The 142,132-nt window shown below is 46.0% G+C and overlaps 4 protein-coding genes and 2 pseudogenes across 12 annotated transcripts; 4 read left to right on the top strand and 2 right to left on the bottom strand.

Annotated features, from left to right (window-relative positions):
* Positions 1 to 8,880: 8,880 nt before the first annotated feature.
* Positions 8,881 to 10,659, bottom strand: LOC111753818 (cleavage stimulation factor subunit 2 tau variant-like; annotated as a pseudogene).
* A 35,210-nt stretch (positions 10,660 to 45,869) lies between these two features.
* On the top strand, positions 45,870 to 50,854 carry LOC100732894 (zinc finger Ran-binding domain-containing protein 2-like; annotated as a pseudogene).
* Positions 50,855 to 80,538: 29,684 nt separating this feature from the next.
* On the top strand, positions 80,539 to 81,616 carry LOC134475399 (EKC/KEOPS complex subunit LAGE3-like). Its single transcript, XM_063245674.1, has 3 exons — positions 80,539 to 80,807; positions 81,111 to 81,233; positions 81,426 to 81,616. Exons 1-3 carry the CDS (start codon positions 80,617 to 80,619, stop codon positions 81,562 to 81,564), a joined length of 453 nt encoding a protein of 150 aa, XP_063101744.1. The 5' UTR covers positions 80,539 to 80,616; the 3' UTR covers positions 81,565 to 81,616.
* Positions 81,617 to 96,942: 15,326 nt separating this feature from the next.
* Ikbkg (inhibitor of nuclear factor kappa B kinase regulatory subunit gamma) lies at positions 96,943 to 113,654 on the bottom strand. Of its 5 annotated transcripts, XM_063246622.1 has the most exons (11): positions 109,061 to 109,404; positions 108,804 to 108,842; positions 106,855 to 107,056; positions 105,753 to 105,964; positions 102,947 to 103,065; positions 102,269 to 102,421; positions 101,670 to 101,766; positions 100,706 to 100,849; positions 100,347 to 100,489; positions 100,173 to 100,231; positions 96,943 to 100,005 (listed from the first exon to the last, which is right to left on the bottom strand). In XM_063246622.1, exons 3-11 carry the CDS (start codon positions 107,039 to 107,041, stop codon positions 99,869 to 99,871), a joined length of 1,251 nt encoding a protein of 416 aa, XP_063102692.1. In that variant the 5' UTR covers positions 107,042 to 107,056; positions 108,804 to 108,842; positions 109,061 to 109,404; the 3' UTR covers positions 96,943 to 99,868. The 5 variants fall into 5 exon arrangements, with proteins under 5 accessions (XP_063102692.1, XP_012996726.1, XP_063102693.1 ...); XM_013141272.2 differs by lacking the exons at positions 108,804 to 108,842; positions 109,061 to 109,404 and adding an exon at positions 113,434 to 113,654; XM_063246623.1 differs by lacking the exon at positions 108,804 to 108,842 and having other exon boundaries at positions 102,947 to 103,062; positions 105,750 to 105,964.
* Positions 109,861 to 124,961, top strand: G6pd (glucose-6-phosphate dehydrogenase). Of its 3 annotated transcripts, none has more exons than XM_003462133.5 (13): positions 109,861 to 110,001; positions 110,592 to 110,719; positions 117,915 to 117,952; positions 118,030 to 118,138; positions 118,547 to 118,764; positions 119,601 to 119,759; positions 119,881 to 120,006; positions 120,184 to 120,277; positions 120,369 to 120,555; positions 120,641 to 120,876; positions 120,952 to 121,028; positions 121,109 to 121,201; positions 121,320 to 124,961. In XM_003462133.5, the coding sequence occupies exons 2-13, from the start codon at positions 110,600 to 110,602 to the stop codon at positions 121,408 to 121,410; spliced, it is 1,548 nt and encodes a 515-aa protein (XP_003462181.2). In that variant the 5' UTR covers positions 109,861 to 110,001; positions 110,592 to 110,599; the 3' UTR covers positions 121,411 to 124,961. The 3 variants fall into 3 exon arrangements, with proteins under 3 accessions (XP_003462181.2, XP_005000084.1, XP_023416223.1); XM_005000027.3 differs by having other exon boundaries at positions 109,894 to 109,975; XM_023560455.2 differs by lacking the exon at positions 109,861 to 110,001 and adding an exon at positions 110,148 to 110,166.
* A 4,375-nt stretch (positions 124,962 to 129,336) lies between these two features.
* On the top strand, positions 129,337 to 136,521 carry Fam3a (FAM3 metabolism regulating signaling molecule A). Of its 3 annotated transcripts, none has more exons than XR_001198779.3 (10): positions 129,337 to 129,791; positions 131,205 to 131,318; positions 131,706 to 131,729; positions 133,581 to 133,704; positions 133,796 to 133,854; positions 134,354 to 134,404; positions 134,602 to 134,686; positions 134,765 to 134,891; positions 135,779 to 135,924; positions 136,286 to 136,521. XR_001198779.3 is itself a non-coding variant. In XM_003462134.5 (9 exons), the coding sequence occupies exons 1-9, from the start codon at positions 129,779 to 129,781 to the stop codon at positions 135,872 to 135,874; spliced, it is 693 nt and encodes a 230-aa protein (XP_003462182.1). In that variant the 5' UTR covers positions 129,338 to 129,778; the 3' UTR covers positions 135,875 to 136,521. The 3 variants fall into 3 exon arrangements, 1 of the variants encoding a protein (XP_003462182.1); XR_001198778.3 differs by having other exon boundaries at positions 136,088 to 136,521; XM_003462134.5 differs by having other exon boundaries at positions 129,338 to 129,791; positions 135,779 to 136,521.
* Positions 136,522 to 142,132: the final 5,611 nt, after the last annotated feature.

Here is a 142,132-nt window from a genome sequence, read left to right as displayed (position 1 = left end):
TGTCCTTTTACAATTCTGATTTGCTCTCATCCCTGATAACTGATTCTGACTCTACCTACATAAAAACGCTTGAATAGAGATTTTGTGGCTTACTTAGCTTGTTTCAGATCAATGGAGAAAAGTCTGGAAAGTATGCTTAGTGTTTTGGTCAAGGAGCAGGCTCTCTATAATGTATCTGACTTCCAGAAAACTTGCTGAGCTTAGACTTTAATAATTTAACTTTTGTGAGTTACATCAGATTTTCCCCATTGATGAACAGTTTGTCTACAAATCAAGGCAGCTGTACTTACTCCTTTCTACTCTTAGTTACCTTTCCCACTTTTGGGAAACAATATCTAACAAGTTAAAGGAGGAGAGGTTTGTTCGGCTCACATTTTGCACAGGTTTCAGTCCATAGACAGCTGACTCCAAGGCAGGGGGGCATGGCAGAGGGGCAGCGCAGAAGAGAAATGGTCCATGGCAGGACAGAACAGAGAGGAAAGCAGTCTTTCTTCGGCTTTCACTTTTATCCCTTAGGCTACAACCTATGGTTGATGCCACCCCACCCAGGGTGGGCTTTATTATCCACATCCAGAACTCTTTTAAACCAATCAGTGCACTAATCCAGTGTCACATTGTTAAGATCCAGCCACTCCCAAAGGCCCCACCTATGAGCACATCAGGCTTTGGGGGACCTCTAGATACTGCAACGGCAAGCAGAAACGTCAAAAAGACAACAAGGATTCAGAGGCAATGAACAGCTTCATGTTACACTGGTATTCCTGGCTGGGATCAGTTCCCACAACAAAGCCGGCTGCCCTGTGCTTGTGGGGTAGTACTTCTATATGATGCGAGGTACAAAGGCAAGACAACATCCTGGCAGTTCTCTGATTACCTAGCAGGGTGAGATCATCAGTTATGAGACTAGGTTAATGATCATGAAATTTGGTACAGTCAGACATCCTGCACATTTGGTTATAACTCTCATGGTTATAGAGGTCAAGAAAGTAATTATGGAGCCATGAAGCAGTTACAGAGCTAGGCAGTTTCAAAAAAATAAAGCTTTTTAAAAAAGAACAATTTTGCTGGTACAGTTTTTCCCATTCAATACAAGCCATAACAGAGTCTGAATACCTTTTGATTTCTCTATTTATAATAGTTGGATTTTACTGGTTCTTGGACTACTTGGTGATTTTACACTGGGTCCCAAACATCGTGAATTTTACCTTGCTCTGACAGCAGTGACAAAATCCTCAAAGCAAGAGTGAAAAGGGTCAAACCGTTTCCAAGTAATTTAGCGGCATTGTAGAGCAAAGCTCAAGACTGTATTTAGGAATAGAAAAAACATCCAGAGCTCTCTCCATGACGTCAGGTGGAGCGCTGGTAAAATCTATCTGGATATTGGCCTGACATTTTTTATGAAACTAAACATGTATTTGGGTGTGGTGATGCATGCCTGCAATCCTAGCACTCTAGGAGGCTGAATCAGGAGAATCACCAGTTCAAACCCAGCCTGGGGAAATTAATGACTTAATGAGACTTTGTCTCACAATTTTAAAAGAATTTCAATAAGTGGCTGGGGATATAGCTCAATGTGAAGGCTCAAAGTTCAGAAGAGGAGACTGGGGAAAGATAAGCATACTCTTACACATCTCATCTTTGGTAATCTCTCCCAGAGACACTCTTGCATCCTTAAATGGGGCAAGATGTCAATTATACTAGGGTGTTTTTAGTTGCTTTTTGGTTTGTTTGTTTGTTTGTTTGCGACACAGGCTTTTGCTATGTAGTTCAGGCTGACCTTGAACTCACTCTGTGGCCCAGGCTGGTCTTGAATTCATCGTGATCCTCCTGCCTTAGCCTCCTGGGTACTGGCATGATAGGTGTGCACCACTGTGACCAGTTTGTTTTTTGTATTTTGACAAGGGCCTCAATGTGTTGCCCAAGCCAGTCTTGAATCTTGGGCTCCAGCAGTTTTGCCACCTTAGTCTCCTAAGTAGCTGGGACTAGGGCACAAACCACCATGCTCGACTTTCATCGTCAGGCAAGAAACCAGCAGAGTGTGAATATCCCCAACTAGGGAATGGTTCCCTAGATTGTTGTGCTGCTGTCATGAAATATACCGCAGTTCCAGAAAGAGCTTGCTAGATGGTTAGGGGCTGATAGAGAACAGTGAAAAGGATTAGTGAGCGGATCTGTGCCTTAGTGTGGTACGCTGTGACTTCTGGCATGGGACAAGGCTCAGATCTGGCCAGTCAAGAGCACTGCATTTCCCCCACCATGCAACCCCAGCTAAGCCAGTGATGCTTTGGAGCCAGTGACTCAAGCACCAGACTGGACCAAGGAGGATCAGGAACTGGAAGGCACATCTCTGAGGACCCATGCAGCTGTAGCTGAGGCTGAGAACCAAGTATGCTTTGAGGATTAGTTGCACGGGCCAGGAAAGATTCCCTTGGCTTAAGCCAAGATGGAGCTCTTTAATAGTTTTCTTTGATTTGTTCCCATGACATACAAAAGTCTTGACCATCATTGAATTGAAAAACATAGTCTTTAAAATAAAATAAAACTTTTTTAAAAACTACAAGATGCTCCACAGAATTTACATACTGTAGTTATTTTTAAAGTTTCTTCAAATTGCTTCTAATTTTCAGTGTTATAAACACTGCTAAAGCAACTATCCTGGTACATTTTGGTCATGCATTATGTACAACAGATTTTCAGAAATGAAATTTTTGGGTCAAAGAATAAGCCTTTTTGCCTGTGTGCGCATGTGTGTTTGCATGTGCATGTGCGTGTGTGTGTGTGGTAATGAAGATTAAACTCAGGGTCTTGTACACTCTAGGCAGGGACCCTACCACTAAGTTATATCCCCAGTCTTTTTAAGTTTAATTTTTGAGACAAGTTCTGGCTAAGTTATTCAAGCTGGCTTTGAACTTGCAATCCTCCAGCCTCAGCCTGTCAAAGAGCTGAGATTACAGGTGTGCACCACCAAGTCCAGCAAAGATAGCCTTTCTGATGCCCCTCAAAAAGGTTGCATCAATTGAACTCCAATCATTGCTTCGTTTTATCTGTGCTCATGGTCTCTTTTTATACCCTATAGAAGTTGTTTTAGCAGCTGAACGTGTAGCTTGGTGGTTGAGGGTACTTTTAGCATGCACTAAGCTCTCATAACAGCTTTAAGCTTTAAAATTTTAGACACTGTGCTGTGAAAAATTACATAGACTTCAATTTCATCCCCCAAAACATAAGGCAGGTGTCCCAGCATTATTTAATGAACAATCCTTCTTCTCCAGTCAGTCATGGAAGATAGCTCAAGACCAAAGACATTAGCAGGACCTTAAGAAGGACACGGCGTGTTCCGTTTTCTCTTCTATGCGAAGATAACAGATTAGCAACATCACTTGCCTTGAGCCACCCTTATCAGAGCTGCATCACAGAGCAGTGGAGTTGAAGGATGATTTTCTTCACCGCTGTTTTTCTCACTAAGAAGAGAAGAAAGTCCCAAAAATTAAATATAACTTTTCAAAACTAAAAGGCTCAGCTTTTATCTGACTCAGATTGTTTTAAATGCACAACCTTTTTATTTAGTCTTAATTAAATAATTTAGGGATTTTTATTAGAACAAAGACTATAACATTGAACAGTTTTCACAGAGCCCTTCTGTGAAAGCTTTGGGATAAAGAAACAATTTCAAGGGAAGTTAGCCAGCTCTGTGAATTAGTATTTGTCAGAATTATCACGCATAGGAAGGAGAACTGTCCTTCCTAGTATAGATAAAACAGAAAACATGGGAAATGTAACAGCATAAACAATCACAAAAAAGAGTAAAACTAGTAGGAAACAGCACAAGGATGGAAACGCCGGGGTGGTGGGGGGGGATGAATCACCCTTTTAGAGTAAAAGCCTTCCAAAGGAAAAATAACTCCTTTCCTAAGACTCAACTCTCTCGTATTAAATATTTTGCTTCTGTAACTTAGTAGATTTTTCTTCTCCAGAGGAAGATTACCTAGGTATTTGGGAGTTTACACTGTTAATTGCTATTTAGACTATAATACAAATGTTTGCATCTATATCCTCAAGGCTTAAAAATAAGTTAGGTTGTAGCTCTCAAAAAATGTATTAATGATGTCACAATCCCTAATGTCATATTCCTTACTGACTGTAAATCTATCTCATGGGTGTGTACTGCTAAATGGCTTAATATTTGCAAAAACTGAAATGACTAATAATCCAAGTGAACAGAGTACTGAATTTATATGGGCATCTCTACCTCCCTGGGCCTCAAGTATTCTGCTAAAATGGTAGAAAAGCAGATTATGAAACTTTAAAAAAGGCACGGTAAATATCGAGATTAAGATTTTTTTCAACTCCTGATACTAGTTGACCAAATGGACAGCATATGTATGGAACTTAACTAAATGAGACTTTCTACTACTTAGGAAAAGCCCAATGCCATGTGTAACTCATTCAGAGCAAAGGTCCCATGACATGGATTTTTGCCAAGGATCTGAGGGAATTCAGAGTCAAACTGAGCACTTAAAGAGTTCTAAGAACCATTAACTAGTGATTTCCTACTGTTTATTTTTTTCTGTAAATCTGTATAACTTGTACCCTTTCTCTGTTTTTTTTTCTTTTTCTCCTTAAATAAAATTTAAAAAAAAAAGAGTTCTAAGAAATAGAAAGGAATCGAGAGATTACTAGATCTCTTCAGAGGAAACTTAAGTGAACTGGGATCGTACTACAACTGTTCCAACATAATCATTACAGTCAGGACTGGGCCAGAATTATTACCAGTCCATAAAAAGTGAGATAGTACATTAACATTTTAACAAGTTACTTTTTAGTCTTTAAGGACAGTTTTCATAGTTTTACTCAATTTTTTAAAAATGTAATTAGCACATTACAGACACTTCAATATTGCTGCACACTTTGTAATCTTATTTGGCATAATGTGATCATTTTCAGTTACTTTAGCATATTTACTGTCGGGTGCAGGCGCTCAACACACCCCGCCCGGGACGATAAGACCACGTCTGCTTCCGCAATGCGTTACGTCCCTCTCTAAACTAGCCACCCCGTGCGCACCTCGTGCTCACTCCGTATTCGCCCTGTGCCGACTCTGTGGCAACCCCTGATTGGCCACAGCTGGATATATTAGCCAGAGCCTGCGTCCCATTCCCGCCCTGCTTCCTCGTGGCAGCCTGTGATTGGTCATGGCCGAATATATAAACCAGAGCCCACATAAATAAAGCGGCAGTTCCTGTTACCCACAAGAGCATCCTCTGTCTCATTGGGGGGCTATGCCGGTCAACTGGTGGCCCATACGGGGACCCACCCAACCTCTCTCTCTCCGATGGAACAGAGCATCAACAGGTAAAACCGTCAAGCGCCGATAGCGGGGGCTATGCGGCGGGCGGGGGCTGACAGGTTAAACTGCTCAACGTTGGTAGTGGGTGCTACACAACAGGCAGCGGGTGCTGCCGGGCTGGATGGCAGGGGCTATGGGGCAACCTTGGGCGGACGCGTCACAAGGGTCGAGGAACTCGTAAAGAGAGTTCCGGGAGCCGTAAAAAGGCAGGTTATGGGAGGAACTCGTAAAGAGAGTTCCCGGTGCCATAAAGAGGCAGGTTCAGGAACTCGTAAAGAGAGTTCCGGGGGCTGTAAAGAGGCCGGTTTTGGGGGCGCCGTAAAGGGGCGCGGGGACTAAGCTGTCCCTGTTACAAAAAAAAAAAAAAGGAAAAAGGAAACAAAAAGAAATAAAAAGAAACTCTTGAAATTTCCGTTAACATGGGTAACACCGTTACTCAGCCGCTGTCAGTCCCTTTAAGCGACTTACTGAGAGAAAAGGGATTAAGAGGCACACAAAATGGCGGACGCAGCGGCCGCCGGAAAGGAAGAAGTTAGACACCCAAAGTCAGGCGGGCCTTACTCGGAAGCTATAAATGGTTTACAACGTAGGATATCTCAAAGCACATGGATTAATGAAGGGGAGAATGGCCTCCCAGGGCCACCCCGCATAAGGAAAGGCCCACAATAGGAACCTGACAAGATACCCCAACCACCTGAATACCACGCTCACCTGGTACCCTCTTTCCTGCAATGTAACTATTTACACCTGATCAACCTCAATTCTCTGACTCACATTATGTCGTCAACGCCTTACAAGTGTTGGAAGTTTCGGGCCCAATTAGGGAATCCTCTAAAGCCCATGCTCTTTTCCTAGAGCTCCGCACACTCATTCTAAACAGGACTGCGCCGTTCTTCGCTGCCCACATTCGCGCGCACACTTCCCTTCCCGGACCATTAGCTCTCGGGAATGCCATGGTCGATGCGGCTACTCGCCCTCTTAATATCCTTCTGTCAGCCATAGAGCAGGCCTCAGAGTTCCACACACGGTTTCATGTAAATGCTCGCACTCTGCAGAATAAGTTTCGGCTCACTCGGGAGCAGGCTAGACAGATAGTGCGAGACTGTCCCACGTGTGTCACTAGTCATGTGGCGCCCTCTTGTGGCGTTTGTCCACGCGGTCTCCTCCCAGGACACATTTGGCAAATGGATGTCACTCACATCCCAGAATTTGGAAATCTCAAGTATGTGCATGTCTCCGTCGACACCTGCTCACAAGTGATGTTCGCCTCCCTTGAGACAGGTGAACAGGCCCGACATGTCATTCAACATTGCCTGGCGGCATGGGCCGCCTGGGGACAACCCAAGCAGTTAAAAACAGACAACAGCCCTGCTTACACCAGCAAGTCATTTTCTGACTTCTGCCAAAAAATGCAGGTGTCCCTCAGACGTGGAATCCCCTATAATCCTCAGGGCCAAGGCATAGTTGAGCATGCTCATCAAACCCTCAAGTCTATTCTGTCTAAACAAAAGGAGGGTATTGCCCAGGGCATGACACCTAGGGCCAGACTAAATCTCGCCCTCTTTACTTACAATTTTGTAAACATCAACCCACAAGGATCCATGCCAGCACAGCTACATGCCAACCCTGTCGCACCCAAACATGGTTGGGTACGCTGGAAAGACCTCCTGCATGGGGTGTGGAGAGGCCCCAGCCCAGTACTTAGTTGGGCGAGAGGGGCGGTCTGTGTCTTCCCACAGGAAGAAGGCAGCAAACCTGTCTGGGTCCCGGAACGCCTGATACGTCCCTGCAAACCACCAGACCCCGACCCAGAGGAAAGGTCAACCACAGAACAGGGGAACCAACAGGAGCCTCACAAGCCAGACCAAGCAAGTACACCCACAACTCCCATTAACCATGGCACCTTGGCCAACTCCCCTGGTTAGTAGCCTCCTTTTCCCCTCCTTCTTGCATCTCGTACGGTCCTTGCAGCCAACCAAACTTTTGGGACATCGCTCGTGCCTGGCCAATCCCTCAGCCGGTCCACACACTTAGTCCCCATCTCCCCATCCTTTTTCGCCTCTCGGTGTGGGCACAATCTTCCCTGCATCCCAGACGCTAACTCCACCGCAAGTCGCTGGTATAACACCTCCTTTTCCCTCAATAGCACTCTTTGCTTCAGTCCCTCTACATTATCAGGATGCATTCCCCTAAAAACTACCTACCTCTCCTCTTGGATTGACCCCTTGTAGGGGGCCCAAGTCGAGCCCGCCGCGATTAAGGGCGTGCCAGCTCGGAGGCCCCGGGGACCCTTCTGCACCCCTATCTGGGCAAGGGTCCTCCAGTTTACCGCCTGTGACCCCCTGGATGGATACTCCCAGGAGATATTATGGGGATTCTCCCTGGCCACCATAAACACCACAAATATGACTTTTCTGAATTGCTCCACCGCAACCTGTTATATGTTACAATGTTGGGATAACAGTACGCTTTCAGCTGTCGTTATGCAGGTACCTCAGTTCATACCGATTCCAGTTATGGTAGACCCAGACAAGTTTCCTGTGATCCAGCTCATGCGCAATACTCTCCAATTGGATCCATAAAGCTTTCTCTTTCATAAAAAGAATGGGCAGGAATAGGGGCTCTGGCTACCATGGCTACATTTGCCGCATTCGGCAGTCTACTTCTGCTCGGTCGGATTCGCAGACAAAGGAATAGGGACAAAGTAGTTATCAAACAAGCATTGTTGGCCGTAGAATCCAGTCAAAGCCCGGCAGCATGGCTCGCCATGCTGTGACGCAGGTGTGGAGCAAAGCATCGCAGGGGGTGTCGTCCTTGGCCAGGAGACACCCCGGTCTCCAAGTCGATGAGCATGCAGGTTGGGCTCATAAAACAATACTTCCACCCCCTCCAAAAGAGCTCCAACGAGTAGTGAGGCACTGTCATGACTGCAGCGTGACACCTCACAAGGGGCACCGACCCCAGGAGACCCTGCGTCAGTTATAAAGAAAGGGGGAGATGTCGGGCGCAGGCGCTCAACACACCCCGCCCGGGACGATAAGACCATGTCAGCTTCCGCAATGCGTTGCATCCCTCTCTAAACTAGCCACCCCGTGCACACCTTGTGCTCACTCCGTATTCGCCCCGTGCTGACTCTGTGGCAACCCCTGATTGGCCACAGCTGGATATATTAGCCAGAGCCTGCGTCCCATTCCCACCCTGCTTCCTCGTGGCAGCCTGTGATTGGTCACGGCCGAATATATAAACCAGAGCCCGCATAAATAAAGCGGCAGTTCCTGTTACCCACAAGAGCATCCTCTGTCTCATTGGGGGGCTGCGCCGGTCAATTTACAGTGACTTAAAATGAACAGACCAACTCCTTGTCCTCGTTACCCTCAATTAAAAGTAAAAACAGAAAAAAGTGAAAACATAAGAACAGAGAACAGTTTCTAAGAGGGAAACTAATCGGCAGAAGGCAGGCATGAGAAGTCAACTTTCTGCACTCCTCTTCCACAGTACAAAGTTTACTTTATGAGCCAAATATTTCTCAAAACCTTTCAAGAAGCTCCAATGAATTTCTGGACTTGTTCTTTTAAAATCAGGATACTCTGCCTTTGCTCTGGAGGCAGCATGGCAACCTGATCTGCAATCAGGTGGAGAACCTGCATGATCAAAGCTGCTTTTTCTTGATCTTGAGGAGTTACCTGGCTCTGCCCAGGACCAAAACTGCTAGGCTGGGTTCCACCTTGCTTGCTTGCCCCCTGCATGCCTGTCCCCTGCATTCCTCCTCCCTGCATGCCTACCCCTGCAAGCTGCCCCCAGGATTTCCTGCACCTGATGTGCTTGGGATCTGTCTAAGTCCTTGGGGGCCACCTGCCCCTATATTAATGGGACCAGGTCCCTGATTCCACCAGTCATAGGGCCTCTAGAACTAGGTCCAAGGCCCCACATTTCCAATCCTCTTGCACCTGTTCCTCTTGCTTCCATCCCTCTGCTTTCCATAGCACAGGTCTTTGTTCCTCTTTGCTCCATTACTTGGGTCTCTAAAGCCTCAGTTTCCATTTCTTGAGTGTCCATCCCTCAAGACTCTCTAACTTGTCCACCAACCACAGGTAGACAGACCCCTTTGATCGATCATAGGTGCTCTGTGCTCTCTCATTAGCAGTCTGGTATCTGCCATGGGTCCTCTCTCGTATCATGTGCAGAAGGGCCATGGTTATCATGACCAGAGGCATGGTGTATGGGAGGACCCTGATGGGATGGACCCAGATAACCTCTTGGTTCTTCTTCTTCAGTAACTGAAAGCAAAGCCCCTCCATGTGGGTTGTTTGGAGCACCTCCTAATATTCTTCAAGGAGGTAGGCCAGCAGCAGTCATGGGGCCATAAGGTATAGGAGCTCTGAGATCTGCCATCTGCACTTGTCCCCACTCTAAAGGGATCAGGCCAACCCTTGGCAGTCCAACTTGTGGCTGCATTGCCCTGCAGTTAAGGAAACAGGTCCAGGTCCAGGAACGGTAGCTGCTATAGGCTCTGGAGCTGGAATTCCAACAGGGACAGGAGTCTGCATCAGAGGAGGAATGTCTTTCACCAGTCTTCTTGCCACATGCTGAGGCTGAGGGGCTGGAGGATTCCATTGGTTCAACAGAACATTGGATCCTGAGCAAAGCCCGGGACCTAGGCCAGAAACAGGGCTTGGGCCAGAGACAAAAAAAAGGCCAGGGCCAGGGCCACAGACAGATTGAGCCTTGCCTGGGATCAGTGGGGTGACATATATCTTGCATGTCCTTGAACTCTCAGGACAATCTCAGTATCCATAATTCTCATGCGCACTCGCACCTGCACTGGTACATAAGCCAGCTGTGGGTTCTGAAGTAACATGTTCCGAGCTTCCTGGTGACTGTTGTGCATACAGAGCTTCATCTGCTTCATCAGCTCAAACAGCTGCTCTGGAAGAAGACTGGCTACTGCTCCGGTGATCAATTCAGGGGCCTCTTCTGGATGGGTGGGATCCCCATAGGGAGAGTCAGTGTTGCGGGCTGTAGGCCTCAGGCTCTTTAACTCCTTATTCTCTTTACCAACTGCTCTGTCCACCTGAAGCACTGGCCCACTGAGGTTCTGCATGGCACTGAGTGTGGTCCCCTGGTCTTCAGTTCTGTAAAAGCCCTGGCCCTTGGGCTTTCCCGTCTATCATGTATGACCCATAAACTGACAACAGAGCCAACATTTGAGAAAACGTCCTTTAGCTCCTCCTCAGGTGCCTCACACAGAGTGTTTCCCAGGAACACGGAACGTGGAGCTCAATCATCGCTGGGTCTCTCACGGACAAACTTGTCATGATTCTAGTTTTCCACATAGCCGATCTGACTCGATTTTTCTAAGTGTAAACATCATTTTACTTTGGATTCAAAAGAAAACTATTCCTTAATGTCGTTGGGGAAGGTATAGGGACAAAAACAAATCATACATAATGTTGGTATGTTCATCAAGCGAGTGGTTATAAAATGAATATACATATCACTGTTAATGAGTATATTCAGAACTGCTCGACTTTATTTTTCATTAAATGCAATAATTAATAGGTTTAGTTTTTATTATGTTCCCTTTGTGAATTTCTTCCTTTGTACACTTACTGAACACAGTAGTGGTAGCTAGCTAATAGTATCCCTTTTAAAATTTTGTTCAAAACATTATTCAAGGGCTGGAGGTATAGCTCAGAAGCAACAAGTGTGTAAGCCTGGCAAGCACAAGCTCTTGAGTTCAATTCATGGTACCAGAAAACAAACAACAAAAAACTCATTATACAAAGTGTCTAAAAATACAGCAGTCTTCACATTATTGGAAAAATGTAATACAGCAATTATGCTTCTAAGCTTAGTGTCAAACATGTTTTCTTTTGAATAGGATATGAAATTAAATTTTGTATAGCTTGGGATGTATCACTTTAAAAAGTGGATTTGCATGTATTGGTCATATTCCCTTTATAACTGTGCTAATGTCTATGCTTTATGTGTAATCTAATTTGCCTTGCCTTAGAAAAATACTGTATTCAGGACTTCCAGCTGTGTCACATAATCTGACTACAAATAAGTGCATCCAATGAGGTTAGTAAAGTCAAATTCATTTGCTATAGATTAATTAAATTTAATCTAATTTAATTTTGGGGAAACCCATTGAAATGAATTACCATTGTCTTATTAGAGGAAAATTTGTTGATGTGATTTGAGCTTTTCCTTTTCAAATCTCATAGTTAATTGAATTTTACTTACTGCAAGTAGGAGGTATAAAATACCTTTAAATTGGAAGAGGAAAAAATAAAATAAAATGGAAGAGAGTTGTTTTCATACCAGTTTGAGGTCAAAATTAGTGGATTATCTTTTTTTACAAAAAGTTTTCTTAAGGTACCTAAGCCACTCTTTCTGGATATACTTGTTACAGGAAGCTTTAATGACATTTTAAAAACGTTACTGGAGCTGTGTTATTATTTAAAAAGAAAGTTGCCAATTGCATTCCTAGTATCAAAAAAAGGAAAAAAGAAAGAAAGTCGCCAAGATGGACTTCTGAGAGGAAAAGAATTGGGATTTTAAAAATTGCTGACATGTTACCATAAAAAATATCTCGGGGTGCTCCATTAAAATATTTCTATGCTTATGCTTTTCCTGAGAAACTGAAAGCACAAATAAGTAGCAAAATAGAGGACAGATATTGGGAAGCAGGAAAAAAAATGTTCAAATGGGAAGGGGAAGTGGGAGGAGGAAAGAAAGGCAAAAGAGGATAAAGAATAGAAGAAGAAATGGAAACAAAGCTTTGTAAATAGGGAGGAGAAGAATGGTTGACGGGAAAGAAGGGAACTGGGGGAAAACGAAGAATCAAGATATATCACACGCAGGCACAAATTTCCTATGATGAAAGCCATCATTATGTGTATCAAAAGTGTATCAATGGAATTAATTCAGATTTTTAAAAATTTAAATGCATGAATTTTTAAAAGGATCATGACGCTGCAGAATACACTGCTTCTGTTTTCAGATAACTTATCGACAACTTACTTTTCATAATCCTTTAGAGTTAAAAGTATTCTCGTTAATGACTGCAAATGGTCACTGTAGTTTATGATCCCGTGTGCTTAGTAGCTGAAAACAGCCGGCACGTTTGCCCGTAGGAGGCAGAGGCTCTGTGGTACAACCTGATACTCGCTCAGCATGGTGTATTTGGGAGCTTCTGCGTCCTGCAGCAAAATAAACCGAAATTGCGTCCAGCTCTGCCTTTAAAGCTGACCTCCTTCGAGCTAACTGGCCTCTAGTTATCAATTGCAAGCAAGCAGACCCAGAAAGCAAAAAAGGAGACTGCAGTCTCTCTGGCCACTGGTAAGGATGTGCCAATGCGGACCCAGAGGAGCAGGCTGCAAAGAACCCTGAACTGTACTGTGACCCCTGCCGGCTGGCTTGCTTTCTTTGTTTCAGGCCACAGAGGAGCTAGATTCTGGTTTGGCCAAATTCATGTCTACACTTACCTGAGCAGTTCCTGGACTACAACCAGAGGTTCCTGAGTTGAAAACTGTATCTAAGTGCTCTAAAGGTTATAACTGCATATATGTTGAAGTGTATAAGATAGATAACCATATTACTGAGGGTTTTTTGGATCATTGAACAAAACTGTTTGCACTCTCAATGTTTGAAGGTCCACTTTGTATGCTTTAATTTTGTAACTTGAACAACTATTTCTAAGATGACAATATGTAATCTATTAACTAGTGATTTCTTACTGTTTATTTTTTTAAATTTTGTATTACTTGTACCCTTTTTCTGTTTTTTTTTCCTTTTTCTCCTTAAATAAAAAAAAATGAAAAAAAGGAAACTGTATCTAATTAGCTGTGTGCAAAATACAGCCAAGAATACATCAGCTCTGTTGAACCAGTGAAATTGGAGCTGTCACTTCACAGCTAATGCGTACATTAAACGTGAACCCAACTTCTGATGGAACCACACCTGACTGAAATTACTAAGACCTATATATTATGTGCCCTGTGAATCCAAGGAAACCAATAAGAATGACAATTGCCAGAATGAATTATTTCATTCAGTGGTTCCACAGCCAGAATTGAGGGCCAAGACTGGGTTCCCACAACCCGGTGCTGCCTTGTTTGTAAAATCTCACACAAGCCATCCCTTGACCCAGATGACTGCAAAGGGATTGATTTGAAGATCTTAACTGGAGACTAGAAAAGCGAAAGAAAATGACTGAGTTAACCTTAGTCATGGAATGAGCATTCATTTGCCTGGGAATCCGGGCTCCTGAGAATGAATGTTTGCACAGGCACCTATCTGTGGGTCTAAAGTTTTCTCATTCACAGTCCCTGCCATTTCTTAAGTTTTGTGGTTCTGCACCTACTATAAAAATCTGTGCACATATATGTGCCTCTGTGCACACACCTGTAATCATCCCTGCCTCTAAAAACTTTAGAACTCTTAGGTGAAGATTCTTGATCTACGGATTTATAGTACTTATAGTCAGTCAATTTTAGTTTTTCCTTGAATCCTTATTTCTCTCATAATTATTTCTTTACTCAGGGACGCAGGATAATCTGAATTTAAATCTCACTTGATTCTGACCCTGAGGCTTTGGCAAATGATATCACTTGTGCAATGTGTGCAGAAGAGCTAAGAAACTGGATGAATATTTAAAACTTAGTATATAGACCAGGTTTGTTGGTGCATGCCAACAATCCCTGCACTTGGGAAGCTGAGGCAGGAGGATAGCCACAAGTTCCAGGCCAGCCTCAGCTACATACATAGTGAGTTCAAGGCCAGCCTAGACTACACAGCAAGACCCTGTCTCAAAAAACCTAAATAGATAAACAAATAAATAAAATTTAGTATTTATGGCTGAGGATATAGCTGTGTGGTAGATTGTTGGCCTAGCACATGCAAGATCCTAGGTTTGATCCCCAGCATTAAGAAAAAAATCTAACCAAACAAAAAGGAAAGTTTTGAAGAATGAGTATCTAAACATAATGAGTGAGGGAAGTGTGTACAAAAGACCAGCGGGATCCTGTATGCCTGGAATCGAATGGCACTAGATACAAACCTCCTCCTTTTTCTCATCTATAAAATGGCACAGTAGTAAGGATTAAAAGAGGTAATGTCAATAAAACTCTTTAGCACTTAGTAGGCAATCAGTAAATACTAGGTTCTTTTTCAGTCTCTGTTATATGCTGTGCTCTAATAGAGTGATTCTATATGACTAAAGGAGAGCCCGAGAAACTAAGACGTCCCAAGTAATTTTTCATTGTGGTTTCTTATTGACAAGGTCTTATTTGGTTGGCTTTGCTTTTATTTTAAAAACCTGTATTTTTAAGAACAGTTTTTGGTTCACAGAAAAATGCCAAGTTAAATTTTAAATGCAATCACTGGTTATGCAAAATCTTTATTTCAGAATTCTGTTTTCTGTGTCCAGGTGAGTTTACATGTCTCTTTCCATGTATGAAAAAGTGACATCTGCAAACCAATGTCTCTTTTTGAAAAATCTTTTCCTGTTCTCATAAGTAACAAGTTCATAGAGGGAAACTAGGGATGTAGCTCAGTGGTACAATGCTTGCCAAGCATGCACAAGGCCCTCGGTTTGATTCCCAGTACTACAAAACAAATGCAAATTTATTCAGACAATATAGAGTCAGTTTGAAGATTCAAGGCCATAGAGAGGGCTTGGCAACCTGGCTGTCTCTACTGCTGGGTCCTAGACCATGTGCCAAGCTGGACACTGAGGACTGGCTGCCGGGCTACTGCACATGTCCAAACACTTCTTGAACTTCTCAGGATGATTTTAAAATAATTCATACATCTGGTTTTAGAGAAGTAAAGATGAGGATATGCACATCAAGAAAACAAAAGCAATTAACCATGTATTCTTCTAGGCAAATGATAGGATCCATGTTATGAAAATAAAATTACTTGAGCAGAGGAAAAGAAATAAAATCCCTTCTGTGTGCCTTCATCAGCTAACCATGACCAGCACTGAAGACCTGAGAGATTTTTTTTTGTGACAGTGTCGCACTATATAGTTCCTCCGGCCTCAGCCTCCCAAATGCTGAAAAGACAGACATGTGCCACCATGCCCAGCTGAGAGTATTTAGTAATACAATACTTTGCATAAGGGCCAAATGGGAAGGGCTTTGTAGCATGGGTGTGGCCGCTGATCCAACTCCATGAGCTGTACACCAGAGATGCAGATCAGAAAAGCAAGCGCTGCCCGCATACTTGATCCCCGAGGCTGTGTGAACTATGTGACCACCTTTGCTCTCCTGGTGTAGGGCCGGGCACATGCTGTAGCTAGATGCCCTGCAGCAGCCTCTGCTCAGTCCTTCCTTTATTATGAATTAATATTTCCCAGAAGTTCCATTTACCAGGCCTGAGACCATAGGGTAACTTACTTAGAAACAAAACTCCATTGCTCCTTGACAGGCACTGCCAAACTCACACATGTAGAAGGACAAAAAGGACACTGAATAGTTTAGAGTAGAGTGGAGCTGGGAGTGGTGACGCACACCTATCATCTCAGTGCTCAGGAAGCTAAGGTAGGAGAATTGCCACAAGTTTGAGGCCAGCCTGGGCTGTAGAGTGAGTTCAAGGCCAGCCTGCACTATACGTTGAGACAAAGAACAATACAAAGTAAGTATAAAAAACAAAGAAAGTAGCCAGGCATGGTGGTGTGTGCCTATAATCCCAGGACTCATGAGGCTGAGGCAGGAAGATCACAATGAGTTTGAGTCCAGCCTGGATCACATGGCAAGACCTTGTCCCAAAAAAACAAAAATCAAGAAGGAGGAAGAGGAGAAGGAAGGAAGGAAGGAAGGAAGGAAGGAAGGAAGGAAGGAAGGAAGGAAAGAAGGAAGGCAGAAAGGCAGAAAGAAAGAAGAAAGAAAGAAAGAAAGAAAGAAAGAAAGAAAGAAAGAAAGAAAAGAGTGGAAGACAGACCTTGTCTGGTTTACATTTTCCAGACTGGCCAGACTCCCTGATGAAGAGCCCCAGTAAAAAGCAGCTCTTTGGGGGCTGGGGAGTTAGCTCAGCAGGTATAAATGCCTGTCTTGCAAGTGCATGGTCATGAGTTTGATCCCGGTACCAATAAAAAAAAAAAGCAGCTCTTTGTGCAAAGTCCTATGGGCCATCAGAACCAATTCATTGTTCCTATGAATGTCCAAGTGCTCTCTTTTTTTAGCAAGGCTGTGTCACTAAGGAAAGTGGGTTTGAGTGAACTCTTGCTGGAGTCATGTTCGAAGCTTCAACACCGCACCTATCTAGGTCAGTTTGTCTCATCCATATTTGGCAAAATAACCATTTCTAAGTTATGGAAATGTTGAGTGTCTTACTGTACAAATTTTTACTTAAATATGCACCATATTTTTGGATCAGCCCATGTATGTACACATATGCAGCTCCAGTACATCTGATGAGACAATTTTTGGGTTACACAGCTGATTATTTTACTGAAATCGTAAGTTCTTCTCATGACATATTTATCCACTTCTTTGTAATTAATGCACATTGCCTAGTTCGGCAATAAGGAAAAGCCAAGATAAAGATACAAGGCACACGGTTCAAAATCCAGCCAAGTACATAAAGAGCAAGGGTGAAATCCCCACAGGTGGGAAAGGCTTTAGTTTTGGGCCCCAGGCAGAGTGAATCCTGAGAGCAGCAGCCATGCCATGCAGATAGGAGATCACACCTGGGGCCCCAGGTATAAGAGCCACCAGAAAGCTAAAGGAGAACAGTGCAAATTCATCAGTTCAAGGTCCAGATATGAATTCAGAGAGGTGGAGACAGGGCACAGAAAACGTGGATTCTGAGGCAAAGCCCGCAGAACTTGAGGAAACTATAAGGATGCTGTGGGTGAGCGTGCTGTCCAAGGTGAGGAGGCAGGAGGTAAAAGCCAGTCCTGCATGGGTTGGATAGTCCATGGGGATGAGGTAGTACTGTGGCCAGCAGACAACAGCGGACGCTCACAGGCTATGCCCAGGTTCCCAACCACAGCCACTGGATCAAGGCGCAGAAAGATGGTAAACAGCCAAGGTCTTAACCCCTTCATGTGCACCAAGCCTTCCAGAAGCAACAAAGACCCTGGGGCCCCATTAACCAGCTGCATGGAACCACACACAGAAACCTGCACCTATGGGGTCCATCTCAGAGTCAGACGAGGATCAAAGTGTGGATCCAGGTCATGAGGAGGGTGAGCACAAGGGAAGGTCCAAAACTAAAACAGGCAGGTTCAGACTCAAGGAATAAGAGGAAGGGGGTTGGCCATGCCCAGCGACCTCCAAGCAGCTAGCAGGGCCCTGAATTCAATAAAAGGAGCCAAATGTGCACGAGTTGAATCCCAACGTACAGGAACAAAGGAGCCAAATGTGCATAAGTTGAATCCCAATAGTACTTTGGAACATTGTTGGAAACCTAGAAATATAGGAAAATGACCAAAAAAAGACCAAAATGCAATTTGAAACTTCCAGCCCAACTCAAACAAGCCTAGGAGATATGGACACAGAAGAAAATGTGAACCATATACCTGAAATACCTGAAATGATAGCAATTGAAATAAAGAAACAACTATGGGAAGCTATTAAAGAACTCAAATCAGAAATAGTCTCCCAGGTAAAAGAAGAAATGATAAATGTAATTAAAGAAATGCAGAACAAATCTAAAGAAGACAAAGTTAAAAAATTAGAGGAACAATGAAAAAGATAGAAACCCTGAAAGACAAATATAAGAAACAAACAGAATGCATGCAGCAGATTCAGAGAGATACACAGGAAGTCAAAAATTCCATTGAAAGTTGTCAAAACCGCCTCAACAAAAGTGAAGATAAAATTTCAGACCTTGAAGAAAAGATTGCAGTTGTGAACGGGAAAGGAAAGATGTTTTTAAAATAACAAGGAATCAGGAAATAACAATTCAACAGCTGCAAGATGATGCAAAGAAAACAACATAAGATTGATGGGTATAAATGAAAAAGAAGGGCAAAACATAAAGGATGTGAAGAGAATATTTAGAGAAGTAATGGCTAAAAATTTACCAAATATGAGGATGGAAACTGACATCAGGATCAGTGAAGCATATAGAACTCCAAATAGCCATAACCAAAATAAAACTACACCCAGATATATAATAATCACCATCCCAGAAATCCAACATAAAAACAGAATATTAAAAGCTGCTAGAGAGAAAAGACAGATTACCTATAAAGGAAAGCCTATCAGAATCACAGCAGATTTCTCAGCACAAAGACATCAAGAAGAGCATGGAGCAAAGTATTTCAGATCCTAAAGGAAAATGGCTTCCAACCTAGACTGATATAGCCTGCAAAACTGTCCTTCAAAATAGATGGAGAAATAAGATACTTCCATGACAAGGAACAGCTGAAGAATTTCATGATCACCAAGCCAACCCTGCAAAGAATACTGAAAGACATTCTAGATAGACATAGGAAAAAAACCACTAAACAAGGCAGACAAACAGAGTGGAAAGGTAAAGAATCAACAGCAGAAACATGTCAACAATAAACCAACATATAACATTATAACCATTAATGTAAATGGCCTCAATTCACCAATTAAAAGTAACAGACTAGCAGAATGGATCAAGAAACAACATCCAACCATATGTTGTATACAAGAAACCCATCTAACTCAAAAGGAAACTCATAGACTGAAAGTCAAAAGATGAAAAACAATACTCCATGCAACAGGATATGCCCCAAAAAAGCAGTGGTAGCTATTCTGTTTTCAGACAATGTGAACTTCAAACCAATCAGAAGAGATAAAGAAGGCCACTACATACTAGTTAGGGGAAAACTTCAAGAGGAAGAGATAACAATTTTAAATTTATATGCACCAAATTCCAGAGCACCCAGCTATACAAAGCAAGTATTAACAGAAATGAAAAATCAAATAAGCAATAACACAATTATAACAAGGAGACTAAGGTGCCATTAACATAAAGGGACAGATCAACTAGACAAAAAATCAGCAAAGAAATAACAGAAATGAATCACACTTGTGAACAGATGGACTTCATAGACATATACAGAGTGTTCCACCCAACAACAGAATACACATTCTTCTCAGCAGCACATTCTCTAAAATAGACCATATATTAACTCAGAGAACATATTTAAATAAATACAAAAGAGTTGAAATTTTCCCTTTCATGTTATTGGACCATAGCACCATGAAACTAGAAATTAATGACAAATGAAACTGCAAAAACCCCACAAAAATGGAAATTGAATAATACACTCCTAAGCAATCAGTGGGTCACAGAGGAAATCAAAGAAGAATTTAAACAATATTTACAAGCAAACGAAAACACAAATACATCTTACTGGAATCTGTGGGATGCAATGAAAGCAGTCCTTAGAGGGAAACATTGTGGTGAATTCCCACATCAGGAAAACAGAATGAACACAAATAAACAATCTGATGTTACACCACAACCATCTAGAAAAAGAAGAGCAAGTCAAGCCCAAAGCAAAAAAAAAAAAAAAAGGGAGAAAATTGTAAAGGTCAGAGCAGAAATTAATGCAATAGAGACTAAAAACACAAGACAATGAATCAAAGAGTTGGTTCTTTGAAAGAATAAATAAAATTGACACGCCCCTAGCCAACCTTATTTTAAGAAGGAAAGAAAAAACCTCAAATTAATGCAAAAAGGAATGAGGTGAAATCACTACAGACTCTGTGGAAATACAGAACATCTACACCTATTTCAGAGACCTCTATCTACTCTCATAGGTTTGATAACACAGAAGAAATGGAGATTCCTAGAAATATATGAAGTAACAAATCTGGGTCAAGAAGATGTAAAACTGCTGAATAACCCAATTTAAACAATCAAAACTGAAAATGTAATTAAATCCTTATCAACAAAGAAAAGTCCATGTCCACACAGATTCACTGTGGAATTCTACAAGAAAATCAAAGAATATTTAATGCCAAGACTCCTCAAACTCTTCAACAAAATTGAAAAGGAAGCAATTCTGCCTAACACATCCTTGGAAGACAGTATTACCCTGCTACCAAAACCAGAGAAAGACCCAAGCAAAAAAGAAAACTACAGGCCAGTCTCCCTAATGAACATAGATACAAAAATCCTCAATAAAACATTGGCAAGTAGGATGCAGCAAATCATCAAAAAGATTATACACCCTGACCAACTGGGATTCATCCCAGGAATGCAGGGATGGTTCAACATATGCAAATAAATAAAAGTAATACACCATATCAATAGAGCCAAAAATAAGAACCACATGATCATCTCTATAGATGCAGAAAATGGTTTTGTTTTAGAAAAAGCTTTTGATAAGGTCCAACGTTTGTTTATGATAAGAAACTTAGAGAAAATTGGAATAGATGGTCTTTACATCAATATGATAAAAGCAATCTATGACAAATCAACAGCCAACATCATATTAAATGGCCAAAAACTGAAAGCTTTTACCCTATAACAGAAACAAGACAAGGATGTCCATTATCACCACTCGTATTCAATACAGTGTTGGAAATACTAGCCAGAGCAATTAGACAAGAGAGAGAAATAAAAGGGGTAATGATAGGAAAAGAAGTTGTTTAATTATCATTATTTGCAGAAGACATGATACTCTACATAGAAGACCCCCAAAACTCCATTGAAAGACTACTAGATACAATAAATAAACTCAGCAATGTAGCTGGGTACAAAATCAATACTCAAAACTCAATAGCATTTCTATACACTAACAACAAAATCACTGAGAGAGAAATAAAAGCCATAGCCTTCACACTAATATCCAAAAAAAATGAAGTACTTAGGAATTAATTTCACAAAAGAAGTAAAAGATCTATACAGGGAAAATTATAATACACTGAAAAAGGAAATTAAAGAGGATTTCAGAAAACGGAAAGACATCCCTTGCTCATGGATAGAAAGAATAAATATTGAGAAAATGGCCATTCTCCTAAAACTATTATACAGATTCAATGCGTTCTGAATGAAAATACCATCAACATACTTCATAGATCTAGAGAAATCACTTCTAAAATTCATCTGGAACCAGAAGAGACCTAGAATAGCAAAGACAGTTCTAAGCAGCAAAGGCAAGGCAGGAGGCATCACAATCCCTGACTTGAAGTTATACTATAAAGCCACTGTAGAAAAATCAACATGGTACTGGAATCAAAACAGAGCCGGAGATCAATGGAATAGACTAAAAGAAACAACGACAACTACAAACACACTCAACCACCTTATCTTGGATAAAGGGGCCAAACATGTCCACTGGAAGAACAACAGTCTCCTTAATAAATAAAGCTGGAAAAACTGGCTCTCCATATGCTGAAAACTAAATCTAGACCCATGCCTATCACCATGTACTAAACTAAAATTTAAATGGATCAAAGATCTGAATCTTAAAACAGAAACACTAAGTCTATTGGAAGAGAAATTGGGTAAAAACCTTGAAGACATAGGGGTAGGTAGAGAATTCATGAACAGGAATCAAACCACAAGGGAAACACTTCCCAGAATCAATAACTGGGATCGTGTCTTATTAAAAAGTTTCTGCATGTCAAAAGAAATCTCCAGCATAGTGAAAAGAAAACCCAAAAACTTGGAAAAGATCTTAGTGAACTGTCCCTCAGACAAAGGACTGCTATTTAAAACATAAAGAATTTTTAAAAATCAGACCCCCAAATTCAAAAATCCAATCCAAAAATGGGCATCTAAAATGAATACACAATTCTCAGATGAAGAAATACAAATGGCAAATAAATACATGAAAAATGTTCATCATCATTACTCTTTAGAGAAATGCAAATTAAAGCCACACTGAGATTTCATCTTACTCCTGAAAGAATGGCCAGGATCAAGAAAACTACCAACAACAAATGCTGGAGAGGCTGTGGGGAAAAAGGAACTCTCCTGCACTGTGGGTGGAAGTGTAGACTGGTGCAACCATTGTGGAGGTCAGACTGGAGATTTCTCAAAAAGCTGGGATTGGAAGTCCCATTTGTTCCAGCTATTCCACTTCTGGGCATATTCCCAGAAGAACTGAAAACATCATACCAAAGTAATATATGTGCATCCGTGTTTATAGCAACACAATTTGTAATAGGCAGATCTTGGAAACAACCTAAGTGTCCATCAGCTGAGGAATGGATAAAAAACTTGTGGTATTTTTATATAATGGAGTACTACTCAGCTATAAATAATGATCACATTGATATATTTATAAATAAATGGACACAGCTTGAGACCATACTCATAAGCGAAATAAATCAAACCCACATGTATAAATACCAAATAGTCTCCCTAGTGTAAGAAATGGTAAGAGTATATAAGAGTTTATAGTGAGTATGATTCCCCATTACATTGCTCTGAAGCCTTATAATGTGTGCACTCATTAGTTGGAATGGTTTTAACCTAGTTTGTTCGTTTTTATTATCTGTATAGTATAAACAGCTATTTTAAAGAAAACAAGACATTAGAATTGCCAGTGTTGATTTAATATCATCTTACTCTGAAGTTCTACCATGCTTTTGTTCTTCTGTTTCCATTGGTTCTATCATATTTTAGCCTATTGGATTTTATTATGTGTGATAGTGTAAACAAATTTTCTGTGGAAAATGAGATAATATAGTAGCCATTGTTCATTCTCAGCTATTTGGTTCTGAAAGCCCTGTAATTCATTCACTCTCTTGAGTGGCTTTATACTGTTTTGTTATGCTTGATACTATCGTATATGAAGCTTTGCTCAATTATTTCAAAGAAAGAGAAACTATGGTAGTTTCTGTTAATTATGGGTTGTCTTGTGGTAAAATGCTGTGTTACTTGCATTGTTCTGATCTGATCTGCTTTGTTATGTCCTCTTTTGCCTTAATCTCTTTAAAATAAAAAATTTTAAAATAAAAAGAAGGCAAAATAAATACATTTTCAGACAACTAAAACCTTAAATAATTTCTTGTAACCAAAAAGTTCTGCACTCCATAAAATGTTAAAAGATGATTCATCACAAAGGTGATATTAAATGGAAACTTGGAATGCACAGAGGAGCAGAAAGCCCCAGACTGCAAAATATATAGATAATTGTAAGGTTTTCCTCATTTAAGTTGTCATTAGAAGATAGAACCCAAAGTGATGACACACCCCCATAATCCCAGCACTTGGGAGGCTGAAGCAGGAGGATTGATACAATTTCAAGTTTGGCTTGGGCTACACGGTGAGTTCAAGGCCATTCTGAATTGCAGAGTGAGACGCTGTCTCAAAAACAAATCAAAAAAATAAAATACAGCAGGGACTGGGGATTTAGCTCAGTGGCATAAGCGCCTGCCTTGCAAGCAGGCAGTCTTGACCCCAAGCCACTGGAAGCTGCGATTTGAATTTCCTGCAGCCGCTGCTGTGTCCCAATCGGCACGGCAAGGAGAGAGGCGCGAAAGCTCTGGGAGTGGGAAGCAGTGAATGGAGTTGAGAGCGGGACTGGCCAGGAGCCCTGCATCAACCTGCGGTGAGTGAGCAGATCGGGGACCCTTCCATAGAATAGGAGGCTTCAGCAAAGCACATACTGGGACCGGGCGGGCTGACTGGGACAGGATGCTGCAGTGACTTCAGTCACATATTCAAGCAGAATTGGTAGGCAGTGCCTGGCCTGCGTGACGCCGCAGTAGGCTAGCCCAAACCAGGCCCCAGCACGTGGAAGTGCACCCTAGCAGTGAAGCCTTCGGTACATTGACCTGGAGGGGCGGGCCCAGCATAGGCTGCCCAGGTCAGTGTCTCCCTAATATACTGCAGTGGGCGGGAACACCTAGCCCGTGCAATTCAAACAAACTGTAACCGACAAAGAAAGAAACTGGGCCTCCTATATACGCTTGTATAAAAGGAACAAAAAATATGGGAAGAGGGAGCAACAAGAAAGGGTCCTTGGCCCCCAATCCTGAGAAACATGCAATATTAGACATGACACCAATAGACATAAAGCGCTATCTCCAGAGCCTCATAGATGAGTTCAGGAATGAAGTTATTAATGACCTGAAGCAAGATATAATTAGAATAGTTAGAGAAATGCTAAGTACCACCCAAGAAAAAACAGATGGTGGAATGGAAGAACAGAATAAAAGGGGAGAATTGTTTGATGGAGAAAACATAGAATACATGAAGCAGGTTCAAGAAGATTACCAGGAAACTAAAAACTCTATTGAAAACTGGCATAACAGCTTGAAAGAAACTAAGGATAGATTATCTGAACTGGAGGGCAGATTTGTAATATGGGAGCATGAAATGAAAAACTTAAAAATAACAAAAAAACACAGCAATAATACAAAGGCTAGAAGATGATAAGAGGATCTATAACTTAAGAATTAAGAACATAAAAGAAGAAGGAGGAACACAAACAAATGGACTACAAAAGCTATTCACAGAAATAATCCAAGATAATTTCCCTTATTTAGCAAATGGTAAAGATACTCAGATGTATGAGGCATACAGGACCCCAGCCACCTACAACCCAAACAGAGCAACACCCAGGCATATAATAATCAAAATTCCAGAAATCCAATATAAGAACAGAATATTAAAAGCCATCAGAGACAAGAAACAGATCCCTTACAAGGGAACACCCATCAGAATTACAGCAGACTTCTCGGCACAAACCATCAAATCACGAAGAACGTGGGGGGAAATAATTCAAGCTTTGAAAGATAATAACCTCCAGCCAAGATTGATATATCCTGCACAACTGTCCCTAGAAATTGATGGAAAAACAAGGTGCTTCCAAGATAAAGAGGAACTGGGTAATTTGCAACCACCAATTCAACTCTACAGAGAATACTGCAGGATATTCTAAAAAAGGAAAATACCAAGATTTCAAAAATAGTGGCAGAGAGGCCACAATGAATGGAGCAGAAAACAAAATGAAGAAGACAAATTGACAACAAACGACAGAAAAAGAGCTCAACAGAAATGAGGCGGAGAAGATTGGATGGTAGGAACAGCTATTTTGGAGAAAACAAGACATCATAATGGCTAGTGCTGATTTAGTATCATCTTGTTTTGAAGTCCCATCAAACTTGTATTCTTCTGTCTCCATTGGTCTTAAAAGGTTGTATCTTATTGGATTTTATTATATATGATAATATAAGCAAAAACTTTTATAGACAAGGAGATTATACAGAAACCATTGTTCATTTTCTGTTAATTGGTTCTAAATACCCAGTAATAATGTCATTCTCTTGAATGGTTTTATAGTGTCTTGATATGTTTGGTGCTACAGTATACGAAGTTATACTCAAATATTTCAAGGAAAGAGACACTATGGTAACTATTTTTATGTCAGGATATCTTGTGGTGAAACACTAATTTGCTTAAATGGTTATATTTTGACCTGCGCTGTTCCTGTTGCTATCTCAATCCTCTTTTATCTCAATCCCTTTTTTAAAAAATTATTTACTTTTTTCTTTTTATCTTTTTAATTAAGGGAAAAATAAATAAAAAGTAGCAGGATACATTATAGTAACCTACTTTGATTTCCTATTAACTTGATTTGAAATCCTGTATTGCCCTCACCATCTTGCTTTGACTGATTTTCCCCTATTCTGCTTTGCTTGATAGTACCAAGTTCGAAAGTATAGGCAAAACTGTGAAGACAATAAGATTCATTATGACGCCCATTCAGGTTGACTATTATCTTCTTTTAAAGTCCTGTAATGTCTCCAATGCTTTGGTTTTATTCTTTACTGTTTTGTTCAATTTTATTATAACTGGAAATTCTTCTTAAAATAGCAAGAGGCAGTATGGTAACCATTGTTGATCACCTTGTATTTTGTTTTTACATTATCTATTATGTCCATCCTTTTGTTTTGACTGACTCTGTTCTGATATGTGTCATTTGGTTTTACTCTCTTCCAAAAAAAGTAATAAGCACTGTGGGAGTAATAAAACCCAAAATGTGTCAAAGAAAAGAAAAGAAAGTGCTCTAAAGTTTATAACTGCATATATGTTTAAGTGTATAAGATAGATAACCATACTACTGAGTTTTTTTGGATCATTGAACAGAACTGTTTGCACTCTCACTGTTTGAAAGTCCACTTTATATGCTTCAATTTTGTAACTTGAACAACTATTTCTAAGATAAGAATATGTAATCTATTTACTAGGGATTTCTTACTGTTTATTTTTTAAATTTTGTATTGTACCCTTTTTCTGTTTTTTTCTTTTTCTCCTTAAATAAAAAGAAGGAAAAAAAGCAGGCAGTCATGAGTTCGATCCCTGGTACCGATAAAAAGATAAAACAAAACAAAACAAAAAAAAGACCAAAAAAAATAAAATAAAGCATAGAAACTTTTCAAAGCAAAACTGCTAATGTATTGTGGGGTTTTTATTCTCTATAAGAAGTAAAATGCATGACAAAAATAATTCAAAGACATGAGGAGAGAATTGGAAGTATCTTTGAAATGTTCCTACATTATATATGAAATGGTTCTAAATTATTTGAAAGTCATCTACAATAAGGTAAAATTCATATTAGAAACTGTATCAAATAAAAGGTATAATGGAGATATCATGGAATTCTAAAAAGTAATCTACAAGAAGTCATGAATAGAAAGAGGAACAAATAGGACAAATGGAAAATAACAAGGAAAATGGTCAATTTAAACTCAACCATGCTACTAAATGCATCAACTATAAATGGTCTAAACACTCTAATTTAAAAAAGAAATTATCAGGCTGAACAAAAAGGCTGGAAGACTCAACATTAAAACTTGCCCATCCTTAACATATCACATACAGATCAATGCAGTCCCCAAAAGCTTGATTCTATAAAAAGTAGTGAGACAATTCCAAATCCAATAGGGAAATGCAAAGTAGAATAAATAAATGCAACTTGAAAAAGAAGGATAAAAGTTTGAGACATAAGAATGACTAAAAGAGGACCTAGATAAAATGAAAAGTTTATACATGCAATACAAGCTCATTGAGGACTGTAGATTGGTACGACAATCCTGGGAAAGCTTTTTATATATTCTTATAAAGCTCCATTTGCACTTACCATGTGACCCAGTAACCCCACTTTCCCAATTTATCCAGAAGAATTAAAATATATGTCCACACAAATATCAAAGAGGTGTACATACATTTTTATATCATATTTATTAATAATAACCACAGTTCACACATGACCCAAGTGCTCTGGGAAGTATGCTGGATGTCTCTTTCCCCCAAGGTAATGTGCTCTCCTCTGGGTCTATCATCTCACTGCGTGACCTCGGGGTCCTCATCCATGGCCCCTCCTTGCCAAGCTGCTGCCTTCCAAGCTGCCCCACTAGGGTTAGCAATGGGCATGGCTTTTCAGGGAAAGCAGAAGAAGCCAGCATTGCTGGTCCCTCCTCCCCAGCCCAGCGAGACCCCCTCCCCCTCCAGGACCCTGGACGGAACTTTACACTTGGGAGGGAGGAGATGTCAAACAGAGGAGGGTACTCTAGGAGCCTCGGGGAATAAGGCTCAATAATAGATGAATACCAGGACCCAGGAGACCACAGTGTCTTGGACAAGTGGAGTAAGAGAGGCAGCTAAATTAAGGAAGGGCCCTTGGAGACAAGTCACTGGGTCACCACTACAGCCTCCCTGGGTCACTTCTAACACTGATACTACAGACAGTCAAAAGAGTTACCATTCTCGGGGGCTGGAGGTTTACCTCAGCGGCATAAGCACCTGCCTTGCAAGCAGGCGGTTGTGAGTTCGATCCCCAGTACCAATAAAAATGAAAAATACCAAAAAAAAAATGAGTTACCATTCTCAGCTGGGTGTGATGCCACATGCCTGTCATCCCATCACTGGGGAGGCTAAAACTGGAGAATCCTGCACGTTTGAGGCAAGCCCAGGCTACACAGTGAGCTCAAGGCCATCTTGTACTGCAAAGCAAAACCCTGTCTCAAAAACCAAAACCAGTGCCCCACAACCCATAATCGTGCTTGGACCTTTGGTGAAACCTGTGGAAATTGGGATTCTGGACTAGCAGCCCACACATACCTGGCAACCATCTCTGAGGCCTACAGGGAACAGGAGTTTGCACCCAGTGACCCACAGTATTCCAGGAACCCTCAATGAGGCTCAAGGGGATTGCAAGTCTACACCCAGGGACCTGAAGTCATCGGGAACCCACAAGGAGGCCCGCAGGGAGTGGAAAGCTGTGCCCAGTGACCTGCTCACACTCAGGAACCATAGGTGAGGACCATGGGAACTGGAAGTCCATCCCCAGTGACCTGCCTACACTGGGAACCATCTCAGAAGCCTACAAGGACTGAGAGTCTGGGCCCAGAGGCCCACAACCATTGGCAACACTCAGTGAGGCCCACTGCCAGACAGGCTGCCCTCACAGGAAGCAGCTTGACATCAAGCTGATTCAAAGGAACACAGGAAAATGCCAAAATGGAAGAACAAAATGCAATCTCAAACTTCCAGCCCATCCAGGTCAAGTCCAGGAGACATAGAAATGGATGACATTGGAAATCACACACCTGAAATTTCTGAAATGATAGCAATGAAAGTAAAAAAAAAAAAAATACAAGTCCAGGAAGCTGTAAATGAAATTAGATCAAAAATCTCCTCTCAGATAAAAACAGAAATCATAAACGTAATAAAAGAATTGGTGAGTATATTCAAAGAAGATACAGATAAAAAGTAGAGGAGCATAGAAAAATGATGGAAAGCTTGAAAGAGCAATACAGGAAACAGACTACATGAAACAGATTCAAGGAGATATCCAAGAAATCAAAAATTCCATTGAAAGCTGGAAAAACTGCATAAACGAAACTGAAGACAGACTCTCAGATTTTGAAGACAGGATTGTGGTTAGTGACTATGAAAAGAAAGATCTCTTAAAAGTAACAAAAAATCAGGAAATAACTGCTGACAATCACTTGTTTTCTCTCGCCATGTTCTGTGAAGTAGTCTCCCTTTATTAAGTTCAAATAAAATTATTTTTATGAATAAATATTTATGGAAGAGCAACTGTATTTCCACTTCATGGTGACAAAAACAAAACACATTGTTTACAAGAGTATTAAGATATGTAATATTAAATCTCACCACAAATTTTACTAAAGTTATTCTGAAAAATAACTGATGTACAAAAATGTACACCTATCTTAAGTGTACATCTTGTTGTATTTCAACAAAATCACAATACATACAAAATCAGCACACAAATCAAGACATAGAACACAGCCAGAACCCCAAAAGTATCCCTTGTGTCCCATCCCTAGCATTACTTCTACCCCACAGGTAACTACTTGGCTGGCTTTGTAACACCATACATGGGATTTTGCTTGCTTTTATTTATAGTAGACTCAACCAGGAAGTATTCCTTTGGGCCTAGCTTCCCCACTTTAACACTCTATTAGAGGCATTTGTCCATCTTACAAATGTTGTTTCTGCATTCATGCGCATTGTTAAGCAATGCCCCTTGTTAATGCAATTTATCCATTCTGGGGTTCACAAATCTTGAACTGTTGCCTTTATTTGGCTGTCATGTATGGTACTAATACAAACAGTGTCACTTATTTTAATTAGCTACATGTTGCTGCATAACCAATTACCTCCACTCCAAATTCAGGAGCCAACACAGCAAACATGTGTTATTTCTAAAGGTCAAGAATCTGGCAAAAACCTGGTCAGGTGGTTATGACTCAGGGTATTTCATAAGGCGCAGTGTTCAAACTGCAGTCATCTGAAAGCTTGTCTGGGCCAGTAAATCTGCTTCCTGAGTAATTCACTTCCATGGCTGTCAGCTGAAGGCCTATTTCTCACCCCTGGATCTCATCTGATGAAAGGAAGCTGTGTTCTCCTGCACAGACAACCAAGAGAAAGTCTTTTCTGACCTAGGCATTAGGCATATCCCCAACTTTCGGGACAAAGTACACAACACTGGCAGCCTAAGGAAGGAAAGGTTTATTCTGGCTCATATTTCAGTAGGTTCAGTCTAGGATTGCTTGGACACAGGAAGAAGCAACCATGGGAGAAGACAGCTGCTGAGCTCACAGCAGCCAGGAAGCAGAAAGAAAAGTGGCAAACTTGGGACAAGAACAGACATACTTAAACTATAGTTTGCAAATTCGCAAAGAACCTCTTCTGATGTATGCTGTTTGTTAGCAATGAATCAATAAACCTAGCCCCTTTTTTGTCTTTTGAGACAGGGTTTCACTATGTAGTTCAGGCTGCCTTGAACTCACTTTGTAGCTCAGGCTGGCTTCAAACTTGCAGGATGCACCTGTGTCAGTCTCCCCAGTGCTGGGATGACAGGCATGCACCACCATGCCTGGACTGGCCCACTTTCAAGTGGAAGGAAATTGAGTTCCATGTCTTGTAAGGAGAAGTATCAAAGAATTTGCAAGCATATTTCAAACTCAGCACAATATGTTTCTGGTTGAACGTATTTATTTTGGGGTTTGTTTGCTGTTGCAGTTGCTGTTTGCTTGTTTTGAGATGGAGTCTTGCTATTTTGCCTGAGCTAATCTCAAATTCCTGGGTTCACAAGACCTCCATTCAGCTCAGCCTCCCAGGTAGGTGGGACTATGGCATGTGCCACTATACCTGGCTCTTCCTTTGGTTTTAGTAACATGTATCATTGCCTGTATCTTTTGTTTTACTGACTCATTGAGAATATCATGCTTTGAAGATAGCCTCTGGGTTGCTGTTGGCCAGTGAACTCGAAGTGAATAAGCCCCACCTCAAATCTACCAGTTGTATCCACCTAAGGCTGCCATCACCACACCCAAGCTGCACTTCTCTTCCTTGAACACCATTTTTCTCAAGGAAGTGTGCAAGCCGGTCACACCCAACTGTACACTGGACTGTTTGTCCCAGCTTCGGCTCTAAGCCCTGTTCTTTTCTCTCTCCACTCTGTCTTCTCTAAGTAACCACAGTCCTGCCCGATCTCTTGTTTTAAATTCATTCTGAAATGGTGCCTATTAGTTCAAAATTGAAAGTGTTACTAGCTGGGCATGGTGGTGCATGCCTGTAATCCTAGTTCTGGGGAAGCTGAGGCAGGAAGACTGTTGCAAGTTTGAGATCAGCCTGGGCTACCAACCAAGTTCAAGGCCAGCCTGCATAGCAAGACCCTGTCTCCAAAGGAAACAAAAACAAATAAATAATAAAAGAAAATGCTACTGAACATGTTGCCCACTCCTATGAAGATCACAGTTCACTGTCAACAACTGTAGTTCAGGGAAGGGTCACTTGAAAGGTCTTTGTGAGTTTTATAAATGTAAAAAATACTGGCAATGGTAGCTAACATTCAGTATTTAATATGCTTCAGACACTGTCCTGAGAACATGAAATATATTGTCTCTTTTTCTGGGAGAAGGGTAAGTTACCTGTGGCAGCACTTCTTTGTTCTGACAGGTCACTTAGGAAGTTTCAGCCACTTTTACCATGGAGTGAGCAGTTCTCATTGTTCTGGAACAGAATGTGGTGTACTTCTCTGTGTACTGATAAACTTGAAAAACTCTGCCTTATCTCTTGGGAAACTGGCAATCAATGGAGGAAGTGTTCCAGATACCTGAGCCGGTTGTCACCAGAATCGATGTTAACTTGTTTTTCTGGGACTGACTTGTCTTTGGGAAATGACGGTGCATGCATGCAAGCTGAAAACTCTGCTCAAAGTGGGTAATGTGGGGCAGTCCTAGACTGAGGTGGGTAGGAACCATGTTACTTGGAACATAGCTCCACAACAAAGGTATCAGAGGCCCTTGCTGTCCATTCAAGAGACAGATTTCTTTTCCAGTCCCATAGTTTCTATGAAGAGGAATTTTCCCTAGACACTCTTGGTCTCTGGCCCCACTCTTTTCTCATCTCCTGGTAAAGCAAATCACCTGGTCAATGGGTTGTATCCATCAGCAGAGATGAATAAGATTTAATGTTTCACCAGCACCAGTGCCTGGAAACAATCTGGTGTTTTCATTGCATGTTGCTAAAACAGAATGCCATCAATGGGATAAATTATAAAGAATGGAGATTTCTTGCTGACATTTCTGGAGGATGGGAAGTCCAAGGTCCAGAGGATTTGCATCTGGTGAGGGCTTTCTTGCTTTGTTGTACCACAGCCCAAGACAGAAGGACAGAAGGGAGGGAAAGGGAAGGGGGGTGGATGCATCCTTTTGTAATAAACCCACCACATCTCTGATAACAATATTAATTAGTCCTGCCTCTCAGCACTGTTACATGGGAGATGAAGTTTCCTGCACAAGAGCTTCGGAGGAAACCACTGCAACAGGGATGTGCTGTACAATGAAAAGAGATTGCTTGCCTATGTCCTTGGTTCCTAGGTACCAAGCTCTATGTTCTTGGCATTTCCCAAATGGTAAGCATGCCCTTGCCATTCAAGGTGGGCCTAGTGGGCCACATCTGAGTTTATGCTGAGGAGATAATCCATGTAGACCCAGAAAGATTCAGTATTCAGTATCCAGCCACGCCCCCACCTCCACCCTCACCAGCTGGTCTGCTGCTGAATTCTGCACTGGAGGCTCTCTTCCGCCAAGTGCTATACAGTATTAAATTCATGGGCTGGAAAGAGGCCCCCTGTGACCTGAACAACAGGGAGATGGGACCACAGGGAAAAAAGAAGCTGTCCAGGTCAGCAACTGTGCAGCTCACCTCCCACCACTCTTGGGAACCACTGAGGTCCCGGGTTGGGCTGAAGCCTGGCCGTGACCTGGGAGTAAAAGTGGGCAGAGCATGGTGCAGGGGGGACTGCTGCAGCTGTCTGCTAGAGAAAGTCCAGGTGCAGCTGCTCCATGATTCACAGCAGGGATGACTGAGGGCCCAGGGGGTTGCAGGAACAGGGACGGGTAGGAGCTCAGGGAAGGCCGAGGTCACCGTGGGTCAGCGGGAGACCCACGCCTGTGTACCAGAAGCTCCCCAACACGACACCCCTGATATGCCTTTGGTTTTGTGTTTTGTGTGCCTGTGGATTTTTGGTTTTGGTTTTTCTTGTTTGATTTCTTTAAACAGCAGCACCGTGGAGGGGGAGAGAGTTATAACCATGTGTGTAGATTGTCTACTGCTGCTTATAAAACATGAAATGTAGTTAAGTTGCACCTGCTCAGTTCCAAGGTTGATCCTTGATACTACCTACCACCACTTCACTGCCAAGTCCACAGCTGGATCCTCCTACCTGTCTCTTCTCTGGCCTCCCATCTGCAGTGTCATCCTTAGGCAGGATGGGGTGGCCGACTAGAGGAGGAGTGACCTCAGGGGCTCCCAGGAGAGTCACTGAAGCTGCGGGTGTCCCATAGTGGAGGAGGGTCCCACAGCTGGCATCAGAAAATAATTAGAAAAACACTCCATGTAGATCAAACCTAATAACTGGATCACTGATCCACGTTGCTCTGGTGTGTGCCTGCAGGGGGCACCCATACCGGACATGCTGTGCAGGCTGAGGTCCCAGTCACACTGGCTGCCTGCCTCCCAATACAGGGGACGCTGCAGCAGCCCACCAGCACTCACCGAGTGCTGGGGGACCCTCCCCAGATAGACTGCAGATGCCCACCACCATCAGCTATTGCCTACTTCTGCAATAATGACTAACACAAAGGCAGCATTTCTGAAATCAGAGACAAAAGGGTAGCTTACAGGGAATTACCCAGAAAAGGCACAAAAACATAAGAGAACGAGAAGTCACCCAACACCTACTACACAACACTAAGAACACTAATCCAAGGTTAGAGTTAGAAAGAAACTAGAAGATATTACTAAAAAGACCTTCATATGAATTACAAGCTCTCTTCACCCTACTTGACCTCCAAACACATACCAAAAAAAGTGGGGGGAGGGACACAAACAACAGCTACACACCCACACAAGAATACCGGAAAATAGATTCAGTATTTGAGAGAACTTCCAAACTTGAGAAAAGAGTTCAAAACACAAGCAAGCAAGGATTACAGAAAATTAACCAACTATGATGAAAACAGAAGCTTGCCAAGACACATCATAATTAAAATGCCAGAAGTGCAACAACAACAAAAACTGAGATTTTTAAACCAGTCAGAGAAAAGCAAAAAATCACATAAGGGTAACCCATTAGAATTACTGCGGACTTAACACAGATATGAAAGGCCAGAAGTGCCCTGAGTGACATCTGAAAGCAAACAACTTTCAACCCAGATTAACACAGCCAGAAAAATGTCCCTTTAAAATATATGGACAAATAAGGATGTTTCTTAAAAAAAGAAATTCAAGAGATTCATGAATCGCAAGCTGGCACTCCAGAAAATATTCAAGATTAACCTAGACAGACACAATGAGACCAACAAAGTCCAAAAATCCAGACAGAATGACTCCATCAAGCAAGGAGAATAGACAAATGGAAAAGGGAAACATGAACAATGTTAGAAATTAGTCAGCATCGCTCAGTAATAACCCTCAATGGTAAGAGACTCAGCTCCCCGGTTAAAAGAACTAGTCAGCAAACTGGATCAAAAATCAAATACAACAGTCTGCTGCATCCAACCAACTCATCTACTCTCAAAAGTTATTCATACACTAAAAATCAAATGGTGAAAACTAATACTTCCATGCACCAGGTCCCCTGAAAACAAGCAGAAGTGGCAATTTTACTCCAGACAAAATAAACTTCAAACTAAAACTTATCAGCAGAGACAAAAAGGTAGTCATTATACACTTTCAAGAGAATAATCCAGTGAGAGAGCACAAATATGTATGCACAGAATACTGCAACATCTATCTTCATAAAACAAATATTGCCAGACATAAGAGATCAAATAATCACTCAAATAATCGTAGTGGGACATCTCACTATCTCACTTTAACAAAGCAGTAGATCAACTAAACAAAAAAGTCAAAGAAAAAACATCAGAGTTGACTCACACCTTTGGCCAGAGGGACAGACTAGATCTCTGCAAAATACACATTCTCTGCTATAGCATGTGGAACTTTCTCCAAAACAGGCCACCTACTAGTCTACGAAGACAGCTAAGATAAATATAAAAGTATTGAAATCACCCCATGTTTACTATTAGAACATTGTGCACTGAAGCTAGAAATCAACAAGAAAACCAAAAAAATTTAGAAACATCTGGAAACTTAACAGCACACTGGTGAACACTCAATGAGTCACACAGTAGAAATCAAGAGAGAAATTAAACAATTTCTGAAAGTAAACAATAAAGCCAGTACAACACACTGGAACTTGTGGAAGACAATGAAAGCCACTCTCAGAAGGAAGATCATTACAATCAATGGTCACAATAAAAAAGGGAGGTTTCTGATAAGATGACAGATTGATAAGTAGCAAGGTAAAGAGCCTTTCTGAGAGAAACAGCTCAGACGCTAGAATTTAACATCATGGAGAAAACCAGATGAAAGGAGAGGGATTCTCACAACCCAGGAAGAAACTAAGGAAAAAGAAAATGAAAAACAGAAAAGAAAAGAAAAACATGTATGAAAGGCTGGAGCCAGACACTCTCACAGGAGCTGGTCTCACGCTGTGCTAGGCGCCCTGCAGTCAGACGACTTGAGGTCATGCTGAAGTCAGGGGTTGACGAGCCCTCAACTCTCGGTGGGAGGACGTGTTGCAATGGAGAATGGAACCAGTGTGGAGACCTGCACTAACCCGTGGTGAGTGCTCAGAATTTGGCCCTCCCATGGGAGGGGGTGACCGGCTGCACAACATGTTGGAATTGGGCGGGATGGGCCTGGACCTGGAACCACAGTGGTTTCAGTTGGCTGCTCCTGGCACAGAGCAGATTGGTAGGATCTGCTTGGGCTGGGTCACACCCCTGTTTGGGACCCAATAGCCAGGGACAACATTGCCCCTGAAATTGTCCTGAACTGGTTCCATCTAAGCGGCACACACTAATGTGGTGAAGGCCCCTGCTGGTTGACTGGCTCGGAGGGGAGAGGCCAGGCTACACTGCCCCTGCTTGCACCTCAGTGGTCAACAGTAGACTGGAGAGGGCAGCAATCCCTGGCCAGCATGCTTCAGACGAATGGTAACCAATATGGAAATGGGCTGGAACCTCTACCATACAACTGTATGGAAGAAATCAGAAATATGACAGGAGAAAGAAACAAGAAAAAGCCTCCAGCTGCTAACCCAGGAAACACGAGCCAAGGACCAGTAAATACAGAAGAGATCGAGAGCAGCAAACATGCAATATCAGACACAGCATCAGCTGACATAAAGCAATATCTTTGTGACATTATAGAATACTGGGGAGCCAGGAAATTCAGCTGGTGGCTGGGTGAGTCTGCTCCCCATCCAGAGCCTGGGAGACTATGTTAAGATCATCACTCCCAAAGCTCAAGGCCCCACCCAGAGCCAGCCACACTAGGCTGCTCGAACCTGGCAGGTTTCAGGCCTGCCCAGGACATGTCCAGCAACCTTCTCCGGAACCCGTAACTGGGAAACTCAGCTGGTGGCTGGGGTGAGTCCACGTGCCATCCTCAGTCCAAGACACTGTGTAAAGATCATTGCTCCCAGAGCTCAAGGACCACCCAGAGCGCAGCCACACTAGACTCACCTTGGGAGGTTTTGCAGCCTGAGTAGATTACCCCCAGCAACTTTCTTCAATTATGGGAGTAGAGAGCAAGTGAAGTAAGATTTGGGGCATTGGCCTTTGTCCAGGGAGAGCTTTAGCCCATCATCCACAGTGGGAAGGTGCCTGCCCAGCTACCTGGAACACTGAAGGTAGCACAAGAGGGCCTGAGGGCCTGACTGGACCATGCTCAGCAACCTCCACTCAGTCCCAGGAACCTAGGGCATAGGAGACGATTTCCAACACATCCAGGGGAGCCTTAAAAAAACACTTGAAACACAGAAATATAGGAAAATGACAAAACGAAAGACCAAAATGCAATCTCAAACCTCCAGCCCATCCAGAGAAAGCCTAGAAGTCATGTACATAGAACAAAATATATGCCAACAATATATACCAAGGTTGCTGAAATACCTGTAATAATAGCAACTGAAATAAAGAAGCAACTCCAGGAAGCTTAAAAGGAATTCAAACTACAAATAATCTCCCAGGTAAAAGAAGAAATGATAAAACTAATGAAAGAGATGCTGAACACATCTAAAGAAGACACAGTTTAAAAATTAGAGAAACAAAACAAAAAGATAGAATTCCTGGATGAACAATTAAAGAAACAAACAGAATACATGAAGCAGATTCAAAGAGATATACAACAAATCAAAAATTCCATTGAAAAATATAAAATTTTTTTTAAATTCCATTGAAATTTGTCAAAACTGACTCAACAAAAGTGAAGATAGAATTTCAGACCTCAAAGACAAGAGTGCAGCTAGTGAACAGGGAAGGAAAGATCTTTAAAAAAAAAAAAGGAATCGGGAAATAACAATTCAACCGCTGCAAGATGATGCAAAGAAAAACAACATAAAATTAACAGGGATAAATGAAAAAGAAGGAAACAACACAAATGATACCAAAAGCCTATTCACAGAAGGCATAGATGAAAATTTCACAAACATGAGAATAGAAACTGACATTAGGATTAGTGAAGCATATAGAACTCCAAATAGCCATAACCAAAATAAAACTACACCCACACATACAATAATCATCATCCCAGAAATCCAACATAAGAACAGAATATTAAAAAGCTGTTAGAAAAGACAGATCACCTATAAAGGAAAACCTATCAGAATCAAACCAGACTTCTCAACACAAACAATGAAGTCAAGAAGAGCATGGAGGGAAGTATTTCAGATCCTAAAGGAAAATGATTTTCAACCTAGACTAATGTACGCTGCAAAACTGTCCTTCAAAATGGATGGAGAAATAAGATACTTCCATGACAAAGAACAGCTGAAGAATTTCATGAACACCAAGCCAACCCTGCAAAGAATACTGAAAGATAGTGTAGATAGACATAGGAAAAAACCACTAAACAAGGTAGACAACTAAACAGATTGGAAAGATAAAGATGCAACCGAAGAAAGATAACATGTCAACAATAATCCAACTTATAACAGTTATAACCATCAATGTAAATGGTCTCAATGCACCAATTAAAAGAAACAGACTGGCAGAATGGATCAAGAAACAACATCCAACAGTATGCTGTCTGCAAGAAACCCATCTAATCCAAAAGGAAACTCACAAACTGAAAGTCAAAAGATGGAAAACAATACTTCATAAAACAGGAACCGAAAAAAAAGCAGAGGTAGCTATTCTGTTTTCAGACAATGTGAACTTCAAACAAAGAATGATCCTAACAGATAAATAAGGTCACTAAATGCTTGTTAGGGGAAACTTAAAGAGGAAGAGATAACTATATTAAATATATATGCACCAAATTCCAGAGCACCCAGCTAAACAAAGCAACTATTAATAGAAATGAAAAATCAAATTAGCAATAACACAATTATAACAGGAGACCTTAACACACTAATGACACCAAGGGACAGATCAACCAGACAGAAAATCAGCAAAGAAATAACAGAACTGAATCACACCTGTGAACAGATGGACTTGGTAGACATATACAGAGTGTTCCATTCAACATCAGAATATACATTCTTCTCAGCAGCACATGGGACATTCTCTAAAATAGACCATATACTAGCTCACAGAACATATTTAAATCAATGGAAAAGAATTGAAATTATCCCATGCATGTTATCAGATCACAGTGCCATGAAACTAGAAATTAATGATAAAAGAAACATCAAAAACTTCACAAACACATGGAAATTGAATAATACACTCTTGAGCAATCAGTGGGTCACAGATGAAATTAAAGAAGAAAGTAAACAATATGTACAAGGAAATAAAAATACAAATCCAACTTACCGGAATCTGTCGGATGCAATGAAAGCAGTCTTCAGAGGAAAATTTATTGCATTCAGTTCCCACATCAGGAAAACAGAAGAAATACAAATAAACAACCTGTTGCTACACCTCAAACATCTAAAAAAAGAAGAGCAAGTCAAGCCCAAAGCCAAAAGAAGAGAGGAAATTATAAAAATCAGTGCAAAAATTAATGCAATTGAGACTAAGAAAACAATCCAAAGAATCAATGAATCAAAGATTTGGTGCTTTAAAAGAATAAATAAAATTGATAAGCCCCTAGCCAACCTTATTAAAAAGAGGAAAGAAACAGCTCAAATTCATGTAGAGGAATGAAAAAGGCAAAATCACTACAGACTCTGTGGAAATACAGAAGATCACCAACACCTATTTCAAAAACCTCTGCTCTCATAGGTTCAATAACACAGAAGAAATGGACAGATTCCTAGAAACATATGAAGTACCAAAGCTGGGTCAAGAAGATGTAAAACTGCTAAATAACCCAATTTCTATTAATGAAATTGAAAATGTAATTAAGTCCTTACATACAAAGAAGAGCCCAGGCCCAGACAGATTCACTGCAGAATTCAACAAGAAATACAAAGAAGACTATATGCTGACACTCCTCAAATTCTTGAATGAAATCAAAATGGAAGAAATCCTCCCTAAGTCATTCCTGGAAGCAAATATTACTCTAGTACCAAAACCTGAGAAAGACCCAACTAAAAATGAGAACTACAGGCCAATCTCCCTAATGATCACGGATGCAAAAATCCTCAATAAAATATTGGCAAACAGGATGCAGCAAATCATCAAGAAGATTATACCCCACAACCAAGCCCACTTGGCATGCAGGGATGGTTCAACATACGTAAGTCAATAAATGTAATCCACCATATCAATAGAGCCAAAAGTAAGAATCACATGATCATCTCTATAGATGCAGAAAAAGCTTTTGATAAGGTCACACACTCATTCATGATAAGAAACTTACAGAAAATTGGAATAGATGGTCTTTACTTCAATATGATAAATGGCATCTATCACAAATCTACAGCCAGCATCATATTAAATGGCCCAAAACTAAAGGTCTTTATCTTAAAATCAGGCCCAAAATAAGCATGTCCATTATCACTGCTCCTATTTAACATACTACTGGAAACACTAGCCAGAACAATGAGACAAGAGAGAGAAATAAAGATAAAGAAAAGAGTAAAGATAAGAAAAGAGTAAGTTAAATTATCATTATTTAAAGATGACATGATATTCTATATAGAAGATCCTCAAAACTCCATTGAAAGACTCCTAGATATAATAAATACATTCAGCAATGTAGCTGGATACAAAATCAATACTCAAAAATCAATAGCATTTCTATACATTAACAAAAAAATTACTGAGAAAGAAATAAAACAAGCCACACTTTTCACACTAACATCTAAAAAAATGAAATACTTAGGAATTAATCTCACAAAAGTATTAAAAGATCTATACAGAGAAAATTATAATACCCTGAAAAAAGAAATTGAAGTGGAGCTCAGAAAATGGAAAGACATCCCTTGTTCATGGATAAGAAGAATAAATATCGTAAAAATGGCCATTCTCACAAAACTGTTATACAGATTCAATGCAATCCCAATGAAAATGCCATCAACATATCTCATAGATCTAGAGAAATCAATCCTAAAATTCATCTGGAATCAGAAGAGACCTGCAATAGCAAAAGCAATTCTAAGCAGCAAGGGCAAAGCAGAAGGCATCACAATCCCTGACTTGAAGTTATACTACGAAGCAAATATAATAAAATTATTATGGTACTGCAATAAAAACAGAGTCAAAGATCAATGGAATAGATTAGAAGATACAACCACAACTACAAACATACTCAACCACCTTATTTTTGATAAAGGGGCCAAACAGGTTCACTGGAAGAACGACAGTCTCTTTAATAAATGGTGTTGGAAAAACTGGCTCTCCATATGCTGAAAACTAAAACTAGACCCATGCCTATCACCATATACTAAACTAAAATCTAAATGGATCAAAGATCTGAATATTAAGACAGAAACACTAAAGCTATTGGAAGACAAATTAGGTAAAAATATTGAAGACATAGGGGTAGGTAAAGGGTTCATGAACAGGAATCAAACCACACAGGAAATACTTCCCAGAATCAATAGCTGGGATTACATCTTATTAAAAAGTTTCTGCATGTCAAAAGAAATCTCCAGCATAGTCGAAAGAAAACCCACTAACTGGGAAAAAAATCTTTGTGAATTCTCCCTCAGACAAAGGACTTCTATCTAAAACATATAAAGAATTTTTAAAAATCAGACCCCCGAAATTCAAAGATCCAATCCAAAAATGGGTATCTGAGATGAATACACAGTTCTCAGATGAAGAAATACAAATGACAAATAAATACATGAAAAAATGTCCATCATCATTACTCATTAGAGAAATGCAAATTAAAACCACACTGAGATTCCATCTCACTCCTGAAAGAATGGCCAGGATCAAGAAATCCACCAACAACAAATGCTGGAGAGGCTGTGGGGAAAAAAGAACTCTCCTGCACTGTTTGTGGGAGTGCAACCACTGTGGAGATCAGTCTGGAGATTTCTCAGAAAGCTGGGATTGGAAGTCCCATTTGTTCCAGCTATACCACTTCTAGGCATATTCCCAGAAGAACTGAAAACATCATACCACAGTGATATATGTGCACCCATGTTTATAGCAGCACAATTTGTAATAGCCATATCTTGGAAAAAACCTAAGTGTCCATCAACTGAGGAATGGATAAAAAAGCTATGGTATTTTTATACAATGGAGTACTACTCAGCTATAAAGAATGATCACATTGAGATATTTATAAATAAGTGGACACAACTTGGGACCATACTCATTAGCAAAATGAATCAAACTCACATGTATGAATACCAAATGGTGTCCCTAGTGCAAGAAATTGTAAGAGTTTATAGTAATCATGATTCCCCTTTACATTGCTCTGAAGACTTATAATGTCTGCATTCATTAGTTGGAATGGTTTTATCCTAGTTTACCTGATTTTATTATCTGTGATAGTATAAACAGTTATTTTAAAGAAAAGAAGACATTAGAATGGTCAGAGCTGATTTAGTATCATCTTACTCTGAAGCCCTACTATGCTTTTGTTTTTCTATTGCCTTTGGTTCTAACCTGTTATATCTTATTGGATATTATTATGTGATAATATAAACAAATTTTCTATGGAAAATGAGATAATATAGTAGCCATTGTTCATTCTCTGCCATTTGGTTCTGAAAGCCCTGTAATGTTTTCATTGTCTTCAATGGTTTTATGCTGTTTTGTTATGCATCATACTATCATATATGAAGCAATACTCAACTATTTCAAAGAAAGAGACACTATGGTAGTTACTGTTAATTATGGGTTGTCTTGTGGTAAAAGGCTGTGTTACTTGCATTGTTCTGATCTGTCTGCTTTGTTATGTTCTCTTTTTCTTAATCTCTTTAAAATAAAAAAATTTTAAAAAACAGAAATACTAATACAAGTAAAGCAAGATATAAGAAGATTAATAAAAGAACTACTAAGCACCTCTCAAGAAGACACAGAGAGAATAATGGAGGAACACAGAAAATGGAGGAAGACCTTCCATGAACAATATTAAAACAAATCTAGAATACATGAAACAGATCCAAAGAGATTACCAGGAAATTAAAAACTCCACTTAAAGCTGGCAAAATTGCTTGAAAGAAACTAAAGTTAGACTATCAAACATTGAAGATAGGTTTGCAGTGTGTGATTATGAAAGGAAAGATATCTGTAAAATAACAAGGAACCAGGCAGTAACAATATAAAGGCTAGAAGACGACAAGAGGATCTATACCTTAAGAATAAAAAATATGAGTGAAGAAGCAGGGGTAAACACAAAGGAAATAGAAAGGCTATTCACAGAAATAATTAAGAAAACTTTCTAAGCATAGGAAAAAGAAATGATATTCAGATATATGAGGCATACTGAACTCCAGCCACCTACAGCCAAAACAGATCTACACCAGACATAATAATCAAGATCCCAGAAACCATCAGATCAAGAAGATCTTGGAGTGAAGTATTTGAAGCCCTGAAAGAAAATAATCTCTAACCCAGATTGCTGTACCTTGAAAAACTGTCTCTCAAACTTAATGGAGAAACAAAATGCTTCCATGACAAAGAGGAACTGGGGAAGTTCGTGACCACCAATCTAACCATACAAAAAATACTGAAGGACAAAAGAGAGAGAGAGAGAGAAACACCAGGGTTTCAGAAACACTGGCAGAGAGGCCTCAATGAACAGGGCAGACAGTGGGATAAAGGAGAAAAGTAGACAACCAATGGCAGAAAAAAGTAAACAACCAATGGCATAGCAGAGATGAGGCAGAGAAGACTGGCTATAATCTCTAACACAGATGGCCTTGATACCCTAACAAAAAGAAACACAGGCAGAGTAGATCAAGAGATAGGGTCCATCCAGATGCTTTGTATATGAGATTGTCTTAGTTACTTTTAATAGTTGCTGAGCTAAAATACCTGATGCCCAAAGTTGGGAAAGGAAAGGTTTATTTCTTACAGTTTTTGGAGGTTTCAGTCCATACTCAGTTGGCTCCAAGGCAGGATGGCATGGCAGGACCACAGTTCATGGTGGCTGCAAACAGCAAGGCCAGAAACCAGCAAAGAGCAAGACACACCTTCTTCCTGCCATTACATCACATCCTGGCTCCACCCCTATGTGGGTGTAGCACTCACACCATCAGTCCAAGTGCTAGACAATGAACCAATCACAGATGCATAATGTAAACACATGAGGCCTGGGGGCCACTGACATAAACCATGACATTCCACCCCTGGCTCCCAGGACTCATGTACATCCTTTATACAAAAAACATTTAGTCTATCTCCAAGAATTGCCAAAGTCCTAAGTTTCAGCATTGCTGAACAGTCCAAGTCCCAAGTCTCCTCCAAGATCTATGACAAACTCTTAGCTGTAACCCCCTATACAAATGAAACAAGGTTAAACATTTCTAAAATGTAAAGGCACAAGATAAACATTATCATTCCAAAAGTTATAAACAGGGGAATATAAAGTATTGGAAACAAAGCAAGTCCAACATCCAGCAGGACAAACATTAAGTCCTAGAGTTCCATCTGAAGCAATCTGGTTGCAAGCTCCAAAAGGCTTGGGTGATTCTACCTCCACAGCATTTACAGGGATTTCAGCTCCTGCAGCTTTTCTCTTAAATCTTCTCTGTTCTCTTTTTGCAGCTTTCCTTGGATGATCCATGTTCTTGGCTTTTCCAAACTTCTGGAGTATCCACTGCACCTTTGGCTTCACCCTTACATCTTCATAAATTGCCCTCTCAGGGGCACACTGCTTGGCCTACCAGGCCCTTGGCAATCAAGGTGGAAACCATCTTACCCTCAGAATTTGTGCATTTTCCTTGCACCTAAAATCAGCACCATATGGATGCTGCCAAGATTTGCTACTAGCTGGAGCAGTAGCCAGGCTTTTCTCTCTCTTGGCTGTAGGGGTCAATTGCCTGGATTGTTATTCCTATGAACCTGATTGTGAAGAATATTGTCTATGTTGTCACCATTCTGGAACCTCATGTGGCCTCTGTCACCATTCTGGAGCATGGTGCTCTGCAGCTCTCTCCTCTGAGCAAATTCTTTTATCTTTCTGTTTCTCCTCAGCAATCAAAGTCTCAAGTCTGTCTTTATAATCCACAGCTTTCCTGGAGTTTTCCTTCTGGTCAAACTCACAGCATTGTAAATTATCGTGCTGGGCTCTTTGCTCTTGATTTGCAACATAAAGCTCGTTAAAAGCCCCCAACAATAGCCATGCCACAGCCTCAACATTCGGCTGCCTTGAAATTTCCTTTTCCAGATTAATCAGTCCATTGCCCTAATCTCAGTCTCAGGCAAAGTCTCTGGGCATGAGCAAAATGCAGACAAACTTTCTGCCAAACCATAACACACATCATGGGGAGTCCAACAACCAATGCAGTCCTTCTTCCCAGCAGAAACCTCCCAAACCTAGTCTTTACCATGAGGCTTTCTATCAGCCTTCTGGTCTCCTGAGATCTGACCAGAATCTCCTCTATAGAGCAGCCTAGGCTGCTCCAGCTCTATGCATCCAGGCAACATGTCCGAACTTTTCCAAACTCTGTCCACAAGCCATTTCTGAAGCCTGTCGAAAAACATGGTAAGTCATAGTGACAGCAAATGACCCCACTCCTTGGTACTAAATTCTGTCTTAGTTACTTTTTACTCATTGCTAAGACAAAATACCTGAATCCCAAAGTTGAGAAAGGAAAGGTTTATGTCTTACAGTTTTTGGAGGAGTCAGTCCATACTCAGTTGGCTCCAAGGCAAGGTGGCATGGCAGGGCCGCAGCTCATGGCGGCTGCAAACAGTAAGGCAGAAACCAGCAAGAGAGCAAGACACGCTTTCTTGTTGCCATTACATTACATCCTGGCTCCATCTCTAGGTGGGTGGAGCCCTGACACCCCCAATCCAAGTGTTAGACAATGAACCAATCACAAACTCACAATGCAAACTCATGAGGTTTGGGGGCCACAGACATAAACCATGACAGCTCTCAACAAGGAAATCATTTAATACCAGTACTGTATTGTTATAGAGTTAACAGCCAGCTCTCTACGATGACGGGAGAAGCTGGACTTGTGATATTTGCCAGTTTCTCTGTGTGGCGTATGTACTGCCACAGTGGTGATTTTAAACTATGAACATGATATAAACTACCTTATAAAATTCCTGAAAGTTTCATAGCTCCCAAGAGGGAGCTGATACTGGCCCAGCACAATCCTGCAGTCCAGATTGGACTAGTTGCTCTTCCTGCAACGGGTCCTGCTTACCTCCAGGGTTCAAATCATCTTCCCTAGCAGACACTAAACAACGGAGGATGAGCTGAGTTTAGTGTCACACTCCCACAATCCCAGCATCTGGGAGGCTGAGGCAGGAGGATCACCATGAGTTTGAGGCCAGCCTGGGATACATAGGAGGGAGAGGAAAGGAAACAGAAAGAATGAAGATGTGTTATGTACATGTATCTACTCCCCACAGTCAATGTAATCACCTTGTACTACAAACATGTACTAATCAAAAATAAATGAAAATAACCAAATGTGGTGGTGCACACCTGTTCTCCCGGCAATCATCAGGCTGAGGCAGGAGAACCTCTGTGCATTTGAGGCCAGCTTGAATTCTATAGTGAAATCTATCTCAAGCAACAACAAAAATCTGACGCAGAGGAGGGAGGGAGCCACATGGAGGCATAAGATACAATGTCCCAGGCCAGATAGGGAGGCAGACAGAGCAAGGCAGGTGAGCTCACTGTGTCTTTGTAGAACAGGAATAGAGCTAAAGAGGTCACACTGGTGAGTAGGACCTACAGGGCCCTAGGGGGGTACTATGGGTGTCTTACTCCCAGTGCAGTGGGGGGTGACATGATGGCACCTTGAGGAAAAGGCTCACTTGGGTTTCTATGTTGAGAAAGACTAAAGGGGATAAGGAGGCACCAATGGGACCAGTTAAGAGAGTGTCCCAGTAATCCTGACCAGTATCCTCTGTTCTGGGCACCGTGGATGTCTTTAATGACATACCCTGCCCATGCCTGTTTGTTTTGTTACTGTCATGTTTTATTTTTTGTTTTTTGAGACAAGGTCTCACTTTGTAGTGCAGGCTGGCCTCAATCCTCCTGCCTCAACCTTCGCAGTGCTGGAGTGTGCCATGTGCCACCACATGCAGCTGACAAAGTGTTTTTTTTTAATTTTTTACTTATAAGGAAAATAAATCTATTTAATTCATATTTTTGATGGTGAAAGTCCAGACAGCATTGCACCAGCTCTGATGAGTGCACCTTTGATTGTATCATCTTGTGGGACAGCATTACATGGTGAGAGCATGCAGGAGCAGGAGACGGCCTCCATAGACATGAAGTAGAGAGGCTGGGGAGTGGTCAGGCTACTTCTTTTTATTAAGTGTATTTATCTTTGAAGTATACACAAAGGCACTACATCTTCCCATTGGGCCTGAATTAGTGCCTGCACAGCCCTAAGCACCTTGTTCTTCTCAGCCTAGTCCTGGTCCTGCTGGTGACAGCACAGAGAGAATTTAGCAATCTTAGGAGAAACCTGGCAAACACCAGATACCATTTACATGTGTGAGCAGCCTGAGGACCACCAGTAATGGGACCAGCTGACATCATGAACAGCCCAATGTGCTGTTCCAAGCAGTACATAGATTTCTCAGTTGTGTCCCCATCAAAAAATGCCCAAAGCAGCCAGGTATGGTGGCACACACCTGTAATCCCAGTACACAGGACACTGAGGCAGGAAGATGATTGCAAGTTTGAGACCAACTTGGGCTACAAAGTGAGCTCAAGGCCAGCCTGAACTGCATAGTGAGACCCTGTCTCAAAGACAAAAAAAGCCCAAGGCAATGGGATACAGATCCAGACCAGCTGCCCTCACAGTGTAACTAGCCTGTCTTCTTACTGTCAAGTTCAAGAAAGGCCAAGAAGGCCAAGAAGGCCAAGAAGCAGCTGTCTCAGATAAAAGGAGAGCAAAGAGATGGAACCACTAAATGCTATGTGCACTTCTGGACTGGAAAAAGGTGCTAGACAGAACAATATCGGGATACTTGGAAAAAGTTGAATATGATCTGTAGATTTGATAATAGCCTTACATCAGCACTGCATTTCCTGATTCTTAGAGTTGAATTGTGCTTAGGAAACAGCATTTTCTTGTTCCTGGAAATGCACTCTGCAGTACTTGGGCGGCAAGGAGCCATGGTAAACTCCCTGTTCTCTGGATCAGCACTGTAGCTCCAGCTATCTGTGGCTACCTAAGGATCCTTTATCTGTGAAAATAATAAGCAAATGTGGAAACTGTTTGGGTGCAGACACAGGGAATTCTATGTACTATTCTGGTGACTTTTTTCTTTGTTTTTGTTTATTTGAGTCAGAGTCTTTCTGTACAGCCCACACTGGCCTTGAACTAGCAGTGGGACTCCTGCCTTGCTTGGTCTTCAGAGTGCTGGGATGACAGGTGAAAGGGTTTTGGCCCAGACAGGACACTGCAGCTGGTGAAGCCTTTAGGTGGAAAAAGGAGCTCCTATCTCCCCCACCTCTAGGAATTTACCTGTGACTCCATCTTCCCCGGCCCCTAAGAATTTACCTATTGCGCCAAACCTAGATCAATGGGCTACCCGTGCATCCCTGATGTCCCCTTGGGTTCCACCCCAAACGTGGTTTTCTCTCTTCGTGTTCTCAGAATAAAGGCCTCTATTGTTTATACTTCTCATCTTTTGGATATAATCTTATCAACAGGCATGTGTGCCACACATGGCTACTTGTAACTGTTTGGGAAATTTGAAATTATTTCCAAATAAAAATATTTTCGAAAAGGTGGATACAACTTCACAATCTAGATAATCTTTATGGCAGAAGAAATTTTATGGCTGCAAACAGCAAGGCAGAAACCAGCAAGAGAGCAAGACACACCTTCTTCCTGCCATTACATCACATCCTGGCTCCACCCCTATGTGGGTGTAGCACTGTACCATCAATCCAAGCACTAGGCAATGAACCAATCACAGATGCATAACGTAAATGCATGAGGCTTGGGGGACACAGACATAAACCAAAACAGAGATATAATCAACCTGAAAAAGGGTTTATAGACCAAAAGTCAAAGATAAAAAAATAATACTCTATGTGACAGGGAACCAGAGAGAAATAGGGGCAGCTCGTTCGGCAGATGCAGATAGGTTGGAGAGTCATGACACTTTTGTGCAGTGGAGAACTACTCAGCTAGAAGGAAGGAAAACCTTGAGGCTTTAGTAGGTAAAGGAATACGACAGCTGAAGATCAAGCTCAGGGATAAAAAGGTTCAGATCCACTTAGGTAGATAGTGGGTTGCCCCCTAATCTAAAAACTAAAGGAGTCAGTGGGACCCAAAATGTACAAAGCACCCTGAGAAAGGGAAAGCGGGAGGAATTGTCTAAAAAAGGAAGGCAGAGGACATTGTTAACAGTGTATCACGATTTAAAAGCCACATTAGTCTTATCCCTCTGTTTAGTTTGATTTTATTCTGTTCCAGTCTGTCTACTCGTACTAGATTTGAGGGCACAGACAGCTATCCCCAAAATAGGCGGATATACTAAGGTAACTATTTTTAATTTCCTATTAACCTGAAGCCCTGTATTACTTACACTGTCTTACTATGACTGATCTTATTTGAATCTGGTTTGTTAGATCGTTGTATTGTCTTGACTAATTTTATTCAAATCTATTATGTTTGATAGTATCAAGTCTGAGAGTAGAGGCCACTACTCTGAAGAAGACACGATTCACTAGGATACCCATTCTGGTTTGACTATTACCTGCTTTTGAAGTCTTATAATGTTTCCAATGTTTTTTTATTAATATGGTTATGTACTGCTATGTTCAATTATACTATGCCTGATAATATAGACAATTCTATTGAAGATAACAAGAGACATCATAGTAACCATTTTAGATCACCTGGTATTGTGGTTTTAATCTTTTGATATGCCCATCCTTTTGTTTTGAATGACCCCATTTTCTTTTCTTTCCCATTTGGTTCTATTCTTTTCAAAATAAAATTTTAAAAAAACAGGGAAAGCTCAAATAGATAACCTAAAAATAAACCCCAAGACACTCGAGAAGCAACAATAATCCAAACCGAAAATGTAATGAAGAAGGGAAATCATAAAGAACTGAATGAAGCCCAAGCAAGGTAGTGCATGCCTGTAATCTCAGCACTTGGGAGGCTGAGGCAGGAGGATCAGGGCCAGCCTGCACTACATATGGATATGTAAACTTTGCTAGAAGAACCAGCTGTAGCCAATGTGGTTGGGAGAAAACCAAGATGATGAAAACTGGGGCACTGAAATAGGAAAGACTCTGGCAGAGAGGCACCAAGACCTGTTTAATGCTAGTGATGGGCAGAGTAAATCTTGCAGCCATATACACTGGGCCAGAAGATCAGAGTGTCACATGTGTAGTCCTCCAGAGCATACTAACCTAAAAGAAAGAACAGGATGTGAGGGTGGTTTTAATGAAAGAGAAAATCTTAAATATATAGAAAGAGAAGAATCTACGGGAGAATATGATGAGCTTGGACATAAAAACAAAAACTACAAAGAGGAGGTAGTTGGTCTTGCATCTGTATTAAAAGTTGATGATAAAGAATCAGAGGGAAGGGGCTGGGGATTTAACTCAGCGGCATAAGCACCTGCCTTGCAAGCAGGCGGTCATGAGTTCGATCCCCGGTACCAATAAAAAAGAAAAAAAAAAGAATCAGAGGGAAAAGAGGATGAAGATGCAGATCCTTCTAAATATAAATTAGATGTGAATGAGGATGAAGACAATTGCTGATCTCACAAAATATGATCTGGATACGAATGACAAAGAGAGTAATAGAAAGAAATAGAAGGCATTAATCAATCCAAGTCTCAATCTTCATGACCCTCATCATGATCAAGTTCAAGGTCTGCATCCAGGTCTTATCCAAGAAGTTCTTCCAGCTTTCAGTCAAGATCTCGTTCCAGCTCAAAAACGTTCAGAATCTCAGGGGTCATGCATTTCTCTGATAACCAATGATGCTGAACATTTTTTCATATATTTGTTTGCCATTTGTATTTCGTGTGTATTCATCTCAGATGTTCATTTTTGGTTTCGATCTTTGAATTTTGGGGACCTGAATTTTTTTAATTCTTTATATGTTATGATAAAAGTCCTTTGAGGAACAGTCAGCTAAGATATTTTCCCAATTTGTGGGGTTTTTCTTCACTCTTTTGGAGATTTCTTTTGACGTGCAAAAACTTTTTAATAAGACAAGATCCCAGTTGTTGATTCTGGGAAGAATTTCCACACAGTTTGCTTTTTGTTCTTGAACTCTCTGCCTACCCCCTAGGTGGACAAGATCTCTACCTATTTTGTCTTCCAGCAGATTTAGTTTTTCTGTTTTAATATTTATATCTTTGATCCATTTTGACTTTAGTTTAGTGCACAGTGATAGACAAGGGTTTAGTTTTAGGTTTTGGTATATGGAGAGCCAGTTTTTCCAACACCATTTATTGAAGAGGCTACCTTTCTTCCAGCGGATATGTTTGGCCCCTTTTTATAAGATAAGGTGGCTTAGTGTGTTTGTAGTTGTGGTTGTATCTTCTAATCTATTCCATTGATCTCCAGGTCTGTTTTTATTCCAGTACCATGTTGATTTTATCACAGTAGCTCTGTAGTATAGTTTCAAGTCAGAGATTGTGGTGCCTCCTGCCTTGCCTTTGTGGCCCAGAATTACCTTTGCTATTCTAGGTCTCTTCTGGTTCCAGGTGAATTTTAGGAGTGATTTCTCTAGATCTGTGAGATATGCACATGGTATTTTGATTGGAATTGCATTAAATCTGTATAACAATTTTGGGAAAATGGTCATTTTCTCAATGTTTGTTCTTCCTATCCATGAACAAGGGATGTCTACCCATTTTCTGAGATCCTCTTTGATTTCTTTATTCAGAATAACACAATTTTCAAAGTACATATCTTCTAATTCCTTTGTTAGATTAATTCCTAAGTACTTCTTTTTTATGCTATAGTAAAGGGTATGGTTTCCCTTATTTCTCTCTGAGTTTGTTGTTTGTATACAGGAATGCTATTGATTTGTGAGTGTTGGCCTTGTATCCACCTACATTACTGAATTTATTTATTATACCTAGGAGTCTTTCGGTGGAGTTTTGGGGTCTTCTATGTAGAGTATCATGTCATCTGTAAATAATGATAATTTAACTTCTCCTTTCCTACCCTTATTCCCTTTATTTCTGTCTTTTGTCTAATTGCTCTGGCTAGTGTTTCCAGAACTATATTGAATAGGAGTGGTGATAGTGGACATCCTTGTCTTGTTTCTGAATTTAGGTTGAAAGTTTTCAGTTTTTGTCCATATAAAAAGATGTTGGCTATTGGTTTCTCGTATATGGCTTTTATCAGAGTGTGGTAAAGACTATCTATTCTGATTTTCCATAGGGGATTTTATCATAAATGAGTGTTGGATTTTGTTGAAAGCTTTTTCTGCATCTATTGAGATGATCATGTGATTCTTGTCTTTAGCTCTGTTGATAATGGTGTATTACATTTATTGATTTGCATATGTTGTCCCATCCATGCACTCTTGGGATGAATCCCACTTGGTCATGGTGTATAATCTTCTTCATAATTTGTTGCATTCTATTTGCCAATATCTTATTGAGAATTTTTGCATCTATGTTCATTAGGGAAATTGGTCTGTAGTTCTCTTTTATGGTTGGTTTTGGTTTTAGGGTAATACTTGCTTCCAGGAATGAGTTGGAGAGTATTGCTTCCCTTTCAATTTCATTGAAGTGTTTGAGGAATGTTGGCATTAAGTCTTCCTTGAATTTCTTGTAGAATTATGCAGGGAATCCATCAGGACCTGGGCATTTCTTTGTTGGCAGGGTTCAAATTACATTTTCATTTTCATTAAAAAAAATTGGGATATTCAGGAGTTTTACATCTTCTTGATCCAGCTTTGATAATTCATATGTTTCTAGGAATCTGTCCATTTCTTCTGTGTTGTCGAACCTATAAGAGTAAAGGGTTTTGAAGTAGGTATTGGTGAACTTCTAGATTTCCACAACCTTTTCTTTTGTTATTGCATGGATTTGAGTGTTTTCCTTCCTCTTTTTTATAAGGTTTGCTAGGGGTTTATCAATTTATTTATTCTTCCAAATAACCAACTATTTGATTCATTAATTCTTTTTACTATTTTCTTAGTTTCCATTGCATTAATATCTGCCCTGATATTTTATAAGTTTCTTAATTCATTGGGGTTTGGGTTTGAGTTGCTCTTGTTTTGTAGAAGTTTCAGGTGCAGCATTAGGTTATTTGTGTTTGTTCCATTTTTCTGATGTGGGAATTTACTACTATAAATTTCCCCCTGAGGACTGCTTTCATTGTGTCCTACAGTTTCTGGTAAGTTGCATTTGCATTTTTGTTCCATTGTAGATATTGTTTAATTTCTTCTGTAACCCACTGGTTGTTTAGGAGAGTGTAATTTAATTCCCATGTGTTTATGGGGTTCTTGGGTTTTTTTGTCATTACTTTCCAAATTTATTGTGCTATGATCAGATACTATGCATGGGATAATTTCAATTCCTTTACATTTACTTAAGCACGTTCTGTGGGCTAGTATATGGTCTATGTTAGTGAATGACCCATGTGCACTGGAGAAGAATGTATATTGTTGGTACACATCCACTAGGTCAATTTGCTCACAAGTTTGACTCTGTTCTGCTATTTCTTTGCCAATTTTTTGTGACAATGGCGTGTTAAAGTCCTTCTTTATAACTATATTATTGCTTATTTGATTTTTCATGTCTATTAAGATTTGTCTTACATAGTTGGGTGCTCCTATATTTGGTGCATATATATTTATGATTCTCATCTCTTCCTCTTCAAGGTTTCCCCTAACAGGTATAGAGTGACATTTTTTATCTCTTTGGATCATTTTTGGTTTGAAGTTCACATTGTCTGAAAACAATAGCTACCCCTACTTTTTGCTGCATTCTTGTCACATGGAGTACTGTTTTCCATCCTTTGACTTTAGCTATAAACTTTTGAGTGAAATGTGTTTCTTGTACACAGCATATCATATTTGGTTTTTTAAGAGAAGAATATATTTATTGAGAGAAAGAAAGCCTCTGTCTGGGAGATAGACAGAAGGGGTCTCAAGTGGGGTGCCATGGGTTTTGTTTCTTAATCCACTCTGCCAATCTGTTTCTTTTTATTGGTGAGTTCAGACCATTTACTTGATCCCTGTCATGTTATCTTTCTGTTGTTGATTTTCTACTTTTTCTGTTTAACTCTTTGCTCTCCTTAGTGATTTCCTTGTGCTGCTGCTCTTGGAATCACAGTTAAATTTATTTCTAGAGTATCTTTAAGTACTCTTTGTAGTGTTGCTTTGATGGTCATGAATTCTTTCAGTTGTTCTTTGCCATGGAAGTATCTTATTTCTCCATCATTTGAAAGATAGATTTACAGGGTACATCAATCTGGGTTGGAAGTCATTTTCTTTCAGGACTTCAAATGCTTCACTCCAAGCTCTTCTTGACTTAAAGGTTTGTGTTGAGAAGTCTGCTGTGATTCTGATAGGCTTTCCTTCATAGGTGATCTGTTTCTATTCTCTGACAGCTTTTAGTGTTCTGTTCTTGTGCTGAATTCCTGAGATCCTAATTATTATATGTCTGGGTAAAGGTTTATTTTGGTTTTGATTAATTGGCATTGTATATGTCTCACTTATCAGGATATGTGGTTTTTTTCCCATGTTTGCAAATTTTTCTGATATTATTTCTGTAAACAGTCTTTTCTTCAAAACATTTTTAAATTTTATTTAAAGAAAGAAAGGAGAGAAAATTTTAAAAAATAGAAAAAATGTGAAAAAAAGTAGAATCCAGAATTCAAAAACAAATTAACATCATAAAATCGCTAGTTGATACATTACATATTGGTCATCTTAACAATAGCTGTTAAAGGGAGAAAATGATGGCAGATAGATAACAGCAGACTACAGAGGCTCTCTGAGGTAGTCAACTTGGATTCCAAAAATAATACAGCGTGGGGAGTCCCAAACAGAGGGAAATATACCTTCTTGAACCAGGAACAAACTAAGCTGAGAGAAACCAATTAAAAATATAGTCATGGTGCTATGATTGGAACAGCTACAGTCTTGGTGCTGCTGCTTGAACTCACTGCTTGAACTCGCTGCCACTGTTGCACTTGAATTGGCATAGCCAGGATAGCACACCAGTTTCAACTCACTGGAGATGCCTACACACTGAGGGTGGGAGTCAGTGAGCCAAATTGAGATCAGAGCTGGCAGGGAAACCTGCATTGAGCTGAGGTGAGTGAGGGGAATAAAAACCATTCCATAGAGAAGGAGGAGGTCCAAGAGATGACATTCTGGGACCGAGCAAACTGGCCAGAACAAGTGACTGCAGTGACTTCAGTCAGCTATTCCTTTCTCAAGCGGGATTGGTGGGGAGCACTTGACCTGGCTCTTGCCATGGACTGAGACCCAATAGGCTAGCCCAAAACAAGTCCCTACACCTGGTGGTACACCCTAGCAGTGAAGCCTTTGGCAGTTTGACTGACCTGGAGGGGCGGGCCCAGTATAGACAGCCCAGGTCTGAACCTCCTAGTACACTGCATTGGGCAGGAACACCTAGTCACACACTTCAGACAAACTGAAACCAACAAAGAAAGAAGCTGGGCCTCCTATATACACTGGTATGGAAGGAACAAAAAATATGGGAAGAGGAGGCAACAAGAAAGGGTCCTTAGTCCCCAGTCCTGAGAACACTGATCCAGGAAAGGTAAATGCAAAGGAGAATGAAGACAGAAAACATGCAAAATCAGGCATGGCACCAATAGACATGAAGTGATAACTTCGTAATTTCATAGACGAGTTCAAAAGTGAAGTATTTAACCAAGTAATGCAAGCTATAAGTACAATACTTAAAGAAATTCTAAGCACCTCCCAAGAAAAAACTGATGATAGAATGGAAGAACAAAAAAAGGGGGAGAATTGTTTGATGGAGAAAATAGAGAAAACATAGAATACATGAAGCAGTTTCAAAGAGATTATCAGGAAATTAAAAACTCCATTGAAAGCTGGCAAAACTGATTGAAAGAAACTAAGGATAGATGATTCGAACTGGAGGACTGGTTTGTAATGTAGGAATATGAAAGAAAAAAAATTCTTTAAAATAACAAGGAAACAAGCAGTAACAATACAAAGGCTAGAAGATGACAAAAGGATCTGTAACTTAAGAATAAAGAATGTGAATGAAGAAGCAGGGGTACAAACAAAGAAACTACAAATTCACAGAAATAATTAAGGAATAATTATTCACAGAAATAATTAAGGAAAACTTCCCAAACACAGGAAAAGGAAAAGATACTCAGATGCATGAGGTATACAGAACTCCAGCCACCTACAACCAAAACAGAATGACACCCAGGCATATAATAATCAAGATTCCAGAAATCCAATATAAGAACAGAATATTAAAAGCTGTCAGAGACAAGAAACAGATCACTTACAAGGGAACACCAATCAGAATTATGGCAGACTTCTTGGCACAAACCACCAAATCGAGAAAAGCATGAGGTGAAATAATCCAAACCTTGAAAGAAAATAACCTCCAGCCCAGATTGATGTATCCTGCACAATTGTCCCTAGAAATTAATAGAGAAACAAGATGCTTCCAAGATAAAGAGGAACTGGGGGAATTCACAACCACCAATCCAACCCTACAGAGAATACTGCAGGACATTCTAAAGAGAGAGATAAGCACCAGGATTTCACGAACAGTAGCAGAGAGGCCACAATGGAGCAAAAAGTGAAATGAAGAAGACAAACAGACAGCTAATGATGGGAAAAGTGCACAACAGAAATGAGGCAGAGAAGGTTGGATATAATGTCTAATATACATGGCCTAGATACACTAACTTAAGGGAAAAAAACAGAGAACCGCAGGCAGAGTGGATCAAGAGGTAGGGGCCACCAAGATGCTCTTATAGGAAATATAATTAACATGAAGAAGGGTATATAGACCAAAATCAAATATGAGAAAACAGAACTCAATGTGATAAGGAACCAGAGAGTAATAGGGGCAACTGAACCAGTATTTAGGGATAGGTATAACAGACAGGCTTTAATAAGTGAAGAAATACAACCAGAGATCAAGTCCAGGAGGGAGAAAGTTCAGAAACACTTAGGTAAACAGCAGGTTGCCCACCAATACAAAACTGTGAGTGTTGGGGAGACCCAAAAATATACAGTTCATTCTGGGGGAGTAAAGGGGAGGAATAGTCTTCAAAAAAACAGCAGAAGACAAAGCTAATAGTGTATCAGGAAACCTCTATTACTTGCACCACTCTGCTTGGTTGGAACTTGTTCCATCCTAGTTTGTATACAAGCACTGGATCTAAGGGCACAGAGAGCTGTCCCAAAGATATCAGGACATAGCACAGTGGTCATCTTTAATTTCCTACTAACTCAATCAGGATCCCTGTATGACTTATACTGTTGTATCATGACTGATCTTAGTTAAATCTGACTTGTTTGATTGCTGCTTATTATTGACAGATTTTATTCAAAGCTGTTAGGTTGCTGGTATCAAGTTGAGTATAGACAACTATACTGAAAATGACAATGACTCGCTACGATATCCATTCTGATTTGATTACTACCTGTTTTGTAGCTCTACACTGTCTACAAAGTTGTATTTCTGTTAATCCTGTTATGTACTGATATGTTCAATTGTACTTTATCTGATGATATAGCCAATTCTGTTGATGATAACAAGAAACAGCACAGTGACCACGGTAGAACACCTTATACAGCAGTTTTATAGGTCTTTTTAGTTTTATGTGTCTATAGGAAAATGTTTAGTTCTGTCCTGTTTTGTTCTGTTTCTCCCTCTAATATGGAAAGGATAGAAATACATGTTAAGACTCATGCTTGTGTAAAACCTATAAACAGTTTATGAGAACTGATCTTACGACACATGATGAAATGAGCAAATACTCTGAAGGAAAGAAAGGGGCACTGCAGTACCCAGTACTGATTCCAGAGTGTTATGATGTGAAATCCAGCAATATTATTAATCTTTGTTCAGAAGGACTTTAATAAGTTTTGTTAGGTCTCAACATAAATGAAGATATGGATAAATGCATACATGTCTAAGTGTATAGGATTGATATCCATATTGCTTAGTTTTTGTTGGATAGTTGAACAGAACTGTGTGCAGTCTCCCTGGTTGAATTCCCATTTATATGTTCCACTTGTGTATCTTGAACAACTATTTGTGGGGGGACAATATGTATACATCAACTAGTGATTTATTACTGTTTATTTTTTTAAAAGTATGTACTATTTCTGCCCATTATCTCTTTTGCTTTGTCTTTCTTTAAATAAAATTTTAAAAAACCAATAGTTGTTAAAGTTACAAAATCAAAGCACAAAAGTGGCTAGGCACTCAAACATTGACAGTGCAAACTCTTCTGTTCAATGATCTAATAGAAATTTAGTAATCTGATGAACTATCTTACACACTATACATACCATTATATCCTTTAGAGCACCTCCCTTCCCTTTCACTTTTACAATATCTATTATAATTTTTGGGTCCCATTATTCTGTCAGTTCTTATTATTTTTTATACTAGAGAGACAATGTGATATTTACTAATGTGAGTCTTGTTTATTCACTAATGAGGATATTCTCAAGCTGCCTCCATTTACCTATAAAGGCCTCAAGATCATCCTTTTTATAGCTGATTAATATTCCATTGTATAAAAATACCACATCTTTTCATCCACTCTGCAGTTGATGGGCATTTTGGTTGTTTCCAAGATTTAGCTATCACAAACTGTGCTTCTATGAACAAAGGTACACATATATCACTGTGACATGACCTTTTAAACTTTTCTGAGAAAATACCCAGAAGGGGAATAGCTGGGTTGAATGGAACTTCCAATCCTAGTTTTTTGAGGAATCTCCACACTGATTTCCACAGTGGTTGCACCAGTCTGCACTCCCACCAACAGTGGAGAAGTGTTCCTTTTTTCCTGCATCCTCCCAACATTTGTTATCAGTTGGTTTTTTGTTTTTTTGTTTGTTTGTTTGTGTTTGATGGCAGCCATTCTTTCCAGAGTGAGATGAAATCTCAATGCTGTTTCAATTTGCATTTCTCGAATGACCAGTGGTGGTGAACATTTCTTCAGGTATTTATTTGCCATTATATCTTCATCTGAGAAATGTGTGTTCATCTCAGATGCCCATTTTTGGAGAGGATCTTTGAATTTTGGGGTTTAATGTTTTTCAATTCTTTATATGCTCTGGATGTAAGTCCTTTGTCTAACGGGTTGCTGGCTATAATTCTTTCCCATTCTGTGGGTTTTCTTTTCACCCTGTTGGTGATTTATTTTGAAGTGCAGAAACTTTTCAATAATATGAGATCCCAGTTGTTGATTCTTTGAAGTGTTTCCCGTGCAGTTTGCATTTTCTTCATGAATTCTCTGCCTACCCCTATGTCTCCAAGATTTCTACCTACCTTGTCTTCCAGTAGATTTAGTGTTTATGTTTTAATGTTTAGGTCTTTGATCCATTTAGATTTTAGTTTTGTGCATGGTGATAGGCATGGATCTAGTTTGTCTTTGGCATGTGGAGAGCCAGTTTTTCCAACACCATTTATTAAAAAGGCTATCCTTCTTCCAGTGAACATGTTTAGCCTTTTGTCAAATATCAGGTGGCTCAGTGTCTTTATAGTTGTGCTTGCATCTTGTAATCAGTTACACTGATCCTCAGTCTATTTCTTTGCTAGTACCTTGCTGATTTTATCACTGTGACTTTGTAGTATAGTTTCAAGTCAGGTATTGAGATGCCTCCTGTCTTGACTTTGTTTCCCAGCATTGCCTTTGTTATTTTAGGTCTCTTCTGTTTCCAGATGGGTTTTAAGAATATTTTCTCTAGATCTGTAAGGTATGTTAATGCTATTTTGATGGAGATTGCATTAAATCTGTATAACAGTTTTATAGAATACAGCCATTTTCACAATGATTACGGCCATTTTCACAATGTTGGTTCATCCTAACCAAGAGCGAGGAATATCCTTCCATTTTCTAATGTCCTCTTCAATCTCCTTTTTTAGAGTAGTATAATTTTCAGCATGTAGGTCTTTTACATTCTTGGTTAGGTTGATCCCTGGGTATTTCAATTTTTTAGATGCTATTGTGAAAGGCAATATTTCCATAATTTCTCTTCCATTGATTTTTTTGTTTGTGTACAGGAATGCTATTGATTTCTGAGTGCTGACTTTGTATCCAGCTGTCCTGCTGAATTTGTTTATTAACTCTAGTAGCCTTTTAATGGAGTTTTTGGGGTCTCCTATGTAGAGTATCATCTCATCTTCACATAATCATAATTTTACTTCTTCATTTCCTTTTTAGATTCCTTTTATTTCTGTCTTGTCTGATTGCCCTGGCTAGTGTTTCCAGAACTATATTGAATAGGAGTGGTGATAGTGGACGTCCTTGTCTTGTTCCTGATTTTAGAGTGAAGGCTTTCAGTTTTTGTCCATTTAGTATAATGTTGGCTGTTGGTTTGTCATAGATGGCCTTTATGACATTGAGGTACATACCATCTATTCCCAGTTTCTATAGGGTTTTTATCATGAACAGGTGTTGGGCTTTACTGAAAGCTTTTTCTGAGTCTATTGAGACAATTGTGTGATTTTTATTTTTGGCTCTATTGATGTGGCACGTTACATTTATTGATTTTCATATGTTGAACCATCCCTGCATTCCTGGAATAAATCTCACTTGGTCACGGTGTATAATCTTCTTGATGATTTGCTGCATTCTGTTTGCCAGTATTTTATTGAGAATCTTTGCATCCATGTCCATTTGTGAGACTGGTCTGTAGTTCTCCTTTTCAGTTTGGTCTTCCTCTGGTTTGGTATCAGAGTGATACTTGCCTCCAAGAATGAGTTAGGGAGGACTGCTTAACTTTCAATTTCATTGAGGAGTTTAAGGGTATTGACATTAAATCTCCTCTAAATTTCTTATAGAATTCAGCTGTGAATCCATTAGGACTTGGGCTTTTCTTTGTTAGTAATTTTTTAATCACGTTTTCAATTTCAGTAGCTGATATTGGATTGTTCATAATTGCTATATCTTCTTGATTGAGCTTTGGTACTTCACATATTTCTAGAAATCTGTTCATTTCCTCTGTGTTTTCCACTGTATATGAGTAGAGATTTTCAAAGTAGATGTTTGTGATCTTTTGAATTTCCATGGGATGTATGGTAATTTCCTTCTTTTCAGTTCTTATTGCATGGATTTGAGTTTTTTCTTTCTTTTTCTTGATAAGGTTGGCCAAGGGTTTACCAATTTAGTTTAATCTCTCAAAAAAACAGCTTTTTGATTCATTAATTTTTGTATTTTTTAGTTTCAATTGCATTAATTTCTGCTCGAAACTATACAATTTCCTCTCTTCTATGAGCTTTGGGTTTGATTTGCTCTTCCTTTTCTAGAACCTTGAGATGTAACATTAGGTTATTTATCTGCATTCGTTCCATTTTCTTTATGTGACTATTTATTGCTATATATTTCCCTCTTAAGATAACTTTCATTGCATCCCACAGATTACAGTATGTTGTTTCTGCATTTTCACTGAATTGTAAGTATTGCTTTATTTCTTCTTTAATTTCATCTGTAGCCCACTGATTGTTCAGGAGATTGTTATTTAATTTCCATGTATTTATGCAGATTTTGCGATTTCTTTTGCCTTTGATTTCCAATTTCAGTGTGCTATGGTCAGATAGTATACATGGGATAATTTCAATACTTTTTCAGTTACTTAAGAATGTTTTATGGGATAATATATGGTCTATTTTGGAGAATGTCCCGTGCTCAGCTGAGAAGGATGTGTATTCTGATGTGGTTGGGTGGAATACTCTGTAAACATCTACTAAGTCCAATGCTCACAGTTATGATTCAGTTCTATTGTTTCTTTGCTGGCTTTTTGTCTAGTTGATCTATCTCTTTGTGACAATGGGCTGTTAAGGTCCCCTGTTATAATTGTGTTCTTGAGTATTTGGTTTTTCGTGTCCATTAGTATCTGTCTTATATAGCTGGATGCTCCTGTATTTGGTGCATATACATTTATAATTGTTAGTTCTTCCTCTTGAATTTTTCCACTTACAAGTATGTAGTGGCCTTTTTTATCTCTTTTAATCCTTTTAGGTTTGAAGTTCACTTTGTCTGCAAACAGAGTAGCTACCCCTGCCTTTTTCTGGGTTCCTGTTGCATTGAATAATGTTTTCCACCCTTTGACTTTTAATCTATGAGTTTCCTTTTGGGTCAGATGTGTTTCTTGTATACAGCATATTGTGGGATCATGTTTCTTCACCCATTCTGTCAACTTGTTTCTTTTGATAGATGAATTGAGCCCATTTACATTTATGGGTATCACTGATATGTACTGGCTTGACTTTCCCATTTTGTGTTCCTATTGCTGGTTTTCTGCTTTTATCCCTAGTTTAATTTCTTGTCCAACCTGGTGGTTTCTTTCTGTTGTTATTCTGGAGATTGTGGTAATTTTTATCTCTATCTAGCATGTCTTTCAGTACTCTTTCTAGGGTTGGTTTGGTGAACATGAATTCCTTTAGTTTTTCTTTGACATAGAAGTATCTTGTTTCTGCGTTACATTTGAAAGACAGTTTTGCTCGGTACATCAGTCTGGAAAAAAGAAAGAAAAGTTGTTTTCTTTCAGTGCTTCAAATACTTCACTCCAAGCTTGTCTTGAGAGTTTGTGCTGAAAAGTCTGCCATGATTTTAATAGGCTTTCCTTGATAGGTGAGCTGTGTCTTTTCTTTAACAGTTTTTACTATTCTGCTTTTATGCTGTATGTCTGGGATCTTAATTATTATATGCCTAGGTGTAGATTTATGTTGGTTGTAACTGTTTGGCATTCTATATGCCTCACTTATTTGTATATCAGATTTTTTCCCTATATGTGGGACATTTTCTGCTATTCTGTGAATAGTTTAGTTATATCATTTGCATTGACTCCTGCATCATCACTGATGCCTATTTGTATTATATTGTTTCTGTTGGCATCATCTTAAAGCTGCTGGATTGTCATTTCATGCTGCTTTGTTGTTTTTATAAGTTGTACCCTTTCATGATTGCTATTTGTGATCCTGTCTTCAAGGTGTGAAATTCTATTCTCAGCTTCATTTAAATGGTTTTGCCAGCTTTCAATAGAGTTTTTTTCATTTCTTGGATGTCTCTTTGAATTTGTTTCATGGATTCTGTTTGTTTTCTGCATTGTTCATTCAAAGTTTCAATCGATTTCCCATGCTCCTATGTTTTTTATCTATTTCTTCTCTAGCTATGTTGACAAACTTATTTACTAAGATTGTTATTCTATCTTTACTAAGACAATATTTCCAATTTGAGTTCCTCTATAGCCTCATGTATTTGTTTCTTTACTTCATTTGCTGTCTTTTCAGAGATTCCTTGTGTATGACTTTTATAGTCCTCTATTTCAATGTCACCTATACTTGTTCCTGATGGACTACATGTTTAAGATTGCATTTTCACCTTTTGGGTAAATATTTGGTCTTTTGATTCCAACAGCCTCAACTGTCTGTAGTGTGAATTGTAGGGTCATACTGTGTGGTGATGTTTGTCCAGTTGCTGGGTACCACAATGCAGAGGAGAGCCAGTCACCTGAATTCCTCCTACAGGGCCTTTTTGGTGAGTTCTATATTCCTTCAGGTCTAACTGGCCTAGAAGCATTGATATAAGACAACTCTTAGTTCCTGCTGTTGCTACGGCTTCAGGTTGTTGCAGTTCCCAGACCTCCCTGTCGATAGTGTTTGTGTCAGCTGAGGCCCTACTGTGTCACTGGGGGTCTCATAAGCTCTTTTAATTTTCTCTAGGTTGGCAGAGACCTTATTGATGCACTCCTCAACCTGTCTGATGTTCTCTGTATGGAGGAGGGGATTACCCACTCTCTTGCTAGGTTCGTCAAAGGTCTTATAGTTGGAGGGAGTTTCACTTCCATCCTATTTATGCACTGCAGACCTGTATTTTAGGGGCATAGTCAACATACTGACTGGAACCTGCTGAGGTCTTCTGTTTGGGTGAGGGGTTACTGAGTCTCCCATCCAGCCAGCACAGTAATTCACTGTAGTCCAAGGTTCTGGGAAAAGGGGTTGGATCCAAAGATCAACTGCAGTACTAGGTACAGGAGTTGGGTGGGTTCCCCAAGGGACAGGCCCACAGCAGCAGCCTGAGGCAGTTCAGTCATGCTGTGGGTGTCCCAGGTGTTCACGGCAGAGGGGCAGGCCCAGTGGCAGCAGTCCCAGGTGTCTAGGTCATGCTGGGAGTAGCTCCAATGTTCCTGTAGAGGGGTGAGCCCAGCGGCAGCAGTCCAAAGCAGCTAGGTTGTGCTGGGGTGGCCCACATGTTCATGGCTGTAAATAGTCTTCTTATGTCATTTGTCATTTGTGTTTTCGTTGACACTTGTCTTATATTGTTTCTCTTTGCATTAACTTTCAGCCGTTGAACTGTTGTTTCCTGGTTCCTTGACATTTTTAAGAGATCTTTGCTTTTGTGATCATAAGCTTCCATCCTGTCTTACAAGTCTGAGAGTCTATCTTCAGCTTCATTTAAGAGGTTTTGCCAGCTTTCAATGGAATTTTTAATTTCCCGAATGTCCCTTTGAACATGTTTCATGCATTCGAAGTCTGTCTTATGTTGTTCATTCAAGGTTTCCATCATTTTCTTATGCTCCTCTATTTTTTATCTAGATATTCTTTAGATACACTCAACATTTCTTTCATTATGTTTATCATTTCTTTTCTCTTTTTTTTTTTTTTTTTTTTTTGTAGGGGAATCCAACTCATGACCTTGTGCTTATCAGGCAGGTGCTTACACTGCTGAGCTAAATCCCTGGCCCTTGTCATTTCTTTTTTTATCTGGGAGATTATTTCTGATCTGATTTCCTCTATTGCTTCATGGAGTTGTTTCTTTACTTCAATTGCTATCATTTCAGAAAGTTCAGTTGTGCGGTTTCCAGCGTCTTCCATTTCAGTGTCTCCTGGGATTGTTCTTAGTGGGATGGAAGACTGAGACTTCATCCTGCTCTTTCATTTTGTCACTTTCCTCTGGACCCATGTGGCTGGCCAGGCACCTTCCCAATGGATTGCACTGGAATGCTGCACTGAGCAGAGCTTCGATGGTCAGATATCCTTGAGGCTCACTGGGACGCACCCACAAACTATGGCACTGAAGCCTTGCACTGTGATAGGCAGAGGTCAAAATCTTCATCATCATCATCAGCTAAGCTAGTCACTCCCTGGGGACACTGGGCTGGGCAGGGCTCAGTACCTTCATGACCTATGAGACTGGCCAGGTGTACTGGGACATTGGACTGGGCAGAGCTCAGATCCTCCATGCAGCTCGAAAGGATTTATGCCTGGAGTGTGGCACAAAGGCTTTGGACCTAGTTGGAGGGAGTTTAGAAACTCCAGGACTCATTCAGCTAGCTGGGGCACACACCTGGAGTATGGTGCTTGAGCCTTGCACCTGGCTGGATGGAGTTCAGAACCTGCAGAACCCAAGCAGTTAAGAGGGGTGCACCCTCAGAGTGTGGCACTGAGGCCTTGTACCTGGCTGGGGGGAGTTCAGAGCCTCTGACTATGCAGTTAGCCTGGACACTAAAATACAAACTAAAGTATAAAGCAACCAGCTGGAAACTTCATTTTAAATTCCCTCTGCTGAGTGTACTTTATAATCACTCATTGTCTCTCTTTTATGCAACTTTATACCAGTTCACATCACCACATTTAATGCAGAAAAATCTTGTCAATTGCAGGAATAAAAAAAGTATTCTTTATTTCCTTTTCTGATCCATAATTTGAGCAAGGAAAGAAACTTTTAATAGTTCATCTGTTCTCTACTAACACTGTTCCCTCCATTTCAAAATGTTTATCCTAAGTAGAAGTTATAAAAGGTTTATGCATTATCCTTCAAAAACCAACCTAGTTACTGAACACAGTATGTTAGAAAAAGCCAAATTGTACTTGATGAACAAATCAAACAAAGAAAGACTTTGAAGTGTATTTCTTTCTGTAATGAAGAGCCAACACAGACATGGGAATTGAAGTGAACATTTGCCTCGAAATATTTAATTTTAAATATACTGTGCATCATCTGCTTCTCAATAGCAATTAAATGCTTATTTCTACCTGATAAAAACAAACATAATTACTTTTCCTTTTTCTACGAAAAAAATTATACCTTAAAACACTGAGTTGTATTTCTCAGAACTAAAATCTGATCACTCAAAAAAACCCTGAAAAACAAAACAAAAACTCCAGACCTAGTAAGAATAGAGGAAACTTATCTGTTTCTGATAAAAAAAAAAACCTATGACAAGCCAGTAGCCAACATCATACTAAATGGGGAAAAACTTAAAGCTTTCTCTCTAAAATCAGAAACAAGGCAAGATGCTCATTATCATCACTTTTGTTTAACTCTGTACTAAAAACATTAGCCAGGGTAACCAGGCAAGAAAAAGAAGAAAAGGGACACATATAAGAGAGGAAAAAGTTTAAGTATTCAATTATTTGCAGATGACATGATCCACAACACAGACTCAAAAAATCCCACCCAAAAAATCTTAAAATTAATAACCAACTTCAGCAATGTAACAGGATACAAAATCAACATGCAAAAATCAGGAGCATTCCTGTATATCAATACTGAACTCAATGAGAATGAAATTAGAAAAACAATACCATTTACTAATTGTATTCCAACAAATTGGAAAACCTTGAAATAGACAGATTCCTAAATTCATACAAATTAGCATCAGGAAAAATAAAATTCCCAGGAATCAACCTAACCAAGGAACTTCTGCAATGAAAAGTACAGAACCAAAGATTTCTACAATGAAAAGTACAGTACTGTGAAAAAGACAAATAGAGGAGGACATCAGTAAATGGAGAGATATCCTGTGCTCCTGGATAGGCAGAGCCAATATTATCAAATGGCCATATTATAAACCGATATGTAGGTGTAACACACACTTCGTCAAAATACTGACAGCGTCCCGCACAGAACTAGAGAAAACAATCCTAAAAGTCAACGTGAAACCAGAAGAGACGCAGAGTAGCAAAAGTGATGCTGAGCAAACCTGGAGGCCTCACAATCCCAGGCTTCAAGTCATACTACAAAGCCATGGTGATTTAAGAAAGTATGGTACTGCCACAGAGACAGACCTGTGGCTCAGTGGGACAGAATAGAGGCTGCAGAAATGACAGTTGCGTTCAGCAGTCTGATCTTTGACAAATGGTCCAAAAACATACCCTGGAAGAAAGATAAACTTGATAGCAAATGTCGCTGGGAAGACTGGCTATCCACATGCAGAAATTGAATCTAGACCCTAACTCTCACCATATGGTAAAATAAAATCAAAGTGGATCAAAGATCCTAACATTAAAACAGAAACAATACCCCTTCTAAAAGATAAAATGGGTATAATTTTGGAGTAACATGTATAGGCAAGGACTTCCCGAACAGAACAGAAAGACACAAGAAATGACAGCAAGAAGTAACAAATGGAGTCATATCAAATTAAAAAGCTTCTGCACAGCAAAGGAAACAATCATAAAGAGACAGCCTGCAAATAAGAAAAATATTTTCTAGCCATTCCTCTAAGGACTAATATCTAGTATATATAAAGAACTCAAAATTAAGACCACCCAAAATAAAACACCCAATCAAGAAATGGCCAAGCAGCTGGGCATGGTGGCACACTCCTGAAATCCCAGCACTTAGGAGGCTGAAGCAGGAGAATTGTTGTGAGTTTGAGACCAGTTTGGGCTACAAAGTGAGTTCGAGGCCAACCTGAACTACATAGTGAGACCCTGTCTCAAAAAGATGACAACAACAAAAGAAATGGCCAATTGAAGCTGGGGATGGTAGTGCATGCCTGTAATTCCAGCACTTGGGAGGCTGAGACAAGAGGATCATTGCAAGTTTGAGACCAGCATGGGCTACAAAGTGAGATCAGGACCAGCCTGAACTCATAGGGAGACCCTGTCTCAAAAAGACAAAAAAGAAAGAAAGAAAGAAAGAAAGAAAGAAAGAAAGAAAGAAAGAAAGAACTGAGTAGAATGAACAGACACAACTCAGAAGTACAAATGTCAAAAACCATGAAAAAAATGTTCACCATCTCCAGTCATTAGATAAATGCAAATTAAAACAATTTCATTTTAAATAAAAGATTTCATCTTAGTCCAGAAAGAGCAGTTATCATCAAGAAATCAAGGGGCTGGGGATTTAGCTCAGCAGCACAAGTGCTCACCTGGCAAGTGTGAGGTCGTGAGTTCGATCCCCAGTACCAAAAAAAGTTAAAAAATAAATCAAGTAATAACAAATGCTGATGAGGCTATAAGGAAAAAGAACACTTCTACACTTCTGGTGGGAATGTAGACTAAAACAGCCATTACAGAAATCAGTATGGAGATTTCACAAAGAACTAATATTAGAAATTCCATTTGTCTCAGCTATCCCCATTAGGTATCTTCCACAAAAAAGCTAAAGACATCATATTACAGCAATCCTTGTAAACTTATCTGTATAGCAGAACAACTTATAATAGCTAAATCCTGGAAGCAGCCCAAATGCCTATCAACAGATGAAAGGATGAAGAAAATGTGGTATCTACACATAATAGAATACTACTCAGCTATTAAGAAGGACAAATTCAAAACTTTTGTAGGAAAATGGGTACACTTGAAAAAGATAAGGTTAAATGAAATAAACCAGACACACAACCTAAAAACCATATAGTATGTCTTTTGAGGAAGGCAACGTCTTGAAGAGTGTTAGGCTGAATACACATGCAGGGCTGTGGCATGGCCCAGGCATGATGGAACTGAGAACGAGGAGACACCGCAGGGGGCAAGATAGGCTACAGCTGAGGTCACCTGGAGACTTCCTGGATCGTTTTCCTTAGTAAGCATCGTCTGTACTCTGAGAGGTCCTTGAACCCCTACGAAGATCCTGCTCAGCGTTCCTCCATTTTCCACTCAACTCCTTGCTTGTTCTGATTAAATATGGGCTGCCCAGCATCAGTCGGCCAGCCACTAGGAGAGTCATGAGCTCCACTGAGGATTTCACTCCTCCTGCAGCACTGAAGACCATGCCGTGCACATGTTGCATTCCTTTGGGCCTTCGTCGTGCACCTGTTTGGGGGACTGGGGATCTAGGCACAGAACTCAACAGCTTGGCACCCAAGCAGGGACTCTACAGTGGAGTCGTCTGCTGTGGAGGGTGACTTACCTTCGCTGTGTTCCTGGCGTGGAACACGGCCCCGACGCAAGTCTACTTCACCTTACCTCTTTTTCTTCAGAAAATCCCTTCATCAGGTAAGTCATAGGGAATTCTCTGTCTAAAGTGCAGCAGAACCACAAAGCAGAACTGCTTTTCCTTCTTAGGAAGGCGGGCCATGTTACCTCCGAGGATAATGTGGTGCAATTCTTGTTGGAAGCTCATGATCTGTGCCCTTGGTATCCTGAGGGGAGGGGGGTGTCTGCTCATGGTGGAGGATTGGGAAAAGATAAGCAAACTGCTGCATGAGGAGCCTTGAGCTCCTATCTCTGTCTTTCACACCTGGTTCCTTTGCCAGGATGCTGTGACAACATTTGGCAGGCGGGCAGTGAAACACCGATTGCTCGGCCTCCCAGTTTTCCCAGGGGGTGCCGCTTCTGCTGCTTCTACATCCCCCCATAATGCTTCTGCCCCACTGCCACTGCCGCCACAAGACCCAAGCCCTGTAAAATGTCTGGGCAACTCCCCACCAGTACTAACTCCCTTACAAAAACTGGCCCAAGAAGGTGAACAACACGGGGAATTAATTGCTTGTCCTGTTTTGCATCAAGGACAAGAACCCCTCTTTGAAAGTTTGCAGTACTCTGTGTTTAAAGAGTTAAAAAGGCTGTCAAGGAATACTGACTTAAAAGTACTTTTGTAATTGGCATGACTGTGGGTATCGGTCACAGTTTTGAGATGACCTCTTTCTATTAGAAAGCCTTATTGTTACTCCAACCCAGTAACAGGTGTGGCTCCAACAATATCATGATGCTGTGGTCACTCAAGCTATAGATAATTTAGATTGCAATAGTCCTGTAGGAGCTATTGCATTACGGGGATTATTTTGGGTGATAGGCTTCTGTTTCATGTTCAGACCTCTGCTGGTACCAGACTTGTGAGATTCACATTCCACTAAAGGTCAATAAGTTGGGTAAGATCTTCTTGTGTATTAGATAAGGGTGATTGTAAAAGAGATTTTTTATGTCAAAACAGAAATTTGTATTATTGTAAGAATGTCATGATACAATAATATGTATGGTTTTAATTTGTGATTTAGTATGTAAAATATGTAACTGGTAACACTATAGGTATTCAAATTGCTAAAATGTCCATGGATAGTAGAAAATAAGTTTCATTTAATGTTCTAAGGTGCTTCATGTTTAGATAAGATAGTAATGTTAAGCTTACTGCCTCTAATATACTGTATTGTTATCAGTCTTTTCTTCTGGATGTTCAACAACCAAGGTTTAGAGACCAAAAATTAGAGAGTTGGATAGGCTAAAAGGATAGCCAATATTATGGCCCCAGCCCTTAAAGGTCAGTGGAGACCCAGCACATAAAAGAACCTCTGCTTGTGTCATCCTGAGATACTCAGTGAGTCCCTGGTCTTCTGACCAAGAAGATTATGAGACCACAGAGAACAGTGATCTTCGATGTAAGGTGTGCCTAAGGAGAGTCACCAGGAGAAAACCCTCCCAAGCTTTCACAGAAAGCAATTTGGTCATGCAATGGCTGTGACTCATCAAGATGGCTGACACTGACAGAAGAGCCAAGAGGTGCTGTGCATGGTTCTAAGATGACTGACCTTGATAGAAAGTAAGAAGCCGATTGTATTTAATGCAATTCTCACCTTAGCTTGGTCTTGAACCCCCTGCAGAAAAGTATGGCCTCTGGAGGTATGATATGTAAAATGTTGGCTGTAGGGGAAACTCGGATCACTAACCTCTGTGACAATTGCTGGCTAAGCTGGTAACTGACTACTGTTATGAATTGATAGACTATGCGGAGTTTAAACTGTGGGAGTATGGAGCCGGGGATTTAGCTCAGCGGCCTAAGCACCTGCTTAGCAAGTGCGAGGTCGTGAGTTTGATCCCCCCCCCCCCCCGCACCAAAAAACAAACAAATAAATAAAATGTGGGAGTTCTCCTAACACAGCTTTTCCAGCTTCAGCTGGCCACCCATCCTGTGTATCAACAAAACAAAACAACAAAAGGAATATGTTGGAGGGTGTTGAAGCTGAATACATATGCAGGGCCGTGGCGTGGACTGGGCATGATTGACCTGAGAATGAGGAGACCCCTCAGGGGCAAAATAGGCCACAGCTGAGGCCAGTTGGAGACTTTCTGGCTAGTTTTCCTAAGTTAGCATCATCTGTTGCTCTGAGGGGTCCTTGAACCCCTCCCAAGATCCTGCTCAGGTTTCCTCCACTGTGCACTCAGCTCCTTGCTTGTTCTGACTAAGCACAGGCTGCCTAGTTTCAGTCGGCCAGCCGCTAGCAGAGTTACGAGCTCTGCCGAGGATCTCACTCCTGCAGCCCTAAAGACCATGCCATGTGTCTCATTCCTTTGAGCCTTCGTGATGCACCCCTTTGAGGGATTGGGGATATAGGCGCAGACCCCAACAGCAAAGTACAAATAAAGAGCAAAATGTAAAGGATTGATAGAAGGAACCAGGGAGATAGATCTTTTGTAAATGGGAAGGGGTCCCAGCGGCTGAGAGAGAAGTAAAAAATACTTAAAAGATTTAAGATGTGTCATATACATTACCAAATAACCACATGAGTGTAAATATTACACATTGTAAGCATGAATTAAAATAATACAAAAACTGATATTAACAATAACAATGAACATGGGGAGGATTTTGATAGACAGAGAGGGAGGGAGGGAGGTGGGTGGGGAAGGAAAGGGATTAAAAATGAAGCCAGCTGGGTTATGCACACACACCTACTCCCTAAGAATGCCAGCCTAGGCTACACAGTGAGTTCAAGGCCAGCAGGAACTGAATAGGGAAATCCCATCCCTCAAAAATATAATAAAAATCAGTAGCTTTTCTATCCACCAATCATGAAGACACTGAGAAGGAAATCAGAAAAGATCTCCTATTCACAATAGTCTCAACCCAGGAATAAACTTAAGGAGATCAAAAACCTCTAGAAAAAGCATTACAGAGCAATGAAGACAAATTGAAGGCAATGCTAGGAGATAGAAAGACCCTCCTATATTCATGTGTCTGCAGAATTAGCAATCTATAGATTCAATACAATTAAAATACTAATGATATTCTTCACAAAAAACATTTTTGATACCGTGAATTGAACTCAGGACCTTGAGCTTGCCAGGCAGGATCTTGTGCCATTTAGCTATATCCCCAGCCCCTGTATAGAATTTATTAACAATCCCAAAATTCACATGGAAATACACAAGACTCAGAATAACCAAAGTAATACTGAGTAAAAAGAGCAAATGATTTGAAAATACGCCACACAGCCATAGTAACAAAACCAGCATGACATTAGCGTAAAAACAGACAGGAAGACCAGTGCCGCAAAATAGAAGATCCAGAAATAATCGTATGTATCTATAGCCATCTAATGCTCAACAAAGGTTCCAATAACATTCATTGGACAAAAGAAAACCTCTTCAACAAAATGATGAAAGAAATAGTAACTAACTCTAAAACTACTTGAAGAAAACATAGGGGAAACACTTGAAGATATTGGCACAGGAGCTAAGAGTGGTAGCACACACCTGTAAATTCCAGTACTCTGAGAAGCTGAGGCAGGAGGATTGCAAGTTCAAGCACAGCCTATGCAGCTTATCAAACTTAGCAAGACCCTATTTCAAAATAAAAGCAAAAAAGACTTGTGGATGTGAAGGCCCTAGGCTCACTTCCCAGTATCACGAAAAGAAAAACAAATTGGTACATACAATGATTTCCTGAATTGGACTCTGATAGCTCAGGAAACAAAAGCAAGGATTGGAAAATAGGATAATATCTCATTAAAAAGCTTTTCCATAGCAAAGGAAACACATAATAAAGCAATATATCAAAGAACAGGAGAAAATCTTTGCTAAATATTTATTCAGTGGATGAAAACCTAGTTTATATAAGGTACTCAAAAAAACTTAACAAAAGAACAAGTAATGCAATGAAAATGTAATCCAGGCTGACCTTGAATTCACCATGTCTCCCCCATTGGCCTCAAACTCACAATCATCCTGCCTCAGCCTCCTAAATGCCAGGATTACATGAACAGATACTTCTCAAAAGAAGACGCACAAATGACAAAAAAATATATGAAAAATGCACACTATATTTAGCTTCCAGGGAAATGCAAGTCAAAAGTACATTGGCGTTTATCTTATCCCAGTCAGAATGGCTACTATGCAAAAAACAAAATATAAATGCTAGCCCAAGACAAATGGAATTATTCTGTATTAGAAACATATACAAATGAATAAATATTAGCAAGGATGAGGATAAAAAGGAACCGTTCTATACTGCTGGTGGAGATGTATACTACTAAAGCCACTATGGAAAACAGCAAGGAGGTTCTCAAAAAATTAATAAATACCATACCACCCATGGGAATCTACCAGAAGAAATGAAGTGCACTTACAAAAGCGATACTCGCAGAATCACATTTGTTGTGGCACTATTCACAACAGTCAAGACAAGGAATCAGCCCAGGTGCCCATCCGCAGCTAGAAGTACAGAGAGAATGTGGAAGACGGCCGCAGTGGACTACCACTCAGCCTGAAGAGGGACAGAGTCACTTCAGCAGCGGGAAAATGAGCGGGATGGGAGGCCATCATGTTAAGCAAAAGGAGCCAGACTCAGGAAGACAAGTGCTGCACGTTTGCACTAAAAAACAAGATTACCTGAGAGCAGTAAAGGCATTAGCTGTGGGAAAATACGGAGGGAGGGGAGAGAGCAATGAGAGGAATGACGCGAACAAGGGTGGACTCCCCAGACCTCAGTGCCACTCATTTGTCTTTACAGTAACTATGCAGCAATAATCATCACATAAAAACACATTCATACCCTCATCTGGCTTCAGTGACACCCAGACTCCTTGAAGCCTGGCAACTCCTTCTACTTGAGGGTATGACTGGGACCCTGCCATGGTCAACTACCTGTGCTCTGCCTCCCGTGGGGCACCCAGGTTAAGCCATGCAGGTGGCGGGGGGGGGGGGGGGCGCAGCATGCGGTTGTAAACAGTGTGGCCCCAAGAGGAAGAGCCCCACAGAGGGGGACAACTGTTGTGTCTAGGGGAATTCCAGGGAGGACAGCTGCAGACTGCAGAGCCAGAGCCAAGGCCACAGGCAGGCAGCACTGCTGGGTTTCCTGAACTGCCCCCCCCCCTAGCAGTTAATCCTATCAGCTGGGGGGTCTGCGGGAACACCAGAGAGCTGGTGGCTTGTGGGTCATTATGCTGTCAATGGATGAACCAACAAAGGCCCGACTGCCACAGGACCCATCTCAGGGGGCAGAAGGAGGAGGAAGAGGAAAAAGAAGGAGGTACCCCCTGGGAATCTAGGGCAGAGGGTCAGCGGCAGAGCGCTTGCCTAGCCCCTACAGTGCCCTGGGTTCAATCTCAGCACTGTAGGGAGAACAAAAACAAAACCAAAAATGAAATCAAACGAATATGTCCCAAGCAAAGGCTTGAACACCCTGTAGGTGTGAAACCGGAGGGCCGAGAGTCCCTCTGCTGGCGCTGGAGGGCGCGGTGCATGTCTCACGTGGGGTCGGCTCGTCTGGGCAGTCGCTGTGCCCACTCCGCTGCCCACAGGGCAGCAGCGGCAGCAAGACCATTGTGCCAGTACAGAGGCACAGCTCTGGCGGACCCTGCTCACCTTCGTGGATGCCAGGACCCCTCCTGGACAGAACCCCCAAGAGCCTCAGAAGGCAAGGCCAATGTTCCCTGTGTGCTTTCAAGAAAAGGCCACACCCCAAGAAATAGTCCCAGGAACCCCCAAAGGCAACTGCATCCACTAGAGAGCTGCTGTCAGATCATTAGCCCATTTTCCATACCGCCTGGGAAGCCACAACGGAGTGCAGAGCCGGCCTAGGGAAAGGAAAACCTGCACCCACTCCAGGCCTCAGAGCAGGCCTGGGAGCCGGCTTCTTGGCCAGCTGCAAGCTCTCGGGGCTCCCTGGCTCCAGAAGGCTAGGAGGCTGCTAAGCACCTAAGCCAGTCTGCTTAGGAGTTTGCTTTGTCCTCAAGTTGGTCCTGAATGCATAACTGAGTTAGAAAAACATAATCCTATTAGGAAACCAATTTAAGGGTGTGATCACAATAAACAATTATTCTGCTTGCTGTATTTGAGCTCAAAGTTGCTTTGCCTTTAGTGAGGCTAATCCATTTTCCTAGTCATGTTAGAAATGAAAACTGCTTTACTTTTACCTACATTAGAACTGATTTGTACTGTTTTATGTGTCAAAGCAGTAGCTCCTGCAGTAACTCTGATGGGCAAGATCGGCGGCTTTTGGGTTTGTTTGATTTTTGGCACTGGGAATCGAAGTCAGGACCTTGTACTTGCCAGGTAGGCACTGTGCCGCTGAGCTATATCCCTGGCCCTACTCATTGGTTTTAAAGACAGCCTGTTTCTTGCTTTTCCAAGCATCTTTTAAAGGAGAGGAAGGAGGCTCTGCATGGTGGCTGACACCTGTAACTCCAACGCTCGGGAGGCCAAGGCAGGAGGATTGCTGCCAGTTCAAGGCCAGCCTAGGTTATAAAGTGAGTTCAAGGCCAGCCTGAACTGCACAGTGAAACTCTGTCTCAAAAAGACAAAAATTATGGGACGGGAATTTAGCTCAGCAGCAGGATCACCTGCCTGGTAAGTGCCCGGCTTTGAGTTTGATTCCTGGTACCCAACCCTCCCCCTAAAAACAGACAAAAAATAAAGACAATAAAGTAAAAGAAAGCAGACAAAGAAAATCGATACACTTTCCAAGCTCGTCTGTTTCTTCAATACTCGATGGATGTTTTGCTTTTTGGTTTTTTGGAGACAGGGTCTCACTATGTAATTCAGGTTGGAGGTGAACTCACTAGGTTGCCGAGGCTGGCCTCACACTCCAAGCAGTCCTCCGGCCTCCCCCTCCCAAGTGCTAGCATCACAGGGGTGCACCACCACACACAGCCAGTGTGGATTATTTTAAAGTAATTTAACTTTTCATTTTTGTAAGAAGTTAGTAATAAGGATTCATCACAGTTCTGTGAAAGGACTTATTTTTCATTTAACTGCTTATTAATTTTAAAATGCTTTTATCTCATTTGCAACAAGTTAGCATTTAATTTTTAGTACACTGTTTTGGTGTTCGGGGGCAGAGTTTCACGTTGAGCTCTCTCACTTTTTGTTTGCTTGCTTGCTTCCCTGCTCCCCACACCCTGCCTTTCTCAAGCCTTGTCTCTAGCAGACAACGCGGCTCCTTTTCGCTCAGCTTTTCCCTTCGCAGCATTTCTTATGCTCCCAGCCCACTAGAAGACCTCACGGCCTGTATGACAGAGGCCACTCTGGGCCTCACGCCAGAGTCCCTCTCAGGTTTGCTCCAAATGACCCTGCCCTGCCTGCTGAGCTCCTATCTCTGTTCCCTCCTTTTGCCTAACAATCTTGTCAAGCTGTCTCCCCTCCTTTTAATCTTTCGAGTTTTCAATAACTTTTTGGATCCTTGTAATTAAAAAGATGCAATACAAAGAGTCTTCCTTTAAAAAGGATCGGGCTAGATGGTGCATACCTGTAAGCCCAGCAATACAAAACATCTTCTTTTACATAGGATCAGGGGTGACGGCGCATACCTGTGAGCCCAGCATGAAGGAGGCTGAGGGAGAAGGATTGCCTGGAACTCGAGGCCTGCCTGGGCTACACAGAGAGACCCTTGCTCCAAAAACTAAACAAACCAAAAGGCAAAAACAAAAACAACTCCCCCACCAAAGAAAACAACAAAGAGGGCTCCATATACAGTTCATAAGGGTACAGTGCAAACACTCTGTTTGCATACTGAGGAAATAAGGGACAGATTGGAGGGATGGGCAGGCTAGTGGAGAAATAACTAAGGGTCAGGCCTCTGGGTTAAATCCCAACAGTCACCTGGCAAGCCACGCCCCTTTCTGGAAGGCTCTCTGGTGTGGATCCCCCCTCCCCCCGCCATTCTTGCCTTCCGTCCTTTTCATTCTTGGATTAGGGGTTTGGGGGTAAGATCATCCCTGCCCAATCTCTTCTCTCCTGTGAGTATGAGCCGCTCCAGGGATGGTTCTGTTTTTTTGTGCTGTCTGAGAGTAGAAGCCAGGCTGAGGCCTCATTGCCAGGGTCAGGAGCAGGTCTTCCAAAAGGCAGTTTGCCAGTGGATTATTTTACTTTGGATTTTGGATACTTCCCTTTGGTACTGGGAATTTAACCCAGAGCCTTCACACTGACCTACCTCACCAGCCCAGTTAAAGTTATTTATGCAGTTATGTATTTATGTTTCACTGTATTTTTGTGTTTCAGCCTGAGACCGTGCCTGCCTGCCTCTGCCTCCCAGAGTGCTGAGATTGGAGGCGTGCACACCACACCCACTCGTTCACTCAGGGAGTGTGTGCTGCTTGCATTGTGAATCTAATATTCTTTTGTCACACAAAGTGCACGTCACCTGGTGCGTGTTCGCGGAAGGTCCCGGCCTGGGTGTGGAGCACGCCTGCCCGGACACCTGGGAGCTGAGAAGGGCGGAGAGCAGCAGGGAGGCCAGGAGGAAGGCTCGAGGGGACGTGACCTGGGCACCTGCTCTCTCTGTTCCACCCCGCTTTCCAGCACATTTTCCGGTCTAAACTGGCAGGGGAGCCTGTAGACCTGGCGGGCACAGGGGGACTGGGAGCACCAGCAGCAGCACGAGCCCAAGCAAGAGAGACAGAGACAGAGAGAGCAAAATGGAAGATAGACAAATAGGAGGTAGGGAGAGCTCTTCTCCAAGTGGATGGAGGAACAAGACACCAGGGCGTGGGAGGGAGAGCAGGGAAAGAGGATGGGAAAAAAAGAGTCAAGGGGGTACAATGATGAAAATAGAGCTTTGGCAATGGGAAAAGGACACCAGGTGCCGTGGTAGGGCCTGTCATCCCAGAGCTTGGGAGCCTGAAGCAGGAGGATCGTCTCCAGTTTGAGGCCAGCCTGGCCTATGGAGTGAGCTCAAGGCCAGCCTAAAAAAGATCGAAAGTCAGCCCACCACACAAGGCTGTGCAAGAAAAAGAAAGACTAAATAAACGAACAAAAGAACCCAGCAGGGTTGCATAGCACTCTGACTGGCAGGGCCATACACAGCTCCCATGGTGACTCAGCCTTGCCAGACATGGGAAAGCCGCAATTACGATAATCCCGCACTGCCACCCACTCAGTACCACTCAGAAAACCCTGAACGCAAGACTCAAGCAGGAAAATCCAACCTATTATGAGGAAAATCAATCAAGAAAAGCTAAGGCGGGCCTTGGTGGTACGTTCCTGCAGTCCCAGCACTCAGAGGCTGAGGCAGGAGGATGGCCAGGAGCTCAAGGCCAGCCTGGGCTAGGCAGTGAGACTCTGTCTCAAGAGAAAAACAGAAACAAGAAAACCACTGATGGGAAAGAGAAAGGAAGAAGCAAAACTGCCTTCACGGTCAGACAACGCACTTGTGTATTTCGAAACTCCGAACTAAATATACAAAAGGGCTACTGCAACTAATCATCTGCAAGATGGCCAGGAAGCCAAACTTTCCTACTCTAGTGTCTCAGGCTATGCATTTGTTACACGCATTCTGCTAAACACTGAAACAAATGAATACTCTAAATGGGCAGGGTGGGTCATACATATAATCCTGACACTGCAGGCTGAGGAGAGTCACAATTTAGGGCCCAGTTGGGACAAATTAGAAACTTGGGGAGACCTTGTCTCAGAGGAGGTGGGGTGGGAGAGGGAGGACAGAGAGAGAGAGCAACCCAGACAGGGACAGAGAGAGAAAAAGAGGAAAACTGACAGAGACAGAGAGACAGAGATAGAGAGAGACACAGAGGGAGAGAAAGAGAGAAAGACAGAAACAGAAAGAGACAGAGACAGAGAGAAAGAGGGACTGAGATAGAAATAGAAAAAGAGAGACAGAGAAAAACTGAGAGAGATAGAGACAGAGGCAGACCAAGACTGAGACCTGCGGAGGGCAGCAGAACACTCTGGTGGTGAAGGGAACCCGAGGGGCCAGGGAGGCAGAGGCAGCTGGGCCTGCTGCAGAGGAGGGAGAGCAGGCCAGGGCTGGGAGCCAAGCTACGTGGCCCAAGGGGCTGCAGTCAATGAAACTGGAAAACCTCATGGCCAAAGGCCCCGAAGGGGTGCAGGGCAGCAGAAGGACACCCTCAAGTCCTGCCCCTGGGTCAGTGTGAAAGCCCCCAAAGCCCAAAGGTTTCGTGTTTGTTCCTTTCTTTGTCTTTTGAGGCAGTATCTCTCTGGCCTCTTAGTGTAGGCTGGCCTGGAACTCACTGCGTGGTCCTGGCTGTCTGGGGGGATCCTCCTGCCTCAGCCTCCTGGGTGTTGGGACCAGGGGCCTGTAGCACCTCGCCTGCCAGGACCCTAGTTCTCAGGCTGGCAGTCCAAGCTCTAGGCCGCTTCCCTAGAGCTCCAGCCAATTTCATTGCTTCCTTGCATAGGGTAGTGAGCTGGTGCACGCTCGATTCCGTCCCTTCCTCTCTGGGCGCTGACCTGCTGGCCCTGAGGCCCTTCCCCTCCCCATCCAGCGTTTTGCTAGGTCACAGGCGTCCAGCCCACAGCAGCTGGGCTCCCTCCACGGCTGTCCTCTGCCACGCATCTTCTCTGGGTGGAAGGCGCAGCTGTCCTGCTGCGGATGCGTCCAGGGGCCACCATAGGTCGCTCGTCTCCCAGGGCTTTGTTTCGATTCACTGTTCTGCTCCAGTCAAGGTTCTGTGGTGAATGGTTCTATAGTGTTCTGGTTTTGGTCTGATTTGGCTCTACCTGATTGAATGGAGAACTGCCGTGAAGATAACAAGATGTGCTCCGGTACCTGTTACTGTGATCCCGCTATCCTGCTCTAGGGTCCTGTACCAGTTTCACTCTATTAATAGTCTTGATTGGCTCTGTTCTGTGTTATTTCTTTTCAGGGGACACTAAGGTGCGGGGAGGTGACAGGACCCGGACCGGGGCCCCGTGAGTGCCGAGGTCCTGCCAACAACAAGATTGTTACGTGGAGCCAACACAGAACAGGGCGCTGAGCACAGCAAAGAGCAAACAGAAGAAGCACAGCCTGCAGTGTCTGGGAATCCTCATTTTACTGTAAAGGTTGCAAGATTGGAAGGGGGTGGAGGAGAGGCAGGGTCAGAAGACTCAGCCCTCGGGAGGGAGCCTTCAGCCCTGGCTCCTCCTCTCTGGGCGGGGCTGTGTGAGGAAATCCCGTTGCCTGGCAACCAAAGAACAGTTCAGGTCTGAAGGCCAATTTGGCGGGAAAACAGCCCGCATGCACGAGGGCCACGAGGTCCACCTTGCGCAGGCGCTATAGGCATCGCCAGGTGCATTGTGGGTGGGAAAGGGGCGGAGCTTCACAGAGGCCTACTTGATCCGGTATAAATAATCCAGGCAGCGTCTGAGGAAAAAGGTCCGGCAGCCATGCAGTCCTCTGGCGGTGCTGAGGGCGGAGCAGACGGCCACAGGAGTGACCAGGGTGGCGCAGGTGTCTCCGGGGACGAGGGAGCCTACGCTGCAACCATTTTGCGGATCGTCCAGATACCCCATGGCCCGTGGCCCTTTGGGGACATTGTGCTCTTGGTCAGCAGGACAGGGACCGGTCTACATGAATTGTATCCTTCAGGACGGGGCCTTGGTTGGGGGACGGGGAGGCGTGGGGAGCGGAGCCAGAGACGCGCAAGACCCACGGTGGACGCGGGGACAGGAGAGGGGATGGGGTCCCGGGCGGAGGGGCCGCGTGGACAGGCACAGCCCGGGCGAAGGGGGCGAGGGAGGGGAGCCACGTGGGTGAGCACAGCCTGAGAGCTCCCGGGCCTGGACTGGACCGGACAGATCGGAACTGGACAGGAGGGGACAGAGGACCTGGCGGGCCGGGAGTGGACAGTAGCGCATCAGGCCTTAACCTCTCACCACAGCAAGGTCAGGGTGCCTTTCTGGTCCTCCCTGGAGGCTGAGGTCAGCCTAAGGTACCTGGCTGATTTCGGGGAGAGCCCTGACCTTCACCGGGTGCTCACCAGGGACCGCAGCGTCCTGACTGTGTGAGGCCGCGGGGCACGGTGGGCGCAGATGGCGGTGGGGGGGGGGATGAGTTTGCGGTCTCTCTGAGTGCAGGAGGTGCTGAGTGTGGGCAGTGCAGAATGTCGGGGTCCCTGAGTATGGAGGAAGCTGAATTTGGGGGTGCTGACCAGGCTCCGAGTCCTGACCCGGAGCGATTGTCCCTTGTCTCGCAGGAGATGGGTCGCCCAGGACCGTGGCCACCTCCAGATAGTGTTCACCCAGTTCCTGGAGGAACTTGCCCTGCTCTTGCGGATCCTGCAGCGCTTGAAGCCCTTGTTTCCGGCCTCTTCTCTTCTGGCAAAAGGGGGCTGAAGCCCATACCACATTGAGCGTGTGGCACTGAAAAAAATAAAGCTGAGCAACCTTTCCGCTCCTGAGTTTGTTTCAGCTAACGCCTCTCCTTGGTTTCTGGCTTTTGTCCTCTGAGGTCTTGGGCGGCTTCCCCTGGGGGACACACACTTAGGGATGGAGGTAGAGGAGGAGCTAGTAAAGGTAACAGCTGGTGGCCATAAGTAGCACACGGGACTGGAGCATTCTCAGCCCATGGACCTGAGGTCAGAGGGGCGAGCATGCCATGCTGCTGGGAGGGGAGCTGGCTTCCATGCCCACTCTTCCTGCCGGCCTCAAAGCAAGGCAGGAGCTACACGCTCCAGGAGCATTGTGAGCATCCTGGCCAGTGCCAATGGCCAGTGCTCTCCTCAAAGACACCCTGCACTGGGGCCATGCACTCCAGGGGGCTGACGACATTGTGGCATGGTCCCTGACCCCAGGGATGTTGCCCAAAGCTTCCTGCCCCATTCAGGAAGATGCCCTTGGTGGGAGGGCAGCTTAGGAAGCGGAAGCCCCCTCCTCACTATTTGTACCTCCCTTGGCTGAGGCTGGATGGGAGGCTCATGATAAGAGGTGTCTCTCTCCAGGGTACTGGGGAGTTGAGCTTAGAGGAGGGTCCAGGTCATCCTCTGTAGAACACAGTCACCTGTTACCTAGGAGGTCCTTTTCCCCGAGAACTGCTGCTCACTGCTCTTGGTTCCTATGCCTCACCTCTGGAGAATTTTACAAATGATTTTAGCAATCAGAACAACAGATTCTTAAAGGTATCATGGTGTTTATTTGGGGGAGAGCATGACCTTGGAATGGGAGCATGCTTACAGTAATGAACTCTGAGCAAGCTGAGGAGGCTGAATCCAGCAGAATGTTTCACGGTAAAATGGGGAGGACTAGGTTATAGAGACAGCTGCTGGATGAATGTCCTTGAAGAAATGTTGCTCCCTTCTGTCAGGTTGTGGTAGCCTTTGTGTCAGGTTGTGTTTCTTCAAAGTGTTTATGATGCTTACTGTCAGGCAGATGCATGAGACAACCCTTCTTCATGCAGTACCAGCCAAATGTGATTGTAAATGTAATTTGCTTTTTACATTTGTTAGAGTGATTCTGGTGATCTTACGTTTTAAGTGCATTTAATACATTTCTTCATTATGGAATTTATGGGCTATGGAGAACACTACCCAGTATAAAATCGTTAAAAATATTACTGACAGCGTATGATAATACTGTAAAATTTTCTTCTAATGTAAATTTACTTTCGTGTGACAAATGCTGTGAGTCACTCTCTCAAAGATTCCTGGAGCCTCAATATCATTTATGACATAACTCATATTTTCCTGTTAAGAATGTCAGGCCAGGCATGGGGTGCATTCCTGTCATCCCAGCACTCAGGAGGCTAATACAGGAGGATCACCATGAGTTCAAAGCAAGCTTGGACGACAAGGTGAGTTCCAGGATACCTTGAACTGCAAACCAAAACTCTGTCTCAAGAACCAAAAGGAACAAAGAAAAAAAAGTCACATTTAGTGAGATTCTGCCTCAAATTAAAATATGTGACAGGAGTAGGCGTTTAGCTCAAGGGAAAGCCATGGGTTCAGTCTCCAATACTGGGCAAAGCTGTGTTTAGGGAAGTCGAAGCTGTCATCTTGGTGACGCTGGCACACTGTCCTTCCAGGGAAGTTAGGCCCAGGGACCTGCTTGCCCTCCCTGAGGAATTGAGCCGCATGCAGCACAGTCAGGAAAGTTGTGGACCCTGGGGGAGAGGACAGGGGAGGAAACCCCACAAGCAGAGGAGAGTGATTTGGTGTCAGTGGATGACAGGGGACAGATCTGTCATGTGTCATGTGCAGTCTCATGTCAGACAGGAGAAGGGGGAGGCAAACTCCTTTCCCTATCACAGGAAATTTGGTTCATTTGCCAGTGACAGCAGGATGCAATCATAAAGACAGTTGCTAGGGGAAGGATCCTCAGGGCTGGTGCTCAGCGCTTTGAGCTTAGGTTCTGCTGCCAGTCTCATCACATGCCCAAGAAAGGTCTCTTTCTGCCACCCAGTGAAGCCAGGCGCTTGCGAGACACAGTCACAGGCTAAGAAAGACCTTCCTTGCAGCAGCTGGCAGGTGGAAGGTGGAACTTCACTCCTAAAAGCAAACAGAGAAAGACACAGAAATGCCACCTTGCTTGGGATTTTCAGGAACCAGGCTTGCAGAGGGATGCTGGGCAGGGATAGCAGACAGCCGGGCCCCAAGATAGTTACCAATTTGTTGGGGGCCGCTTGGCTGATGTGCGCGAGGTGCTGTTCTCTGAAGGTCACCAGATGTCCCAGTTTCTGTAAATCTGGAAAAATTTGTTACTAAATAGCAAGCTTTGTGGGTCTTGTTTTTGTTTCTTTCTCCGGGAATACTCAACCTTGCAGCTATGCACTGAGCTACAAAGGCTTGTTTTCCCAGAAAACAGAGGAAGATGGTGGAAGACACCTTTTACCCTAGGGGAGTTTGTAACGCACTGGGCAGTTTCCATCAGAGGTGTCATCCACAGTGAAGATGGGGTGGGGGGACACGGCATGTTGCACAGGCATGGGTCCTCCAGATTTAGTGGGTTGCCAAGTCCACTCAAAGCACTTGAAGCTGGAGGGCTGTTTAGGGCTTGCCTCCGTCACAAATAAGGGTCTTAAACACACATGAATATCTGATTTCATAGGGCCTCATTGTATCTGTTGGGTGGCTGCTACATCCTTGGCTATCATGGATTGTGATGAATTTCATCAAGAGATTTCACAAGATCGATCATTCCTGTATTCCTGTGCTACTCTCCTGGAGCCAAGTCTGGGCTTGGCGATAGCAGCTTCTGCTTCTGAGCAAGGCTGCCACGTCTTTTCTGTCCCTTCGTGTCGGAAGGGACTGTCCAGCACACCCGCCTGGCTAATTTCCAGTTCATGCTGTATGTCCTCCACCTCTACTCTCTTGGGGACATTTTGGGTGGCACTAGGGATCCCACCCAGCGCCTTGGTGCCGAACTCTACCTCCAGCCCTATTTTTAAGTATATAGATCACAACCTGGTCTTGCCTAGTCAGGCATTATCCAGGCTGTGCTCAAATTCCCAATTCTGCTACCTCAGTCTCCCAGATGCTGCTGGCATTACAGCTGTGTGCCACCATGACTGAACAAAGGCACGTGTCTTATGTCGATTGACTCCTACTGTGGTTAACGTTGACATCCGTGGGGCTGCTGGGGGCCGGCCTACTAGTGTGACTGGGAGAGGACAAAAGGGAAGGTAGTGCTCTGGGTGCAGGTGGAGGCGGGCACTGCCTGGGAGCCTCTTCAGGGCACACCAAGGCGAAGGGAGGTGAAGGGACGCGGGCCGGGCCCGGTGAGTGGCGAGGCCCTCCCAACGACGAGATCGTTATTCAGAGCCCACACGGAACAGGGCGCTGAGCACAGCAAAGAGCAAACAGAAGAAGCACAGCCTGTGGTGTCTGGGAATCCCTATTTTGCTCTAAAAGTTACGAGATTGGAAGCGGGTGGAGGAGAGGCAGCGTCAGAAGACTCCGCTCTCAGGAAGGACGCCTTCAGCCCCGGCACCTCCTCGTCTTCTTGCCCATGGAGGCGTCTTCATGTTCTCGCCGTCTTTGTCCTGTCTGCCTTTTCTCGCCTTTGCAGCCAGGAGCGCTGCGCTGTACATATTTACACCACGTTTCTGCTGACTGCTGTGAGACACTATCTTTGTCTTTATCTCCCTCTCTCCTCCAGTTCCTGTCTGGCGCCTCAGTGGTGAGGCCAGGATGCTGTCCTGCTGGAGTCACTCAAGGTCCACAGGAGAGCAGTGGTTGCAGGGGCTTCTCAGAGGACAGGGCCGGGTGCTTCCTTCTGTGTTTACACATAACGAGCTGCGTCCCCCTCTGCCAAGCCTCGCCCTCTGCGGGGTGAGCAGAGAGGGCAAACAGGGCACCGAGGTGAGGCTCTGATATCCCCACAGCATCCACAGATTGTCATCCTCCTCTGTTGGTGCATGTGTGCTTTTAGCAGTATCATGGTGTTTTGATTCCTGATGGTTTATAGTAAGCTTTGAAATCAGAAAGTATATGTCCCACAGCTATGTTCTTTTTCAAAATTGTTTTGGTTGTTCATAACTCCTTATAATTCCAGGTGAACTTGAGGATTGGCGTTTTGAAAAAAAAAAGGGGGTCTTCAGAATTACAGTAAGAGCTTGACTTGAATTTTAGATCACTTTTAACAACATTGTGTCTTCATAATCGAGAGAATCCAGAAATAAACTCATACATCCATGGTCCGTTGTGGTGAAAACTGTGTCCAACAAATGGTGCTCAGACAAGCGGGTATCCAGGTGCCAAACATGAAGTTGGACCCACCATATACAAAATTGACCCCAAATGATTTGCTAACCTAAATAGAATGTCTTTCCTTTTATTAACGTCTTCTTTAAGTTGTTTCAGTGCAAGTAGAAACATCGAAACAACAGCCAGGACTTGGAGGCAGGTTTATTTACATCAATGGGCACTGATCGAGATCATTCCCAGAGTATCAGGCCCCAATCTGTGATGGTCTAGGGTTTATTTTGGATACCAAAGCAGGAAGTACAGAGGCAGAGTGGCTTGAGGATTGGTTTACACAGTGTGCACCATAGGGACCAGCTATACATCCCAGTGTCCAGCTGTTTCTAAGAGACAGGAGCAAACAAAACTGAAACAGAACTATTGCCTACGTAACTAAGTAACTGAAGTATATCCACGGGGGAGGGAGGATGCTTTTTCTGCTACATCAGCAATGTATTGCACTTCTCATGCATGTGCCTTGCATCTTGTTATAGTTTTCGGTTTGTTTTGCTTTGTTTCTCTGTTTGTATGATATTTGAGACAGGGTCTCACTACATAGTTCAGGCTGGCCTTGAACTCCTGGTGTAGCCCAGGCCGGCCTCAAACTCACAATGATCCTCCCATCTCAGCCTCTCAAGTGCTGGGATTATGGGGGTGGTACCACCACACCTGGCCCTTGTTATGGTTGAATCTAAAATGCACGCCAAGGATGGTGTGGTGACACACAGCTGTAATTCCAGTTACTCAGGAAGCTAGGGCATGAATTTGATGCCAAGCTAAGCAGATCAGCAAGACCCTGTCTCAAAATAAAATTTAAAAATAGGCAGGAATGTGGCTCAATGATAGAGCACTTGCATAGCATTCACAAGTCTTTGGGTCCCATCCTTAGTACTAAAAAAGTCTCCCGAAAACCTAGATATTGAAATATTGATGCCCCATGTAGCAATCAGTATTCACAGGTGGGAACTAGACCACTGATTGGATCAGTAAGCACTAACTCACCGATGTATTGATCTATTAATAAATTTATAGCTGAGTAATTGCTGAAGAAGCAGAGCTGAATTACGGGAAGGGGCTCCAGCAGGCATGCATTTGAAGGGTAAAGTTTGTCGGTCCCCTGATCTGTCCTTCTTTTAGCTTTCTGTGCTTCCCGGCTGCCGTGTGGTGAGCAGCTGTCCTCTGTATGCTCTTCTGCCACAATGTTCCTGCCTAAAAGCAGTGGAGCCAGCTGACCATGGACTGAAATCACTGAAACTGTGAACCAAAATAAACCTTTCCTCCTTTAGATTGGTTTTCTCAGATATTTTGTGACAGCAACGGAAAATTAGCACATACCTCTTTGGTTAAATTTATTTTAAAATATTTTATTGCCATAGATGGCTATTTTAAGTGAACTGTTTTCTTAATTTCATTTTCAGACTGTCCATTGCTGGTGTAGAGAAAAACAACTGATTTTTACATGTTCATCTTATTACCTGCAACTAGGCATAATTCCTGTACTAGCACTAGTAGCTTATATGCACTCCTTGGGGTCATTATAGATAAAATAATGGCATCTCTCTACAAATAGGGATAGTTTTACCTTTTCATTTCCAACTTAGATGTCATCTCTTTCTTTCTCTTGCCTAACTGCTCCAGCTCTGACATCCAGAACAGCATCGAATAGAAGTGCTGAAAGTGCAAGCTTTGTCTTCTGATCTTTGAGCAAATGTTTGCAATCTTCCACCATTGAGTATGATATTAGAAGAAAGCTTTCACGAGTACTCTTAATTATTTTTAGGAAGTTCCCTTCTATTCCTAGTTTGTTGAGTGCTTTTTTCATAAAGGATGTTGGATTTTGTCCAAACTTTGCTCTGCATTGATATAATTATGTTGGGTTTTTCCATCTGTTGTTGTTTTTGTTGTTGTTGTCATTGTTGTGTTTTTTGTTTTTTGGTTTTTTTTGTTTGGTTTCAGGGATTGAACTCACCACCTCGCACTTGCCAGGCAATTGCTTATGCCACTGAGCTAAATCCCCAGCTCCATCTGTCATTTTAACGTGATGTACTGCATTGACTCATTGATTGATTTCTACGTATGGAACCACCCCTCACACCCATAGGATTTCATTTGATTATGCTGCATGAAACACTTTTAATGTGTCATTGGATTCATTTCACTAGCATTGGATTGAGAGCTTCTGCACTGTTCTAATGGTGTCATGATGTGGGCTTATCACTGGGTAATCCTTGCCCCCATAGAATAAGTTAAGAGTTTTTCTTGTCTCTTCTGTACTTTGGAAGATACTGATGTTAAGGTTGATGTTGACTGTCCTTTACAGTTTTGTACCATTCACTAGTAAAGTCATCTGCCTGCGTGGTTTATCTGTTTGTTTTATTTTGTTTTGTTTTTGGATGGGATTTTTAAATTACCAATTGAACCTCCTTACTTATTATAGTCTGTTTTAGATTTTGTTCCCCCAAATATCCATGTAGTTTGTTCCTTAAGTTCTTTTAAGTCTTTAACTGTCTGCTTCTCAGATTTCCACTGGCTACTATATCTAAAATTAGCCCTCCAGTCTCAATCTCTCTCTCTCCCTCTCTTCCTCCTTCCCTCCTTCTCTCCCCATGCTGTTTTATCCTTAATAATTATTACCATTTGATACATTATTTCTCATATTTATAGTCTGCCTACCCCTCTAAAATATAAGCTATAGGAGGCAGCAATATCTTTCTTTCATTTTGAGGCAGAGTCTTGCTAAATTGCCCAGGCCAGCCTTAAACTTGTGATCCTCCTGCCTCAGTCTCCCCAGTGCTAGGATCACAGGTGTGTAACTCCATGCTAAACTGAGGCAACAATTTCTGTATATATTGTTCCCCACTGCAAGCCTAGCACCTAACAGTGCTAGACACTGGTTAATATTTGTGGAATAAATGCACTGATGAATCAGTATGGGGCTGGAGCTCAGTGGGTGGAGAGAGGGTAGTTCCTGGGTGAGGTAGAGCCAAGTTATTTGGATTTCAGTTCCAATGAAATGAAAGGCATAAAAAGGTTTCAAGCAAGGAACTGAAATGATCCTATTTATAGTTTAAGCTCAATATGGAAAACATAATTGAGGAGGACTTGTGCTGGAGATGGAGAGATCAGTAACTTTCCTGTCAGTAGCGTTTAGGAGAGAGACAGTGGTGTCTTCAACTGGGTGATAGCAGTACAAATGGAAGAAAGTTCATCAGTTCAAGAGATATTTTGAGCTGGGCATGGTGGTACATTCCTGTCATCCTAGCACACAGGAGGCTGAGGCAAGAGGATCACATGAGTTTGAGGGCATCCTGGGCTACATAGTGAGGGCCTGTCTAAGTAAATAAATACCTAGCAGAGCAAGGAGGGACTTGTAGATGTGAGCAGAGAAATAGCTGCTCTGGGTGCGTGTGCACATGCCTATGTGTGTGTATGTGTGTGTGTGTGTGTGTGTGTGTGTGTGTGTGTGTGTGTGTATCTGAAGACAGTCTGCCTGTGTTAGCTAGGCTAGCCTCAAACTGATTCTCCTGCCTCAGTCTTCCAAGTGTCTGGGACTCCAAATGTGCACCACTATACATGGAAGTTGTTGCTTTTTCTTAAAGGAATATTCTGCTTCTCATTGAATCCTAAAGGCTGAGGATCTGAACTTGACCCAGGCTAACAAGACACTGTTAAAATTTCAGAAAACCCAGCAGACTGTTTACCAGTCCTTTGGAGCAGTGATAAAATCAAACATGGACCCTCAGACACAGCTGTGTGGTGTGAGAGGCTTCAGATTGAAGCTGAAAACTCTGAGCAGTGGTCACATCATCTGTGGTCTCACAGTGCTTACCAGTGCCAGATGAGGACCCAGAAAACATCACAAATAAGAATGAAAATGCAACTGGACGTGGTAGGGCACACAGTCATCCCAGTGCTCTTCAAGGCCGAGGCGGACAAATCACAAGTTCCACCCCAGCCCATGCAATTTAGCAAGATCCTGATTCAAATAAAAATTTCAAAAAGAGCTGGGATTGTCTAAAAAGGGAAGGCAGTGGCCACTGATAATCTATTATCATGATTTGAAATCCATATTGTTTTAATTATTCTATTTAGTTTGGGTTTATTCTGTTCCAGTTTGTCTACTTATACTAGATTTGATGACATGGACAGCTGTTCCAAAGATAGCAGGATATACTATGGTAACCATTTTTGATTTCCTATTAGCTTGATTTGAAGCCCTGTATTGCTTTCATTGTTTTGTTTTGACTGATTTTATTCTGTTTTGATAGTATCAAGTCTGATGGTATAGGCAACTACTTTGAAGACAGTAACATGCATTATGATACCCATTGTGATTTTACTATTATCTTCTTTTGAAATCCTATGTCTCCAATATTTCATTATATTGGTTTTGTTCTGTACTGTTTTGTTCAATTATATTAGGCCAGATGATAAGGGTAATTCTTTTGAAGATAACAAGAGGCATTATGGTAACCATTGTTGATCACCTTGTATTTTGTTTTTATGTCATGTACTATATCCATCCTTTTGTACTGACTGACTATTTTGTTTTATTCTTGTCAAAATAAAAAAATAACTGGGAATGTATGTGTCATGGTTTATGTCATGGTTTATGTCTGTGTCCCCCAGGCCTCATACATTTGTGATTTGTTCATTGTCTAGCTTGGATTGATGATGTCAGTGCTATACCCACCTAGAGGTGGAGCCAGCATTCAATGTGATGGCTGGAAGAAGGTGTGTCTCTCTCTCTTGCTAGTTTCCGCCTTGCTGTTTGCAGCCACCATGAACTGCGGCCCAGCCATGCCACCCTGCCTTGGAGCCAACTGAGTATGGACTGAAACCTCCACAAACCGTAAGAAATAAACCTTTCCTTTCCCAACTTGGGCATCATGTATTTTCTCTCAGCAATAAGAAAAAAGTAACTGGGGCTGGGGATTTAGCTCAGCGGCATAAGCACCTGCCTTGCAAGCAGGCAGTCATGGGTTTGATCCCCAGTACCAATAAAAGGAAAAAGACAAAAAAAAAAAAAGAAAGAAAGAAAAAAGTAACTAAGACAGTATGTCAGTGCTAAGGCCCTGGATTCAATCCCCAGTACAGCACCCACCACGTACACCCTCACTGAGTGTAAATTCAACACGCACATCAGCAACTGAATTTACACCAGTCAGCTCCAGCTTTCCCAAGGGAGAATCTCAAGCCCCAGTGCAGGCAGAGGCCGAAGCTGGCTGCTAGGAAACAGAGAAATCGAGTGCTTTAGGTGGTCAGGTAGGGCTGAAAGACTTAGCTGGGTACTTGGGGAGAGGATGTAAGTTTTCTGAAGCTGCTGTCACAAAGAACTATGAACTGGATGGCTTCAAATGACAGAAGCTTTTTCTCCCCTGGTCCAGGAGCCCTAAAGGCTATGGTTCCATGAAGGCCACAGGAAAGGGCATTCCCTGCCTTTCTCTATTTTTAGGCGGTGGTTGCCATGCTGGGCATCTTTGCCTACTAACTTGGGACCCTCCTGCCTCCAGTCTCCCTGTGTAGCCCAGGCTGGCCTCAAACTCATGGTAGTCTTCCTGCATCAACCTCTCCAGTGCTGGAATTATAGGGTTACATCATCACACCCAGGTCTTGGACATTTTTAATACCATCTTCATAGAGGTTTAATCCAAATACTGTGCCATTTGCCAATGTACAGTGTACAGTTTAGCCAGGCATGGTGGTTCATATCTCTAATCCCAGCTAACAGGAAGGCTGAGTTGGGAACATCAAGGGTTTGAGGCCATACTGGAAAACTCAGCAAGACCCTGTGTCAAAATAAAAAAAAAAAATGTAGACCAGGCACAATGGCACACATCTCTAATCGTAGCCCTAAGAAGGCTGAGGTGGCAGGGTCACCATGAGTTCAAGACCAGCCTGAGCTACATAAGGAGACCCTGTCTCAAAATAAACAATAAATAAATAATCAATTTTTAATCATAAAAAAGGCTGGGTTGCAGGTCAGTAGTACAGTGCCTACTTAGCATGCACAAGGCCTGGGTTTGATCCCCACACTGCAGTAATACCAAGCACATGGTTCCATGGTTTGTGGCATGTTTCCAGATATCTAACCACCACCATGACCAAGCTCAGAGTGTTTTTTGTCATCCTGAAAGGAAACCTTGTTCCCATTAGCAGTCTCTCCCCATGTCCCTGAAGCACTTGCAGCCCTAGGCAACCACCAGTCAGCTTTCTTCAGCCAGCCTTTGAAGCTCTTCAGAGTGTGATGGAAAATCCGGCACTGAGCACGCCAGACCTCTCATTGCATTCCCAGCCTTCCCTTCTCTGTTGAGCTCAATGCTGCTCTCGATGCATGACATGCTCTATCCCATCAGCAACTTTGGAGACATGGAGAGGGAGACTGGGTCTTGGCCACATGACCTGAGTCTCCTCTTGTCTTGTATCAGACTGTAACATGCACTGATCACCCAAATTCTGAACAATTTTTTAAATGCTTATTAGGGAAGCTAGGTGTGGTGGTCCACACCTGTCATCCTAGCACTTGAGAGGCTGAGGCAGGAAGATCACTGCAAGTTCAAAGCCAGCCTGGACTGCATAGTGAGATAAAAGCTAACCTGGAATACACAGCAAGAAATTGTCTCAAATAACAATAAATAAAAATTTAAATAAATGCTTGTAAGAAGTCCCCCCAAGTCAGTAACCAGTCCCTAAAATAGATTTTCAGTGTTGTAATTAATACAGTAATTTTTATCAACTACCATGTATGGTAACAGGGTGATGTCTCCAAAGACTGACAGGAATCAAGATATGCCATGTGTACACAAAAATTCCGTATGATGTCCTGGCTTGGTGGTGCAATCTTAGTACTTGGGAGACTGACACAAGAGCATTATTGCAAGTTCAAGGCCAGCCTGGGCTACATAGTAAGAACCCCATCTCAAAACAAAACAAAGCATTCCCTATGATAAATGTGATCATTATGTATATTGAGTGTACCAATAAAGTTACTTTTTAAAAAAAACTGACAGGGGGTTAGTGATGTAGCTCAGCAGCACAGTACCTGCCAGGCAAGCGCAAAATCCTGAATTCGGTTCCCGGTATCAAAATATAAAAAATAACAAAATTGACATGAAGCGAGGAGTGGTGACACACACTTGTAGCTCCAAAATTGGGGAGGCTGAGGCAGGAGGGCTGCCGTGAGTTCAAGACCAGCTTGGGCTACATAGTGAATTCAAGGCCAGCCTGAACTACATAGCAAGACCCTGTCTCAGAAAAATAAAGAAATAAACAATTGACAGGAATCCAGTGGCTCTGGGAGACAAGCTCATGTTATCCATGCATGCCCATGGGGGTGGCCGTATGCTGGGCATTGTCCTGGGGATGCAGCCTGATTAGGTCAGCGGAAGCTGCTGCTTGTCCTCTAGTGGGTAGACAGAGAACACGAAACAAAAAGAGTAAAAACAGGGAAATGTGATTTAGGACAAAGTCTTCAGATGAAGAAAGTGATGTTTACACTTAGAGCTCAATGACCAAATAAAAGTCAGCCTCGCAAAGATTAGGAGACAGAGCCTTCCCAGTAGAGAGAACAAGAACAACATACAAAAATGCTGTGTGTTTGTGGAACGGAAAAAAAGGGTAGACCCAATCTCATGAGGCTGTAGAAGAGCATTGCTGGGCACAGAGCAAAGCAGACAACAGGTTTACCACAGCACACCAGCCACCCACCCTGTGAGGCATGAATTCCAGAGCCCACAGCCCCATGGGGAACCATAAAGTAGCCGGGCCAAACCAGAGCTGGAAGTCACCACCAGCACTCTACCCGGCACTCTTCCTAGTCCTGTCCACACCACAGCTCCAGCTCCACCGCTCTCCCCATCTGAGTTGTTCCCTGGGGTTATAAACTCTGTCCCCATGAAGAACCACAGACGAAGGAAGGAAGGAAGACACTATTTGCAGGAAAGGAGGAAAAGAGCAGGGACAGAAAGTCATCCTGGGTGAGAGAATAGGGGCCTGGGCTAGAAAGCCCAAGGGCCTTTGGCTTCAGCCTCTTTTTTTTTTTTTTTTCTGTCTTTTTGAGACAGGGTTTCATTATGCAGTTCAGGCTGGCATTGAGCTCACTTTGTAGCCCAGGCTGGTCTCAAACTCACAACAGTACTCCTGCCTCAGCCTCCAGAGTGCTGGGATTACAGGAGTGAGCCACCACGGCTTCTTCAACCTCTTTTTATCTAGTGAAAGAAAGACTCTTTCCCCAGAGCTTATCACAACCTCATTGGCTGTCACAGGCCATAAGGCCCCAACCCTCTTGGCATCTTCTACACACAAATTTCTAAATGAGTTTTATTTGCATTTCTTTGTCCTGTCAGGCCCTGTCTCTGAAATGCACAGGCTGTTTAGGAGGGACCATACATATAAGGTGGAATTAGCAATAAAAGCAGTTCAGATGTGAGTATATATGTTCTATAGTTATACACTGAGTTTTCTGTTATGTAGCTCCCAGCCCATTTTATTTCCTCTGTACTTTGCTGTAGGTGGGCACAGCTAACTGCGGCTGGGATACCTGGTGGAGCCTGCTTTGTCAGCTCTCCTACTTTTCCTAATTGCTCCTTCCAGCAGATTTAACACTTCTTAGTTGTAATTTGCCAGAAAGATTACTACAGCCTTCATCCTATCATTTCCCTATCTTTCCCCTTTCCCTATAGTCCCTCCCCATCTTGGTACAGGGTCCAGGATACCAAGATGCTTAAACCCTAAGTCCAGGATCATTGTGATTCATTTTCCTCTCCTCCTCCAGAGCCAGTGCTGTGGTCTGGATCGAAAATGACCTCCCACCACACAAAAATGTTTCCAGTGTCCAGCGGCAGGGCTTCGGGGGGTGACTGGGTCACAGGCTGCTACAGACTTCAGCGGACTCACCCATGGATGGGTTCATGGCTGATGTGCTGCTGATGGGGGGAGCTGGTTGGTCTCTGCTCCCTGGCTGCCATGGGTGAGCAGCTCTCCCCAACCTGGCCCTTCTGCCATGCTGCTCCCACCCTGAGCAGCTAACCCCGGACTGAGCTCTCTGAGGCTGTGAGCCACACAATCCCTCCTCCTCTAAATTGTGCTGCTGGGGATTTTGTCCCGGCACTGGGAAACTGACTAAGACAGAAACCCAGGGCCCACACGTGCTAAATGCATGCTCCACCACTGAGCCACACTCCAGCCCCAGATCTCTCCAGGACCCCCTCCCCAACTCTCACTTCTGCAGGTGGCCATAGAGCTCAGCTCTTTCCCCATCACCAGTCGTCAATGAACAAAGTCTGTTGTTGGAGCTCTGACAAATGTCCACCCTTGTTCCTCTTTGACACTGGAGTCCTTATACAAAGAAGGGAGGGGACACACCGGGAGGTAGCCTCATGATGACAGTGGCAGAGGCTGCCAAACCAGGAGTGCCAAGGACTGCCGGGCTACTGGACGTTGGCAGAGGGGACAGGGGATGAGTTCCTTCATGGACCCCAGAAGGAATCCATGCTTCCAGACCCCTGGGTCTAAGCTGGGTGACAAGAAATTGCTACTGTTTAATTCCCCAGTGTGTGGTATTTTGTGTCAGCAGTCACAGGAAATCCAGGAAACAAAGGCCTTCCCAAGTGTTAAGCTGGCCCCTTGCCCAGATTTTTTCTTCTTTTGAAGCACTGAGATTGAACCCAGGGTCTTTACAAGAGCCATATGCCCTGCACTTTTTACATTTCTTTTAAGGCAAGGTCTTGCTAGGTCAGTAAACTCCTTGAGCTGGGCTTGAACTTGCAATTCTCTGGCCTCTGCCCCCTAGAGTGCTGGAATTACAGGTGTGCACTTCACCTGGTTCCCTTGTATAGCAAAAGCTTGTGAGACAGAATTTAGGGTTCTATTAGGCAGCGGCTCCTAGCCTCCAAGGACCTCAACCATCTGTGTCCTTAACTGTCAGGGACACCCCATCCCACCCCCCACAAGCATGATCCATATGCTCCAGGGCACATGAGCATTGTGTCGCTGGGACCCTGGGAAGAGCAGTCTCCTGTTACCACCAGGTTGGGTCTGAGAGATTCCCAAAGCTGAAATAAGGAAGGTTAGCTGACTTCTGTCGTGGATGTATCACTAAGAGCCCCAGGAAGAGTTTATTAGATTTAGGATGCGCTTAACAGTGAGTGGGGATTAGTTTGGAACTGGTAAAGTTTCTCCTTTTGAGGGGATGGAAAGCTCTGGAATAAATGGTTTCCCCCCTCAGGAAGGGTCCTGCAGCCATGGACCCAGTTTGTTTTGAATAGGTAATTCAAACATTCTCAGGGGTCTCAGCCTTTCTTACTGAACCATTTTATGTCCTTTTACTGGTGGGTCATCTTGGGTAGTTTCAGCCGACGCCCGTCCCGGAACTTGCAATCTTCTTAAAAGTATAATTTTTAGGCCAGGGATTTGGCTCAGTGGCATAAGCATCTGCCTAGCAAGCATGAGGTTGTAAATTCAATCCCTGGTACCACAAAAAAAGAGTAAAAAAAGGTATAATTTTTAGTTATGACCTGTCTCTTTCTACCCATCTTTTGTTTTTGCTGTCCCACTATAGAGCGGAGATTAGAGCTCCCTAACACACCTGCACACAGAACCCCTCCCAGCCCACAGGTGCTCTTGATTCCTTCCCTCTGCATCTTTTACTTCCTTGCCTTCACATCTTTTAAATAAATTGGCTTGCACTCTGCCTCCTCCATCAGCGGCTTTGTTCTTCATCACTGTGAGACAGGACCTCAGTGTTCTCATGCCACTTAATCTTTTTTTTTTTTTTTTGAGACAGGGTCTCACTATGTAGTTCAGGCTGGCCTTGAACTCACTATGTAGCCTAGCTGGCCTCAAACCCATGGCAATCCAGCCCCAGCCTCCTGAGCACTGGGACAATAGGGTGCACCACCACACCCAGCCCTCGCCCATTGACACACAGTCCTATCAGCAGTGAGCTTAGAAAACCTGAGCTGCACCAACATAGGGCTGACCCGGACCAAGGTTACACATAATCATGCATGGAGGAAATATACATAAACACACAAGGAAATTTTCATTGTTGGTCATCTTGCCACACCTGCAGCATTTACATCTTTATTTCACACTGTACAATGAATTTTATGTCTGGGCCTTGTCACACTAACTCCACAGCATGTCATATGTGACAAGATATCAAGACTGGCTGTTCAGGACTGTGCCACCAGATCCATGGCCTCTGATTTCAACATGGCCTTTGGCAGTTACAAAAGATGAAGCATGGGGGCTGGGGGTTTAGCTCAGCGGCATAAGCGCCTGCCTTGAAAGCAGGCAGTCGTGAGTTCGATCCCCGGTACCGATAAAAAGGAAAAAGACAAAAAAAAAAGATGAAGCATGAGTCACTCCAAAGGCAGAAGTTGCTGTTAGCACTCCACTGTCTTAGGACACTCCCAGTGCGGACTCTAGGTCACCATGAAGTACCCTCAGAGGGTATCGTCACGCGGCTGTGGCCACACTTCACTGACGGGACGCCATGCCTAGAGCTGCACGCATTGCCATTCTGATTATCGCTTCCAACTACTGTGAGTGCCTATAGCCTCGGGCCCTCTCATACTGGGCTAGTTGGCCACCTGGAGTTCTCAGCACCAGGCAGCAGCAGGACAGAGCGAGGATCGCAGCTGCTAAGGCACAGAGGTGGTTTCCCTTGAGGGAACCCAGTCTACACAGCACCAGAAAAGACTGCAGCATGCTCCAGGTCTGGGTCAGCAGCAGAACCGAGAGGCCCTGCTGTCTGATGTGAGGCACCACAGAAGGCAGCAGAAGGGCCTGGGTCTGGCCCCGCTCCTGACTGGTACAGCTCTCACTCGCACCCTGCCATGCTCCTTTCTGAAGAGTGCTGACCAGAGAGAGTGCCCACAGTGCTCTGTTCACCCTCCCACAAAGCACAAAGTCCACCACAGCCAGCGGCCACTACCCAGAGATCAGGTACCCCATCTATAGGCACCTGTAGCAGTATCCACCTGGAAACAAGATATCTCTGTGCCTGCAATCTGGTGGCCACCATTACCCTGGGACCAAGTTCCACTGGCAGAGATTTCCTGGTCAGGAGTGGAGGACAACCCAGCCTCAACACTGTGCAGGTCCTGCCCCAGGGACCTGTCAATATGACCTTATTTGGCAAAGGTAAGGCTCTTAAGGTGAATCACCTGGCTTATCCAGAGGGCCCTATGTGTAAGGCATGATGTCCTTATAAAACCAGGACAAAGCAGAATGTGGCCACATGACCAAAGGCAGAGACCAAAAGGGTAGGCCCTTTTGGAGGAACACTAAGACTGCCAACAACTGCCCAAAGCTCAAGCCAGGCCTTGGACTGATTCTCAGTGTGAAGACACAACTCAAGATGGGCATGATGACACACACCTGTCATCCCAGCACTTGGAAGACTGAGACAAGAGGATCATGGGAGTTCCTGGGCCATATAGCAAGATACTGTCTCAAGAAAAAAAAAAAAGAATACCAAAGAAACAACTTGCCTTCAGATTATGATTTCCAAAACATGACAGAATGAGATTTTGTTATTTTTTAAGTAACCAGACGAAGAACCAAGAGTGCTCTTGCAGAAAAGTTTCAAGACAAGACTGAAATGTAGGAGCCGTGACAGAACCTGTCTGGGCCTCCGGTATTTTCCCAAAGGCCAAGATGCTGAGATACCTGGACTTCAGGAAACAGAAAGGCCGCTGGCTGCCCCTGCAGACTCGGCCAGGCCTTTCACAAGCACAAAACAGGAGGCCCTGGGCTGGCGAGCACAGCAAGGGTGGAGAGGAGGGCCCAGAGCCCAGGGTTAGGGACGCGTGTGTACTGCAGGCCTTCCCACCTCCCAGCTTCTGACTTCCTCCCTGCACCAGAATGACTGTGTCATCCTCCAAATGCCCCTGATCTACCCGTCAGTGTCAACTGGCTTCCACTTGCAAGTCCAGTGTCTGGGGCTTGTGGAGGACATGGCATCATCAACTTCTAGAACATGATGGGCTGTGGCCACCACTGACACCAGGCAATATACACTGGGCAAAGGTGAGGGCATACTTTGGCGATTGCAAAAGAAAAGTGTTCAAGCTTGAAGTACCCCTCTGACAGACTACAAAGAGCTGGCAACTCCAAACCCAAAGCAGTACAAGGGAGAAAGTGGATGTGACTACATAAACAAATACATACAAACCTCTGCTGGGCGTAATCCCAGTACCCCAGGAGACTGAAGCAGAAGAATCAGTTCGAGCCCAGCCTGGCCTACATAGTGAAACCTTGTCTCAAAAACACAAAAAACCTTCATGGCCAAAAACCACTGGTAGCAAAAGCAAAGTAGGAAAAGATGTGTGCAGTTTCTGTCACAAACAAAAATACTCTCGCCGAATGACCAAAATGCTGCTAAAAACTGAAAAATAAAAGGCAACAACCCAATAGAAAAATGGCTGAAAAACAAGTGCAGCCAGCTCACAGCCACAGACATAAGGGCCACCACCCTCAAAAGAGGCTTCTGCTCACTCCTAGGGAAGAGGGTCTGGCCAACAGCTGAAAGCCAGAGGTCCACATGCCCATCCTCGAGGCCACAGCTCACCTCTTAGTGATGAGCATGCCAGCATTTTCACTGCACTGTTCTTAATGAGCAGAAACACTGCAACTGGCCCAAAGGCCCATCCACGGTACTGGCTAACCACCACGGGGTCGCTGCCTGGTGGGAGCCACCGCCAGGAGAAGTGGCATTTGGGGCAGGTGTGTGGCCAGGAAAACCCCGATCTCCAGAGCCTGCCTCCCTCCTGGACTCCTGGGCTGGCAGGAGAAGAAGTGGTTCGGCACACAGAAGGGAAGGAGAGGAGTAGAAAAGCAAAGGGCCAAGGCAGGGCCCTGCAGCTACCCACTGGGCCTGCTCTGTGGCACCAAGTCCTCAATTCTGGACTGGAAGGATGGCAGAGGCAGCAAGGTCCCAGGCGTGGCAGGGGCTGACCCTACTCGATGCACTCCATGACGTGGATCTGCAGAGTGTCCATGTCAGGTGCCTGATACTGGCACTTGGGACAGCAGAAGTCCCGGGGCTCCTCAGGGGGACTCCTCCTCTGATTGGGCATGTGAAAGGAACGGTATCCTGGGGAGAGAGAACAAGCCGGCTGGGTGTCAAGAGGTGCCAGGGCCTTGGCTACAAGTGTCCCTATCCACGTGTGACTAGCAGGAACCAGTAGCATGACATCTATCCCAAGGCAGGGCTGGGCTCCTGATGGAGGATCAAGAGCACCCCAACACACACCCACTCACCAGAGACAGGCAGCACAGGCTGCGGGACCTCCATATGCCGCTTCCTCAGGTCCTCCATCCTGGGGAGAGGCAAACCACCAGCTGAGCGCACACACACGTAGGCTCTGAGCTCCCACAGGCCCAGGGGGCAGAGCAGGAGACAAGAGCACCAGGGAGCCCAGCACAGATCCCCACCTGGCTGACTCCTGGCAGCTGGCCTTGAGCTTGCTGAACTCGCGCTGCAGCTGGTCCAGCTGCTCCTGCAGTGCCTCCTTCTTCTCTGCCAGTTTCTCCCGGGCCTGCCGCTCCGCCTGGAAGTCAGCCTTGTAGATGTCCGCCTGGCAAGTGTGAGAGGGACGTGCCACCAGCTACCAGCCACTAGCTACATGCTGGGCACAGCCTGCTGGGCCTGGGGGACAGAGTAGAGCCCCCACTCCCACCCCCAGAGGGAGCAGACAGACCAGCAAGTAACCCACAGGGCACAGAAAGGCAGAAGCAGTGTGAGCCCACAGAACACGAGGCCACATAAGACGATGCCCAGAAGAGGGCTTCACCTGTGCCTTCAGGACTGGCACCGTCTCTATCACCATCTTGTGCTGCTCAGCCTCCTCCTTCAGCTTATCAATCACCTCCTGCTTGGCCACGAGGGCCTCCTCGGCCTGCTGAAGCTGCTGCTTCAGGTCCTCCAGCTGCATCCCCTAGGAGGGCCAGGGGTGCTGACACAGTGAGGACAGCGTCCAGAGTTGGGAGCCAGTCACACGAGCCCAGTGTGTGCAAGGAGAGGTGTGTGTCCCATCCCCACCAAGGACAGAAGGTAAGGTTCTCCTAGGGATCTCAGGACTGAGTGGACCTCTGAGATCATGGGCCACCACCTCTCCCAGCACTTGCTTCCCCTGAGCCAGACAGACGGACCTGTGACCCTTCAAGACAGGTGCCACCTTCCTTCCCCTGCACACACAGCTAAGCTTCCTCCTGTTGGTCCTCTACTCCACCACCTGGGCAAAGCCCTCTCATCCACAGGTGCCCCACATGCATGCACATGCGCACTCTCCATGGAGACTAGCCACTCCATGGCGATTAAGTGGCCATTTTTATAATTAACGCTTCCTCCTGTGATCTGCTTTCAAGCTTAATCCTTACAAATCTCCTCAGGGTACATGCACACTGACAATGTCTTTCTGAAAATGTAATTGCCAGAAACCACACCCAGTCTAGGTCTGGGGAGAATGAAATCAAAGAGGGCTTCTGGCCACCTTTCCATGCCAGGGTAGAAGCATTCCTCAGACTCATCTGGCCCGGGAAACCTGGCCTTGGAGACAAGTGTGTCTCTAGCCCTCCAGGGAGAACATGCAAGACAGGGGCCAAGACCACTGTGAAGGCAGCCTGCTACTGGGCTCCCTCTCCCCATGGCCTTTCCCCAACCACTACATCTGCACACTGTCCCTCCCAAAAGCCACCGTATCAAGGTGTCAAGAAGAGCCGAGGCCAGCCCTGGAAGGCCTAGCATGCCATACTTACTCGCTTGCGCTCGCCGCTCACCATGCTACTTTTGATGTGGTTGTCATAGTCCTGGAAGAGCTGGTGATAGGCCACCTGCAGCTGGGCCAGCTTCCGCCTATGGAAAAGGAGCTGTGGCTGGTCACAGGCCTGCGTCCATCTCTCCTCTTCCCCCTCACTACCTCCCAGCCTCAGAAGAAGGCCTCTAAGTGTACAGCTGGAGCCCTAGGGCCACCAGCTGGGCCTGCAAGTGTCCTACAACTGACATGATCACTCAGTTCTTATCCTTTTTCTCAAAGCCAACATTTTAAAATGTTTGTACTAAGAACGCAGGTATAGTGTGGTGCCAGTCCTTGCCTGGCATGCACAAGGCCTAACACCAAAAAGAAGACAAAGAAGTGAGATGACCATGGTCAAATGGATTCAGCCTTCCAAAGCATCAGCTTCATGAAGCACAGAGAGTAGAGAAGCTGTTCTGGATTAAAGGACACTGAAAAGGCATACAGAGAGAGAGCAGCAGCATAGCCTCTAGGCAGATGATGCATAATATCTGTAGTGCAGCCGACATCCAGGTGCCAGAGACCCACGGCTGCATGGGATGGGCCCTGGCGTCCACTCACTTCTCCTCTGAGGCGGCCTGGCGCTCCATGCGCAGCGCAGCCTCCACACTCTGGTTCTGCATGCGCAGCTGGTCCACCTGCACGCTGTGCTGCTGCTGCAACACCTCACGCTCCTTCTCCAGCTGCCGCGCCTGCTCACTGGCAGCCCGAGCCCTGTGCAGGATGGGGGAACACTAAGGACAGAGCTGGGGAAAGACATGATCACCCCGCATGCACCTGAGCTGGGAGGAAATACCTGAGGGGGGGACATAATGAGGTGGCGAGCACCACAGTAGCATCCCTGGCCCCAATCTAATGTCCCACTTATTGCAACCAAATCCCTTTGCAAGGGAAGGGGCAGGCAGGTGAGGCTGGGCTGGCACTGCAGAGCTTCTCTCCATGCTGACAAGGAGGCATGCTCCGAGGAACCATGCAAGCCATGAGGCCTATTCGGAGCACCTGCCTTCTCCCAGGGGCCCAGCATCTCAGTGAGCACCTGGCACATGAACTCAAGATGACCCGCCCAATAGACAAGCAGGGACAATGGCACGGCAGTGGTCTCCACTTCTCTAGTGGTCTTCCTGGGCCCCTACACCAGCACTATGTGAAACTCAGCCAGGATGGCAACCACACCAGGTCCTGGCCCTCTAAGAGATGTGCCCACGGTTCTGGGGCTGGGGCCCTTAAAATGCCACTCACCTGGCCTCCAAAGCCTGGCGTTCCTTGGTGGCAGCCTCCAAGCGGCTCTGGCTCTCCTGGAGTTCCCCCAGCAAGGATGTCACCTGGGCTTTCACAGATGCCTTGTCCTCAGCCATCTGCTGCAGGAGAATCATTTCCTGTCAGCTCTGCTTTCTCCTAAGGCCTGAGGTAGCCCAGCAGCAGCTCAGGCTACACCCCTGAGGGCTATGTTTCTGTACCCAACACCCCCAAACCCTGCACCTCAGGGAGCCCAATGGCTCCCTAACCCCCTGGTCTCCACCTCTACTCTCTCTACTGGCAGAGACGCATCCATCAGTGTCCTTCCACCCCCACTCATCCCACTCTTCATCTCTGGCAGCTGCCCAAGCCAGTGAAACAGCCTGGGCAACAGAAAGCTATCAATTCCTAGGAACCCCTACCTCCAGGGTCCCTTCCCCACCCCTGTAGGTGAAGTGACAGGACCTCAAGGGGTGCAGGGACACAGAGGCACCTGGAATACTGCAACACTGCAACAGCTTAGCCACTGCCCTGGCCATCAGACGGTGAGGGCTGAACACAGAGACCACATGGGTATGGCCTAAGCAGGAACTTTTTTCTCAGCAGCTTTAGGATCCAAAGACAGCAACATAAACATGGGCCTACTAGAAGATGAGAGGCTCAGCCAAGCAGGAGTGGCTGCTGAATCTTAGTAAATACCAAGACTGACAAAAACAGTACACAGTTCACCTCCCTGCCCCAAGACCTGACCAAATCCAACACACTCCTGGCAGCCTTGACCACGTTCCTAGGACATCCCAGGTGCCTTCTAGGCCTGTCTGGAAAGCTCTGGCTACAACTGACACAGGTCCCCGGCCTCCCTTGGAGCACTTAACAAATGCTCCTCTGGCCCTCTAAGATGTCTGCTCCTGCTGCACCCCAGCAGTGTCCAGAGACTTGAGAGCGATCCTTTAACACAGAATCACTGGGAATGGGGCTGGGGTCAGACTCCCTTGGGCACCAGGACACGACATGGTCCTAACCGTGATATGTGCCTCTTTGTGTGGACACTGACACCCATTGTCATTTTTTACTTGAGCATCCTTCCCCATCCAACGCACTTCTCTCTCCCTCCCTCCCTGGTTCTTTGCCTCACTCTCTTCTTTATAGGAGTAGAATATGTCATGGTCTGGATCTAAAATGACCTCCCTCACACAAAAAAAAGTTTCCAGTGTCTAGCGGCAGGGCTTCGGGGGGTGACTGGGTCACAGGCTGCTACAGACTTCAGCGGACTCACCCATGGATGGGTTCATGGCTGATGTGCTGCTGATGGGGGGAGCTGGTTGGTCTCTGCTCCCTGGCTGCCATGGGTGAGCAGCTCTCCCCAACCTGGCCCTTCTGCCATGCTGCTCCCACCCTGAGCAGCTAACCCCGGACTGAGCTCTCTGAGGCTGTGAGCCACACAATCCCTCCTCCTCTAAATTGTGCTGCTGGGGATTTTGTCCCGGCACTGGGAAACTGACTAAGACAGAAACCCAGGGCCCACACGTGCTAAATGCATGCTCCACCACTGAGCTACACTCCAGCCCCAGATCTCTCCAGGACCCCCTCCCCAACTCTCACTTCTGCAGGTGGCCATAGAGCTCAGCTCTTTCCCCATCACCAGTCGTCAATGAACAAAGTCTGTTGTTGGAGCTCTGACAAATGTCCACCCTTGTTCCTCTTTGACACTGGAGTCCTTATACAAAGAAGGGAGGGGACACACCGGGAGGTGGCCTCATGATGACAGTGGCAGAGGCTGCCAACCCAGGAGTGCCAAGGACTGCCGGGCTACTGGGCACTGGCAGAGGGGACAGGGGATGAGTTCCTTCATGGACCCCAAAAGTAACCCATACTGCCAGACCTTCATCTCAAATCCCTGGACCCCAGAACTGGGGAACAATGGGGATAAGAAATTGCTGTTTAGGGGGCTGGGGATTTAGCTTAGTGGCATAAGTGCCTGCCTTGCAAGCGTGAGGTCGTGAGTTCGATCCCTGGTACCAGTGTGCCCTGACAAACTCACATGACTCCCCAATAGGAAAGCAATACTCTGAGCCAGGCACTGCCCACAGTGAGGTACACATCCTCCAAGGCTGGAATCTGTCTGTGGCAGGGAATCTGTCTGTGGCTCTGCCCCTCCCAGACTGTGCACCCCTGCTGACCTACTGTCACCAGGGCCCTGTCACTGGTCAAGCTAGAAAGACTGAAGTACTCTCCTTTGCCCATATTGAGCATGCCATCCTTTGCAGACAAGGCAGGACAAGGTCAGCTCCCAGGCAGGCTGAGCCTCCTGCACATCCCAGGCAAGGAGTGCTAAGTCCCTGAAGACCCTGCCTGGTGAAAGTACCTTGCTTTTTTCACTGGGTCTAGGGTCCTGCCAGGCAGTCTATGCTGGCGCCACACACAAGTAGGCACCTTGGGCAACATGGTGCCAGCTGGACCTCTGGGTGGCTAGGACCCAAGCCACCAGTGTCAGCCACTCGATGCTTCAAGCCTACGCCACCCCCCTGTTAAGAACCCCCAGACATGAGGCTTGAGGTTCTCCTGGGTAACAAGGTCACACACAAGCCGTCTTGCACCCCACCAGGCCTCTGGACATTCCTACTGACCTCTCCTGACCCTTAACTCAGACACCTGTACCACTGCATCCTTTTATTAATGGTCTGCAGGGTCCTAGAGTCCCCAGTGAGCCAAGCAGGTAGTCCTGCAGGAGAACACCAGCCACAAGTACTCTGCAGTTTTCTGAACATAGTAGGGTTCCCCAAAGGGGCCCAGCCTGCCCACCGGCTACCTGCTGGCATCTCTTCAGCTGCTCCGCCTCCTGCAATGCCTGTTCCTTCTGCCTCCTCAGCTCCAGTTTCTCCAGGCTCAGCCTCTCCACCAGCTTCCTGGCCTCCTGGAACTTGCACATGAGGAACTCCCTTTCCTCCTTCTGGCTGGCTTGGAAGTGCAGCAGCTCCTCACAGCGCTCACGCAGCATCTGGTTGTTCTGCCGGATGGCATCTGGGGGACAGGAAGTCCTGACAATCTGGCCTTGGTGCCAAGCAGGTAACCTCCCCCTGGCAATGCTGAACTGCTGCCCCCCCAGCCAGGACAGACAACCATCTAAACATGTAAGCCCCCACCACTTCTTCCAATCTTCCAAATTCATTACAGAGAAAAATCTGACCCTATGCTTCTGCAAGGCACACTTAATTCATTGGCTTTTGGGTCCTGATAATTCAAAAACTATAGAGGTCATCTAGGCATTTAGGGCTCACTCATGCCAAAGGACCAGCAAGTCAGAAGGGGGTCCCTTTACCCATAGGGGTTATAATCCTGAGCCCTGATCAGGAGGGGAGGCAATGAGGAGAGGGGGCAGGAAGGAGGATGTCATGCTGCAGGGGTGGTCGGTACAGCTGCCTTCCAATAGTAGTGCCAGGATGAGGGGGACAGTTCTAGAGACCCAGAGGGTGGCCCTGTAAAATACTCAGTCCCCAGCCACCCACTCAAAGGCAGGTCTTTCACTGAGGCCAAGACCCAAGGACAGTGGTGACTGATTATGACCCTGAAATGGTGGCTTCCTAGGAGAGCCAGATCCCATCTCGGGGCAGGCCATGCCCCTCACTGAAGTGCCAATGCTCATGGTTTGCTCAGGGCAGGGACACAGGCCTGGCTACGTTTGCCCACTGGGAAAGCCATGCTACCTCCAGAGGTCCCTGTTCCTGGAGCCCACTGCCTTCTCTGCTCACCCGCCCCCTTCGATGTCCTTCCCCAGTACTGGTCCTGGGACTCCTCTAAATATGCGTCTTGCATACTCGGCCCACTCAGGATCTACTCCCAGGGAGCTCCAGCTGAAACCCAGAGGGGCCCAGTGGCTGCACATATCAGAGCAGAGATGCAGCCCTCCTCACCTCGAAGTTCGTGATTCTCCTCCAGACAGTGCTGCAGGGCCTCGGGACTGCCTTGCTCCACCTGCAGCTGTAGCATTGCTGGCTTCCCAAGAGGGGATTCTTCGCCCAGCATGTCCTGGTCCCCTGCTGGGCCACTGCCAGGCTGCACCATCTCACACAGCTGACTCTTCCAGGGGTGCTTGCTCATCCACCACAACAGCGCCTGGGGGTGGGGGCAGCAGGGGTGTCACAGGGGACAGTGCCACATTCCTGCCCTGGCAGGAGCTCTGGGCCAACAGCAACAGCGCAGCAGAACTGCAATCCCTTTGTACAGCAGAACTAGATGCTGAAGCAGGGCTTTTATCAAAAGCAGAGGATGATGACTGAGAGAAATGTCAAGAGTGCTGGGAACCCTGTCCGTTCCACATACCTCTACACAGAAGGGGGAGGTCCTGGCCCTCACCTAGTGTAAGCAGCTAAATGTAAGCCCTGAAGACCTTGTGTCTATGTCTTCACCCCAAGTGCAACAGTATCTGGAAAAGGGTCTTTTCAGACATACATGGATGAAGGATCTCAACATGAGGCCATCCTGGGTCACATGGACCCCAACAAATGTGGTTAAAAGACACAAGAGAAAAGAGGGAACCATATGGGAAGAAGCCACCTGAAAACAGAGGTAGAGACTAGAGTGACGTGACCACAAGCCAGGGAACAAGCAAACCACCAGCAGCTGGGGGGAAAAAAAAGGGTCTCTACCCCCCTATCCCAGCACACATACAATGCATCAGGAAATTCTACATTAACTACTGTAGGCACCTACACAGTCCTGTGGTCACAATGCTTAAAATCTACTCTAATAAAGACACATACTAAAATACTTAAACATGTTATTTGAAACTCACTTCAAAATAAAGAGGGAAATGTGATATGAATGCTCACAGGAGCATTACTCAGAGCAGCCAAAGAGGAAAAAACCTGAATGTCACCAACTCGTAGTCAAGCACAACCACATACTACAGCACAAACCAAACTTTCAAACACTGCACTAAGAAAAACAATTCACAAAAGGCCACATGTTGTACAATTTCATTTATAAGAAATGTCCACAGGGGTGGGGATTTAGCTCAGCAGCATAAGTGCCTACTTGGCAACTATGAGGTCGTGAGTTCGATCCCCAGCACCAAGAAGAAAGAAAGAAAGAAATGTCCACAATAGGCAAATCCATAGGGGCACGAAGTAATGTGGAGGCTACTTAGGGCAATGCGGTGAGTGGGGGGGGGGTGATACCTAAAAATACAGTGTCTTTTGAGAGTGATGAAAATGTTTTGGAATTAGGTGATGGCTGAACACCTTTGTCAATGTACAAAAGTCATATGTACACTCTAAACAGGGAAACAGTGTGGAATGGAAGTTATATCCCTAAAGAGCTATTATTGAAAACAACGGGAGAGGACTCTGAGGAGTATAAATTAAACAAAACTAGCCACAAGCCAATAACTACTGAAAGCTAAGAGATGGGCAATGGGATTTACAGACCTTCCTACTTGTGTACATTTTTAATTCTTCAAGAATAAAATGTCAGATTAATAATATCACTTGTATTATTGCAATCACTTCCTAACAGATCACCTTGTTTCTAATCTTTGCCCCTAGTCTACGGTCTCCGGCCCCCAGGGCCAGTAAAATCTGTCTACGCGGTAACCCCTTCACTGCTCTCACGTTCCCACAGCGCTTGAGGCCCCGCATCATCTGTTCTCCCATTCCTTTCGACTACTCGGCCCTCGCGCTCTCAGTTCCAGCTCTAAGCGCTCCTTGCAGCTCCTAGAATACCCTGGGCGGCCCATTCATTCTCGGGTAGTAAAAATGGCCTGGGGGGGACAAGTAGCTATCAACCGTTCTGCGAAGAGAGTTAACTGAAGCGCGAGAACGGAGAATGTGTCTGCAGTGGAAAAGCCCCTAGGGGTACGTACAAGCTGACCCCGAGGCAACGGCGGCGGCAGCAGCGGCAACTGCAACAGGAGGAGCACAATTAGTCCACTCGCCGCCCAAGCAAACTGGGTCGGGAATCCTCCCGATCAATGCTCCAGACAAGCTCTCGGCCACCCAGCCACACCCTAGCCCCTGGGCCGATGCTCCAGAAGAACACCGCAGGGAGGGACGCGGGGGCCCAAGCAGGAGGGGGAGCCTGGAGCCGGAGGCGTCTTGGGAGACAAGCAGGACACCACACCTGTCAGCAGAGTCGGTCAGAAATATGGAGGGCAGGAGCGGCGGGCTGCGAGCCCTCCTAGGGGCGCGGAGCTGCCGGGTTCAGCAGTCGCCCTTCCCTTCTCAACCCTGGAAACCCCCGCTTCCGGCTTCCTGTGTCGTAGCTGTGGGATCCGGAAGTAAAACATACAAGCCGCGACCCCAGGAATAGCAGAGGCTGCCGAGGTGCGAGGACCGCAAAGCTGCGTCCTGCTCTGAAGAGAGCGGGAGCTCGCCGGCCTCGGCTAGTCCACAGGGCGCTGTCCAGTGATAAACACCCTCTGCTTTCCAGGGCGTCGCCGCCTACACAGCCCCTAGCCTGTGGAGCGGCCACACCTACCCCCCCACAGGATGCTCGCCCTAGCCTTGAGAGCCAGGACAAAACTCAGGAAGCCCCACCCACAAACCGAAGGGAACGCTAGGAGAGGCGTGGTCACGCCGCCGGCGGAAGTGGAGCATCCCGCGAGAGCGAGGACCACCAAGGGGCGACCGGGAAAAACAGGCTGCAGTGTGAGGCCCTGCTGGCCGCGGCGACGCCTGGGGAGGGGGGGGCCTCACGGAGCCGTACGCGTGCCCGCGAGGAGAAGCGGGCAGAGCGTACGTGGAGTGGCGCGGCCGCCTACGCAGGTGCCTGAGGGGAGTGACAGCTCGCGCACGAGGCCGCCTGGGGATGCGCGTGCACCTGCCCTCTCCCCCAGCCCGCGCGCTCAGGAGGAACCGCGGAGACCCGCCCTCGCTCCTCGCCTCAGGCCCCGCCCCCGCGCGCCTCGCCTGAGGCCAGTCAGATCAGCCTCGGCGCCCGCCCCCGCCTGTTAAATGGGCTGGCGGGGCGCAGCCCCCGGAAACGGCCGTGCACTGCCGGGCTTCGAGCGTGGCCAGCGGGCGGGCAACGGTGGAGGCGGCGGCGGCGGCTGCGCGGCGCAGGTAAACGGACGGGCAGGCACAGCGTCGGCGGAGGGACGCGCTGCCAGCCTCTACGCCGCGCGCCCCTTGTTCCGTGCGGTTTACCGCGTTTGAAAGCGGCGTCGAGTGGGGAGAGTCGAGGTGGACCCCTTTGTGTCGCGCACCGCCCCCTCGGGGCGCGGGAGGGTGAGACCCTGAAGAGGGGAGAGGCAGGCCGGAGTCTTCTAGGGCAGTATTGGACCCAAGCTCCATCATCTGCATAATCTGATGCGCTCTGGCCCGGCGTGAAGTTTGGGGCAGCGTCCGGAGGGTGTGGCCCCGGGCATGTAGTGGGGTGGCCTGGCAGAGTGCTCTGCTGTTGCCCAGAATTGTTGCCCTGCCAGAGATCTGTTCGCACGCCCCCAAAGGAGGCAGCCCGGGAGGAGGAGGGAGGAAGCCCAGCGAACCGCAGCGACAGGCTGTGCCCCAAGTCCCTCCTGACCCTGCTCATTGCCAGGCCTTTGGGTCGCAGCAGCCAGCTGGTGAGGGCCCACAGGACCCCTGGAGATCAAGGCCCACTTGCTGGTGGCCTTCTATCCTCCTGCCTTGTCAACCAGTTTTTCTCTCGCCAGACAGCACCATGGCAGAGCAGGTGGCACTGAGCAGGACCCAGGTGTGCGGGATCCTGCGGGAAGAGCTGTACCAGGGCGATGCCTTCCACCAGGCCGACACCCACATCTTCATCATTATGGGCGCGTCGGTGAGTCTCCCCAAGCCTCAGATCCGGAAAAATCACAGTAAAGGGCCTGGGGCCCTGCCCATTCCTTGCCTCAGCTTTCACAACCAAGCAAGCTACCTGGAGTCCCACAACTTCCAGGAGGTGCAGCTTTGGCTCCTTGCACTCCCTCCTCCTCCATGAGGAAAACAGGTGCAAGCAGGATGCTGCCGGCTCAGGGTTGTTGCCACACGTGTCTGTTACTTGACCATAGTTACACAGTGGGCACCAGCAGCTGGGTCTGAGGTTCTGTCTGCCCCTCTACTGCGCAAGTCTCCTGGGCCTGGATGTCAGGCCTTCCCTCAGTCACCTCCTCTTGACCACCGTTTCCAGACCCACTGAGAAGTTAGGCCTGTGTGCCGTCCTGGCACAACTGCTGGTTTGCTCCAATCGAAAAGGCCAAAGAGTAGAAGCCAAGTCAGAGGGGTGGCATATTGAGGGTACATGGCAGGGCTGGCCAAGGTCCAGCCTTGCCCTTAAGCTAGGGCATGGTCCCTCTTATGCCATCCTGCAGCAACATCTATGCAGAGCCAGACATTGGAAGGAGTTTTGGTTGGTTGTTTTAACCTTGTTGTGCACAAGGATCTGCTGACCACCGTGTTACCAGTTTTACCATTTGTTTTGAGACAAGTTCTTGCTGTGTAGTCCAAACTGGCTTTGGACTTGCAACCCTCCTGCTTCAGCCTGTCTAGTAGCTAGGGTTACAGGTGGGGCCACCTTACCCAGATACCATGTGGCTCTTACCAGGCTAGGCAGTAGCTTAGCACCTGTCTGGCATGTTGTAGGCCCCACCGTACTGGAATAATTCCAGAGTTCTCTGTTCATATGAAGTATGCCACCTCCTTTGCCACAGCTGCTCTCTGCGACCTCCATATTTTTTGTCAGAGCTGGGGAAACGAATGAGGAGGCAGGTGGGAGGAGCCTGGCCTGGGAAAGGTGAGGGGCTCATCATGGACACTGTCCTCCCGCCCATGCCATTAAGACCCAGAGCAGGCAGCCAAGTGGATCACATAGTGTCAGCCACTAGCTGAACACCTAGGACTCTTGAGTATTTGGCCCTCAGTCCAAGGAGAGGGAGAGATTGGAACCCTGGCCAAATTTTCTACCCTTCCAGTCCCCACCCCACGCTGGCCTGAGCATTGCTAAGGGTGACCCAATCATGGGCTGGGTTGCAACTCCAGGCCCTGAGCCCTCACTGAGAGCATTGAGCTTATTTGCAACAACCCAGAAAGGAAGGCTTTTGAAATAAGCGCCCTGGGGCCAACTTCGTTATCACAGCAGAGGTTGGGGTTGGGCTTGGGCAACTGGTTTCACTGCAATCTGCCGGGTTCCCTTTCCTCTGCTCTCCTCTCTGCTTTGAGGAGCAGAGCAGCCAGAGCAGAAATGGGAAGTGCTGCTCCAGCTTCAGGGCAGAGTGAAGCCTCTGTGAAGAGCCTCATTGTGTCCCCCAGGACAGTGGGCAGCTCCCACTCACAGGCCTGTCCTTGTGCCAGCGGGTGTTGGCAGGGGCCAACAGCTCTGGGAAGCCAGCAGATTCTCCAATTATTCATTCATTCAGCACACAGCAATCAGGTGCCCCTTCGGGACACAGCCCCAGTCCCTGCTTTGCACACTCGGCCTGTGAACTATAAAGGGCCAGACACCAAGGTGTCCCATAGAGGAATACATATACAGAAGTCACAGGTGGGCCCTTATATCCCTAACCCACACTACACATAGGTCCCACAGGCAGGGCCAGAAGAGCTAAGCCTTCGGGTAATGGAGGAGAGGGCAACCCAGGTGAGAAGAAGAGCAAGCCTCTAAAGCCCTAAGTCGCCCTAAGTCATGACAAGCTCATTGTGACCCAGAAAAATAAAAGGAGGCCAATGGCTGGTGAGCCACGACCCATGCCCAGGCCAGCAAGACAGCCCAAAGCAAGCAGGCCACCATCTGCCCCTCCCTCCCTGGCCTGCTTCCCCTTCCAAGCTTCTCAGCCAAGAGGATTCCAGAGAGTGACTTGGAATCTCTCAGTGAGCCCCAGCTGAGCCACTCCCCCTTCTCCAGCTGTCCCTCAGGCCTTCGAGGGCATCCTGCCCACCTGACAGCACTGGAACTGGGGCTACCAGGTTCCCCCATGTGCTGACGGCAAGGCTGGGATCCACATGGCTGTCCACCCTTAGTTTCTTCACCTGGCCCATGGTGACTACGGGCCTGGTAGGCACCCAGGACCCACCTGGGACATTTGTGAGCAATGTGGTTCCCGCTGTGTCATGATGACATTGGCACTCCTCCAGAGGCCTGGTGACTCAGCCTCAGGGTGGAGGAGGGAGGTCCTCTCCTTAGTTTTTCAGCCGAACTGGGCAGCCCCCTGGTTCTCTCGCCTTGGTGGCCAGGAGCCAGCTTGTTTCAGCCAAATCCCAGGGCTCCAGCTGGGGGTGACTTCTTGATCCCAGCAAGTTTTGGGCTCAGGGTGGCCACCCATACAAGCCCCCACTCTAAGACTCTCCCACCACCACAAAGGACTGGGAATCTTGTCCCGCCACCCCCCCCCCCCCGTGAAGTCCTGTGTGTCCTCAGGCAGAGGCCACTGCTGCCTTTGCTGTTGCTGCCCTAATCCCCCTCCCCCTTGCATCCCCCCCCTGCATTTCTTGCCCCAGAAGGTGTCAGTCTTGCCTGAGGAGAGGACAGGGCCATTCCACCTCCACTGTCCTTAATCCTACCTCGCCTGTCCCTCGGGTGACTGGAGACCAGCAAACTGCTTTTCACTCGCTCTTGCTCCGCAGGGCCTGAGCTGAAACAAGGTGAGCAGGTTCTGGCTCTAGTTAATTCCAAAGGGAGCAGCAAGGGAAACAGCTTGGGGTGCAGGGCAACCGTGACTCAGCAGATGGTCCCCTGCCACCAACACGCCGCGCTGCTTGGAGTCCATCTGACTCCTCACAACCTGCTGGAATTTGACCGGAAGCAAACCCGGCCCATGGAAGGCTGTGGGCTCTTGGGGCCTGGCCCCCAGCCAGCCTGCCAGAGAAGGCGGCCCAAGCGCTCACAGCAGAAAGCCCAGGAGGGGCCCCTCTAGAAAGGCCATAGGACAAGGGAAGGGACAGGAACAGCAGAGGCTGCCAGGGTAGCCACAGTGAATGGCGCGTGGGGAGTCGTAGGTGTGAACATGGGTAAGGCAGGCAGAGTCCAGCAGGTGGCATTTCATTTTGAAGATAGTCACCATAGCCTGGGGTGACAGGAAGACCATTTAGCCCTGACTCCCCAAAGTTCCCGTGGAAGGTGACAGTTACGATGGGAACCCACATCAGGATCGGGGCATCAGCCATGAGCAGTTGGCAGGCCCAGGTGGAGATAATGCAGTTGGGCCCCCATGTCAACACAGGCAGCCCAACTCGCCCTGGAGATTGCCCGAGGGCTTTATGGAGCCGGTAGGCAGTGCCAATGACCTCCAGTGGTGTGGTTCTTGTTCCACAGCCTCCAGGTCAAAAATGTTCCCAGAAAGAGGCTGCCCTAGCCTTCTCACCTTTGCACAGAGGCCAGACCACCCCAGGCCGCTGTCCAGGAGAGGCAGTCAGAGATGTCTGTGGGGCTGCTCTCTGTGAGGCACCTTTGTGTATTGTATTCAGCTCCCTAGCTACTGGGGCTCACTTTGTCTTTGTGAGGTTTCTTTTGGGGCAGGGGTTTGAGAAGGTCTCACTACATAGGCCCAGCAGCCCTTAAACTTCAAGTAACTCTAGCACAGGCTGCACTCAAACTTGTGGTCATCCTCCTGCCCCCTGCCTCCTGAATGCTGAGATGACAGGTGTGTGCCACCATGCCCAGCCATGGAGCAGGCTTTTCTGGATGGGCAACTTGGATTCCCACACCTGGCTTCCCCCACCCCCACCCCCAGTTTCAATGATAGGGTCTGAGATGAAAGCTCTGGGAGGAGAGGCCCTGCGAGGCTTCCTGATGTCTCTGCCATGAGCAGACTCTACAAAGCTGCCTCCAGCAGAGTCCAACATGGCAAGCATCTCCTACATTCACGGCTCAGGGCTCTGTCTCTCTTGCTGTTTGTTGCTAGCAAGTATGTAGTGGTTGCCTTGTGTCCACTCATTCATGGAATGAAATGGAAAAGAATACGGCCGAGGGGACAGTTCGGTGACTGCACAAGCTGGGCCTACCTATGGCAGCTTCCCAGAGGCTACCTGTACCCCACAGGTTGCTTCTTAGGTTGCTGTCTCCCCAAGGCTTTGGAGTTTGGTTTATCTTTTATTTTGCCATCTTGGAGATTGAGCACAGGGCCTCTACTCTGAGCTACAACCCCAGCCCTTGTTTTATTTTGTGGCAGGGAGGGTCTAAGTTGCTAAATTGCTGAGATTGGTCTAGAACTTGGATTCCTCCTGCCTCAGCCTCCCAGAATACTGGGATCACAGGCTCTCACTACCACATCTAGCTCCCAAGGGTAATTTCTAACCTCTTCTCCCTCCCTGACTACTGTTTTTGTTTTGGGGTGTTCTGTTGTTGGGTTTGGTTTGGTTTGGTTTGGTTTTTATTGAGGCAGAGTTTCACTGTATGGTTCAGGCTGGCCTCAAACTCAATGTGATCCCCCTGCCTCAGTGCCCCAAGTGCTAGTATTACGGGTGTGTGCCAGCACGCCTGGGTTATTTTTTTTAACCATCTATTTTTGGCACATACCAGCAATATTGTCCTCAGATAGTAACAGTACAATTGATGATACAGTATTTTCATCACCCCAGAAAGTTCTTGGGTGTCCTTTCCCAGCCAGTCCACCGCCTGCTCCAGTAAACTACTAATCTAATTTCCATCACAATACATTTGTGTCAGTAGGTTAGGGTCAGGAGACTGAGGCAGGAGTATCGCCTCATGTTCAAAGTCAACCTGTCTCAAAATAAAAACAACAATAATAATAATGAACTAATGTTGCCTACTGCAGAACTTTTAAGTGCACTCATGGGTATTTTGCCTGTTGTGTTTGGGTTCTTTGGTTCAGCATGGCGGTCTGAGATCCCCCTCCATGTGCCGGAATCCATCACTGTCATTCCTGTCACCTAGTTGCATCCCATTGACTCAACGTGAGCATTGGAGTTGTTTCCGGTCCAGGGCTGTTTAGAAGGAAGGCTGCTCCAAACACACATGTGCGGGTATCCGGGTGGGTTGCAGTCACAGGATCGCCCTGGCTAGGCAGGCTGTGGGCTCCGCACAGGGTCATTGAGGGGCTGCCTCACGTGTTACAGACTCTTAGTCCTATGTGTCACAGGCATTACTCTCTCATCCTGCGCAGTGTGTGGCCATGGTTAACTGGGCCATTTTCTCCTTGGTTGTAGGAGCCGCGTGTGTGTCGTGAACACAGGTGGACACTCGGGCTGGGCTTCCTGGTTTGTGGTGCTGGGGGTCGGAGGCCTTAAGCATGCAGCGCCTGTACTCCGCGCCTCCGCTCGCCTAATAGTGCCTTGATGAGCAGCTTCCTTAGCTTCACTTGGTCTTCGTTTATCAGTGTCTGTAGTTCTTGCTGTGTCCAAAAAGTCTTTGCCTACCCCTATGCATTTTTTAATTTAACCCCCTTATTAAAGTCATTCATTCTGATCATTTAGCCATAGAACAACCTGAGATGTTTTGTTTAGACAAACTCATCTCCAGACCCTCCCTGCCGGTAGAGCCAACAGCAGAGGTTGCTTTAGAGTTCCTGATCTTCTACAGGAAGTGAATACAACACCCTCCCAAGCTGTGGGGTGTTATAGGCTTATTCCAGAAATCCACTATTTCACGTTAAGGAAATTCCTTTTTTGTTCCTGCTTTGATAAGAGTTTTTATCATGAAAAGATAAATCTTTTAAAATTCTTTATCTACATCTGTTGAGTTCAGAAAGATTGCTAGATTTTTTTTTTTTTTTTGAGACAGCATCCAGGCCAGCCTTGAACTGAGTGTGTAGCCTAGGATTGCCTCAAACTCATAGCGATCCTCTTCCTTCAGCATCCCAAGTGCTGCAATTATAAGCATGTACCCCCATGCTGGCCCAGGCTGCTAGATTCTAGAAGCCAATAACTAGGAGTAGGCAAAGACGTTTCCCTTTGATCTGTTTTCCTTTGATCTGTTTTCCTTTAATCTCTTGAGGAGGTGAGTGGTGATGCCCAGGACTGACACTGGCTTCTTAACAGGGCACCACCCGTTCCCCAGACGAGACTGATGTGCTTGTGATGCGTGGTGTTAACTGAGGGCTTTGCCTCTGCATGTGTGTGCTCGCGTGAGGGGCCAACGATTGTACCTGTGTGCCTTCTCATTGGGGACAGAAAGTGGACCCAGCAGTGCCCCTCTTCATCCCACCTGCAGCTTCCCCTCCTCTGGATTAGAACCCCTGCCAGTGGCTGCCCTTTTGGTAGATTGAATAGTTCTAGAAATTTGTCTCATCTTAGTTATCAGCCACAGAGTAGATTTGTTCAGAAAACTCTCTTCTGAGCTAGGTGTGGTAGCACACACCTGTGATCCCAGCATTCTAGGAAGCTGAGGCAGGAGGATACCAAATTCAAGCCCAGCCTGGACAACTTAGCCCTATCTAAAAATACAAAATAAAAAAGTTAAGGTTGTAGCTCAGTGATAGAGCACCATCATGGGCTTAAACTCCAGTATGTCAAAAAATAAAGAAGCCAGGTGTGGAGTTGTACACCTGTCATCCCAGCACTTGGGAGGCTGAGGTAGGAGGATTTCCAAGAGTTCAAGGCCAGCCTAAACTACATAGTGAGACGCTGGCTCAAAAAAACAATAATAATCTGCCGTTCTTTTTCTGACCCTGTAAGCTAAATGTAGCTCATTGCTTTCAAGCCACTTTTTACGCTTGTGTGACTCGCAGCCATGAGGCACCAGCTTTGATGTGTGGCACCCTCATTGTCACTTAGGTCTTTTGGCTCTTTGAGACAGGGTCGTGCTGTGTGCCCCAGGCTGGCTTCAATCTTGCAGCAATCCTCCTGCCTCAGCCTTTGGAGTACTGGGATGATAGGTGTATTCTTCCATGCCCAGATTATTGGGTTTTGAAGAATTGAACTTGCAAGTTTTTCTTGGGCACATGAGACACACTTTCACCTTTCAGATCAAGGGAAGGAGCCAGGGCAGACTCAGATTTCAGGGCTCCTCTGGTGATTTGTAGGGTAGAGATTGAGCCAGGTCATGACCCCAGCCTCTTCCAACCTCATCTGTCCCTCTGCCCTAGGGTGACCTGGCCAAGAAGAAGATCTACCCCACCATCTGGTAAGTGTGGCCTCAGCCCCACCGGAGACAGGTCTCGCTGTCCCCTCCCCGCTTGACCCCAGATGTGCCACCTGCAGGTGGCTCTTCCGGGACGGCCTGCTGCCTGAGAACACGTTCGTGGTGGGCTATGCTCGATCTCGCCTCACGGTGGCTGACATCCGAGAGCAGAGCGAGCCTTTCTTCAAAGTGAGTGGTTTCTAGTATCCCAAAGGGGGTGTCCTGGAGTGTCGCCACAGGGTGCCCCATCACAGGCAACAGTGGCGGGGCTTTGGGTGGGCGTCTTCTCAGACCATGGGACAGCAACTTCCTAGAAAATTGTCACCTGGTGTGGCAGCACTCTCCCCCAGTTGTATGTCCATGAGCTCTGCCATGTCTTGAGCTACAGGTCTCTAGAGGTCACAGGGTGACTGTCCTTCCTGTGTGTTGGCGTGGTGTATGTGCCGCCTACCTCTGCCTCCCTCCCACAAGGACCCAGGCGACTGGGACAGCTGACATCGAAAGGAGGCTCAAAAAAACAATAATAATCTGAAGCTGCCAGCACAGTAGGAGAGAGGGGCTGGCGTCACTCTGTCCCTCTGTCCATCACTGTCCCAGGCCACCCCAGAGGAGAGGCCCAAGCTGGAAGAGTTCTTCGCTCGCAACTCCTATGTCTCTGGCCAATACGATGAGCCGGCCTCCTACAGGCGCCTCAGCAGCCACATGGACTCACTGCCCCAGGGCCCGCAGGCCAACCGCCTCTTCTACCTGGCCTTGCCTCCTACCGTCTATGAGGCCGTCACCAAGCACATCCACGAGGCCTGCATGAGCCCTACGTAAGGCTGTCCCCTCCCGCCCTGCCAGCCTGTTCCACCCACAGGCCTGGAGGCCAGAGAGCATGGGAGCTCCCTGCTGCCCACAGAGCTAGAACCATGGGTACCCTCCTTGTTCCCTGCGTGATATCACTCCACAAAGGAAAGACTGTGATACAGCCTTTCCTGCAAATGCCTGCTGTCCATGTATTGGGGTTCACGTGCCTGCATCCAGCTGTGCAGCCTATGAGTTTGGGGCCGTCCTGAATTGTCACAGGGAGATCCTGTCCCCAAACAAAAAAGAAAAGGAAAAGTTTAAACAGCAGTTTCCCCCAAAAAAAGCAGTTTCCTGCTAGCACCTCAAGATGGCAGTGTTACTCCACGAAAGGCTGCAGGTCTCTTGCTCTTTCTCTGACGTTTCCTGCATCCGTCCTCAGAGTCCCTGAGGGCCCATAGTGTTGCTATGTGGGCGCTGCCACCCCAGCATTCTCCCTGATTTTGAAGGCAGGGCCACACTGATGCCCTGTGAAGGATGACAAAGCAAAGGACCTTTTGTCCTTCTAAGACCTGTGGGGGTACAGCACAAGGCTATGCCAGGAGTTCAATCCCAGCCTAGCCGATAGCCCCCACCTGAAAAGAGTTGAAACCTGTTGGAGAGCTGTGCCCTCAGTGGCCCTTCCCCTGTCCTCACCAGCCACTGGGATGCGCCCCTGCCCCTAGAGACTGCGTGGGGCAGGAGAACAAGGCCAGTGTGGCATGGAGGACACTGGCAGATGGGTGGGTGTCGAGACGTCCTGGGAGCAGGGTCACAGAAGTGTCCTCAGGGTGGGCGCCAGAATGACGGTTGTGGCTCCCAACAGGGGCTGGAACCGCATCATCGTAGAGAAGCCCTTTGGAAGAGACCTACAGAGCTCGGACCAGCTGTCCAACCACATCTCCTCCCTGTTCCGCGAGGACCAGATCTACCGCATCGACCACTACCTGGGCAAGGAGATGGTGCAAAACCTCATGGTGCTCCGGTGAGACCAGTCAGGGACACCCGGGACAGGGTGGCAGGGAACCAGGCCCCAGGCAGGGCCCACGGAGGCTTCACCTGGGGAACTTGCTGTGACTGTGCCATCCTCACCTACCATCCCACAGGTTTGCCAACAGGATCTTTGGCCCCATCTGGAACCGGGACAACATTGCCTGTGTGATCCTCACCTTCAAGGAGCCCTTTGGCACTGAGGGCCGTGGGGGCTACTTTGATGAGTTCGGGATCATCCGGTGAGAGCCCATCTTCCCCACCCCATTTGGGGGTGCCTCCTGGCCTGAGAGTACAAATGTGATAGCTGAGTGGGGGGGTGGTACCAGGGCTCCCAAGAGACACTGGGAGTCAGGCAACGAGTCCCACCCCCTGCCCCCAGGCTGTGTCTGAGCAGTGCTGGGCACCTCTGTCCCCAGGGACGTCATGCAGAACCACCTGCTGCAGATGCTGTGTCTGGTGGCCATGGAGAAACCTGCCTCCACGGACTCCGATGATGTCCGAGATGAGAAGGTGGGTGTGAGCACCATGCCTTGGGACGGCCCCAGCCAGAGCCTGCCTCAGCACACAGGACTTACTTTCCCTGCCTTTCCTGCTTCTCCAGGTCAAGGTGCTCAAGTGCATCTCTGAGGCACAGGCCAACAACATGGTCCTGGGCCAGTATGTGGGCAACCCCAGTGGAGAGGGTGAGGCCACCAGAGGGTACCTGGATGACCCCACGGTGCCACGCGGGTCTAATACCGCCACCTTTGCAGCTGTCGTCCTCTACGTGGAGAATGAACGTTGGGATGGTAGGTGACCCTTCTGGGGCCTCGCATCACAGGGCTGGGCATTCTACTTGGGCTGGCCCCATCCTTAAGTCACCCTGTTCCCTAGGGGTCCCCTTCGTCCTGCGCTGTGGCAAAGCCCTGAATGAGCGCAAGGCTGAGGTGCGGTTGCAGTTCCGAGATGTGGCTGGTGACATTTTCCACCAGCAGTGCAAGCGCAACGAGCTGGTGATCCGTGTGCAACCCAACGAGGCTGTGTATACCAAGATGATGACCAAGAAGCCAGGCATGTTCTTCAACCCAGAGGAGTCTGAGCTGGACCTCACCTACGGCAACAGATACAAGGTGGTTATGCATGTGCACAAAGGGGGGCAGGGTACAGGGGACACAGCTGTCACTGACTCCTCGGAGGCCCCACAGGACGTGAAACTCCCGGACGCCTACGAGCGCCTCATCCTGGATGTCTTCTGTGGGAGCCAGATGCACTTCGTGCGCAGGTGATGGGGGTGCCAGGCGTAGGGTGGTGTTGCCCCCGTGTGCTCCCATACCCAAAGGCCACACATCTCTGTCCCCTCAGTGATGAACTCCGGGAGGCTTGGCGTATTTTCACCCCGCTGCTGCACCAGATTGAGCGGGAGAGACTGCAGCCCATCCCCTATGTCTACGGCAGGTGAGGGCAGAGTAACAGGGTCCCAGATGGGGGTCCCCATGTCTACAGCAGGTGCGGGCAGGAGTGGGGGTGGTTAGGGTGGGCAACTCTCATGTCCCCCTACCTGTCCTGTTTCCAGCCGAGGTCCCCCTGAGGCAGACGAGCTGATGAAGCGAGTGGGTTTCCAGTACGAGGGCACCTACAAGTGGGTGAACCCCCACAAGCTCTGAGCCCGGGTGCCTGCACTCCTCCTCAGCCTCCCAGTGTCGAGAGGACTCTGGGACCACAGGCTTGGCCACCCCCTCCCACCCTTCACCCGCCACCACTGCGCCAGCCACAGCCACATTCCTCCCACTCCACCACCACCCCCTCCTGTTCCACCCCAGGAGGAAGGAGGAGGGGGCATGGCCCAGCCAGTTAGGGACAGGGGAGGAGCTTCAGGAAGCTCCTCAGAGCGGAGCCCCCAACTTTCCCAGTCCCCAGCTGAGAGGACCTTGGCCAGGCTACCAACTGCACTCCAAGACGCCACCTCCCTGCCCACCATTAAACCTCAAACAGCCCCACGTCCCTCCGTTGTTTCTTCCCTGCCACTATCACTTGTTCCCTGTGTCACCCACCACCCTCCCATGGCACAGGGTTACCACCTGAGTGTTCCGTGACCCTGTCAGTGTGTTCCACCCCACAGGTGTCCATCACTGAGACCAGCTTCAAAGACAGGGACAGGTCATAGTTGAGTTAGCTGCCACCCCTTCAACTGCCTGTGCTGGCCTTTGCACAGCCACAACCCTGCCCTTCATAGTCCCTTGAGGAGACACTGCCAGTCTACAGAGGAGAAAGAGGTGACAGATTCTGAGGAAAGGGAGTCAGAAGTGACATTCTGCGTCTGGGTAGCCCTGTCTCTCCCTGGTCCTTCCTAGGCAGCCTTGACAACACCCCAGCGTGGTACTCAAGGCAATGTGTGCATGAGGGGGCCAGAGTCAGGGTAGGGAGGGCCACCTGCATGTGTCTCCATCGGGAAGCACTTGCTGTCTGCACACACCACTTCCACCCAGTCACATTTCAAGGCTCCTGTGAGTGCTCTCAAGGATCACTACGACTCCTCCCGGCCCTGTCTAGAGCCAACAACCCTGACGTGGTCCCTGAGCTTGTGGCCTAGGCCTGGGGCACAAGGCTCACAGGACGAGGGTCTGAGGGTGGGCCGTCTAGGAGCAAGCAAACTAAACAGTCATGAGGTCAGCCTGCTCCTGGCACAGGATCTGGCAGCAGGCAGCAAGTTGGCACCAGCTCGGAGCTGGCCACGTCATCATGTGCATGGTTGAAGTGAGGTCTTGGGGCTCTACTGGTGCCCCTGGCTCACCTCAGTAGCTGGGACTACATGTACGCATGACTGCAGCCCACTGTCCAAGGTTTCCTTTTTTTTTTTTTTTTTTTTTTTTTTTTTTTTTTTCCTTTGAGACAGGGTCTTGCTAAATTTTCAAGGCTGGGCTTGAACCTGCCATCTTCCTGCCTCAGCTTTGTGAGTGCTGGAATCACAGGCGTGCGCTACCACGCCCGGCTAGGGCTTTTTGATGCATCCAGGCCTCTCCTTAACCTGCCACAGAACCCGGCTGCCCTCACCCCAGGCTGGAATGACAACATGGAGCTGGGGATGCCAAGGAGTTGGAGGCTTGTGCCCAGGTCCCTACCAAAGAAAGCCATCGAGAATGAATGAGCTCCTGGAGGCTGAGGCAGGAGGAGGGTGACAGGAGGCCAGCCTGGGGCAAACTAGGGGGACCCTAGAGTAAAATGAAGGGAAGCACAGCAAGAGTTTTCAAAATGAGAGACCATACTTTTGGGTGGGCATGGTCCTTCCTGTTACACAAGCTAGGAAGCTGTTGGGTGCTGCCCTGCTCCACAATGCAGCTGTGAAGGACAAGGACACGGCACCCTACAAGATGATGGAAGGAGACAGCTGTCCCGGGGGTGCCCCACACTACCCGGGTGCCTTGCTCAGGAGAAGCCATCTTGTATTGGTGTTCTGTCCTCAGAAGGAACCCTGAACTCTGGGGGAAAGAGGAAGATGGGAGCACAAGAGGGCCAGCCCCGCCCTGGGAGGGGGTACTCTACTTTTCAGACAGCCCTAGGAGAGCAGCAGCAAGAGGGGGAGTCCAGGAGCATGGGGGACAGCTCGCACTCCCCTGGGTGCCTCTGGTGACTGCGAGGAGGGTCTTGTTGAGTTGGTGCAACTCTGTAGCTTAAGACAAGAACACTGAATTTCGACTTGGGCTCTGCCAGAGAGGCACAGGCATGTGGTAACCAGGTGTCATCTCACCTCTGGATGAGTGGATTTGACCCACGCTGGGGACACAGCAAGTAGGGCAAGGGGCTGTGAAAGGAGGGCGCCCTCCCAAAGCATCCACTGTAGCAACTTCCTGAGGCAGTGTTAGGGCACCGCCCTCCTCAGCAGATTGGCCCCATGGGTGGAATGCATAACCAGTGGGCTCCCTGGGAGGCTGGGCCTCACATCCCAGGCTTTGATGTGTCTGGGGGCTGGGCCCCAACTCCTTCCTTGCCCCCTCTGCCTCCGGCCTTTTGGTCTCCCAGTCTTGGAGCTGCAGGAACCCCAATGAAACTGGTCCCCTGTGTGTTGTGGGTGTCAAGGGTTGGGTCCCAGCTACAGGAAGATGACTGCCACAGAGTCCAAGTCAAGACAGCTGGTACCACGTATGGAGCAGAAACAAGCTGGTGAAGTTGAGGACTGTCAGCAGTCACCTCAGGTGTGGGTTCCCACATGACACTCCAGAAGCACCAGTAGAGACAGATCACACTGGAACTGAGACAGACACCAGACCCATTCAGTAGACCCCAAGATGCCGCCACAGCTGTATAGCAGCACAGGGACCCTGGGAAGAATGAGAGACCAGTAAAGTTGTTTGAAGGTCACTTGCACTTTAGGTCATTGTATTTGGATACAGTGTGGCAACTCCCACCAGAGGTCCCTTCCTCCAAAGTGAGGTAAGAGCCACAAGTCCCAGTGAGGGCACCAAGTGCCATGTCTGCTCCACAGCACCTCCCTGGGGTGGGGAGGGAGGCCAGGGTGCCACCGCTGCACTCCAGGCGCACACTGCCAGGCACAGCGGAAACGCATCTGCACACATAACTGTTCACACATGTTCTTCTCTGAACCAAACTTCCATCAGAAATGGGAGAATGATACACTAATTAGAAATAATAAACAACAAGCTGGGTGTGGTGGCGCACACCTGTAATCCCAGCACTCTGGGGAGCTGAGGTTAAGAGAATTCCAAGTTTAAGCCCAGCCTGAATAATTTAGCAAATTAGCAAGACCCTGTCTCAAAATTAAAAAAAAAAAAAAATCCAGGTGTGGTGGTATATGCCTGTACAATCCCAGCACTCCAGCAGGCTGAAGCAGGAGATGAATCACAAGTTTGAGGTCAGGTTATCTTGGATCTAGAATGTCTGCCAAAAGTCTCATGTGCAGAGGTGGGGCTTTTGGAGGGTGACCTTGTCACGGGGTGCTATTGTCATCAGTGGATTCGCCCACCGAGGTGTTCACAGTTGAGTGTGCTATTGGGGGTGGCAGATGAGGAGGGTCACTGGGCTATGACCAAAAACGGTGTGTTCCTGTCCCTGGCCCCTTCGTGCTCTCTGCTTCCTAGTTGCCATGGGTGGGCAGCTCTCCTCCCTTAGGCCCATTCCCCATGATGTCCTTCCTTGGAGCCAAGCAACCATGGACTAACCCTCTGAAACTGTGAGCCAAATAAACCTCTCCTTTATGCTGTGGTGTCTGCTGTTGGGGATTTTGTCCCAGCAATGGAAAAACTAATACACTTAGACTTTGCCTCAAAGTAAGATTTTAAAATGACTAGAGATGTAGCTCAGTGTTAGGTAGCCTAGCATGTATGAGGCCCCGAGTTCTACCCTAGAACCACAAAAAAGAGGGAAAGGGAAAAGTTAAGATTCCTCACCCAGAAAGAAAGGGTGTCCTTTTGGGCCCTCATGGCCCATCTCCTGGGTTGGAGAGGGAATCTGCTTGCACACAGGCCAGTTTGCTGCAGCTGTGGCCCTGCCAGCACTGAGTGCAGGAGACACCAAACAGTGGCCACTGCTTTGTCCTCTTGGCCTTGGAGCAGCAGCAGCCAGAAGAGATTGTCCTTCCTGTGCTACTAGAGAAGCCTATCAAACAAGCCCCAAGGTGATACCCAGGACCACAGCGGGGCCAGCAAGCTCTGGCCAGGACATTCCCAAGAATCAGTCCAACTGGCTCAGGTTTCTGTCAAAGCATTTACAACGCCAAATCTTTAGCTAGCTAGAAACATCCCTTCCAAGGTCATTACCTTCCCACAGGCCTACTCTTGGCAGGCAGCCAGCCCCAGGCAAGGGGAACAGGAAGTACTTCCCAGGTCCTGAGCCCTAACAGCTGCCCAGCCTGGGCGGTGGAGGGATGCAGGCCTACCACAGAGGATACACTGGGTCTCACTAGGTCACCTAGACTAGCTCTGAGCTCATGGGCTCAAGCTACACTCGGCTGAGTATCTTGTGAGGACCTTCTGCTGCTTCCTATCAAGAGCCCAGGGTCACAGGCACAGCCCAGAAGGTGTGGGCACTGGGCCCTGAGATGGGTTAATGGGCACAGTGGGAAAAGACAAAGTCATAGACAGGGAAGATGGCATCATCTGTAAGCCCAACTAGTCAGGAGGCTGAAGCGGGCATCACAGGTTTGAGGCCAGCCTGGGCAATTTAGTAAGACTCTGTCTCCAATTAGTTAATTTAAAAGTGCTGGGGATAAAACCCGTGCTCTCCAGATTCAATCCCCAGTACTGAAAAGAAAGGAGGAGGGAAAGAAAGGAGGGAAAAAAGTCATGTCAGGATGTCTGCAGGGAACAGAAAGTGTAAAAAATGACACAGGCAGCTGGACATGGGGGTGCACACCTGTGTTCCCAGCACTCTGGGAGGCTGAGGCAGGAGGACTGGAATTTTAAGTCCAGCCTGGGCAACTTGGTGACTTAGTAAATTTTTAAAAGAGCTCAAATTTTTTAAAAAGAGCTGGGAGTGTTCAGTATGCAGTCCCTGGATTCAATCCCTAGTACCCACAGTCCCCAAAAAAGATATTTAGAAGAGTACAACTTTCCTAGGCATAGTGGCACACACCTGTAATCTCAGCACTCAGGAGGCCAATGCAGGAGGATTGCTGTGAGTCTGAGGCCAGCCTGGGCTATGTGGTGACCTCAAGACCAGTCTGCACTACATAGTGAAAACCTATCTCAAAAACAAAAAAAAGGGTGCAACTTCAAGACACAAAGTAACTCATGTGTACACTCCATACCTTTACTCCCAAGGCTTTATTTTCTTTTCATTAGGTCCATCAGAACCAAATTCCTCAAAGATACCATAACTCTATAAATTAATCTAGTTGATAAGGTAAAGCATAGCCACCTGAGCCTAAGACATAGGAAAAAGGGTTCAAAGAAGTTTTTAGGAAAATGTCCTGGACCACCCACTTCCTCCAAGACTACTGATAGATCCCCAAGCCCACACCAGGGCATCTCTGCTCTAGGAGTGTGCTTCTTGCTGCCTAATAAACCAGCCAATGTGACTGGATTCATAACCTATGCCGCTGGCTGAGTTGAGGTCCCCAGATCCCCTTGGAGTGACACTGGACTGGCTTAATAGCAAGTTAGGCAATGCCCAAGAGAGGGTTCATGAACTAGAAGACTGCACTCTGGCGAACTTTTGCATCTGCAGTAACAGAAATAAAAAGTGTGAGAGGAACAAGGCCACCCTTAACAAAGAGAGGGCCCGTTTTCACAGGGTCCCTGGGGTAGCATAGTCACAAAGTTGCTCAGATTGGGTTTCAATTTGAGGTCGTCCTGACTAAGCCTCCAAGAATGCTGGGAAAACAGGGATGCACCACCACACCTAGCAAAGATTGATTTTTCAAAGAAATTTCTTCCTCTTGAAAGATATAGATCAGTGGCCAATTAGTCCTTGGAGACCTCATGGCACTACTCTGCTACTTACAGTGACCTGATCCTTTGATGAGAGTCAAGGGTTACAGAGATACACATTCCACCCATTGCTAGAAGAGGCCAGGAGAGTCGGTCCACCTTGCCTGGGTCAGAGGTTATAGATTCAGGGCCAAGAATTTTATCCATCTCTTCTCCTCATGAAGGTTCCTGTTCTACCTCAAACTAGAAAATGGTTCTGAAGAAAATGCTAAATAAAAATAACAGGAAGCCAGACAGGGGAGTGCACACCTGTCATTCCAGTACTCAGGAGGCTGAGGCAGGGGACTGCCTTGAGTTTGAGGCCAGCTGGGCTATATAGCGAATGCAAGGCCAGCCTGAGTTACATAGCAATATCCTGTTTTTAAAAAAAAAAACTTTCTTAAAACACCAAAAAATAAGCAAACAAATAGAAGGCAGCAGGACCTGAAGGTACAAATCTATCATCTAGACACTCAGAGACTGAGGCAGAAGGGTCCCAAGTTCGAGCCCAGCCTGAATAACTTAGTGATTTAGGGAGACCCTGTCTCAAAATTTGAAAATAAAAAAGAAAAGGTGGATGTGAAGCACTACATTCTATGTATAGTACCAGTGGGGAAAACCCCTAGAATTTCTTTTCCTCTACATGGCGCATAGAAACCCTTTATTCCAAAGCCAGCCATAAATAATCTCTGAAGAGATTAAGGTTGGGGCTGGGGATTTAGCTCAGCGGCATAAGTGCCTGCCTTGCAAGCAGGCAGTCGTGAGTTCCATCCCCGGTACTGATAAAAACGAAAAAGACAAAACAAACAAACAAACAAGAGATTAAGCTTCTCCTACCTTGACATCTTGGAGCTAGCCATAAAGAAATTCTCTAACCATTACGGGTCCAACCCTGCCTGTTGTGGTTGGCCAGCCCCTCAAGTGGGGACTGAGCTACATCCCCAGCTCTATCTGGTATTTTGAGACAGGGTCTTGCTAAATTGCCCAGGCTGAGACTGAAGTTGCAGTCCTCTTGCCTCAGCCTGAGTGCTAGCATAAGAGGTGCACATTATAGTACTTGGCACAAATGCTCCTTTCTGACAAAAGAACCAACTACAGCAAACGTTTATTTGCTGTATGTAACCTGTGCTGTTGATGCAAAATAAAACACATCTTCCCCAAATTCCTTTCAAGATCAACATTACCAAACTTGATTTTCTGGGCCAGGGATTTAGCTCAGTGACATAAGTGCCTGCCTGCAAGCACAAGGTTGTGAGTTCAATCCCCGGATACCTCCCTCCCCCAAAATCAATGAGTTGATCTTCCTTAGAGTACAGTTATTTTTCGCAGGCCTTCGGCCCACAGCTTGCATGGCTTCTCTGGGGAAAACAGGGGAGCCACGGCCCTTCTGGGACCTTGCTGAGGCAAGATTTCATTGCCTGCTTCGAGCGAGACATAAACAGGAACCGCCTGCATGGCAGATGCCAGGACCTATCAGGTACAAGTGTGTGAGGACTCAGGGAGTTCTACTGGGTCCTGTGGAGGTGGGCACGGTGCCCACAGTTTGGCACCACAGATCCCTAAGAGGCCCCCAAATTCGGTGACCAAACCGACCAAACCCGGTGACTGTACCGGAAGGGCACTGCATGTGAGTGTGTGTGCACCTCCTCAAGGTGTTATGCTGTGTCCCTGATGTTCTGGATTATTTTGGGGGACAGAGGTGGCTGTAATTGCAATCGGGCGGTCAAAGGATCCAGAGATTGCCAGGGCGGTCAGGGTGCACTAGGGGGTGAGAACTCAGGTCGGTGGGGCAGCAACAGTTTTCACGCATGCGGCTTCTGGACAGAACGCATCCTGGGAAGCAAGGTGGCCCAGGCTCAACGTGCTTGGCCCTAGCCCCTCAGATTCTGCCGCTTTCCCCACTGCTGTGCCGCATTCCTAACCCGGCGCGCGCAGCAACTCACGTTTCCTCGCTACTACCCAGATGCCCCGCCTCCCCCGGCCCCCAGCACGTGACCTCAAGTCAGAAAGCCTGGAAACTGGGAGCTCCCACCCAAGAAGAGCCCAGGGTACTTCCGGGGCGGGGCACGCGTGGGCCAGGGGCGGACCCGACGAGGTCCCGCCTACTCCACGGCGCCCACTGACGCGTGGTAGAGGCGGGGCCGGCTCAGAGTCCTCCTCCGCGTCCCTTGGTGGGGCGGGGCTGAGGAGCCGCGGCCCCTCCCTGGGCCGCCATTGCTTGGGCCTACCGGGCTTCTGGCATTGAGCTCGCCTCCCTTCGCTGGGCTGAGGGGCGCCCGGCCCGCCTAGTACTCCCCTGCCAGGCCCTCGTCTCCCCGCGGCCAGGCGAGTCCCTGCCAGCCAGCCGCCCTCTTCCGCCTTGGGAGTGACCCGAGCACGGGAGAACCACTGCACAGTCCCATCCTGGAGGCTTCTATGGGCCGATCGTGAGCCGCCGGCTTCCCGAGTGCTTGGAGAAACACGTAGCACTGATCGTGCGCGCCCCGCGCAGGGGGTCAGCACAGGCTCTCCCCTGACCTCACTCAACCCTGTTCTGCTTCGATCCCCCTAGAGCGCACGGTCCCCAAACTGTGCACCCGCCGGCGATCCCAGCCCAGCGGGAGACGTGGACATGAGGTTGGCAGGTGGGTGGCTTCCACAGCGCACGGGGAGGAGGCCCAGGTGTCCTGACTTTGTGTCAAGAGGACCCCGGACAAGCCGCTGGCTTTCCACACTCACTCTGTGACCTTGAGCAAATCCTTTCACCCCTGAGTACTTCAGCTTCCCAGGTCGTGAGATGTGCGATGTGCATAAGAGTAGCTGCTTGGCCAGTGAAGTGCGACTGAGGCCCCCGGAGGCCTGACAGCTGGGGAGAGGTGGAGAGGCAGGTGCTGGAGATGCTGGGTGCTAGCCAGGGCAGCTCAGGTGTCACTGCTGCCTTTGTGTGGCGGCGGGGGGCGGGGACGGGGGACGGGGGAAAGCTGGGGTTGAAGTGGAAAGTAGCACCCAGACTTGGAGTACAGATCTGCTAGGGGAGTTGCCTGACCCGTATCCGTATCCAAGTGGCACTGGAAAGTTAAAAACGCTAAGAGTGTGGGTGCTGAAGAAGTCAGGGCTTGGGCGAGAAAACAGTGAGTCATTGCTCCATTGCTCCGTGGGGTTGTCTGACGACCTAGGTGGAGGAAATCACCAGAAAGGGCAAACGTGGAGACAGGCAGCCCTGCCATACCAAGCCTGCTTCTGTCTAGCTTTTAGACGTGGAGTAAATCATCAAACCATGCAATGTCCAGAGACATTGGGTGAGGACAGCATGCCATCCTGGAAGCAAGCAGTAAAAGACTTGTATTAGGAAAAGGATGTGGGCAGCCCACTGTGAGGTCAAGGAGGACAAGAGCCCACATGACCAGCATGTGACACCATGAAGATCAGGGCTGACCTTGGCCCCAAGCCATTTGTTTGGGGTGATTGGGCCAAAGCCCGATTGGAGCTGGCTGGGGAGAGGGTGGGAGGTGAGGTGGCCGCCAGGCTAAGTGTAGAAGACTCTGAAGGACCTTGACTGGGAAGGAAGTTGGAAAGGGAGAGAGGATGGGGTATGGCCTGGGAAGAGTGCTTTCCAGCTCTGCTTTCTCACTATGGAGATGTCAACAGCCCAGAAGACAGCAAAATGGAGAGCAGGGTCTCCACTGCTGGAAACCAGGGAGGGAGGGGAGCAAGGCCCTGGCTGGCAGCAGGTGTAGGACTGGGCTCCCCATCTGCACTGACCTGCAACCCTGGGGGCAGTGTGAGGGGAGCAGGTGGTGGCTAGGATACAGATAAGGCCCAGGGCCTAGAGGCAGAATGTGCCCTGGTAGAGGATGGGGCTCCTTCCCAGGCCTGTGGGGTCCTGGAAGCCTTCTTAGCTGGCCAGCAAGAAGAGAATTGACGGGCAGCCCTTAGGCTTGGGCTGCGCTTCCTCCTCCTGATGGAATCTACCCGCCAGAGCTTGGTGGATGGCAGGGGGGTCACCCTGGAGTTCGCTAGTGCCTGAGGTGGTCCTTGCTGTGTCTGTCTCACCCCAGGCCCCCTCCGCATTGTGGTCCTAGTCATCGCCGTGGCTCTCACCTGGATCGTCATCAGCATCCTCCTGGGTGGGCCTGGCAGTGGCTTTCCTCGAATCCAGCACCTCTTCAACAGTGAGTGTGAGCCCTCAGGCTTCCCTGGGGGATCCCTTCTCTGGCAGGCTGTACTCCACCTGTCTCCTGGTAGCAAATGCCACCTTCCTCCTGTCAAGCAGGTATGACAGCCTGACAGGTAGCACCTTGAGTTCCAGTCCTGTGCCAAGGGGATATCAGTGAGGTCCTGGAAGGCACCCTGCAGGTTCTCTGCAGGGCCCTCACTGGAGGAGGGGCCTCTTCTTCTTGTGTCTACGGCTGGGTCCCCAAAGTACTCAATGGCTCCAATATCCCCCTTCCAGGAGCAAAAAAAGGGGTATTCAGTTTTGCTTCTGAGTCTCTTAGGTGTAAGCAGTGAGGCCTGGGCCCAAGGCCACCACACTAACAAAAACAACTCTCCTCCCACAGGCCCAGAGAGCTCTGCAACTGCAGGTGAGGCTCTGTCCCCACCCCACTCCTCCCCTGCATGGCCCTCAGGGTAGTGGTTCTCTCCTCATCTCCCCAGGCATAGCAGCCAGCTCCCCACCACTGCCACAATGCACAGTGCAGGGGAGGGCAGTGAGGTGCAACAGGCAGCTGGCAGGGATTGGAAGGGAAGGGTGCTGCCCCCTTAGCCAGCCAGCCATCCCACCAAGAGGCCTAGGATCTCACCTCTTTACTAAACCCTCGACTGGCCACACCTTTGCTTGCCTTTTTGCTAGAGGATATTATCTCTCTCTCTCTCTCTCTCTCTCTCTCTCTCTCTCTCTCTCTCTCTCTGTCTCTCTCTATGGCACTAGGGGTCTGGGAATGGAATCTAGGGCCTTGGAACTGAACTACACCCACAGCCTTGTTCATTTGTTTGTTGGTTGGTTTCTGTGTAGCAGTCCTCCTGCCTCAGCCTCCAGTGCTGGGACTACAGTCATGCACCACCATGCCCAACTTTATTCTTTATTTTGAGACAAGGTCTTTCTTGCTAAACTGCCCAGTCTGGACTCAAACTTGTAAACCTCCTGCCTTAGCTTCCCAAGCCCCTGCACCTGGTTGTTTTGTTTTCTTTCTTCAGACAGGGTCTTGTTCTTTAGTCCAGGCTGGATTGGGATTCGCTATTGTAGCCTGGCTGTCGACCTCAGGATCTTCCTGCCTCAGTTTCTTGAGAGCTGGTATTACAGGGGTGTACCATCACACCCAGCTACTGTACATATATTTCTTTTTGTTTTTTTTTTTTTGGTACCAAGGATTGAACTCATGACCTTGTGCTTGCTAGCCAAGCACCTAAGCCACTGAGCTAAATCCCCAGCCTACATACATATTTCTGCCAACCCTCTCTGACACAATCTAGGCCCTTTCTGCCGTGCATCTGAAGATACTACAACCTCTGCCCATTACCTAGTCCCAAAGCCAGAGCCATGAAGAAGCACCCTCCTTCCTGACCCCAAAATGAATTTCAATGTCCTGGGGCTGCTGTAACAAAGACCCATCACATGTGTGGTGGAGCAGCAGGTTCCCTTTTGCACAGTTCCCAAGGGCAGAAGGGTGAGGTGGAGATGTTGGCAGGTGGCACTCTTGTTCATCTAAAGTTCCAGGGGAAGGGCTTGGATTTGGTGCAGATCTTCGAAGCTTTGGGGTACACTGAAGCTTGTAACTGCACCACACTGGTCTCCACCTCCCTGTCACACAGCGACCTCCTTGTTTGTCAATTCTGCCTTTATAAGGCCTCGGCCTGCTGCAGTATGACCTCATCATTACTAATTCATCTGTGGAGACCCTGCTTCCAAACAAGGCCACATTCTGAAGTGCTGGGAGTTAGGATTCCAGTGTTTCTTTCATTGTTGTTGTTGTTCTTGGATGTTTGAGACAGGATCTTGCTATGTAGCCTAGGCTGGCCTCAAACTCACGGCCATCTTCCTGCCTCTGGCTCTCGAGTTCTGGGATTACAGTGAGGCCCCTGTACCCCACTTCCATCGGATCTTTCATAGAGATACAGTTCAGAGCACAGCAGAGGCCATCCTCCTGTCCCCATCACTGCATGGACTTGGGGACCCAGTCTTTGGGCTCTGAGCCTAGTTTCCTCTGCCCCTGTTTTGTTCCCGCCTGTGCATGGGCTGTAGCCAGCCCTTGGCCTCCTGGATGGCTGTCACCTGGCCAGTAGGCCAGTGTCTGTTGAAGTGTTTCTTGCCTTGCCCCGAGCCACACCTTCCTGAACTGGTTCCCTGCTCTGTGGGTACCTATTCCTGCCCCCCACCATAGATCTGAAGTGACTCGGCAGCCAGGTCACTGGGTCACACCTTTGTCCTTGCTCAGAACCACGGGCCAGGAGATACAAGTGTGGCCTACCCCAACCATGTCCCGAGGAGCACCTCGCTTTCCGAATGGTCAGTGGTGCCGCCAACGTCATTGGGCCCAAGATCTGCCTGGAGGACAAGATGTGAGCTCAGGGACCACAGGGCAAGAGGTGGGGTGGGCCTGCTGAGGAGGAAAGAGTCCATGTGATCGTGGTGGCCTCTGTCCCCTGCCAGGCTCATGAGCAGTGTGAAGGACAACGTGGGCCGTGGACTGAACATTGCCCTGGTGAACGGTGAGTCCCCAGAGCACACCAACCTTCCTTCCTTGTCCCCATATAGCTGCTGTGTTTGCTGGGCACCCCTCCAGGAGCTCCCAGGGCTATTGAAAGGATCCGCACAGAGGTGACCCATGGACAAAGCGGGCAGCCACGTGCAGAGCCCAGATTAACACTAGCTCTGTGGCTTTGGGTGGGCTGTAGCTCTCTAAACAAAGAGATGGTGGGGGTGTTGCATAGCTCTAGAAGCCGGCTGAGGTGGTGCACATCTGTTACCCTAGCACTTGGAAGGCTGAGGTGGGAAGATTGCCATGAGTTCCAGGCCAGGCTGAGGTACATAGTGAGTGCAAGGCCAGCATGGACTGCACAGAGTGACCCTGTTTCAAAAAGCCAAAAATGAAACAGAGTAAAAGGAACTTTTGGAAGAGTTGCAGCCAGTTGCTACTGGTGCCCCTGAGTGGGTGGTGAGAATGGCCCCTTGGTCACCCAGAAGGTCCCCTTCTTCCTCTTGATGCAGGAGTGAGTGGTGAGCTCATCGAGGCCCGGGCCTTCGACATGTGGGCTGGAGGTGAGTGTGGCCAGCACCCTGTACCCTCTGTGGCCTGGCCTCAGGGTGGGGGCGGGCCACCAGCCAGGACACAGGCCAAGCTTCCTGCCAGCCTTTCCCTCGGTGGGGCCTTTCCTCAATCTGGGTTTGGCTATGTGGGGAAAGACCACACGGACAAGCCTAAAGCCCTGTGTCCTGTGGGCCACGCATGTCTCCAGATGTCAATGACCTGCTAAAGTTCATCCGTCCACTGCATGAAGGCACCCTGGTGTTCGTAGCATCCTATGACGACCCAGCAACCAAGTAAGTAAGCATCCAGGGGAGCCAAGCAGGGGCCTGCAGAAGCAGCCTGTGCCCACCTGTCTTCTGGCTGTGCGGCAGGATGAATGAGGAGACCAGGAAACTCTTCAGCGAGCTGGGAAGCAGGAATGCCAAGGAGCTGGCCTTCCGGGACAGCTGGGTGTTCGTGGGGGCCAAGGGCGTGCAGAACAAGAGTCCCTTTGAGCAGGTACAGTAGCAACCCTGCCCTCACCCCCCAGCTACCCCTGCAGTCCACACTAGGATTTAGCTTCTCAAATGTGTTTTACCCTAGAGGGTCTTTTGTTTTCTTTGTTTGTTTGGGTTGGGGGGGGTGATTGTGTTTTTTGTTTGTTTCTTTTGATTTAGGGCCTCACTGTATAGCTCAGGATGGCCTTGAACTCATGGTGATCCTCCTGCCTTAGCTTCCAAAAGGCTGGGATGACAGGCCTGTGCCACTAGACTCAGCTTCTAAGCTGTCTTAAAGTGGCAAAGTTTGCACACTGACAAAGTCACAACCAAGAATCTGTCCTCCCCAGTGACTCCAAGGTGCTCAAGCCCGCCTGAGTCTTTCAAAGCCCTGGAGTCCTTGGTCTGCACCGTGCTGTGCACTCTGCCCTCCAGGGTCATGCGTGTGTCAGGGCCAGTGCTTGGGCTGGGAAGCAGGAGAGCCCTGGGTGCCAGCCTCACTGGGGAGGCTTCTGGCCCAAACTAAGGCATAGCACCCCCAAACTCTGCTCCTCACAATGCATGAATACATTCCTAGAAAGCTCTGGCAGATAAAAAAGCAGCTTGACGTATTGGGTGAGGTGGTACACACCTGTCATCCCAACACTTGGCATGCTGAGACAAGGATGATCACCATTAGTTGGAGGCTAGCCTGGACTACATAGTGAGAGCCTGTCTCAAAAAGCCAATAAATAAATGAAAAAGGTAAAGGCAAGCTAAAGCTGCCCTGCTCTAGGCCTTGCTCTGGCTGCAGGTGCCCAGGCTCCCTTAGCAGGAACCGTCCTCCCTCTCCCCGCACTGTTCCCTCCTTGGCAGTGCCAGCCCAGGCGCCTACACACAGGCTATCCCTGTCCTTGTCCCATCCCCCAGCACGTGAAGAACAGCAAGCACACCAACAAGTACGAGGGCTGGCCCGAGGCGCTGGAAATGGAGGGCTGCATCCCACGGCGCAGTGTGGCCAGCTAGCATGGGGGCCTGGCCCAGCCAGGGCTCTGGCACAATCATACAGCCTCCAGGTACACTTGACATGGGAGCCCAGGTACCTCTGTCTTCCCAAAGCTGCCCTTGGGGCCTGTGTCTCCCAGCCTTTCCCCTCCACCCGAGGGCCCAGCTACAAGAGCCTTGGGTGCCCACCCCTGTCACCAGGGTAGCCACCTGGTAGGTGGTAACCTCTCACAGGACAGCGCCATCCAGGGCATCTGCACCCCGCCCCACAGTAGGAGGGGCCCTGAAGCAGTCTCCGGCACAGTGGATGGCAATGGCGTGCAGTGAGGGGGCTGCCTGCCAGGTGGCCTCTTGAAGAACCTGTGGTCCACAGCAGAGTCAGGAGGCTGAGCAGATGTCCTGTATCCCCAAGCCTCATATCTACCCCCATAGGGATGGGAACCAATGCTGAACAGCTCCAGCTCCAGCTGGCGCCATTCAAAGCCAGGACTGGACATGTGTGGCCTTCAAGGACTGGGGCAGGAAGTGAAACTGGGAGTATAGTTGGTATGTTCTGTCATCCCAGCACTGGGGAGGCTGAGGCAGGAGGACTCCCATGAGTTTGAGGCCAGCCTGACTACATAGTGAGACCCTGCCTCAGAAGACCAAAAATAAAAAAATAAACAAAACGGAGAGTGCAGCAGTATCTGGGTGTAAAGAAGAGAAAATGAGCCAGGCGTGGTGGCTCACACCTATAATCCCACCATTTGGGAGGCTGAGGCAGGAGGATTGTTGTGGGTTGGAGACCAGCTTGGGCTACACAGTGAGCTCAAGGCCAGCCTGAACTGCATAGGGAGACCCTGTCTCAAAAAGACGGAAAAAAAAGAAGATCATCTGGACTTTGCAGACAGCAGCAGTCAGGGCACTGCAGGCATCCTAGAGGTCGCAGTGCCAGTGCTGATGCCTTAGGAGTCCTGCTGTGGCAGCAGCAGAAGCGTTCCTAGCCCCAGGGAAAGCAAACCTCAAGGAACAAAGCCAGGTGTTGCAGCACAGCCTATCACCCCAGCACTCAGGAGGCTGGGGCCCAGAGGCTCATGAGTTTAATGACATCTTGGGCTACGTACCAGGACTGTCTCAGAAAACAAAGATGAATGTCCAGTTAGAAGCCCACCAGGGAAGAAGTGGCTCAGATGCGAGACTGCCAAGATAAGGCTCAGTGGGGCGTGCTTGCCTGGCATGTGTGAGACTCTGGCATACCCAGCCCCACCCCTCCATAAATAAAGAAATAAAATGAAGCCCAGGAAGTGAGGAGGGCTCACCTCTGAGCTGGTGCCTTCTAGAGACTTGTTCTTTTCAGAGCTAGGTTATGGTCACAGCAAAATGGAGCTCCTAGTTTCCGGTTGTGGGCTCTGAGTTCTAAACAAACTGTGCCATAACATCCTTTTTCCGTTGAATTATCCAGTGCTCCACATTCATAAATCTTCCTACAGAGAACCCTTCCTCTCCCGACTGGAGAGAACACAGCTCCCTCCAACCCTTTGCCTGGCTCGCTGGCTGGACTGCCCAGCATCCCTGAAGCTGCATAGGCACCACCACCCCTCCACGCATGTGCGCACACACACACACACACACACAGGTTGAAATGAACCTGCTTTGTTCTCCATCAGTACTTCAGTTATACCTCAGCCTGGGTGTGAGAAGCTGGGTGAGAGGATTCCATATTATTCAGTGCCGGGCTACCAGGAAGCAGAGTGAGAAAGGGGAGGCCGGGAGGCAGAGGCACCCTGCAGGCCATGCCCAGGTCCCATTTCTTCTGACCAGGCCCTGCCTCCTACCAGTGAGAAGAGAGGAGCCAGGAGGCAGAGTCATCCTGCAGGCCATGGCCAGATCACGCCTCTTCCGACCAGGACCCCCCTCCCAACAGCGTGTGAGCCAGGTGACCCAGTCACCTTAGGAAGGACCCTGTGAGTACACAGGCTTGGGGCACCCAGGTGGAAACCAGAATACGCAGGTCAGCAGTTTGGTGATGGATGACCTGGACTTCATTAGGTTTTGCTGCTAGGCTCGGCCAGGCAGCCCAGACAAGTGCTGCAAGTGTTCAGCCTTCTTCCGTTGGCCCCTGTGGCTAACGAACATCCCTAGGTGCCTATGTGGGCCAGCAAACGATCTCACACTAGGGAGGTGTGAGACAGCAACGGTGCTGGCCCTGCCCCGCTGGGAGTCAACAGTGTCACACAAAACAGCCAGGCAGCTTCATTTCCCACTTGGCCCAGCCAGGCTTAGGTTGTGCCAGTTCCCAAAGTCTACCCTGAGCACTTAGTACACCTTGAGGTACAAGTGCCAGAACCCAAAGGGAAATGGGCACAGGAAAAGGAGGCCATCGCTGAGTATGGTGGCCTGAGGCAGGATGATCTTCAAGAGTCCAAGGCCAGCCTAGGCTACAAATATAGTGAGTTCAAGGTCAGCCTGAACTACATAGTGAGAACCTTGTCTCAAAAAGCTTTAAAAAGATTTCTGGGAAGATGGCCTAGTGAACAGCAGAGAAATGGTCTCTCTGATATGTGGTGTCCAGATGTTAGAATGTAGCAATGTGAGGAAGAGGAGGAGAGAAGGCTCTGAAGTGAGAATTGAAGCCCATGGGGAGAGGAAAGAGACGGAGACAGAGACAGAGAGTGTGAGCTCAACTCAGAAGAAGGCAAGCAGCACTTTCTTTGAGCCCTGACTCACCACATGGGAGAGTCAGGTCAAACCTGAAGACACACAGGGACTACTGGTGACCCCAGAGGCCTCCCCGGAGAGAGATGCACCAGTGGAACAGGGCAGTGGACTCAGCAGACTGCAGTAGCTGGTGAGTTACTTGGGTTCAGAAGGCCCCCTCAAGAGGGTGATTGGCTGGTGGCCGCCTTGGAGAGCTGGGCTGGGAACTCAGCAGCTGCGGGCTGGCTCCATCTAGTGGCTCGCATTGTCAAGGTGAGGCCGAACCCAGTTCAAATCATCGGGAGGTCAAGGAGCCCAGTTTAAGACAGCAGGGGAGCAGAGTTCAAGGTGACAGGAGGCAAGAGGAGTGTTACAGGCTGAACAAACCAAGTTCTAGCCTCACAACCAGAAACTGACGTGAACTTCAGTGGAACTAAAGGTGCAAGCCTGGGATTACCCGCTCCCCACCCATAAATCTGTACATTGGCTTGGTGGGATTGATCAGCACAGATCTGGGCTGTCTGCCCACTCTTTCTATCAGTGATGACAAAGACACACCCTAAAGTGGACTTTTTTTCTTGTTTGCTTCCTGTTGTAGTCAGGGCTTGTACACAGAGAACAATTCAGACCAGGACATGGAGTTTATAATATTTTTATAATGGCCACCAGAAGTTAACACAGGAAAATGCAGGAAATCCATCTGCAACACCAACGACATAGATTATTTAGTCAAGAGTCTAAACCCCACGGCAATGTCCCACATGAGTCCAGATAAAAACCCAGAGCTCAGAACAATGCCTCCACGAGTCCAACTGGAAGTCCAGAGCCCACAAGAAGGACTCACGCCAGTCTCTTTTACGGATTCGTGCTGAGAAGACCCAAGGGTCAGCGGTGGAAGCCAGAAAGTCTATGCCAGCAGGATGAAAGAGCTGTGCCAGTGGGATGAGGGTTCTACACTGGAGCTAAGAAGTCACACTCACAACAAAGAGCGGGGCTGTCCTGAAAGGCACCACAGCTGTTGTCAGCGACACGGAGGCCCCGAGCTCCTCTGACAAGCACAGTCGGGTACGTGCCAGGAAGCAGCGTGACGAGTTCATCCTGGAGACCAGGCAGCACATGTCTTCCCCTCCAGAGCCAGGAAGCAATGCTCGATGTGAAGACCAAAGCTTCTCCAGGAGAGCCAACAGCTCAGACAGCAACTCATAGGAGAACCCACAATGCCTCCTTAATGCCTCAACCCTCCACATCTCCCTTCTTCTCCACCTATTTATCCTGGCAACCCTCCTCAGGTGGAGCATCTTCTCTCAATGCATGCTGATGTAATCCAGCTGGCGTTAAGTTGACCACCAGTTTTCAAACCATAACACTTCCCTTCTTCCCCACCTTTTCTTTTTTGTTTTTGGCTTCTTTTTTCTTGATCTTGTTTTTATATGAGTGCAAATATTGTTTCTAGGTTTCTTATTGTTACTGTTGCTTGTTCTGTTCTTGTTTTTATTTCTTCCTTCTCTTTCCTTCCTGTCTTCTTTACACTTTCCCAAAGTGTGATTTTCCTTTGTCCTCTGGCCTTGCTTCTAATCTCTTCTTTTTCTATTTCTGTTTTTCTCCAAATGCCTTTTGAATATTTCCCCTCGCAACAGCAAGCAGAAACACGAAACAATACCCAGGATTGGAGGCAGATTTATTTTATGTCAATTGGCACTGATCGGGATCACTTCCAAAATATCAGACCCTGGTCTCTGGTGGTCTGGGGCTTATGTGGGATAAACAAGAAGGAAGCACAGAGGCAGAACGGCCTGTCAGGTGGGGATTGATTTATACAATGTGCGTCCTAGCGACCAGCTATGCATCACAGTGACCAGCTGTTTCTAAGAAACAAAAGGAACAGGAACAGGAATTGGAAATATTACCTGGGCAGCAAAGAAACCGAAGTATACTGGCAGAGGAGGCATTTTCTATTACATTTCCCTCCTCTTTTAGTCTTCCTGGCAAATCTTTGCTGGGTAAATTATATGTGACCTATTGAGACAACGCCCAACTCGAAGCAATATCACTGGGGGTTGTAAGCAGCCTGAAAATGCACAAAAATCAAGGGGAATAGGTACAGAGAAATTCTGTGAATGGTATCCTCAGGCTTCAGCTGTGTGTGAACTGCTCAGTGTCCACAGTGAACAGAGTAGGGCTTTGAGTGTGTTGTTTGCTCAGAGTAAAGTCTGGAGGAGCTGTCCAGGTAAACTCTCAGCATATCCAAAGCTGGATTTCTGAAACCTGTAGAGAGAGTTAATATGCATCTGGATTATAGGTGTGTACGGGAGTGTCTACAAGTATATCTGATCTTTTAATTAAACTTTATGGAGCTAGTTACAAACTGTTCCTGTAAGGTTATGTTTTATTTTTTTAACTTTTTAGAGTTTTGTGGCCTGTAGGATATACATAATTTTTATTTAGTTATCTCTGCTACAAATGCAGCTCCATTGTCACCACCAATGATCAGGGGTAGACTATATAAAGGGATGATTTTTTTACAGCAGGACCCTACAAACTTTTATTTCCCTTTTTAATGCAGAGAGGGAATATCTTGGGCCAGCCTGAGTAGTTGCATAGAAGTACCAACAGATACCTGTTAATCCTTATGAGACTTTACTTTAGTGAAATCTATCTGTATGTCAGGTGAAGATAGGGTTGGTGACACAGATGTTAAAGATTAAGCTGTCTGCCAGGGTGTGGTGCCAGCGCTATGGCTTGAGCTTGCAGAACATACTGTGGGGGACAAGTCTGGCTCTGATTCAGATGGACCTGGGATTCCTGGGCACAGCTTTTCTGGCTGGGGTTGACGTTTGAGTCAATTGGATCCCTGTAGGGAGCTTAGGAACACAAGTTTGGCATTGTTGGTGACAGGTTTCCGAACAGTAGTGGGAAGGAGTAGCAGGAAAGCTTTGCCAAATAGCTGTGTCCAAGGTGACCACAGCATATCTAGCCCTTCAAACTCCATTCCTATGAGAGCTACTTCCATCCATAAAGAGGGTGTACTCAGTGTCCATCAGGGTTGTATTTTTCAGTCATGGTCTGTTGGATCCAGCTTGGTGGGCAGACATATGGCAGGACTGATCAGTCCACAGTTATTCAGGAAGTCCAGTATAGCATGTGGCACTGCACAATTTGTCTCAGCCTAAGGTGAGCTTGTCAGCTCTCTTGACCAGAAGGACAGTGGCTGTTAGAGCACAGGGGCAAAGCGGGGGAGGCAGCCCTTAGTGACTGGATCCAAGTATTTGCACAGATAGACCACCAGGTGCTCCACTTGCTTGGTGGCTGACAGTCTGAGTAAGCATCACTGTTTTTGTGAGATGAAGGATCCAGCAGCTCCAAGAAATTTGTGGAGTTTCTTTCTTGTGACCAGTTTCTTCCAGATACTGCAGCAGAGCTTTTGGGTCTTTCCAGCAGGCAGATTTGGTGTCATTAATCAGAAGAACAGTCATAGTTTTGCTAGGAAACTAGTGAGGTCAGCTCGGAGATCTTCTACAAAAAGGGTAAACAAGTTTTTGAATCTCTAGGAGATTGAGTCCGGGTCAGTTGGCTTTTGAGTCCCAAACTGGGGTCTTGCCATTC

The sequence above is a fragment of the Cavia porcellus genome, unplaced genomic scaffold (genome assembly GCF_034190915.1).
Source record: "Cavia porcellus strain 051 isolate PalLab524CR breed Dunkin Hartley unplaced genomic scaffold, mCavPor4.1 scaffold_3, whole genome shotgun sequence".
Lineage (NCBI taxonomy): Eukaryota > Metazoa > Chordata > Mammalia > Rodentia > Caviidae > Cavia > Cavia porcellus.
Note: the sequence above shows the minus strand (reverse complement) of the source record. Positions and strands in the feature narration are given on the sequence as shown.

What these genes read in the sequence shown, in the direction of transcription:
- Ikbkg (XM_013141272.2), bottom strand. Translation starts at nt 107,041, where the DNA reads ATGAGCAAGCACCCCTGGAAGAGTCAGCTGTGTGAGATGGTGCAGCCT. An exon ending in AGCTGAAGAGATGCCAGCAG is followed by an intron (nt 103,066 to 105,752) that starts GTAGCCGGTGGG and finishes ATTCTCCTGCAG; the next exon opens with CAGATGGCTGAGGACAAGGC. An exon ending in GCCTGTGCTGCCTGTCTCTG is followed by an intron (nt 100,006 to 100,172) that starts GTGAGTGGGTGT and finishes CTCTCTCCCCAG; the next exon opens with GATACCGTTCCTTTCACATG.
- G6pd (XM_005000027.3), top strand. Translation starts at nt 109,894, where the DNA reads ATGGGCTGGCGGGGCGCAGCCCCCGGAAACGGCCGTGCACTGCCGGGC. An exon ending in ATGATGTCCGAGATGAGAAG is followed by an intron (nt 120,278 to 120,368) that starts GTGGGTGTGAGC and finishes CTGCTTCTCCAG; the next exon opens with GTCAAGGTGCTCAAGTGCAT. An exon ending in ATCCCCTATGTCTACGGCAG is followed by an intron (nt 121,202 to 121,319) that starts GTGAGGGCAGAG and finishes TCCTGTTTCCAG; the next exon opens with CCGAGGTCCCCCTGAGGCAG.
- LOC134475399 (XM_063245674.1), top strand. Translation starts at nt 80,617, where the DNA reads ATGCAGTCCTCTGGCGGTGCTGAGGGCGGAGCAGACGGCCACAGGAGT. An exon ending in GGGACCGGTCTACATGAATT is followed by an intron (nt 80,808 to 81,110) that starts GTATCCTTCAGG and finishes CTCTCACCACAG; the next exon opens with CAAGGTCAGGGTGCCTTTCT. An exon ending in GACCGCAGCGTCCTGACTGT is followed by an intron (nt 81,234 to 81,425) that starts GTGAGGCCGCGG and finishes CTTGTCTCGCAG; the next exon opens with GAGATGGGTCGCCCAGGACC.
- Fam3a (XM_003462134.5), top strand. An exon ending in AATCCAGCACCTCTTCAACA is followed by an intron (nt 131,319 to 131,705) that starts GTGAGTGTGAGC and finishes CTCCTCCCACAG; the next exon opens with GCCCAGAGAGCTCTGCAACT. An exon ending in CTTCGACATGTGGGCTGGAG is followed by an intron (nt 134,405 to 134,601) that starts GTGAGTGTGGCC and finishes GCATGTCTCCAG; the next exon opens with ATGTCAATGACCTGCTAAAG.